This window comes from Pimephales promelas, chromosome 20, assembly GCF_988280905.1.
Source record: "Pimephales promelas chromosome 20, fPimPro1.hap1.1, whole genome shotgun sequence".
In the NCBI taxonomy this organism is placed as follows: domain Eukaryota; kingdom Metazoa; phylum Chordata; class Actinopteri; order Cypriniformes; family Leuciscidae; genus Pimephales; species Pimephales promelas.
In genome coordinates this window covers 18,926,057-19,070,235 of record NC_142788.1, presented here as the reverse complement: position 1 = coordinate 19,070,235, position 144,179 = coordinate 18,926,057, and the positions used below count along the sequence as shown (strand labels likewise).

Below are 144,179 nucleotides of genomic sequence, written 5' to 3'. Positions count from 1 at the left end.
CCCTTCCAGAGCTGAGATATCGAAACTCAAAAATTCATCCCGAAAAAAAAACGACAGTGGTACCCCTTACGTTTTTTTTTCGGGCGAAAAATTACGTTTCTCCAATCTTCCCAAAACTCTGGATTCTGATAGAGGGCCATGAGACTTAGACCTGAGTGCAAAAATGGAGGCTCTAGCCCCTTCCAGAGCTGAGATATCGAAACTCAAACATTCGGCCCGAAAAAAAAACGACAGTGGTACCCCTTACGTTTTTTTTTTTGGGCGAAAAATTAAGTTTCTCCAATCTTCCCAAAACTCTGGATTCTGATAGAGGGCCATGAGACTTAGACCTGAGTGCAAAAATGGAGGCTCTAGCCTCTTCCAGAGCTGAGATATCGAAACTCAAAAATTCATCCCGAAAAAAAAACGACAGTGGTACCCCTTATGTTTTTTTTTTTTGGGCGAAAAATTAAGTATCTCCAATCTTCCCAAAACTCTGGATTCTGATAGAGGGCCATGAGACTTAGACCTGAGTGCAAAAATGGAGGCTCTAGCCCCTTCCAGAGCTGAGATATCGAAACTCAAAAATTCATCCCGAAAAAAAAACGACAGTGGTACCCCTTACGTTTTTTTTTTTGGGCGAAAAATTAAGTTTCTCCAATCTTCCCAAAACTCTGGATTCTGATAGAGGGCCATGAGACTTAGACCTGAGTGCAAAAATGGAGGCTCTAGCCTCTTCCAGAGCTGAAATATCGAAACTCAAACATTCGGCCCGAAAAAAAAACGACAGTGGTACCCCTTACATTTTTTTTTTTGGGCGAAAAATTAAGTTTCTCCAATCTTCCCAAAACTCTGGAATCTGATAGAGGGCCATGAGACTTAGACCTGAGTGCAAAAATGGAGGCTCTAGCCCCTTCCAGAGCTGAGATATCGAAACTCAAACATTCGGCCCGAAAAAAAAACGACAGTGGTACCCCTTACGTTTTTTTTTTTGGGCGAAAAATTAAGTTTCTCCAATCTTCCCAAAACTCTGGATTCTGATAGAGGGCCATGAGACTTAGACCTGAGTGCAAAAATGGAGGCTCTAGCCCCTTCCAGAGCTGAGATATCGAAACTCAAAAATTCATCCCGAAAAAAAAACGACAGTGGTACCCCTTACGTTTTTTTTTTTTGGGCGAAAAATTAAGTTTCTCCAATCTTCCCAAAACTCTGGATTCTGATAGAGGGTCATGAGACTTAGACCTGAGTGCAAAAATGGAGGCTCGAGCCCCTTCCAGAGCTGAGATATCGAAACTCAAAAATTCATCCCGAAAAAAAAACGACAGTGGTACCCCTTACGTTTTTTTTGGGGGGCGAAAAATTAAGTTTCTCCAATCTTCCCAAAACTCTGGATTCTGATAGAGGGTCATGAGACTTAGACCTGAGTGCAAAAATGGAGGCTCTAGCCCCTTCCAGAGCTGAGATATCGAAACTCAAAAATTCATCCCGAAAAAAAAACGACAGTGGTACCCCTTACGTTTTTTTTTCGGGCGAAAAATTACGTTTCTCCAATCTTCCCAAAACTCTGGATTCTGATAGAGGGCCATGAGACTTAGACCTGAGTGCAAAAATGGAGGCTCTAGCCCCTTCCAGAGCTGAGATATAGAAACTCAAAAATTCAGCCCAAAAAAAAAACGACAGTGGTACCCCTTACGTTTTTTTTTTTTGGGCGAAAAATTAAGTTTCTCCAATCTTCCCAAAACTCTGGATTCTGATAGAGGGCCATGAGACTTAGACCTGAGTGCAAAAATGGAGGCTCTAGCCCCTTCCAGAGCTGAGATATCGAAACTCAAAAATTCATCCCGAAAAAAAAACGACAGTGGTACCCCTTACGTTTTTTTTTTTCGGGCGAAAAATTACGTTTCTCCAATCTTCCCAAAACTCTGGATTCTGATAGAGGGTCATGAGACTTAGACCTGAGTGCAAAAATGGAGGCTCTAGCCCCTTCCAGAGCTGAGATATAGAAACTCAAAAATTCAGCCCAAAAAAAAAAACGACAGTGGTACCCCTTACGTTTTTTTTTTTTTGGGCGAAAAATTAAGTTTCTCCAATCTTCCCAAAACTCTGGATTCTGATAGAGGGCCATGAGACTTAGACCTGAGTGCAAAAATGGAGGCTCTAGCCCCTTCCAGAGCTGAGATATCGAAACTCAAAAATTCAGCCTGAAAAAAAAAACGACAGTGGTACCCCTTACGTTTTTTTTTTTTGGGCGAAAAATTAAGTTTCTCCAATCTTCCCAAAACTCTGGATTCTGATAGAGGGCCATGAGACTTAGACCTGAGTGCAAAAATGGAGGCTCTAGCCCCTTCCAGAGCTGAGATATCGAAACTCAAAAATTCAGCCTGAAAAAAAAAACGACAGTGGTACCCCTTACGTTTTTTTTTTTTGGGCGAAAAATTAAGTTTCTCCAATCTTCCCAAAACTCTGGATTCTGATAGAGGGCCACGAGACTTAGACCTGAGTGCAAAAATGGAGGCTCTAGCCCCTTCCAGAGCTGAGATATCGAAACTCAAACATTCGGCCCGAAAAAAAAACGACAGTGGTACCCCTTACGTTTTTTTTTTTTGGGCGAAAAATTAAGTTTCTCCAATCTTCCCAAAACTCTGGATTCTGATAGAGGGCCATGAGACTTAGACCTGAGTGCAAAAATGGAGGCTCTAGCCCCTTCCAGAGCTGAGATATCGAAACTCAAAAATTCATCCCGAAAAAAAAACGACAGTGGTACCCCTTACGTTTTTTTTTTTGGGCGAAAAATTAAGTTTCTCCAATCTTCCCAAAACTCTGGATTCTGATAGAGGGCCATGAGACTTAGACCTGAGTGCAAAAATGGAGGCTCGAGCCCCTTCCAGAGCTGAGATATCGAAACTCAAAAATTCAGCCCGAAAAAAAAACGACAGTGGTACCCCTTACGTTTTTTTTTTTTGGGCGAAAAATTAAGTTTCTCCAATCTTCCCAAAACTCTGGATTCTGATAGAGGGCCATGAGACTTAGACCTGAGTGCAAAAATGGAGGCTCTAGCCTCTTCCAGCGCTGAAATATCGAAACTCAAACATTCGGCCCGAAAAAAAAACGACAGTGGTACCCCTTACGTTTTTTTTTTTTGGCCGAAAAATTAAGTTTCTCCAATCTTCCCAAAACTCTGGATTCTGATAGAGGGCCATGAGACTTAGACCTGAGTGCAAAAATGGAGGCTCTAGCCCCTTCCAGAGCTGAGATATCGAAACTCAAAAATTCATCCCGAAAAAAAAAACGACAGTGGTACCCCTTACGTTTTTTTTTTTTTGGGCGAAAAATTAAGTTTCTCCAATCTTCCCAAAACTCTGGATTCTGATAGAGGGCCATGAGACTTAGACCTGAGTGCAAAAATGGAGGCTCTAGCCCCTTCCAGAGCTGAGATATCGAAACTCAAAAATTCAGCCTGAAAAAAAAACGACAGTGGTACCCCTTACGTTTTTTTTTTTTGGGCGAAAAATTAAGTTTCTCCAATCTTCCCAAAACTCTGGATTCTGATAGAGGGCCACGAGACTTAGACCTGATTGCAAAAATGGAGGCTCTAGACCCTTCCAGAGCTGAGATATCGAAACTCAAACATTCAGCCCGAAAAAAAAAACGACAGTGGTACCCCTTACGTTTTTTTTTTTTTGGGCGAAAAATTAAGTTTCTCCAATCTTCCCAAAACTCTGGATTCTGATAGAGGGCCATGAGACTTAGACCTGAGTGCAAAAATGGAGGCTCTAGCCCCTTCCAGAGCTGAGATATCGAAACTCAAAAATTCAGCCTGAAAAAAAAAACGACAGTGGTACCCCTTACGTTTTTTTTTTTTGGGCGAAAAATTAAGTTTCTCCAATCTTCCCAAAACTCTGGATTCTGATAGAGGGCCACGAGACTTAGACCTGAGTGCAAAAATGGAGGCTCTAGCCCCTTCCAGAGCTGAGATATCGAAACTCAAACATTCGGCCCGAAAAAAAAACGACAGTGGTACCCCTTACGTTTTTTTTTTTTTGGGCGAAAAATTAAGTTTCTCCAATCTTCCCAAAACTCTGGATTCTGATAGAGGGCCATGAGACTTAGACCTGAGTGCAAAAATGGAGGCTCTAGCCCCTTCCAGAGCTGAGATATCGAAACTCAAAAATTCATCCCGAAAAAAAAACGACAGTGGTACCCCTTACGTTTTTTTTTTTGGGCGAAAAATTAAGTTTCTCCAATCTTCCCAAAACTCTGGATTCTGATAGAGGGCCATGAGACTTAGACCTGAGTGCAAAAATGGAGGCTCTAGCCTCTTCCAGAGCTGAAATATCGAAACTCAAACATTCGGCCCGAAAAAAAAACGACAGTGGTACCCCTTACATTTTTTTTTTTGGGCGAAAAATTAAGTTTCTCCAATCTTCCCAAAACTCTGGAATCTGATAGAGGGCCATGAGACTTAGACCTGAGTGCAAAAATGGAGGCTCTAGCCCCTTCCAGAGCTGAGATATCGAAACTCAAACATTCGGCCCGAAAAAAAAACGACAGTGGTACCCCTTACGTTTTTTTTTTTGGGCGAAAAATTAAGTTTCTCCAATCTTCCCAAAACTCTGGATTCTGATAGAGGGCCATGAGACTTAGACCTGAGTGCAAAAATGGAGGCTCTAGCCCCTTCCAGAGCTGAGATATCGAAACTCAAAAATTCATCCCGAAAAAAAAACGACAGTGGTACCCCTTACGTTTTTTTTTTTTGGGCGAAAAATTAAGTTTCTCCAATCTTCCCAAAACTCTGGATTCTGATAGAGGGCCATGAGACTTAGACCTGAGTGCAAAAATGGAGGCTCTAGCCTCTTCCAGAGCTGAAATATCGAAACTCAAACATTCGGCCCGAAAAAAAAACGACAGTGGTACCCCTTACATTTTTTTTTTTGGGCGAAAAATTAAGTTTCTCCAATCTTCCCAAAACTCTGGAATCTGATAGAGGGCCATGAGACTTAGACCTGAGTGCAAAAATGGAGGCTCTAGCCCCTTCCAGAGCTGAGATATCGAAACTCAAACATTCGGCCCGAAAAAAAAACGACAGTGGTACCCCTTACGTTTTTTTTTTTGGGCGAAAAATTAAGTTTCTCCAATCTTCCCAAAACTCTGGATTCTGATAGAGGGCCATGAGACTTAGACCTGAGTGCAAAAATGGAGGCTCTAGCCCCTTCCAGAGCTGAGATATCGAAACTCAAAAATTCATCCCGAAAAAAAAACGACAGTGGTACCCCTTACGTTTTTTTTTTTTGGGCGAAAAATTAAGTTTCTCCAATCTTCCCAAAACTCTGGATTCTGATAGAGGGTCATGAGACTTAGACCTGAGTGCAAAAATGGAGGCTCGAGCCCCTTCCAGAGCTGAGATATCGAAACTCAAAAATTCATCCCGAAAAAAAACGACAGTGGTACCCCTTACGTTTTTTTTGGGGGGCGAAAAATTAAGTTTCTCCAATCTTCCCAAAACTCTGGATTCTGATAGAGGGTCATGAGACTTAGACCTGAGTGCAAAAATGGAGGCTCTAGCCTCTTCCAGAGCTGAAATATCGAAACTCAAACATTCGGCCCGAAAAAAAAACGACAGTGGTACCCCTTACGTTTTTTTTTTTGGGCGAAAAATTAAGTTTCTCCAATCTTCCCAAAACTCTGGATTCTGATAGAGGGCCATGAGACTTAGACCTGAGTGCAAAAATGGAGGCTCTAGCCTCTTCCAGAGCTGAAATATCGAAACTCAAACATTCGGCCCGAAAAAAAAACGACAGTGGTACCCCTTACGTTTTTTTTTTTTGGGCGAAAAATTAAGTTTCTCCAATCTTCCCAAAACTCTGGATTCTGATAGAGGGCCATGAGACTTAGACCTGAGTGCAAAAATGGAGGCTCGAGCCCCTTCCAGAGCTGAGATATCGAAACTCAAAAATTCAGCCCGAAAAAAAAACGACAGTGGTACCCCTTACGTTTTTTTTTTTGGGCGAAAAATTAAGTTTCTCCAATCTTCCCAAAACTCTGGATTCTGATAGAGGGCCATGAGACTTAGACCTGAGTGCAAAAATGGAGGCTCTAGCCTCTTCCAGAGCTGAAATATCGAAACTCAAACATTCGGCCCGAAAAAAAAACGACAGTGGTACCCCTTACATTTTTTTTTTGGGCGAAAAATTAAGTTTCTCCAATCTTCCCAAAACTCTGGATTCTGATAGAGGGCCATGAGACTTAGACCTGAGTGCAAAAATGGAGGCTCTAGCCCCTTCCAGAGCTGAGATATCGAAACTCAAAAATTCAGCCCGAAAAAAAAACGACAGTGGTACCCCTTACGTTTTTTTTTTTGGCCGAAAAATTAAGTTTCTCCAATCTTCCCAAAACTCTGGATTCTGATAGAGGGTCATGAGACTTAGACCTGAGTGCAAAAATGGAGGCTCTAGCCCCTTCCAGAGCTGAGATATAGAAACTCAAAAATTCATCCCGAAAAAAAAACGACAGTGGTACCCCTTACGTTTTTTTTTTTTTGGGCGAAAAATTAAGTTTCTCCAATCTTCCCAAAACTCTGGATTCTGATAGAGGGCCATGAGACTTAGACCTGAGTGCAAAAATGGAGGCTCGAGCCCCTTCCAGAGCTGAGATATCGAAACTCAAAAATTCATCCCGAAAAAAAAACGACAGTGGTACCCCTTACGTTTTTTTTGGGGGGCGAAAAATTAAGTTTCTCCAATCTTCCCAAAACTCTGGATTCTGATAGAGGGTCATGAGACTTAGACCTGAGTGCAAAAATGGAGGCTCTAGCCCCTTCCAGAGCTGAGATATCGAAACTCAAAAATTCATCCCGAAAAAAAAACGACAGTGGTACCCCTTACGTTTTTTTTTCGGGCGAAAAATTACGTTTCTCCAATCTTCCCAAAACTCTGGATTCTGATAGAGGGCCATGAGACTTAGACCTGAGTGCAAAAATGGAGGCTCTAGCCCCTTCCAGAGCTGAGATATCGAAACTCAAACATTCGGCCCGAAAAAAAAACGACAGTGGTACCCCTTACGTTTTTTTTTTTGGGCGAAAAATTAAGTTTCTCCAATCTTCCCAAAACTCTGGATTCTGATAGAGGGCCATGAGACTTAGACCTGAGTGCAAAAATGGAGGCTCTAGCCTCTTCCAGAGCTGAGATATCGAAACTCAAAAATTCATCCCGAAAAAAAAACGACAGTGGTACCCCTTATGTTTTTTTTTTTTGGGCGAAAAATTAAGTATCTCCAATCTTCCCAAAACTCTGGATTCTGATAGAGGGCCATGAGACTTAGACCTGAGTGCAAAAATGGAGGCTCTAGCCCCTTCCAGAGCTGAGATATCGAAACTCAAAAATTCATCCCGAAAAAAAAACGACAGTGGTACCCCTTACGTTTTTTTTTTTGGGCGAAAAATTAAGTTTCTCCAATCTTCCCAAAACTCTGGATTCTGATAGAGGGCCATGAGACTTAGACCTGAGTGCAAAAATGGAGGCTCTAGCCTCTTCCAGAGCTGAAATATCGAAACTCAAACATTCGGCCCGAAAAAAAAACGACAGTGGTACCCCTTACATTTTTTTTTTTGGGCGAAAAATTAAGTTTCTCCAATCTTCCCAAAACTCTGGAATCTGATAGAGGGCCATGAGACTTAGACCTGAGTGCAAAAATGGAGGCTCTAGCCCCTTCCAGAGCTGAGATATCGAAACTCAAACATTCGGCCCGAAAAAAAAACGACAGTGGTACCCCTTACGTTTTTTTTTTTGGGCGAAAAATTAAGTTTCTCCAATCTTCCCAAAACTCTGGATTCTGATAGAGGGCCATGAGACTTAGACCTGAGTGCAAAAATGGAGGCTCTAGCCCCTTCCAGAGCTGAGATATCGAAACTCAAAAATTCATCCCGAAAAAAAAACGACAGTGGTACCCCTTACGTTTTTTTTTTTTGGGCGAAAAATTAAGTTTCTCCAATCTTCCCAAAACTCTGGATTCTGATAGAGGGTCATGAGACTTAGACCTGAGTGCAAAAATGGAGGCTCGAGCCCCTTCCAGAGCTGAGATATCGAAACTCAAAAATTCATCCCGAAAAAAAAACGACAGTGGTACCCCTTACGTTTTTTTTGGGGGGCGAAAAATTAAGTTTCTCCAATCTTCCCAAAACTCTGGATTCTGATAGAGGGTCATGAGACTTAGACCTGAGTGCAAAAATGGAGGCTCTAGCCCCTTCCAGAGCTGAGATATCGAAACTCAAAAATTCATCCCGAAAAAAAAACGACAGTGGTACCCCTTACGTTTTTTTTTCGGGCGAAAAATTACGTTTCTCCAATCTTCCCAAAACTCTGGATTCTGATAGAGGGCCATGAGACTTAGACCTGAGTGCAAAAATGGAGGCTCTAGCCCCTTCCAGAGCTGAGATATAGAAACTCAAAAATTCAGCCCAAAAAAAAAACGACAGTGGTACCCCTTACGTTTTTTTTTTTTGGGCGAAAAATTAAGTTTCTCCAATCTTCCCAAAACTCTGGATTCTGATAGAGGGCCATGAGACTTAGACCTGAGTGCAAAAATGGAGGCTCTAGCCCCTTCCAGAGCTGAGATATCGAAACTCAAAAATTCAGCCTGAAAAAAAAAACGACAGTGGTACCCCTTACGTTTTTTTTTTTTTGGGCGAAAAATTAAGTTTCTCCAATCTTCCCAAAACTCTGGATTCTGATAGAGGGCCACGAGACTTAGACCTGAGTGCAAAAATGGAGGCTCTAGCCCCTTCCAGAGCTGAGATATCGAAACTCAAACATTCGGCCCGAAAAAAAAACGACAGTGGTACCCCTTACGTTTTTTTTTTTTTGGGCGAAAAATTAAGTTTCTCCAATCTTCCCAAAACTCTGGATTCTGATAGAGGGCCATGAGACTTAGACCTGAGTGCAAAAATGGAGGCTCTAGCCCCTTCCAGAGCTGAGATATCGAAACTCAAAAATTCATCCCGAAAAAAAAACGACAGTGGTACCCCTTACGTTTTTTTTTTTTTGGGCGAAAAATTAAGTTTCTCCAATCTTCCCAAAACTCTGGATTCTGATAGAGGGCCATGAGACTTAGACCTGAGTGCAAAAATGGAGGCTCGAGCCCCTTCCAGAGCTGAGATATCGAAACTCAAAAATTCAGCCCGAAAAAAAAACGACAGTGGTACCCCTTACGTTTTTTTTTTTGGGCGAAAAATTAAGTTTCTCCAATCTTCCCAAAACTCTGGATTCTGATAGAGGGCCATGAGACTTAGACCTGAGTGCAAAAATGGAGGCTCTAGCCTCTTCCAGCGCTGAAATATCGAAACTCAAACATTCGGCCCGAAAAAAAAACGACAGTGGTACCCCTTACGTTTTTTTTTTTGGGCGAAAAATTAAGTTTCTCCAATCTTCCCAAAACTCTGGATTCTGATAGAGGGCCATGAGACTTAGACCTGAGTGCAAAAATGGAGGCTCTAGCCCCTTCCAGAGCTGAGATATCGAAACTCAAAAATTCAGCCCGAAAAAAAAACGACAGTGGTACCCCTTACGTTTTTTTTTTTTGGCCGAAAAATTAAGTTTCTCCAATCTTCCCAAAACTCTGGATTCTGATAGAGGGCCATGAGACTTAGACCTGAGTGCAAAAATGGAGGCTCTAGCCCCTTCCAGAGCTGAGATATCGAAACTCAAAAATTCATCCCGAAAAAAAAAACGACAGTGGTACCCCTTACGTTTTTTTTTTTTTGGGCGAAAAATTAAGTTTCTCCAATCTTCCCAAAACTCTGGATTCTGATAGAGGGCCATGAGACTTAGACCTGAGTGCAAAAATGGAGGCTCTAGCCCCTTCCAGAGCTGAGATATCGAAACTCAAAAATTCAGCCTGAAAAAAAAACGACAGTGGTACCCCTTACGTTTTTTTTTTTTTTGGGCGAAAAATTAAGTTTCTCCAATCTTCCCAAAACTCTGGATTCTGATAGAGGGCCACGAGACTTAGACCTGATTGCAAAAATGGAGGCTCTAGACCCTTCCAGAGCTGAGATATCGAAACTCAAACATTCAGCCCGAAAAAAAAAACGACAGTGGTACCCCTTACGTTTTTTTTTTTTGGGCGAAAAATTAAGTTTCTCCAATCTTCCCAAAACTCTGGATTCTGATAGAGGGCCACGAGACTTAGACCTGAGTGCAAAAATGGAGGCTCTAGCCCCTTCCAGAGCTGAGATATCGAAACTCAAAAATTCATCCCGAAAAAAAAAACGACAGTGGTACCCCTTACGTTTTTTTTTTTGGCGAAAAATTAAGTTTCTCCAATCTTCCCAAAACTCTGGATTCTGATAGAGTGCCATGAGACTTAGACCTGAGTGCAAAAATGGAGGCTCTAGCCCCTTCCAGAGCTGAGATATCGAAACTCAAAAATTCATCCCGAAAAAAAAACGACAGTGGTACCCCTTACGTTTTTTTTTTTTGGGCGAAAAATTAAGTTTCTCCAATCTTCCCAAAACTCTGGATTCTGATAGAGGGCCATGAGACTTAGACCTGAGTGCAAAAATGGAGGCTCTAGCCCCTTCCAGAGCTGAGATATCGAAACTCAAAAATTCATCACGAAAAAAAAATGACAGTGGTACCCCTTACGTTTTTTTTTTTGGGCGAAAAATTAAGTTTCTCCAATCTTCCCAAAACTCTGGATTCTGATAGAGGGCCATGAGACTTAGACCTGAGTGCAAAAATTGAGGCTCTAGCCCCTTCCAGAGCTGAGATATCGAAACTCAAAAATTCATCCCGAAAAAAAAACGACAGTGGTACCCCTTACGTTTTTTTTTTTGGGCGAAAAATTAAGTTTCTCCAATCTTCCCAAAACTCTGGATTCTGATAGAGGGCCATGAGACTTAGACCTGAGTGCAAAAATGGAGGCTCTAGCCCCTTCCAGAGCTGAGATATCGAAACTCAAAAATTCATCCCGAAAAAAAAACGACAGTGGTACCCCTTACGTTTTTTTTTTTTTTTTGGCGAAAAATTAAGTTTCTCCAATCTTCCCAAAACTCTGGATTCTGATAGAGGGCCATGAGACTTAGACCTGAGTGCAAAAATGGAGGCTCTAGCCCCTTCCAGAGCTGAGATATCGAAACTCAAAATTTCGGCCCGAAAAAAAAACGACAGTGGTACCCCTTACGTTTTTTTTTTCAGGCGAAAAATTAAGTTTCTCCAATCTTCCCAAAACTCTGGATTCTGATAGAGGGCCATGAGACTTAGACCTGAGTGCAAAAATGGAGGCTCTAGCCCCTTCCAGAGCTGAGATATCGAAACTCAAAAATTCGGCCCGAAAAAAAAACGACAGTGGTACCCCTTACGTTTTTTTTTTTTGGGCGAAAAATTAAGTTTCTCCAATCTTCCCAAAACTCTGGATTCTGATAGAGGGCCATGAGACTTAGACCTGAGTGCAAACATGGAGGCTCTAGCCCCTTCCAGAGCTGAGATATCGAAACTCAAAAATTCATCCCGAAAAAAAAACGACAGTGGTACCCCTTACGTTTTTTTTTTTTGGGCGAAAAATTAAGTATCTCCAATCTTCCCAAAACTCTGGAATCTGATAGAGGGCCATGAGACTTAGACCTGAGTGCAAAAATGGAGGCTCTAGCCCCTTCCAGAGCTGAGATATCGAAACTCAAACATTCGGCCCGAAAAAAAAACGACAGTGGTACCCCTTACGTTTTTTTTTTTGGGCGAAAAATTAAGTTTCTCCAATCTTCCCAAAACTCTGGATTCTGATAGAGGGCCATGAGACTTAGACCTGAGTGCAAAAATGGAGGCTCTAGCCCCTTCCAGAGCTGAGATATCGAAACTCAAAAATTCATCCCGAAAAAAAAACGACAGTGGTACCCCTTATGTTTTTTTTTTTTGGGCGAAAAATTAAGTATCTCCAATCTTCCCAAAACTCTGGATTCTGATAGAGGGCCATGAGACTTAGACCTGAGTGCAAAAATGGAGGCTCTAGCCCCTTCCAGAGCTGAGATATCGAAACTCAAAAATTCATCCCGAAAAAAAAACGACAGTGGTACCCCTTACGTTTTTTTTTTTGGGCGAAAAATTAAGTTTCTCCAATCTTCCCAAAACTCTGGATTCTGATAGAGGGCCATGAGACTTAGACCTGAGTGCAAAAATGGAGGCTCTAGCCTCTTCCAGAGCTGAAATATCGAAACTCAAACATTCGGCCCGAAAAAAAAACGACAGTGGTACCCCTTACATTTTTTTTTTTGGGCGAAAAATTAAGTATCTCCAATCTTCCCAAAACTCTGGATTCTGATAGAGGGCCATGAGACTTAGACCTGAGTGCAAAAATGGAGGCTCTAGCCCCTTCCAGAGCTGAGATATCGAAACTCAAACATTCGGCCCGAAAAAAAAACGACAGTGGTACCCCTTACGTTTTTTTTTTTGGGCGAAAAATTAAGTTTCTCCAATCTTCCCAAAACTCTGGATTCTGATAGAGGGCCATGAGACTTAGACCTGAGTGCAAAAATGGAGGCTCTAGCCCCTTCCAGAGCTGAGATATCGAAACTCAAAAATTCATCCCGAAAAAAAAACGACAGTGGTACCCCTTACATTTTTTTTTTTGGGCGAAAAATTAAGTTTCTCCAATCTTCCCAAAACTCTGGATTCTGATAGAGGGCCATGAGACTTAGACCTGAGTGCAAAAATGGAGGCTCTAGCCCCTTCCAGAGCTGAGATATCGAAACTCAAAAATTCAGCCCGAAAAAAAAACGACAGTGGTACCCCTTACGTTTTTTTTTTTGGCCGAAAAATTAAGTTTCTCCAATCTTCCCAAAACTCTGGATTCTGATAGAGGGCCATGAGACTTAGACCTGAGTGCAAAAATGGAGGCTCTAGCCCCTTCCAGAGCTGAGATATCGAAACTCAAAAATTCATCCCGAAAAAAAAACGACAGTGGTACCCCTTACGTTTTTTTTTTTTTGGGCGAAAAATTAAGTTTCTCCAATCTTCCCAAAACTCTGGATTCTGATAGAGGGTCATGAGACTTAGACCTGAGTGCAAAAATGGAGGCTCGAGCCCCTTCCAGAGCTGAGATATCGAAACTCAAACATTCGGCCCGAAAAAAAAACGACAGTGGTACCCCTTACGTTTTTTTTTTTGGGCGAAAAATTAAGTTTCTCCAATCTTCCCAAAACTCTGGATTCTGATAGAGGGCCATGAGACTTAGACCTGAGTGCAAAAATGGAGGCTCTAGCCCCTTCCAGAGCTGAGATATCGAAACTCAAAAATTCATCCCGAAAAAAAAACGACAGTGGTACCCCTTACGTTTTTTTTTTTTGGGCGAAAAATTAAGTTTCTCCAATCTTCCCAAAACTCTGGATTCTGATAGAGGGCCATGAGACTTAGACCTGAGTGCAAAAATGGAGGCTCTAGCCTCTTCCAGAGCTGAAATATCGAAACTCAAACATTCGGCCCGAAAAAAAAACGACAGTGGTACCCCTTACATTTTTTTTTTTGGGCGAAAAATTAAGTTTCTCCAATCTTCCCAAAACTCTGGAATCTGATAGAGGGCCATGAGACTTAGACCTGAGTGCAAAAATGGAGGCTCTAGCCCCTTCCAGAGCTGAGATATCGAAACTCAAACATTCGGCCCGAAAAAAAAACGACAGTGGTACCCCTTACGTTTTTTTTTTTGGGCGAAAAATTAAGTTTCTCCAATCTTCCCAAAACTCTGGATTCTGATAGAGGGCCATGAGACTTAGACCTGAGTGCAAAAATGGAGGCTCTAGCCCCTTCCAGAGCTGAGATATCGAAACTCAAAAATTCATCCCGAAAAAAAAACGACAGTGGTACCCCTTACGTTTTTTTTTTTTGGGCGAAAAATTAAGTTTCTCCAATCTTCCCAAAACTCTGGATTCTGATAGAGGGTCATGAGACTTAGACCTGAGTGCAAAAATGGAGGCTCGAGCCCCTTCCAGAGCTGAGATATCGAAACTCAAAAATTCATCCCGAAAAAAAACGACAGTGGTACCCCTTACGTTTTTTTTGGGGGGCGAAAAATTAAGTTTCTCCAATCTTCCCAAAACTCTGGATTCTGATAGAGGGTCATGAGACTTAGACCTGAGTGCAAAAATGGAGGCTCTAGCCTCTTCCAGAGCTGAAATATCGAAACTCAAACATTCGGCCCGAAAAAAAAACGACAGTGGTACCCCTTACGTTTTTTTTTTTGGGCGAAAAATTAAGTTTCTCCAATCTTCCCAAAACTCTGGATTCTGATAGAGGGCCATGAGACTTAGACCTGAGTGCAAAAATGGAGGCTCTAGCCTCTTCCAGAGCTGAAATATCGAAACTCAAACATTCGGCCCGAAAAAAAAACGACAGTGGTACCCCTTACGTTTTTTTTTTTTGGGCGAAAAATTAAGTTTCTCCAATCTTCCCAAAACTCTGGATTCTGATAGAGGGCCATGAGACTTAGACCTGAGTGCAAAAATGGAGGCTCGAGCCCCTTCCAGAGCTGAGATATCGAAACTCAAAAATTCAGCCCGAAAAAAAAACGACAGTGGTACCCCTTACGTTTTTTTTTTTGGGCGAAAAATTAAGTTTCTCCAATCTTCCCAAAACTCTGGATTCTGATAGAGGGCCATGAGACTTAGACCTGAGTGCAAAAATGGAGGCTCTAGCCTCTTCCAGAGCTGAAATATCGAAACTCAAACATTCGGCCCGAAAAAAAAACGACAGTGGTACCCCTTACATTTTTTTTTTGGGCGAAAAATTAAGTTTCTCCAATCTTCCCAAAACTCTGGATTCTGATAGAGGGCCATGAGACTTAGACCTGAGTGCAAAAATGGAGGCTCTAGCCCCTTCCAGAGCTGAGATATCGAAACTCAAAAATTCAGCCCGAAAAAAAAACGACAGTGGTACCCCTTACGTTTTTTTTTTTGGCCGAAAAATTAAGTTTCTCCAATCTTCCCAAAACTCTGGATTCTGATAGAGGGTCATGAGACTTAGACCTGAGTGCAAAAATGGAGGCTCTAGCCCCTTCCAGAGCTGAGATATAGAAACTCAAAAATTCATCCCGAAAAAAAAACGACAGTGGTACCCCTTACGTTTTTTTTTTTTTGGGCGAAAAATTAAGTTTCTCCAATCTTCCCAAAACTCTGGATTCTGATAGAGGGCCATGAGACTTAGACCTGAGTGCAAAAATGGAGGCTCGAGCCCCTTCCAGAGCTGAGATATCGAAACTCAAAAATTCATCCCGAAAAAAAAACGACAGTGGTACCCCTTACGTTTTTTTTGGGGGGCGAAAAATTAAGTTTCTCCAATCTTCCCAAAACTCTGGATTCTGATAGAGGGTCATGAGACTTAGACCTGAGTGCAAAAATGGAGGCTCTAGCCCCTTCCAGAGCTGAGATATCGAAACTCAAAAATTCATCCCGAAAAAAAAACGACAGTGGTACCCCTTACGTTTTTTTTTCGGGCGAAAAATTACGTTTCTCCAATCTTCCCAAAACTCTGGATTCTGATAGAGGGCCATGAGACTTAGACCTGAGTGCAAAAATGGAGGCTCTAGCCCCTTCCAGAGCTGAGATATCGAAACTCAAACATTCGGCCCGAAAAAAAAACGACAGTGGTACCCCTTACGTTTTTTTTTTTGGGCGAAAAATTAAGTTTCTCCAATCTTCCCAAAACTCTGGATTCTGATAGAGGGCCATGAGACTTAGACCTGAGTGCAAAAATGGAGGCTCTAGCCTCTTCCAGAGCTGAGATATCGAAACTCAAAAATTCATCCCGAAAAAAAAACGACAGTGGTACCCCTTATGTTTTTTTTTTTTGGGCGAAAAATTAAGTATCTCCAATCTTCCCAAAACTCTGGATTCTGATAGAGGGCCATGAGACTTAGACCTGAGTGCAAAAATGGAGGCTCTAGCCCCTTCCAGAGCTGAGATATCGAAACTCAAAAATTCATCCCGAAAAAAAAACGACAGTGGTACCCCTTACGTTTTTTTTTTTGGGCGAAAAATTAAGTTTCTCCAATCTTCCCAAAACTCTGGATTCTGATAGAGGGCCATGAGACTTAGACCTGAGTGCAAAAATGGAGGCTCTAGCCTCTTCCAGAGCTGAAATATCGAAACTCAAACATTCGGCCCGAAAAAAAAACGACAGTGGTACCCCTTACATTTTTTTTTTTGGGCGAAAAATTAAGTTTCTCCAATCTTCCCAAAACTCTGGAATCTGATAGAGGGCCATGAGACTTAGACCTGAGTGCAAAAATGGAGGCTCTAGCCCCTTCCAGAGCTGAGATATCGAAACTCAAACATTCGGCCCGAAAAAAAAACGACAGTGGTACCCCTTACGTTTTTTTTTTTGGGCGAAAAATTAAGTTTCTCCAATCTTCCCAAAACTCTGGATTCTGATAGAGGGCCATGAGACTTAGACCTGAGTGCAAAAATGGAGGCTCTAGCCCCTTCCAGAGCTGAGATATCGAAACTCAAAAATTCATCCCGAAAAAAAAACGACAGTGGTACCCCTTACGTTTTTTTTTTTTGGGCGAAAAATTAAGTTTCTCCAATCTTCCCAAAACTCTGGATTCTGATAGAGGGTCATGAGACTTAGACCTGAGTGCAAAAATGGAGGCTCGAGCCCCTTCCAGAGCTGAGATATCGAAACTCAAAAATTCATCCCGAAAAAAAAACGACAGTGGTACCCCTTACGTTTTTTTTGGGGGGCGAAAAATTAAGTTTCTCCAATCTTCCCAAAACTCTGGATTCTGATAGAGGGTCATGAGACTTAGACCTGAGTGCAAAAATGGAGGCTCTAGCCCCTTCCAGAGCTGAGATATCGAAACTCAAAAATTCATCCCGAAAAAAAAACGACAGTGGTACCCCTTACGTTTTTTTTTCGGGCGAAAAATTACGTTTCTCCAATCTTCCCAAAACTCTGGATTCTGATAGAGGGCCATGAGACTTAGACCTGAGTGCAAAAATGGAGGCTCTAGCCCCTTCCAGAGCTGAGATATAGAAACTCAAAAATTCAGCCCAAAAAAAAAACGACAGTGGTACCCCTTACGTTTTTTTTTTTTGGGCGAAAAATTAAGTTTCTCCAATCTTCCCAAAACTCTGGATTCTGATAGAGGGCCATGAGACTTAGACCTGAGTGCAAAAATGGAGGCTCTAGCCCCTTCCAGAGCTGAGATATCGAAACTCAAAAATTCAGCCTGAAAAAAAAAACGACAGTGGTACCCCTTACGTTTTTTTTTTTTTGGGCGAAAAATTAAGTTTCTCCAATCTTCCCAAAACTCTGGATTCTGATAGAGGGCCACGAGACTTAGACCTGAGTGCAAAAATGGAGGCTCTAGCCCCTTCCAGAGCTGAGATATCGAAACTCAAACATTCGGCCCGAAAAAAAAACGACAGTGGTACCCCTTACGTTTTTTTTTTTTTGGGCGAAAAATTAAGTTTCTCCAATCTTCCCAAAACTCTGGATTCTGATAGAGGGCCATGAGACTTAGACCTGAGTGCAAAAATGGAGGCTCTAGCCCCTTCCAGAGCTGAGATATCGAAACTCAAAAATTCATCCCGAAAAAAAAACGACAGTGGTACCCCTTACGTTTTTTTTTTTTTGGGCGAAAAATTAAGTTTCTCCAATCTTCCCAAAACTCTGGATTCTGATAGAGGGCCATGAGACTTAGACCTGAGTGCAAAAATGGAGGCTCGAGCCCCTTCCAGAGCTGAGATATCGAAACTCAAAAATTCAGCCCGAAAAAAAAACGACAGTGGTACCCCTTACGTTTTTTTTTTTGGGCGAAAAATTAAGTTTCTCCAATCTTCCCAAAACTCTGGATTCTGATAGAGGGCCATGAGACTTAGACCTGAGTGCAAAAATGGAGGCTCTAGCCTCTTCCAGCGCTGAAATATCGAAACTCAAACATTCGGCCCGAAAAAAAAACGACAGTGGTACCCCTTACGTTTTTTTTTTTGGGCGAAAAATTAAGTTTCTCCAATCTTCCCAAAACTCTGGATTCTGATAGAGGGCCATGAGACTTAGACCTGAGTGCAAAAATGGAGGCTCTAGCCCCTTCCAGAGCTGAGATATCGAAACTCAAAAATTCAGCCCGAAAAAAAAACGACAGTGGTACCCCTTACGTTTTTTTTTTTTGGCCGAAAAATTAAGTTTCTCCAATCTTCCCAAAACTCTGGATTCTGATAGAGGGCCATGAGACTTAGACCTGAGTGCAAAAATGGAGGCTCTAGCCCCTTCCAGAGCTGAGATATCGAAACTCAAAAATTCATCCCGAAAAAAAAAACGACAGTGGTACCCCTTACGTTTTTTTTTTTTTGGGCGAAAAATTAAGTTTCTCCAATCTTCCCAAAACTCTGGATTCTGATAGAGGGCCATGAGACTTAGACCTGAGTGCAAAAATGGAGGCTCTAGCCCCTTCCAGAGCTGAGATATCGAAACTCAAAAATTCAGCCTGAAAAAAAAACGACAGTGGTACCCCTTACGTTTTTTTTTTTTTTGGGCGAAAAATTAAGTTTCTCCAATCTTCCCAAAACTCTGGATTCTGATAGAGGGCCACGAGACTTAGACCTGATTGCAAAAATGGAGGCTCTAGACCCTTCCAGAGCTGAGATATCGAAACTCAAACATTCAGCCCGAAAAAAAAAACGACAGTGGTACCCCTTACGTTTTTTTTTTTTGGGCGAAAAATTAAGTTTCTCCAATCTTCCCAAAACTCTGGATTCTGATAGAGGGCCACGAGACTTAGACCTGAGTGCAAAAATGGAGGCTCTAGCCCCTTCCAGAGCTGAGATATCGAAACTCAAAAATTCATCCCGAAAAAAAAAACGACAGTGGTACCCCTTACGTTTTTTTTTTTGGCGAAAAATTAAGTTTCTCCAATCTTCCCAAAACTCTGGATTCTGATAGAGTGCCATGAGACTTAGACCTGAGTGCAAAAATGGAGGCTCTAGCCCCTTCCAGAGCTGAGATATCGAAACTCAAAAATTCATCCCGAAAAAAAAACGACAGTGGTACCCCTTACGTTTTTTTTTTTTGGGCGAAAAATTAAGTTTCTCCAATCTTCCCAAAACTCTGGATTCTGATAGAGGGCCATGAGACTTAGACCTGAGTGCAAAAATGGAGGCTCTAGCCCCTTCCAGAGCTGAGATATCGAAACTCAAAAATTCATCACGAAAAAAAAATGACAGTGGTACCCCTTACGTTTTTTTTTTTGGGCGAAAAATTAAGTTTCTCCAATCTTCCCAAAACTCTGGATTCTGATAGAGGGCCATGAGACTTAGACCTGAGTGCAAAAATTGAGGCTCTAGCCCCTTCCAGAGCTGAGATATCGAAACTCAAAAATTCATCCCGAAAAAAAAACGACAGTGGTACCCCTTACGTTTTTTTTTTTGGGCGAAAAATTAAGTTTCTCCAATCTTCCCAAAACTCTGGATTCTGATAGAGGGCCATGAGACTTAGACCTGAGTGCAAAAATGGAGGCTCTAGCCCCTTCCAGAGCTGAGATATCGAAACTCAAAAATTCATCCCGAAAAAAAAACGACAGTGGTACCCCTTACGTTTTTTTTTTTTTTTTGGCGAAAAATTAAGTTTCTCCAATCTTCCCAAAACTCTGGATTCTGATAGAGGGCCATGAGACTTAGACCTGAGTGCAAAAATGGAGGCTCTAGCCCCTTCCAGAGCTGAGATATCGAAACTCAAAATTTCGGCCCGAAAAAAAAACGACAGTGGTACCCCTTACGTTTTTTTTTTCAGGCGAAAAATTAAGTTTCTCCAATCTTCCCAAAACTCTGGATTCTGATAGAGGGCCATGAGACTTAGACCTGAGTGCAAAAATGGAGGCTCTAGCCCCTTCCAGAGCTGAGATATCGAAACTCAAAAATTCGGCCCGAAAAAAAAACGACAGTGGTACCCCTTACGTTTTTTTTTTTTGGGCGAAAAATTAAGTTTCTCCAATCTTCCCAAAACTCTGGATTCTGATAGAGGGCCATGAGACTTAGACCTGAGTGCAAACATGGAGGCTCTAGCCCCTTCCAGAGCTGAGATATCGAAACTCAAAAATTCATCCCGAAAAAAAAACGACAGTGGTACCCCTTACGTTTTTTTTTTTTGGGCGAAAAATTAAGTATCTCCAATCTTCCCAAAACTCTGGAATCTGATAGAGGGCCATGAGACTTAGACCTGAGTGCAAAAATGGAGGCTCTAGCCCCTTCCAGAGCTGAGATATCGAAACTCAAACATTCGGCCCGAAAAAAAAACGACAGTGGTACCCCTTACGTTTTTTTTTTTGGGCGAAAAATTAAGTTTCTCCAATCTTCCCAAAACTCTGGATTCTGATAGAGGGCCATGAGACTTAGACCTGAGTGCAAAAATGGAGGCTCTAGCCCCTTCCAGAGCTGAGATATCGAAACTCAAAAATTCATCCCGAAAAAAAAACGACAGTGGTACCCCTTATGTTTTTTTTTTTTGGGCGAAAAATTAAGTATCTCCAATCTTCCCAAAACTCTGGATTCTGATAGAGGGCCATGAGACTTAGACCTGAGTGCAAAAATGGAGGCTCTAGCCCCTTCCAGAGCTGAGATATCGAAACTCAAAAATTCATCCCGAAAAAAAAACGACAGTGGTACCCCTTACGTTTTTTTTTTTGGGCGAAAAATTAAGTTTCTCCAATCTTCCCAAAACTCTGGATTCTGATAGAGGGCCATGAGACTTAGACCTGAGTGCAAAAATGGAGGCTCTAGCCTCTTCCAGAGCTGAAATATCGAAACTCAAACATTCGGCCCGAAAAAAAAACGACAGTGGTACCCCTTACATTTTTTTTTTTGGGCGAAAAATTAAGTATCTCCAATCTTCCCAAAACTCTGGATTCTGATAGAGGGCCATGAGACTTAGACCTGAGTGCAAAAATGGAGGCTCTAGCCCCTTCCAGAGCTGAGATATCGAAACTCAAACATTCGGCCCGAAAAAAAAACGACAGTGGTACCCCTTACGTTTTTTTTTTTGGGCGAAAAATTAAGTTTCTCCAATCTTCCCAAAACTCTGGATTCTGATAGAGGGCCATGAGACTTAGACCTGAGTGCAAAAATGGAGGCTCTAGCCCCTTCCAGAGCTGAGATATCGAAACTCAAAAATTCATCCCGAAAAAAAAACGACAGTGGTACCCCTTACATTTTTTTTTTTGGGCGAAAAATTAAGTTTCTCCAATCTTCCCAAAACTCTGGATTCTGATAGAGGGCCATGAGACTTAGACCTGAGTGCAAAAATGGAGGCTCTAGCCCCTTCCAGAGCTGAGATATCGAAACTCAAAAATTCAGCCCGAAAAAAAAACGACAGTGGTACCCCTTACGTTTTTTTTTTTGGCCGAAAAATTAAGTTTCTCCAATCTTCCCAAAACTCTGGATTCTGATAGAGGGCCATGAGACTTAGACCTGAGTGCAAAAATGGAGGCTCTAGCCCCTTCCAGAGCTGAGATATCGAAACTCAAAAATTCATCCCGAAAAAAAAACGACAGTGGTACCCCTTACGTTTTTTTTTTTTTGGGCGAAAAATTAAGTTTCTCCAATCTTCCCAAAACTCTGGATTCTGATAGAGGGTCATGAGACTTAGACCTGAGTGCAAAAATGGAGGCTCGAGCCCCTTCCAGAGCTGAGATATCGAAACTCAAAAATTCATCCCGAAAAAAAAACGACAGTGGTACCCCTTACGTTTTTTTTGGGGGGCGAAAAATTAAGTTTCTCCAATCTTCCCAAAACTCTGGATTCTGATAGAGGGCCATGAGACTTAGACCTGAGTGCAAAAATGGAGGCTCTAGCCCCTTCCAGAGCTGAGATATCGAAACTCAAAAATTCAGCCTGAAAAAAAAAACGACAGTGGTACCCCTTACGTTTTTTTTTTTTGGGCGAAAAATTAAGTTTCTCCAATCTTCCCAAAACTCTGGATTCTGATAGAGGGCCATGAGACTTAGACCTGAGTGCAAAAATGGAGGCTCTAGCCCCTTCCAGAGCTGAGATATCGAAACTCAAAAATTCAGCCTGAAAAAAAAAACGACAGTGGTACCCCTTACGTTTTTTTTTTTTGGGCGAAAAATTAAGTTTCTCCAATCTTCCCAAAACTCTGGATTCTGATAGAGGGCCATGAGACTTAGACCTGAGTGCAAAAATGGAGGCTCTAGCCCCTTCCAGAGCTGAGATATCGAAACTCAAAAATTCATCCCGAAAAAAAAACGACAGTGGTACCCCTTACGTTTTTTTTTTTTGGGCGAAAAATTAAGTTTCTCCAATCTTCCCAAAACTCTGGATTCTGATAGAGGGCCATGAGACTTAGACCTGAGTGCAAAAATGGAGGCTCTAGCCTCTTCCAGAGCTGAAATATCGAAACTCAAACATTCGGCCCGAAAAAAAAACGACAGTGGTACCCCTTACATTTTTTTTTTTGGGCGAAAAATTAAGTTTCTCCAATCTTCCCAAAACTCTGGAATCTGATAGAGGGCCATGAGACTTAGACCTGAGTGCAAAAATGGAGGCTCTAGCCCCTTCCAGAGCTGAGATATCGAAACTCAAACATTCGGCCCGAAAAAAAAACGACAGTGGTACCCCTTACGTTTTTTTTTTTGGGCGAAAAATTAAGTTTCTCCAATCTTCCCAAAACTCTGGATTCTGATAGAGGGCCATGAGACTTAGACCTGAGTGCAAAAATGGAGGCTCTAGCCCCTTCCAGAGCTGAGATATCGAAACTCAAAAATTCATCCCGAAAAAAAAACGACAGTGGTACCCCTTACGTTTTTTTTTTTTGGGCGAAAAATTAAGTTTCTCCAATCTTCCCAAAACTCTGGATTCTGATAGAGGGTCATGAGACTTAGACCTGAGTGCAAAAATGGAGGCTCGAGCCCCTTCCAGAGCTGAGATATCGAAACTCAAAAATTCATCCCGAAAAAAAACGACAGTGGTACCCCTTACGTTTTTTTTGGGGGGCGAAAAATTAAGTTTCTCCAATCTTCCCAAAACTCTGGATTCTGATAGAGGGTCATGAGACTTAGACCTGAGTGCAAAAATGGAGGCTCTAGCCTCTTCCAGAGCTGAAATATCGAAACTCAAACATTCGGCCCGAAAAAAAAACGACAGTGGTACCCCTTACGTTTTTTTTTTTGGGCGAAAAATTAAGTTTCTCCAATCTTCCCAAAACTCTGGATTCTGATAGAGGGCCATGAGACTTAGACCTGAGTGCAAAAATGGAGGCTCTAGCCTCTTCCAGAGCTGAAATATCGAAACTCAAACATTCGGCCCGAAAAAAAAACGACAGTGGTACCCCTTACGTTTTTTTTTTTTGGGCGAAAAATTAAGTTTCTCCAATCTTCCCAAAACTCTGGATTCTGATAGAGGGCCATGAGACTTAGACCTGAGTGCAAAAATGGAGGCTCGAGCCCCTTCCAGAGCTGAGATATCGAAACTCAAAAATTCAGCCCGAAAAAAAAACGACAGTGGTACCCCTTACGTTTTTTTTTTTGGGCGAAAAATTAAGTTTCTCCAATCTTCCCAAAACTCTGGATTCTGATAGAGGGCCATGAGACTTAGACCTGAGTGCAAAAATGGAGGCTCTAGCCTCTTCCAGAGCTGAAATATCGAAACTCAAACATTCGGCCCGAAAAAAAAACGACAGTGGTACCCCTTACATTTTTTTTTTGGGCGAAAAATTAAGTTTCTCCAATCTTCCCAAAACTCTGGATTCTGATAGAGGGCCATGAGACTTAGACCTGAGTGCAAAAATGGAGGCTCTAGCCCCTTCCAGAGCTGAGATATCGAAACTCAAAAATTCAGCCCGAAAAAAAAACGACAGTGGTACCCCTTACGTTTTTTTTTTTGGCCGAAAAATTAAGTTTCTCCAATCTTCCCAAAACTCTGGATTCTGATAGAGGGTCATGAGACTTAGACCTGAGTGCAAAAATGGAGGCTCTAGCCCCTTCCAGAGCTGAGATATAGAAACTCAAAAATTCATCCCGAAAAAAAAACGACAGTGGTACCCCTTACGTTTTTTTTTTTTTGGGCGAAAAATTAAGTTTCTCCAATCTTCCCAAAACTCTGGATTCTGATAGAGGGCCATGAGACTTAGACCTGAGTGCAAAAATGGAGGCTCGAGCCCCTTCCAGAGCTGAGATATCGAAACTCAAAAATTCATCCCGAAAAAAAAACGACAGTGGTACCCCTTACGTTTTTTTTGGGGGGCGAAAAATTAAGTTTCTCCAATCTTCCCAAAACTCTGGATTCTGATAGAGGGTCATGAGACTTAGACCTGAGTGCAAAAATGGAGGCTCTAGCCCCTTCCAGAGCTGAGATATCGAAACTCAAAAATTCATCCCGAAAAAAAAACGACAGTGGTACCCCTTACGTTTTTTTTTCGGGCGAAAAATTACGTTTCTCCAATCTTCCCAAAACTCTGGATTCTGATAGAGGGCCATGAGACTTAGACCTGAGTGCAAAAATGGAGGCTCTAGCCCCTTCCAGAGCTGAGATATCGAAACTCAAACATTCGGCCCGAAAAAAAAACGACAGTGGTACCCCTTACGTTTTTTTTTTTGGGCGAAAAATTAAGTTTCTCCAATCTTCCCAAAACTCTGGATTCTGATAGAGGGCCATGAGACTTAGACCTGAGTGCAAAAATGGAGGCTCTAGCCTCTTCCAGAGCTGAGATATCGAAACTCAAAAATTCATCCCGAAAAAAAAACGACAGTGGTACCCCTTATGTTTTTTTTTTTTGGGCGAAAAATTAAGTATCTCCAATCTTCCCAAAACTCTGGATTCTGATAGAGGGCCATGAGACTTAGACCTGAGTGCAAAAATGGAGGCTCTAGCCCCTTCCAGAGCTGAGATATCGAAACTCAAAAATTCATCCCGAAAAAAAAACGACAGTGGTACCCCTTACGTTTTTTTTTTTGGGCGAAAAATTAAGTTTCTCCAATCTTCCCAAAACTCTGGATTCTGATAGAGGGCCATGAGACTTAGACCTGAGTGCAAAAATGGAGGCTCTAGCCTCTTCCAGAGCTGAAATATCGAAACTCAAACATTCGGCCCGAAAAAAAAACGACAGTGGTACCCCTTACATTTTTTTTTTTGGGCGAAAAATTAAGTTTCTCCAATCTTCCCAAAACTCTGGAATCTGATAGAGGGCCATGAGACTTAGACCTGAGTGCAAAAATGGAGGCTCTAGCCCCTTCCAGAGCTGAGATATCGAAACTCAAACATTCGGCCCGAAAAAAAAACGACAGTGGTACCCCTTACGTTTTTTTTTTTGGGCGAAAAATTAAGTTTCTCCAATCTTCCCAAAACTCTGGATTCTGATAGAGGGCCATGAGACTTAGACCTGAGTGCAAAAATGGAGGCTCTAGCCCCTTCCAGAGCTGAGATATCGAAACTCAAAAATTCATCCCGAAAAAAAAACGACAGTGGTACCCCTTACGTTTTTTTTTTTTTGGGCGAAAAATTAAGTTTCTCCAATCTTCCCAAAACTCTGGATTCTGATAGAGGGTCATGAGACTTAGACCTGAGTGCAAAAATGGAGGCTCGAGCCCCTTCCAGAGCTGAGATATCGAAACTCAAAAATTCATCCCGAAAAAAAAACGACAGTGGTACCCCTTACGTTTTTTTTGGGGGGCGAAAAATTAAGTTTCTCCAATCTTCCCAAAACTCTGGATTCTGATAGAGGGTCATGAGACTTAGACCTGAGTGCAAAAATGGAGGCTCTAGCCCCTTCCAGAGCTGAGATATCGAAACTCAAAAATTCATCCCGAAAAAAAAACGACAGTGGTACCCCTTACGTTTTTTTTTCGGGCGAAAAATTACGTTTCTCCAATCTTCCCAAAACTCTGGATTCTGATAGAGGGCCATGAGACTTAGACCTGAGTGCAAAAATGGAGGCTCTAGCCCCTTCCAGAGCTGAGATATAGAAACTCAAAAATTCAGCCCAAAAAAAAAACGACAGTGGTACCCCTTACGTTTTTTTTTTTTGGGCGAAAAATTAAGTTTCTCCAATCTTCCCAAAACTCTGGATTCTGATAGAGGGCCATGAGACTTAGACCTGAGTGCAAAAATGGAGGCTCTAGCCCCTTCCAGAGCTGAGATATCGAAACTCAAAAATTCAGCCTGAAAAAAAAAACGACAGTGGTACCCCTTACGTTTTTTTTTTTTTGGGCGAAAAATTAAGTTTCTCCAATCTTCCCAAAACTCTGGATTCTGATAGAGGGCCACGAGACTTAGACCTGAGTGCAAAAATGGAGGCTCTAGCCCCTTCCAGAGCTGAGATATCGAAACTCAAACATTCGGCCCGAAAAAAAAACGACAGTGGTACCCCTTACGTTTTTTTTTTTTTGGGCGAAAAATTAAGTTTCTCCAATCTTCCCAAAACTCTGGATTCTGATAGAGGGCCATGAGACTTAGACCTGAGTGCAAAAATGGAGGCTCTAGCCCCTTCCAGAGCTGAGATATCGAAACTCAAAAATTCATCCCGAAAAAAAAACGACAGTGGTACCCCTTACGTTTTTTTTTTTTTGGGCGAAAAATTAAGTTTCTCCAATCTTCCCAAAACTCTGGATTCTGATAGAGGGCCATGAGACTTAGACCTGAGTGCAAAAATGGAGGCTCGAGCCCCTTCCAGAGCTGAGATATCGAAACTCAAAAATTCAGCCCGAAAAAAAAACGACAGTGGTACCCCTTACGTTTTTTTTTTTGGGCGAAAAATTAAGTTTCTCCAATCTTCCCAAAACTCTGGATTCTGATAGAGGGCCATGAGACTTAGACCTGAGTGCAAAAATGGAGGCTCTAGCCTCTTCCAGCGCTGAAATATCGAAACTCAAACATTCGGCCCGAAAAAAAAACGACAGTGGTACCCCTTACGTTTTTTTTTTTGGGCGAAAAATTAAGTTTCTCCAATCTTCCCAAAACTCTGGATTCTGATAGAGGGCCATGAGACTTAGACCTGAGTGCAAAAATGGAGGCTCTAGCCCCTTCCAGAGCTGAGATATCGAAACTCAAAAATTCAGCCCGAAAAAAAAACGACAGTGGTACCCCTTACGTTTTTTTTTTTTGGCCGAAAAATTAAGTTTCTCCAATCTTCCCAAAACTCTGGATTCTGATAGAGGGCCATGAGACTTAGACCTGAGTGCAAAAATGGAGGCTCTAGCCCCTTCCAGAGCTGAGATATCGAAACTCAAAAATTCATCCCGAAAAAAAAAACGACAGTGGTACCCCTTACGTTTTTTTTTTTTTGGGCGAAAAATTAAGTTTCTCCAATCTTCCCAAAACTCTGGATTCTGATAGAGGGCCATGAGACTTAGACCTGAGTGCAAAAATGGAGGCTCTAGCCCCTTCCAGAGCTGAGATATCGAAACTCAAAAATTCAGCCTGAAAAAAAAACGACAGTGGTACCCCTTACGTTTTTTTTTTTTTTGGGCGAAAAATTAAGTTTCTCCAATCTTCCCAAAACTCTGGATTCTGATAGAGGGCCACGAGACTTAGACCTGATTGCAAAAATGGAGGCTCTAGACCCTTCCAGAGCTGAGATATCGAAACTCAAACATTCAGCCCGAAAAAAAAAACGACAGTGGTACCCCTTACGTTTTTTTTTTTTGGGCGAAAAATTAAGTTTCTCCAATCTTCCCAAAACTCTGGATTCTGATAGAGGGCCACGAGACTTAGACCTGAGTGCAAAAATGGAGGCTCTAGCCCCTTCCAGAGCTGAGATATCGAAACTCAAAAATTCATCCCGAAAAAAAAAACGACAGTGGTACCCCTTACGTTTTTTTTTTTGGCGAAAAATTAAGTTTCTCCAATCTTCCCAAAACTCTGGATTCTGATAGAGTGCCATGAGACTTAGACCTGAGTGCAAAAATGGAGGCTCTAGCCCCTTCCAGAGCTGAGATATCGAAACTCAAAAATTCATCCCGAAAAAAAAACGACAGTGGTACCCCTTACGTTTTTTTTTTTTGGGCGAAAAATTAAGTTTCTCCAATCTTCCCAAAACTCTGGATTCTGATAGAGGGCCATGAGACTTAGACCTGAGTGCAAAAATGGAGGCTCTAGCCCCTTCCAGAGCTGAGATATCGAAACTCAAAAATTCATCACGAAAAAAAAATGACAGTGGTACCCCTTACGTTTTTTTTTTTGGGCGAAAAATTAAGTTTCTCCAATCTTCCCAAAACTCTGGATTCTGATAGAGGGCCATGAGACTTAGACCTGAGTGCAAAAATTGAGGCTCTAGCCCCTTCCAGAGCTGAGATATCGAAACTCAAAAATTCATCCCGAAAAAAAAACGACAGTGGTACCCCTTACGTTTTTTTTTTTGGGCGAAAAATTAAGTTTCTCCAATCTTCCCAAAACTCTGGATTCTGATAGAGGGCCATGAGACTTAGACCTGAGTGCAAAAATGGAGGCTCTAGCCCCTTCCAGAGCTGAGATATCGAAACTCAAAAATTCATCCCGAAAAAAAAACGACAGTGGTACCCCTTACGTTTTTTTTTTTTTTTTGGCGAAAAATTAAGTTTCTCCAATCTTCCCAAAACTCTGGATTCTGATAGAGGGCCATGAGACTTAGACCTGAGTGCAAAAATGGAGGCTCTAGCCCCTTCCAGAGCTGAGATATCGAAACTCAAAATTTCGGCCCGAAAAAAAAACGACAGTGGTACCCCTTACGTTTTTTTTTTCAGGCGAAAAATTAAGTTTCTCCAATCTTCCCAAAACTCTGGATTCTGATAGAGGGCCATGAGACTTAGACCTGAGTGCAAAAATGGAGGCTCTAGCCCCTTCCAGAGCTGAGATATCGAAACTCAAAAATTCGGCCCGAAAAAAAAACGACAGTGGTACCCCTTACGTTTTTTTTTTTTGGGCGAAAAATTAAGTTTCTCCAATCTTCCCAAAACTCTGGATTCTGATAGAGGGCCATGAGACTTAGACCTGAGTGCAAACATGGAGGCTCTAGCCCCTTCCAGAGCTGAGATATCGAAACTCAAAAATTCATCCCGAAAAAAAAACGACAGTGGTACCCCTTACGTTTTTTTTTTTTGGGCGAAAAATTAAGTATCTCCAATCTTCCCAAAACTCTGGAATCTGATAGAGGGCCATGAGACTTAGACCTGAGTGCAAAAATGGAGGCTCTAGCCCCTTCCAGAGCTGAGATATCGAAACTCAAACATTCGGCCCGAAAAAAAAACGACAGTGGTACCCCTTACGTTTTTTTTTTTGGGCGAAAAATTAAGTTTCTCCAATCTTCCCAAAACTCTGGATTCTGATAGAGGGCCATGAGACTTAGACCTGAGTGCAAAAATGGAGGCTCTAGCCCCTTCCAGAGCTGAGATATCGAAACTCAAAAATTCATCCCGAAAAAAAAACGACAGTGGTACCCCTTATGTTTTTTTTTTTTGGGCGAAAAATTAAGTATCTCCAATCTTCCCAAAACTCTGGATTCTGATAGAGGGCCATGAGACTTAGACCTGAGTGCAAAAATGGAGGCTCTAGCCCCTTCCAGAGCTGAGATATCGAAACTCAAAAATTCATCCCGAAAAAAAAACGACAGTGGTACCCCTTACGTTTTTTTTTTTGGGCGAAAAATTAAGTTTCTCCAATCTTCCCAAAACTCTGGATTCTGATAGAGGGCCATGAGACTTAGACCTGAGTGCAAAAATGGAGGCTCTAGCCTCTTCCAGAGCTGAAATATCGAAACTCAAACATTCGGCCCGAAAAAAAAACGACAGTGGTACCCCTTACATTTTTTTTTTTGGGCGAAAAATTAAGTATCTCCAATCTTCCCAAAACTCTGGATTCTGATAGAGGGCCATGAGACTTAGACCTGAGTGCAAAAATGGAGGCTCTAGCCCCTTCCAGAGCTGAGATATCGAAACTCAAACATTCGGCCCGAAAAAAAAACGACAGTGGTACCCCTTACGTTTTTTTTTTTGGGCGAAAAATTAAGTTTCTCCAATCTTCCCAAAACTCTGGATTCTGATAGAGGGCCATGAGACTTAGACCTGAGTGCAAAAATGGAGGCTCTAGCCCCTTCCAGAGCTGAGATATCGAAACTCAAAAATTCATCCCGAAAAAAAAACGACAGTGGTACCCCTTACATTTTTTTTTTTGGGCGAAAAATTAAGTTTCTCCAATCTTCCCAAAACTCTGGATTCTGATAGAGGGCCATGAGACTTAGACCTGAGTGCAAAAATGGAGGCTCTAGCCCCTTCCAGAGCTGAGATATCGAAACTCAAAAATTCAGCCCGAAAAAAAAACGACAGTGGTACCCCTTACGTTTTTTTTTTTGGCCGAAAAATTAAGTTTCTCCAATCTTCCCAAAACTCTGGATTCTGATAGAGGGCCATGAGACTTAGACCTGAGTGCAAAAATGGAGGCTCTAGCCCCTTCCAGAGCTGAGATATCGAAACTCAAAAATTCATCCCGAAAAAAAAACGACAGTGGTACCCCTTACGTTTTTTTTTTTTTGGGCGAAAAATTAAGTTTCTCCAATCTTCCCAAAACTCTGGATTCTGATAGAGGGTCATGAGACTTAGACCTGAGTGCAAAAATGGAGGCTCGAGCCCCTTCCAGAGCTGAGATATCGAAACTCAAAAATTCATCCCGAAAAAAAAACGACAGTGGTACCCCTTACGTTTTTTTTGGGGGGCGAAAAATTAAGTTTCTCCAATCTTCCCAAAACTCTGGATTCTGATAGAGGGCCATGAGACTTAGACCTGAGTGCAAAAATGGAGGCTCTAGCCCCTTCCAGAGCTGAGATATCGAAACTCAAAAATTCAGCCTGAAAAAAAAAACGACAGTGGTACCCCTTACGTTTTTTTTTTTTGGGCGAAAAATTAAGTTTCTCCAATCTTCCCAAAACTCTGGATTCTGATAGAGGGCCATGAGACTTAGACCTGAGTGCAAAAATGGAGGCTCTAGCCCCTTCCAGAGCTGAGATATCGAAACTCAAAAATTCAGCCTGAAAAAAAAAACGACAGTGGTACCCCTTACGTTTTTTTTTTTTGGGCGAAAAATTAAGTTTCTCCAATCTTCCCAAAACTCTGGATTCTGATAGAGGGCCACGAGACTTAGACCTGAGTGCAAAAATGGAGGCTCTAGCCCCTTCCAGAGCTGAGATATCGAAACTCAAACATTCGGCCCGAAAAAAAAACGACAGTGGTACCCCTTACGTTTTTTTTTTTTTGGGCGAAAAATTAAGTTTCTCCAATCTTCCCAAAACTCTGGATTCTGATAGAGGGCCATGAGACTTAGACCTGAGTGCAAAAATGGAGGCTCTAGCCCCTTCCAGAGCTGAGATATCGAAACTCAAAAATTCATCCCGAAAAAAAAACGACAGTGGTACCCCTTACGTTTTTTTTTTTTGGGCGAAAAATTAAGTTTCTCCAATCTTCCCAAAACTCTGGATTCTGATAGAGGGCCATGAGACTTAGACCTGAGTGCAAAAATGGAGGCTCGAGCCCCTTCCAGAGCTGAGATATCGAAACTCAAAAATTCAGCCCGAAAAAAAAACGACAGTGGTACCCCTTACGTTTTTTTTTTTGGGCGAAAAATTAAGTTTCTCCAATCTTCCCAAAACTCTGGATTCTGATAGAGGGCCATGAGACTTAGACCTGAGTGCAAAAATGGAGGCTCTAGCCTCTTCCAGCGCTGAAATATCGAAACTCAAACATTCGGCCCGAAAAAAAAACGACAGTGGTACCCCTTACGTTTTTTTTTTTTTGGGCGAAAAATTAAGTTTCTCCAATCTTCCCAAAACTCTGGATTCTGATAGAGGGCCATGAGACTTAGACCTGAGTGCAAAAATGGAGGCTCTAGCCCCTTCCAGAGCTGAGATATCGAAACTCAAAAATTCAGCCCGAAAAAAAAACGACAGTGGTACCCCTTACGTTTTTTTTTTTTGGCCGAAAAATTAAGTTTCTCCAATCTTCCCAAAACTCTGGATTCTGATAGAGGGCCATGAGACTTAGACCTGAGTGCAAAAATGGAGGCTCTAGCCCCTTCCAGAGCTGAGATATCGAAACTCAAAAATTCATCCCGAAAAAAAAAACGACAGTGGTACCCCTTACGTTTTTTTTTTTTTTGGGCGAAAAATTAAGTTTCTCCAATCTTCCCAAAACTCTGGATTCTGATAGAGGGCCATGAGACTTAGACCTGAGTGCAAAAATGGAGGCTCTAGCCCCTTCCAGAGCTGAGATATAGAAACTCAAAAATTCAGCCCAAAAAAAAAACGACAGTGGTACCCCTTACGTTTTTTTTTTTTGGGCGAAAAATTAAGTTTCTCCAATCTTCCCAAAACTCTGGATTCTGATAGAGGGCCATGAGACTTAGACCTGAGTGCAAAAATGGAGGCTCTAGCCCCTTCCAGAGCTGAGATATCGAAACTCAAAAATTCAGCCTGAAAAAAAAACGACAGTGGTACCCCTTACGTTTTTTTTTTTTGGGCGAAAAATTAAGTTTCTCCAATCTTCCCAAAACTCTGGATTCTGATAGAGGGCCACGAGACTTAGACCTGATTGCAAAAATGGAGGCTCTAGACCCTTCCAGAGCTGAGATATCGAAACTCAAACATTCAGCCCGAAAAAAAAAACGACAGTGGTACCCCTTACGTTTTTTTTTTTTGGGCGAAAAATTAAGTTTCTCCAATCTTCCCAAAACTCTGGATTCTGATAGAGGGCCACGAGACTTAGACCTGAGTGCAAAAATGGAGGCTCTAGCCCCTTCCAGAGCTGAGATATCGAAACTCAAAAATTCATCCCGAAAAAAAAAAACGACAGTGGTACCCCTTACGTTTTTTTTTTTGGCGAAAAATTAAGTTTCTCCAATCTTCCCAAAACTCTGGATTCTGATAGAGTGCCATGAGACTTAGACCTGAGTGCAAAAATGGAGGCTCTAGCCCCTTCCAGAGCTGAGATATCGAAACTCAAAAATTCATCCCGAAAAAAAAACGACAGTGGTACCCCTTACGTTTTTTTTTTTTGGGCAAAAAATTAAGTTTCTCCAATCTTCCCAAAACTCTGGATTCTGATAGAGGGCCATGAGACTTAGACCTGAGTGCAAAAATGGAGGCTCTAGCCCCTTCCAGAGCTGAGATATCGAAACTCAAAAATTCATCACGAAAAAAAAAACGACAGTGGTACCCCTTACGTTTTTTTTTTTGGGCGAAAAATTAAGTTTCTCCAATCTTCCCAAAACTCTGGATTCTGATAGAGGGCCATGAGACTTAGACCTGAGTGCAAAAATTGAGGCTCTAGCCCCTTCCAGAGCTGAGATATCGAAACTCAAAAATTCATCCCGAAAAAAAAACGACAGTGGTACCCCTTACGTTTTTTTTTTTGGGCGAAAAATTAAGTTTCTCCAATCTTCCCAAAACTCTGGATTCTGATAGAGGGCCATGAGACTTAGACCTGAGTGCAAAAATGGAGGCTCTAGCCCCTTCCAGAGCTGAGATATCGAAACTCAAAAATTCATCCCGAAAAAAAAACGACAGTGGTACCCCTTACGTTTTTTTTTTTTTTTTGGCGAAAAATTAAGTTTCTCCAATCTTCCCAAAACTCTGGATTCTGATAGAGGGCCATGAGACTTAGACCTGAGTGCAAAAATGGAGGCTCTAGCCCCTTCCAGAGCTGAGATATCGAAACTCAAAATTTCGGCCCGAAAAAAAAACGACAGTGGTACCCCTTACGTTTTTTTTTTCAGGCGAAAAATTAAGTTTCTCCAATCTTCCCAAAACTCTGGATTCTGATAGAGGGCCATGAGACTTAGACCTGAGTGCAAAAATGGAGGCTCTAGCCCCTTCCAGAGCTGAGATATCGAAACTCAAAAATTCGGCCCGAAAAAAAAACGACAGTGGTACCCCTTACGTTTTTTTTTTTTGGGCGAAAAATTAAGTTTCTCCAATCTTCCCAAAACTCTGGATTCTGATAGAGGGCCATGAGACTTAGACCTGAGTGCAAACATGGAGGCTCTAGCCCCTTCCAGAGCTGAGATATCGAAACTCAAAAATTCATCCCGAAAAAAAAACGACAGTGGTACCCCTTACGTTTTTTTTTTTTGGGCGAAAAATTAAGTATCTCCAATCTTCCCAAAACTCTGGAATCTGATAGAGGGCCATGAGACTTAGACCTGAGTGCAAAAATGGAGGCTCTAGCCCCTTCCAGAGCTGAGATATCGAAACTCAAACATTCGGCCCGAAAAAAAAAACGACAGTGGTACCCCTTACGTTTTTTTTTTTGGGCGAAAAATTAAGTTTCTCCAATCTTCCCAAAACTCTGGATTCTGATAGAGGGCCATGAGACTTAGACCTGAGTGCAAAAATGGAGGCTCTAGCCCCTTCCAGAGCTGAGATATCGAAACTCAAAAATTCATCCCGAAAAAAAAACGACAGTGGTACCCCTTATGTTTTTTTTTTTTGGGCGAAAAATTAAGTATCTCCAATCTTCCCAAAACTCTGGATTCTGATAGAGGGCCATGAGACTTAGACCTGAGTGCAAAAATGGAGGCTCTAGCCCCTTCCAGAGCTGAGATATCGAAACTCAAAAATTCATCCCGAAAAAAAAACGACAGTGGTACCCCTTACGTTTTTTTTTTTGGGCGAAAAATTAAGTTTCTCCAATCTTCCCAAAACTCTGGATTCTGATAGAGGGCCATGAGACTTAGACCTGAGTGCAAAAATGGAGGCTCTAGCCCCTTCCAGAGCTGAGATATCGAAACTCAAAAATTCATCCCGAAAAAAAAACGACAGTGGTACCCCTTATGTTTTTTTTTTTTGGGCGAAAAATTAAGTATCTCCAATCTTCCCAAAACTCTGGATTCTGATAGAGGGCCATGAGACTTAGACCTGAGTGCAAAAATTGAGGCTCTAGCCCCTTCCAGAGCTGAGATATCGAAACTCAAAAATTCATCCCGAAAAAAAAACGACAGTGGTACCCCTTACGTTTTTTTTTTTGGGCGAAAAATTAAGTTTCTCCAATCTTCCCAAAACTCTGGATTCTGATAGAGGGCCATGAGACTTAGACCTGAGTGCAAAAATGGAGGCTCTAGCCCCTTCCAGAGCTGAGATATCGAAACTCAAAAATTCATCCCGAAAAAAAAACGACAGTGGTACCCCTTACGTTTTTTTTTTTTTTTGGCGAAAAATTAAGTTTCTCCAATCTTCCCAAAACTCTGGATTCTGATAGAGGGCCATGAGACTTAGACCTGAGTGCAAAAATGGAGGCTCTAGCCCCTTCCAGAGCTGAGATATCGAAACTCAAAATTTCGGCCCGAAAAAAAAACGACAGTGGTACCCCTTACGTTTTTTTTTTCAGGCGAAAAATTAAGTTTCTCCAATCTTCCCAAAACTCTGGATTCTGATAGAGGGCCATGAGACTTAGACCTGAGTGCAAAAATGGAGGCTCTAGCCCCTTCCAGAGCTGAGATATCGAAACTCAAAAATTCGGCCCGAAAAAAAAACGACAGTGGTACCCCTTACGTTTTTTTTTTTTGGGCGAAAAATTAAGTATCTCCAATCTTCCCAAAACTCTGGAATCTGATAGAGGGCCATGAGACTTAGACCTGAGTGCAAAAATGGAGGCTCTAGCCCCTTCCAGAGCTGAGATATCGAAACTCAAACATTCGGCCCGAAAAAAAAACGACAGTGGTACCCCTTACGTTTTTTTTTTTGGGCGAAAAATTAAGTTTCTCCAATCTTCCCAAAACTCTGGATTCTGATAGAGGGCCATGAGACTTAGACCTGAGTGCAAAAATGGAGGCTCTAGCCCCTTCCAGAGCTGAGATATCGAAACTCAAAAATTCATCCCGAAAAAAAAACGACAGTGGTACCCCTTATGTTTTTTTTTTTTGGGCGAAAAATTAAGTATCTCCAATCTTCCCAAAACTCTGGATTCTGATAGAGGGCCATGAGACTTAGACCTGAGTGCAAAAATGGAGGCTCTAGCCCCTTCCAGAGCTGAGATATCGAAACTCAAAAATTCATCCCGAAAAAAAAACGACAGTGGTACCCCTTATGTTTTTTTTTTTTTGGGCGAAAAATTAAGTATCTCCAATCTTCCCAAAACTCTGGATTCTGATAGAGGGCCATGAGACTTAGACCTGAGTGCAAAAATGGAGGCTCTAGCCCCTTCCAGAGCTGAGATATCGAAACTCAAAAATTCATCCCGAAAAAAAAACGACAGTGGTACCCCTTACGTTTTTTTTTTTGGGCGAAAAATTAAGTTTCTCCAATCTTCCCAAAACTCTGGATTCTGATAGAGGGCCATGAGACTTAGACCTGAGTGCAAAAATGAAGGCTCTAGCCCCTTCCAGAGCTGAGATATCGAAACTCAAAAATTCAGCCCGAAAAAAAAACGACAGTGGTACCCCTTACGTTTTTTTTTTTGGGCGAAAAATTAAGTTTCTCCAATCTTCCCAAAACTCTGGATTCTGATAGAGGGCCATGAGACTTAGACCTGAGTGCAAAAATGGAGGCTCGAGCCCCTTCCAGAGCTGAGATATCGAAACTCAAAAATTCATCCCGAAAAAAAAACGACAGTGGTACCCCTTACGTTTTTTTTTTGGGGGGGGGCGAAAAATTAAGTTTCTCCAATCTTCTCAAAACTCTGGATTCTGATAGAGGACCATGAGACTTAGACCTGAGTGCAAAAATGGAGGCTGTAGACCCTTCCAGAGCTGAGATATCGAAACTCAAAATTTCGACCCTAAAAAAAACGACAGTGGTACCCCTTACGTTTTTTTTTTGGGGCGAAAAATTAAGTTTCTCCAATCTTCCCAAAACTCTGGATTCTGATAGAGGGCCATGAGACTTAGACCTGAGTGCAAAAATGGAGGCTCTAGCCCCTTCCAGAGCTGAGATATCGAAACTCAAAAATTCATCCAGAAAAAAAAACGACAGTGGTACCCCTTACGTTTTTTTTTTTGGGCGAAAAATTAAGTTTCTCCAATCTTCCCAAAACTCTGGATTCTGATAGAGGGCCATGAGACTTAGACCTGAGTGCAAAAATGGAGGCTCTAGCCCCTTCCAGAGCTGAGATATCGAAACTCAAAAATTCAGCCCGAAAAAAAAACGACAGTGGTACCCCTTACGTTTTTTTTTTTTGGGCGAAAAATTAAGTTTCTCCAATCTTCCCAAAACTCTGGATTCTGATAGAGGGCCATGAGACTTAGACCTGAGTGCAAAAATGGAGGCTCTAGCCCCTTCCAGAGCTGAGATATCGAAACTCAAAAATTCAGCCCGAAAAAAAAACGACAGTGGTACCCCTTACGTTTTTTTTTTGGGGGGGGGGGGGGGGGGCGAAAAATTAAGTTTCTCCAATCTTCCCAAAACTCTGGATTCTGATAGAGGGCCATGAGACTTAGACCTGAGTGCAAAAATGGAGGCTCTAGCCCCTTCCAGAGCTGAGATATCGAAACTCAAAAATTCAGCCCGAAAAAAAAAACGACAGTGGTACCCCTTACGTTTTTTTTTTTTTCGGGCGAAAAATTAAGTTTCTCCAATCTTCCCAAAACTCTGGATTCTGATAGAGGGCCATGAGACTTCGACCTGAGTGCAAAAATGGAGGCTCTAGCCCCTTCCAGAGCTGAGATATCGAAACTCAAAAAATCATCCCGAAAAAAAAACCGACAGTGGTACCCCTTACGTTTTTTTTTGGGGGGGGGGGGGGGAATTAAGTTTCTCCAATCTTCCCAAAACTCTGGATTCTGATAGAGGGCCATGAGACTTAGACCTGAGTGCAAAAATGGAGGCTCTAGCCCCTTCCAGAGCTGAGATATCGAAACTCAAAAATTCGGCCCGAAAAAAAAAACGACAGTGGTACCCCTTACGTTTTTTTTTTTCGGGTGAAAAATTAAGTTTCTCCAATCTTCCCAAAACTCTGGATTCTGATAGAGGGCCATGAGACTTAGACCTGAGTGCAAAAATGGAGGCTCTAGCCCCTTCCAGAGCTGAGATATCGAAACTCAAAAATTCAGCCCGAAAAAAAAAACGACAGTGGTACCCCTTACGTTTTTTTTTTTTTCGGGCGAAAAATTAAGTTTCTCCAATCTTCCCAAAACTCTGGATTCTGATAGAGGGCCATGAGACTTAGACCTGAGTGCAAAAATGGAGGCTCTAGCCCCTTCCAGAGCTGAGATATCGAAACTCAAAAAATCAGCCCGAAAAAAAAAACGACAGTGGTACCCCTTACGTTTTTTTTTTTGGGGGGGCGAAAAATTAAGTTTCCCCAATCTTCCCAAAACTCTGGATTCTGATAGAGGGCCATGAGACTTAGACCTGAGTGCAAAATGGAGGCTCTAGCCCCTTCCAGAGCTGAGATATCGAAACTCAAAAATTCTGCCCGAAAAAAAAACGACAGTGGTACCCCTTACGTTTTTTTTTTTCGGGTGAAAAATTAAGTTTCTCCAATCTTCCCAAAACTCTGGATTCTGATAGAGGTCCATGAGACTTAGACCTGAGTGCAAAAATGGAGGCTCTAGCCCCTTCCAGAGCTGAGATATCGAAACTCAACAATTCAGCCCGAAAAAAAAACGACAGTGGTACCCCTTACGTTTTTTTTTTTGGGCGAAAAATTAAGTTTCTCCAATCTTCCCAAAACTCTGGATTCTGATAGAGGGCAATGAGACTTAGACCTGAGTCCAAAAATGGAGGCTCTAGCCCCTTCCAGAGCTGAGATATCGAAACTCAAAAAATAATCCCGAAAAAAAAACGACAGTGGTACCCCTTACGTTTTTTTTTGGGGGGGGGGCGAAAAATTAAGTTTCTCCAATCTTCCCAAAACTCTGGATTCTGATAGAGGGCCATGAGACTTAGACCTGAGTGCAAAAATGGAGGCTCTAGCCCCTTTCAGAGCTAAGATATCGAAACTCAAAAAATCAGCCCGAAAAAAAAAACGACAGTGGTACCCCTTACGTTTTTTTTTTTTTTGGGCGAAAAATTAAGTTTCTCCAATCTTCCCAAAAGTCTGGATTCTGATAGAGGGCCATGAAACTTAGACCTGAGTGCAAAAATGGAGGCTCTAGCCCCTTCCAGAGCTGAGATATCGAAACTCAAAAATTCAGCTCGAAAAAAAAACGACAGTGGTACCCCTTATGTTGTTGGTTTTTTTGGGCGAAAAATTAAGTTTCTCCAATCTTCCCAAAACTCTGGATTCTGATAGAGGGCCATGAGACTTAGACCTGAGTGCAAAAATGGAGGCTCTAGCCCCTTCCAGAGCTGAGATATCGAAACTCAAAAATTCAGCCCGAAAAAAAAACGACAGTGGTACCCCTTACGGTTTTTTTTTTTGGGCGAAAAATTAAGTTTCTCCAATCTTCCCAAAACTCTGGATTCTGATAGAGGGCCATGAGACTTAGACCTGAGTGCAAAAATGGAGGCTCTAGCCCCTTCCAGAGCTGAGATATCGAAACTCAAAAATCAGCCCGAAAAAAAAAACGACAGTGGTACCCCTTACGTTTTGTTTTTTTTTGGGGGGCGAAAAATTAAGTTTCTCCAATCTTCCCAAAACTCTGGATTCTGATAGAGGGCCATGAGACTTAGACCTGAGTGCAAAAATTGAGGCTCTAGCCCCTTCCAGAGCTGAGATATCGAAACTCAAAAATTCAGCCTGAAAAAAAAAACGACAGTGGTACCCCTTACGTTTTTTTTTTTTTTTTTGGGGCGAAAAATTAAGTTTCTCCAATCTTCCCAAAACTCTGGATTCTGATAGAGGGCCATGAGACTTAGACCTGAGTGCAAAAATGGAGGTTCTAGCCCCTTCCAGAGCTGAGATATCGAAACTCAAAAATTCAGCCCGAAAAAAAAACGACAGTGGTACCCCTTACGTTTTTTTTTTTTTGGGCGAAAAATTAAGTTTCTCCAATCTTCCCAAAACTCTGGATTCTGATAGAGGGCCATGAGACTTAGACCTGAGTGCAAAAATGGAGGCTCTAGCCCCTTCCAGAGCTGAGATATCGAAACTCAAAAATTCAGCCCGAAAAAAAAAACGACAGTGGTACCCCTTACGTTTTTTTTTTTTGGGCGAAAAATTAAGTTTCTCCAATCTTCCCAAAACTCTGGATTCTGATAGAGGGCCATGAGACTTAGACCTGAGTGCAAAAATGGAGGCTCTAGCCCCTTCCAGAGCTGAGATATCGAAACTCAAAAATTCGGCCCGAAAAAAAAAACGACAGTGGTACCCCTTACGTTTTTTTTTTTAGGGCGAAAAATTAAGTTTCTCCAATCTTCCCAAAACTCTGGATTCTGATAGAGGGCCATGAGACTTGGACCTAAGTGCAAAAATGGAGGCTCTAGCCCATTCCAGAGATGAGATATCGAAACTCAAAAATTCGGCCCGAAAAAAAAAAACGACAGTGGTACCCCTTACATTTTTTTTTTCGGGTGAAAAATTAAGTTTCTCAAATCTTCCCAAAACTCTGGATTCTGATAGAGGGCCATGAGACTTAGACCTGAGTGCAAAAATGGAGGCTCTAGCCCCTTCCATAGCTGAGATATCGAAACTCAAAAATTCAGCCCGAAAAAAAAACGACAGTGGTACCCCTTACGTTTTTTTTTTTTTGGGTGAAAAATTAAGTTTCTCCAATCTTCCCAAAACTCTGGATTCTGATAGAGGGCCATAAGACTTAGACCTGAGTGCAAAAATGGAGGCTCTAGCCCCTTCCAGAGCTGAGATATCGAAACTCAAAAATTCAGCCCGAAAAAAAAAACGACAGTGGTACCCCTTACTTTTTTTTTTTTTGGGCGAAAAATTAAGTTTCTCCAATCTTCCCAAAACTCTGGATTCTGATAGAGGGCCATGAGACTTAGACCTGAGTGCAAAAATGGAGGCTCTAGCCCCTTCCAGAGCTGAGATATCGAAACTCAAAAATACGGCCCAAAAAAAAAACGACAGTGGTACCCCTTACGTTTTTTTTTTTTCGGGCGAAAAATTAAGTTTCTCCAATCTTCCCAAAACTCTGGATTCTGATAGAGGGCCATGAGACTTAGACCTGAGTGCAAAAATGGAGGCTCTAGCCCCTTCCAGAGCTGAGATATCGAAACTCAAAAAATCAGCCCGAAAAAAAAACGACAGTGGTACCCCTTACGTTTTTTTTTTTTTGGGGGGCGAAAAATTACGTTTCTCCAATCTTCCCAAAACTCTGGATTCTGATAGAGGGCCATGAGACTTAGACCTGAGTGCAAAAATGGAGGCTCTAGCCCCTTCCAGAGCTGAGATATCGAAACTCAAAAATTCAGCCCGAAAAAAAACGACAGTGGTACCCCTTATGTTTTTTTTTTTTGGGCGAAAAATTAAGTTTCTCCAATCTTCCCAAAACTCTGGATTCTGATAGAGGGCCATGAGACTTAGACCTGAGTGCAAAAATGGAGGCTCTAGCCCCTTCCAGAGCTGAGATATCGAAACTCAAAAATTCAGCCTGAAAAAAAAAAAACGACAGTGGTACCCCTTACGTTTTTTTTTTTTTGGGCGAAAAATTAAGTTTCTCCAATCTTCCCAAAACTCTGGATTCTGATAGAGGGCCATGAGACTTAGACCTGAGTGCAAAAATGGAGGTTCTAGCCCCTTCCAGAGCTGAGATATCGAAACTCAAAAATTCAGCCCGAAAAAAAAACGACAGTGGTACCCCTTACGTTTTTTTTTTTTTTTTTGGGCGAAAAATTAAGTTTCTCCAATCTTCCCAAAACTCTGGATTCTGATAGAGGGCCATGAGACTTAGACCTGAGTGCAAAAATGGAGGTTCTAGCCCCTTCCAGAGCTGAGATATCGAAACTCAAAAATTCAGCCCGAAAAAAAAAAACGACAGTGGTACCCCTTACGTTTTTTTTTTTTTGGGCGAAAAATTAAGTTTCTCCAATCTTCCCAAAACTCTGGATTCTGATAGAGGGCCATGAGACTTAGATCTGAGTGCAAAAATGGAGGCTCTAGCCCATTCCAGAGCTGAGATATCGAAACTCAAAAATTCGGCCCGAAAAAAAAAAAGACAGTGGTACCCCTTATGTTTTTTTTTTGGGCGAAAAATTAAGTTTCTCCAATCTTCCCAAAACTCTGGATTCTGATAGAGGGCCATGAGACTTAGACCTGAGTGCAAAAATGGAGGCTCTAGCCCCTTCCAGAGCTGAGATATCGAAACTCAAAAATTCAGCCCGAAAAAAAAAAACGACAGTGGTACCCCTTATGTTTTTTTTTTTGGGGTGAAAAATTAAGTTTCTCCAATCTTCCCAAAACTCTGGATTCTGATAGAGGGCCATAAGACTTAGACCTGAGTGCAAAAATGGAGGCTCTAGCCCCTTCCAGAGCTGAGATATCGAAACTCAAAAATTCAGCCCGAAAAAAAAAACGACAGTGGTACCCCTTACGTTTTTTTTTTTAGGGCGAAAAATTAAGTTTCTCCAATCTTCCCAAAACTCTGGATTCTGATAGAGGGCCATGAGACTTAGACCTGAGTGCAAAAATGGAGGCTCTAGCCCCTTCCAGAGCTGAGATATCGAAACTCAAAAATTCAGCCCGAAAAAAAAACGACGGTGGTACCCCTTACGTTTTTTTTTTTGGGCGAAAAATTAAGTTTCTCCAATCTTCCCAAAACTCTGGATTCTGATAGAGGTCCATGAGATTTAAACCTGAGTGCAAAAATGGAGGCTCTAGCCCCTTCCAGAGCTGAGATATCGAAACTCAAAAATTCAGCACGAAAAAAAAAAACGACAGTGGTACCCCTTACGTTTGTTTTTTTTTGGGTGAAAAATTAAGTTTCTCCAATCTTCCCAAAACTCTGGATTCTGATAGAGGGCCATAAGACTTAGACCTGAGTGCAAAAATGGAGGCTCTAGCCCCTTCCAGAGCTGAGATATCGAAACTCAAAAATTCAGCCCGAAAAAAAAAACGACAGTGGTACCCCTTACGTTTTTTTTTTTTGGGCGAAAAATTAAGTTTCTCCAATCTTCCCAAAACTCTGGATTCTGATAGAGGGCCATGAGACTTAGACCTGAGTGCAAAAATGGAGGCTCTAGCCCATTCCAGAGATGAGATATCGAAACTCAAAAATTCGGCCCGAAAAAAAAAAACGACAGTGGTACCCCTTACATTTTTTTTTTCGGGTGAAAAATTAAGTTTCTCAAATCTTCCCAAAACTCTGGATTCTGATAGAGGGCCATGAGACTTAGACCTGAGTGCAAAAATGGAGGCTCTAGCCCCTTCCATAGCTGAGATATCGAAACTCAAAAATTCAGCCCGAAAAAAAAACGACAGTGGTACCCCTTACGTTTTTTTTTTTTGGGTGAAAAATTAAGTTTCTCCAATCTTCCCAAAACTCTGGATTCTGATAGAGGGCCATAAGACTTTTTTTTTTTTGGGCGAAAAATTAAGTTTCTCCAATCTTCCCAAAACTCTGGATTCTGATAGAGGGCCATGAGACTTAGACCTGAGTGCAAAAATGGAGGTTCTAGCCCCTTCCAGAGCTGAGATATCGAAACTCAAAAATTCAGCCCGAAAAAAAAAACGACAGTGGTACCCCTTACGTTTTTTTTTTTTTTGGGCGAAAAATTAAGTTTCTCCAATCTTCCCAAAACTCTGGATTCTGATAGAGGGCCATGAGACTTAGATCTGAGTGCAAAAATGGAGGCTCTAGCCCATTCCAGAGCTGAGATATCGAAACTCAAAAATTCGGCCCGAAAAAAAAAAGACAGTGGTACCCCTTATGTTTTTTTTTTGGGCGAAAAATTAAGTTTCTCCAATCTTCCCAAAACTCTGGATTCTGATAGAGGGCCATGAGACTTAGACCTGAGTGCAAAAATGGAGGCTCTAGCCCCTTCCAGAGCTGAGATATCGAAACTCAAAAATTCAGCCCGAAAAAAAAAAACGACAGTGGTACCCCTTATGTTTTTTTTTTTGGGGTGAAAAATTAAGTTTCTCCAATCTTCCCAAAACTCTGGATTCTGATAGAGGGCCATAAGACTTAGACCTGAGTGCAAAAATGGAGGCTCTAGCCCCTTCCAGAGCTGAGATATCGAAACTCAAAAATTCAGCCCGAAAAAAAAAACGACAGTGGTACCCCTTACGTTTTTTTTTTTAGGGCGAAAAATTAAGTTTCTCCAATCTTCCCAAAACTCTGGATTCTGATAGAGGGCCATGAGACTTAGACCTGAGTGCAAAAATGGAGGCTCTAGCCCCTTCCAGAGCTGAGATATCGAAACTCAAAAATTCAGCCCGAAAAAAAAACGACGGTGGTACCCCTTACGTTTTTTTTTTTGGGCGAAAAATTAAGTTTCTCCAATCTTCCCAAAACTCTGGATTCTGATAGAGGTCCATGAGATTTAAACCTGAGTGCAAAAATGGAGGCTCTAGCCCCTTCCAGAGCTGAGATATCGAAACTCAAAAATTCAGCACGAAAAAAAAAAACGACAGTGGTACCCCTTACGTTTGTTTTTTTTTGGGTGAAAAATTAAGTTTCTCCAATCTTCCCAAAACTCTGGATTCTGATAGAGGGCCATAAGACTTAGACCTGAGTGCAAAAATGGAGGCTCTAGCCCCTTCCAGAGCTGAGATATCGAAACTCAAAAATTCAGCCCGAAAAAAAAAACGACAGTGGTACCCCTTACGTTTTTTTTTTTTGGGCGAAAAATTAAGTTTCTCCAATCTTCCCAAAACTCTGGATTCTGATAGAGGGCCATGAGACTTAGACCTGAGTGCAAAAATGGAGGCTCTAGCCCATTCCAGAGATGAGATATCGAAACTCAAAAATTCGGCCCGAAAAAAAAAAACGACAGTGGTACCCCTTACATTTTTTTTTTCGGGTGAAAAATTAAGTTTCTCAAATCTTCCCAAAACTCTGGATTCTGATAGAGGGCCATGAGACTTAGACCTGAGTGCAAAAATGGAGGCTCTAGCCCCTTCCATAGCTGAGATATCGAAACTCAAAAATTCAGCCCGAAAAAAAAACGACAGTGGTACCCCTTACGTTTTTTTTTTTTTGGGTGAAAAATTAAGTTTCTCCAATCTTCCCAAAACTCTGGATTCTGATAGAGGGCCATAAGACTTAGACCTGAGTGCAAAAATGGAGGCTCTAGCCCCTTCCAGAGCTGAGATATCGAAACTCAAAAATTCAGCCCGAAAAAAAAACGACAGTGGTACCCCTTACGTTTTTTTTTTTTGGGGCGAAAAATTAAGTTTCTTCAATCTTCCCAAAACTCTGGATTCTGATAGAGGGCCATGAGACTTAGACCTGAGTGCAAAAATGGAGGCTCTAGCCCCTTCCAGAGCTGAGATATCGAAACTAAAAAATTCAGCCAGAAAAAAAAACGACAGTGGTAACCCTTACGTTTTTTTTTTTAGGGCGAAAAATTAAGTTTCTCCAATCTTCCCAAAACTCTGGATTCTGATAGAGGGCCATGAGACTTAGACCTGAGTGCAAAATGGAGGCTCTAGCCCCTTCCAGAGCTGAGATATCGAAACTCAAAAATTCGGCCCGAAAAAAAAACGACAGTGGTACCCCTTTCGTTTTTTTTTTTCAGGCGAAAAATTAAGTTTCTCAAATCTTCTCAAAACTCTGGATTCTGATAGAGGGCCATGAGACTTAGACCTGAGTGCTAAAATGGAGGCTCTAGCCCCTTCCAGAGCTGAGAAATCGAAACTCAAAAATTCAGCCCGAAAAAAAAAAACCGACAGTGGTACCCCTTACATTTTTTTTTTTTCGGGTGAAAAATTAAGCTTCTCAAATCTTCTCAAAACTCTGGATTCTGATAGAGGGCAATGAGACTTAGACCTGAGTGCAAAAATGGAGGCTCTAGACTCTTCCAGAACTCAGATATCGAAACTCAATTTTCGACCCGAAAAAAAAAACGACAGTGGTACCCCTTTCGTTTTTTTTTTTTTCAGGCGAAAAATTAAGTTTCTCAAATCTTCTCAAAACTCTGGGTTCTGATAGAGGGCCGTGAGACTTAAACCTGAGTGCAAAAATGGAGGCTCTAGACCCTTCCAGATCTGAGATATTGAGATATTTATAATGGCATAAATGCTACGTCGTATCTTAATATCTCAGCTCTGGAAGGGTCTAGAACCTCCATTTTTGCACTCAGGTCTAAGTCCCATGGCCCTCTATCAGAGTCCAGAGTTTCAAGAAGATCAGAGAAACTCAAATTTCGACTCAAAAAAAAAAACGTTTGTTTCGTGTCTTAGGCCATCAATGTGTACTTACATTTACGAGTCATTAAATCATGTTTAATTTGGACTTCTCTGTGCATGCTTTTTCAGGTGGACCCAGGGTGACCCCCATAAACCTCCATTATATAACTGACAGACAAGAACGGTTTGACCTAAAAATATCAACATTGAAAATACTGTGGAAACAAAGGTACCTACATCTTGGATGCCCTTGAGGTAAGCTAAAACATATCAAAAATTAATTTCAAAGTGAACTATCCCTTTAATGAAATCTGAGAGCTTTCTCTCCCTCTGTTGACAGCTCTCCTCTGCTTACACCTACCACTTTCAAGCTCCAGAAGATCATCATAAAAGTAACACAGTTTTACAGTCCTATCCAAATGTGATGCGATAATATTCTAGCAACAAGCAACAAAACATTTGTGCCACTTTATAAATTTGGGGTTAAACCACTGGAGTCACATGGATTACATTTGTGTCTATACCTTTCTGAAACTTGAAAGTGGTAGTTGCCTAAGCTGTCAATGGTTGGACAGAAATCTCTCAGAGTTCCTCAAAAAGATCTTCATTTTTTGTTCTAAAGATGAATGTAACTCTTGAGAGGTGTGGACCAATGTGTGTGTGAGTAATTACAATTAAAATTTTGGGGTGAGCTAACGCTTTGTGTAATATTGTGTTCTCTTACAGAAAAGTGGCATCAACACTAACATTTCACTCTTCTTTAATCCCTAGCTGGCTCTTGGGGAGGATGACCTTGCATCCAGTATGCTGCTGTGGGTGCCGCAGGATTTCGAACTCATTCGATCACTTGCCTCCATGCTTTTCGAACTGTGGTGACTAATCTTGCCTTGCTGTAGGTCAAGCCGCTGGTTCTTCAGATCTTCTTCGATTTGCTTAATGCATCCTTTTTTTGGGTGCAGTGCGCTGGATTCTCCACTGGATTGGACGTTTCCTCCAGAGGACTTGTGTGGTATTCGATTTGCATCCATTCTGCACGTGTCCAAACATTTCACTCTCTTGACTATAAGTCTAAAGCAATTTTTAAGGATAAAAGCAGAAGCCCTATCTTCTTTCCATTTTGTTTGTTTCTGTATTTTATCATATTCTATTCGTATTGAATCTGAAAATGTTTTGAATCTTCACTTTCACAGTTTATGAAGGTTTTTTTTCTCATTTTTTAAAAATATTATATAAATTTTGAGCTATTTGGTGCAACACCAATATTGTGCAAGTACCTGCTCATGTTTTCTTTTCCTTTTTTTTCCATTTCTCCCATGTTTGTTTAATGTCTTAACATTTTCCACAATATAAGCACTTTTTATGGTGCTTTGCACATTGTTTAATTCTGTGTGTGTGTGTGTGTGTGTGTGTCTGTCTGTCTGTATATATCAATCTTTACCCATTGAATATATTTTAAGAATGTTTACATGAAATTTTTTACAAAAATAAAACATGTTCAACATATATATCGTTTTTGAATTATTTGCTACCAACATATATGCTATAAAAATAGAAATTTCTGTTTAAGGATTAGCTGTGAATAGTACAGAAAATACGGAATTTTCCATTTTAGGTTTGACGGAACAGTCTGTCAATGGTAATCTACTGAAATATCCGTTTTAAGGTTTACGGAAGTGCCCGTACAATAACGGAAAAAGTTTTTTTAACGGAACTTTTTTTAACAGTGCACACCATGAAACAATCAAGAACCGACAAGCACAGACTGAAACAGAGAGAACTAAATAGAGATACAAAATGAACACTAACAAGGTGACGACAGGTGACACATGATCAGGACGATGAACAGGTGGATGATTGAGGGAGTTATTTCAGGTGTGGAGACAAGAGGATGCTGGGAAATGTAGTGAAAATGACAAAGACAGAATGGTGCAGATGAAGACTATTCATTTGCTATGTTATTTTAGTGATGGCTGAGTGTTTCTTTGCTGAATCTTTAATTTAAAATGTTTTTTTTTTAATCATTTCTTATTCCAGATATTCATAAATATCTTGTTTTTAATTTCCACAAATGATTATGTTAGTTTTTGTTTTGTTTTTGGGTCAAAAATTATTAATTTTATTTTATTTTAACCACAGACATTTTTTATGTATTTTAGTAAAAGATAACAACATAATATTTGAATATTAGGCTATGGTTACCTTGACCTTGTAATCCTAGTGAGAAATTACTTGTGAGAAGGAGAAACATGTCCAAAACTATCAGCTAGCTAGCTGTTGACATATTCTAGCTAGCTAATGTTAACTACACTGAAAAAAAAAGTTTTTTAAAGCTTATTTACATTTAGTAGGCAATGGGAAGATGTGGGATAGAAAAACAAAATACTCGGCCACAGGAGGACATCAGACAGGAGGGCCAATCGAAGAGGAAGAGATGCAGTATATGCCCAGCTGCCAAAGACAGAAAAGTCAGCAGCTGGTGTTCCCAGTGCACCAGGCCTGTGTGCAAGGAGCACAAACATGTAGTTGTCATTTGTGAGGCATGTAAGCACTAAGATAGCAATTTGAGATGCCGATGTAGCAGTGTGATTTTATTTTTTTTCTGTTTTGTTTTCTTTTATTTGATCACATTCACCACCACAATTCAATACAGTTACACTACACCACAGTTCAATTTCAGTGTTATCAGTTATCTGTAATATGTCAATGCTATGCGAGACAAAGTGGCAAATAAACATTTCAAGTGTTAAACGTGTTGTCTAAATTACTTCTAAGATGATTAATTCAACAAAATGTTGTCTTTATTCTTTTGTTTTATCATGCTTGATAAGTACATTTGATATAGTAACACAAAACCTAAAAAAAATATTTTTTAATACTTATATATCATGAAATTTATAGATCATGGAATATTAAATGCTTAAATAAATTGATCTCAAAAGATAAAAAGAATTAGAAGCCATGCATTATTAAAAGCCATGCATTAAATAACAGGAAATGAATACGGGTCTTTTTAGACCCATGTTGTGCATTAGAAGGGCTATCCATAGCTTGCGCATCAAAGGGTTAAAATGTCCAAAAATTACACTACCCAAATCCCCGTTCAATAGATTGCAGGCGGGCTACGTGGGATCTTAATATTTCAGCTCAAGAAGGGTCTAGAGACTCCATTTTTGCACTCAGGTCTAAGTCTCATGGCCCTCCATCAGAATCCAGAGTTTTGAGAAGATTGGAGAAACTTATTTTTTCGCACAGAAAAAAAAAACGACAGGGGTAACTCTGTCGTTTTTTTTTTTTTTTGGGTCAAACTTTTGAGTTTCTCTGATCTTCTTGAAACTCTGGATTCTGATAGAGGGCCATGAGACTTGACCTGAGTGCAAAAATGGAGTCTCTAGACCCTTCCTGAGCTTAGATATTGAGATCCCATGTAGCCATTATAAAAATAGTGGGTTCGTGGACGGTGGAATTATGGGATGGCGCTTGGTGCCACAGACTATGGGGGCCCCCCTGAGTGCAGTAAAATAGTTTTTATCATGACAGGAACTTTAATTAAAATGTCCAAAAATTACACTACCCAAATCCCCATTCAATAGATTGCAGGCGGGCTACGTGGGATCTCAGTATCTCAGCTCAGGAAGGGTCTAGAGCCTCCATTTTTGCACTCAGGTCTAAGTCTCATGGCCCTCTATCAGAATCCAGAGTTTTGAGAAGATTGGAGAAAATTAATTTTTCACACCGAAAAAAAAAAACGACAGGGGTACCACTGAAACTCAAAATTTTGAGTTTCTCTGATCTTCTTGAAACTCTGGATTCTGATAGAGGCCAATGAGACTTAGACCTGAGTGCAAAAATGGAGGCTCTAGACCCTTCCAGAGCTGAGATATTGAGATATTTATAATGGCACAAATGCTACGTGGGATCTCATTATCTCAGACCTGAGTGCAAAAATGTCTCTAGACCTCATGGCCCTCTATCAGAATCCAGAGTTTTGAGAAGATTGGAGAAACTTATTTTTTCGCACCGAAAAAAAATTACAGGGGTACCCCTGTCGTTTTTTTTTTTTTGGGTCAAAATTTTGAGTTTCTCTGATCTTCTTGAAACTCTAGATTCTGACAGAGGGCCATGAGACTTAGACCTGAGTGCAAAAATTGAGTCTCTAGACCCTTCCTGAGCTGAGATATTGAGATCCCATGTAGAATTTATGCCATTATAAAAATAGGGGGTTCGCGGACAGCGGAATTTTGGGACGGCAGAATTTTGTTACGGCGCTTGGTGCTACGGACCCCGTGGGGCCTGCTGAGTGAAGTAAAATAGTTTTTATCACGACAGGAACTTTAGTTAAAATGTCTATCAAATATACTACCTGAAACCCCTTTCAATAGATTGCAGGCGGGATGGTGTCCAATTGCAGCATGTTTCATGGCAAGTGAGCATACATGCACTCTTTTTGTGCATTTGAACGGCTATAACTCTGGGACCAAGCTGCCCAGATGCACCAAACTTGGGTCAAAGTAGGGTCCCTAGGGGCCCTCACCAACGGGCCCTAGCCAGAGGCTCTAGTGCCCCCACGTGTCGAGAAATGGGGCCCAACAGGAAAGGTGTCACTTCAGAAGGAAGGGTCCCATAACCTCGGGACTCTGGGGTCTGAGAGGGCCCCTAGGGGCCACTCACCACACCAAAGGACGATCTGCTGGGACTCGTCATTTCCAAGATATTGACTGTTTTGTCTATTGTGAAATGCTCCAGAAGTTAAAAAAAGGGGGCTGACATGTGATGTCCATTGTAATGGACACAGGGTCTGAATGGGTTAAGAGGTGGACATCCCTGAGAGTCATTTGTTCTTTGGGTTAGGCGGGGACCACAGGGGCCCTGGCCTGTGACTGAACCTGACGCTCTGACAGCTGTTGTTGACCTGAACCCTACACACACAGACACACACTCCCCTAACCACGAGATTAACCATCCACTGCCATCCACTGGGGCCGCCACTCCCTGCATGACTGTGGAGGAGTTTGGAAATAAACATCACTCGGAGAAAAAAAAATGAGAGAAACAAGCATCTTTAAGTTTGCAATAGGATTTATTTCACCCAGCGGAGAATAGAAAAATAGGATGAAGACAAAACATTGATGGGAAATCTAGTGACGATTTTAATTAATTGCTTACATATTCAAAAAGGAAAAACTATTTCAAAGATTTGCATAAAGAGCTTTGTGCCGTCCATTTCCCTGCAACAAAGAGAAAAGTATTGTTCTTTGGGATCAATTTAAGGACAATTTAATATCTCGTTGCTCTAACTACAGCAAACAATTTTCTATAAATATTTTTTTCCTCATTTATATGCTGAAGTGGCATTTAAGATTGGGGCTCATGATTATTACAACTGGAATACACAGCAAACAGAAAAAGAAGAACAAAAGTAACACCGAGTCACCCAGTCACATTTTGTTCAGTAATAAAGAAGATTTTTAACTCGTGCAACTACATTTAACAAAACGTACCACTTATTTCATCTTCAGTATATTCTCATCTTGAGCATGTTTCTATACAATTCAGGATAACATGTCTTTCCCACAGCAGTAATTGTGACCTCACAATGGCATTAATCCATCTATACGTACATCCTTCGCTAATGTCCTTTTTTCGTGGGGTCGTGAAACTAAAACGGGCCCAGATGTTTGTCGGGTGAGAGGGTGGGCCATTGCTTTGGCTGATGGCTTTTGGTCACAGGAAGTCATAAGTGCTTCACACATCTTTATTTTTAAGTTTATCTTCCTTCAGTATGGCCCTGTATGTGTACCTTGTTTCATCACCGGAGAGATCAACACCAGATCTCGTTTGAAAATTCCACATCCATCCATCTTTGGTTTTGGACTGTGGAATGCATAGTTGCACTGGTCAAGTCTGCAAATGAGTTCCATCCTGTTCTTAGATTGACTCCTCTTTGGAGGATTTAGTCTTTCGATGCAAAACCAACTCCAGAGAGTTTAAAAATGGCTGGAAGTTGGAGGAGGAGGTGGCGTAAACGCAAGAAAAAAAAGTGTCTTTTTCGAAGTTCAACGCTCCCCGAGAATGTCGGTTACCACAAGAGTTCATTGCAGCGAATTATGCTTTCCTACAAAGTCTGACACAAAAGAATGTTGCATGTGTACCTTGTGCGCTCGCTGGATGCGTCTCTCTTCTTTCTGGCATGCTGTTTAGGAGCAGCTGTCTGCTCACGTTCATCTCTCACACACTCTAACCCTTCCTGTCTCGTCCCCAAGTCCCTATTTGCACATCTTTGGATTTTGGCTTCCTCACAAGGGTGGAGCTGTTTCAGCCCGCATCGTTTCTTCAGTGTCTCTATTCTTTCTGCACATTTCTCCACACTTTTCCTAAAAAGATTAAGTGCCTCTGCATAAAGGTCCTCAAGTTTGCTTTTTATTTCAGGAGGGGGGTAGAGGGGGTAAGAGGAAGGAAAGAATAGTTCAAAGAGGGCCCCCTTCATGCCCTCTTTCCGTCTTTACCTCCTCCCTGAAGCACTGCCTCTGCCATATGGAGAAGCAGTCAAGAGTTTTAATGGCCAATTCTACGAGGGAGGTTTAGTGGAGTCGTAGGCTCCCGCTGAGGAGGGGTTTCCGTTCTCCTGTTTGGGGGAGGCGCGGCAAGCGGGAGGGGGCACGCTGAATGGGGAGGAAGTGCTGCCGGTAGAAGGAGGACGGGTCTCAGTGGGCAGGGGGTCTCTTTCTGTGGGGCGCAGAACAGATGGCGGCAGCGGGAGGGCCAGCGGGAAGCTGGTCATGTAGAATATTCTGCCAATACGTCGCGCCACCTGAGGAAAGCAGCCACATGCCAGTGTTATTTCTCACACCATACACCAACATGAAGTGCATAAGGATGTACAGTACCAGCGATACTAGATGACTGCGTTCATGTCTGCTCAGAATAATGAACGAAGAAATGTGATAACATGAAGAAACAAGACAAAAAAACTGGGCCTATCTATAGGTTTGTGGGGCCCTGGGCAAGAACATAAAACTAAATATCAGCAATCTACTGGTCAGAAGTTCTGACAAGTTCATTTATTATGGACCATCTTTGTAGCCCACTCTTCAGGAGCAGTATGCACTCCTGCTCCTGAAGGGAAACTTTCCTGCAAATATTAGATCCATCCCTTTCCAACACACCGGATCAGAAGTTTTGAGTGATCCTGAAGACCTTGATTAGCTTGTATTGCTTGTGTTTTATTAGGATTTGTCCTGAACTCAGGAAGTTGGCCCTCCAGAAGCAGGATAGTACACCCTTGCTCTGCAATACTGAGTTTAGCTCCAACCCTGATCAAAAGAAATTCTGCAGGACAGTTGGGACAGAGTTGCTCACCCTTTCCCTATTGTATATCTGTCCACTATTATTGCAGCTTCTTGACATGGAGAGCTATCTTCCTGCATAGTTTAGCTATAACTCCATTTAAATACGTGAGTCAAGTAATCAAGGTCTCAAGAATACTTGAAGTTTTATTTAACAAAGTTCGGGAGGAGCGCAAGAGGAAGCCGGTATAGCCGTCTCTCACCTCTGTCCTGCGACAGTTTCACAGCATCCCTCCACCACCCCATCGCCTCACTCTTGGCTGGTTTCTATCCCAGTCAAGGAGGGGGAGCACTCTGGGTTCGGGCCAAATTCCGAGCTCGGAGCCCTCCCCCGGACAGAGCGGCAAAAACACGCACAAGTTACTATATTTGATTTCATGTACATGTAAACTTGTAGAATAATTACAGGCAGGTGTGTTGGACTAAGGTCTGCATAAAACTCTGCAGGATGTTGGCCCTCCAGGAGCAGGATTTGACACCCCTGGTAAAGCAGGTCTTCTCTTTACCTGAGAGCGGATCTTGAGGGCAGGCCCCAGTTTCAACCCCATGTTGTTGAGCAAGTGGTCCTCAGTTAGCAGTGGCAGAGTCTCGCCATCAATGGCCTGCTCTCTGAAGACCTGAAATAGATGACCTAGCTTCAGCTGACGTTGATGAACATTGACCATTTCACTCAACATGCACACAATTCACGTGACTCATTCCACGGGGAAGCTCATGCATACTCGGCATCTGCAGTGAAATGTGGTGCGCTGTGGTCAACGGTGGGGTTTTATTGATGTGTTGAGCATGCGACAGATTGACATTCGGTGTGGTGAAATGTGTGAGACAGAGCTGTGAGTGAGAAAGATAAGAGCAGCGCAGAGCGGCCTTCTAACTTTTTAAAGAACACTCAAGGAACAACTAAATCAAGCTATGCTGGTCTAATGTTCTTGTCTACAAATTGCAGCACGTGATCTTCCTTCTGTGCTGTACTGAATGTCTCCAGTAGCCCCTGTTAAAGGCAGGGGCAGGAGAGGGGGTATCCAACGCTCTGCTCCTGCTCTTGTCCTCACCTGTGTGTACTCCCCACAGCCTGCTAGGCTGCTGATGAAGCTGCACACCTCCTCCACACTCCACTTGCTGATGTCCTCGACTGCTCCCGCCTCTTCTCCGTCCACAAAAAGACCTCCCATTGCGCCTGTGAGCCCGCCGGGCCGAGAGGAAGCAAAAATCATTAGAGACAGAAGGCCCCCTGTCCCCTTACACACTCACTTGCACCTACACACAGCTCTGTTATTGACCCTGCCTATTACGGAGTTTAGTAAAGGTCAGCGACAGGGCCCCTTCCTGGGGGAGGTCTCTCAGCTGGAGCAGGTAATGCATTTCAGATGGCTGAAGTTGCTCTGCACTCATTCAGTAACTAGATATTAATGTGGGGTTAAACCTTTCATGCTTTGTTGTTATGAGGATATGTATATTTTACCACATAATTCCATCATTACACCCTCATGTTATTCAAATTTGTTTTTCTTCGGAACACAAGCACATTGTCCAAGCTACTCTTTTCCATACAACAAAAGTGGACAATAATTGTGGCTGTCAAGCTCCAAAATTTTCCAGTGAAAGTACATTTAAGTTCCTGACTTTTCATGGTATTCTATAGTTGTTTTTTCCCCCCAGACAGCAACATAGTGAAGCATAGCCAAGATCCTACCCACATCTTGTACACGAGGCCCAGATGGGGGCCGAATCTGGGCCAACACTATGTTGCTGTCTGGGTTGGAGGTTGACAGCTGCGATTGCCATACACTTACATTTATAGAGATAAGAGAAACCGGCATTTTATTGTAAATAATTAAGGCAGTAAGCAATAACATCTTTTTTTTTTTAATTATTATTTATTTCTCTCTGTCTCATCTTATCATTGGTAAGATGAGACTTGTTGCATGCTCAGTATTTGCTAGAATGCCTGAGGTAGATTAGCTCAGCCTCTCTCTGAATTGGTCACTTCCTCATTAGGAGACTCATTTTCCATTAAAACTTGCTCTGGGCTTGCTTGCACTCTGGGCTAAATTTCTCAGTTTCTCTCTAACTCTCTTACTCACTCTTTCTGTCTCTTTGAGGACAAGGAATACTATGTGAACTCCAGATTTTTATAGTTGAGGAGCAGGCATATGATGTCACTAACACTAGTGTACGCATACGCTCTGTATGTTCGTTTTAAATGAGGAGTGCTTTGGAATATGGAAATGTATGTCTCCATGGCTACGTTCACACTGCAAGCCTTAGTGCTCAATTCCGATTTATTGCTCAGATCCGTTTTTTTTTGTATCGCTGTTCACATTGTTGTTTTAAATGTGGCCAATATCAGATTCCAAGCCAAACAGATCATGGTCCTGAACTAACCAGCATGCGCAAAAGAATGATAAAAACACTTCACACAACACACTGTCATTTGGAAATAAACACTGAGAACATTAAAGTAAATGATTACTCATTTTTTATAGTGTGATCTGCCACAGAAGCCAGCGAATTTATGTGCAGGCAATATATAAAACATTTTTTTTTTTAAACATTTATGATACGAGCCCTGGTGTTTTGCTTGAATGAGCCGTCACTGTAATACTTATGAGTTCTGACACATCACTGACTACCTTTGGCAACTATCTTGATAACTTCGGGTATGTAAAATCTTTGAAGTGACTCCCATGTGACTTGCTCTCTAGAGTGACTTAAAAGTCACATGAATTCCGATATGACTTTTCAGACTGTGGTCGGATTGCAAAACATCTGACCTGTATCAGATTTAGTACCTCTTATGGAAGTGGCAAAAATCGGAATTGAAAGAAGAAAAAAAAACATCTAATTGCATGGGGTTTTTGCTGTTCATACTGTCATGAGGAAAAACAAATTAGAGTCACATGTGAGCAAAAAAAAATTGGGTTTGGGTCACATTTACCTGCCATCTGAATAAGCACAAGATACAATATCTCTCATTGAATGTGATTAGATTTTGCTATCTGAATTTTAAACAGCTGTGAACTCACCGGTGTGAAAGTAAGGGCTGGTGTATGGAAAGGTAAAGGGCAGCGTTTGTCCAGGCAAAGTGGTTAAGGGTGGGATTCCTGGTGGCAGGTATTTGGCCTCACTCTTGCTCAGTCCTGATGTGAAGAGGTGGTGGGTCGGTGACTCTTGGCCAATGGAGCTACAAGGGGCACTGAGCCGTCCTGACCTCTCTCCCAGCTCTTTCACTGTTTCGCTAGACTTGCTCACATCCTTGCCTTGACACACCTCCGAACCGAGACTATGTCCGTCCACTTTGGAAAGCCTCTCAGGCCTATCTTCCCCAACCTCTGCATCAATCTCAGAGTCTTTCATGTCTTCATCTTGTCCCTCTGTTTCTCCATCCCTGGCACAACCCTCACTGAGCATCTCTTTGGTCTCAGACAAACCCCCTTGTTGGTCCCCTCGGAGTGGTCCTCCTTTCCTCACGCTCTTCCTGTTGCTGAGGTCTTTAGAGGAAGTGCCTACTGCTGCCCCCTGGTGGTTGAGGGAGAGTAATGGGGTGTTGTTGTGCCGCAAAACCAGCATGGCATTGCGGCGATTGAGCTCCTCTCGGAGTGGGTGTCCCTCTGGGATTTCGTGCAGGCTGCGTAAGGCAGGGTGTTCCGCAGGAAGCCCGGGATGCAGGCCCAGTGGGTCCGCCAGCAGTCGCTGCCTGTGGAGGTTCTCTAACTCCTTCTGTCTCAACAACTCAGCAGACATTTCCAACCTGGAGGAACATTCCACAATCAGAAAGGCATACTGGAACATGGTAATGAACATTTCCTGAGAAAAAGATTGTAAATTACATAATATAAAATTGTGTTTGTGAGGTTCATCAATTAAATCTATCTTTTGGTATATTACAAACAAGTGCTCAAACATCAAGTAGTAGTTGATTGAGACATTTATCTGTGCATCTCTATAACATTACCTAGCAAGGTTCTGCTTACGAAGGATCTCCTGTTGACGAGCAAACATCTCTGCCTGAGCAGGTTGCAGGAAACCATAACCTACAGAACAACAGCAAGAGAACATCAATATTAAAGGGGAGGGATACATTCATCCCATTGCACAGCTATCATTAAAAAAAAAAAAAAGGTATACATCTGTTTGTATACAACATACATCAAGTGTTCAGATTATACACATTCAACATAGTGATATATAGAGTGGCCCCAAAATAAATGATGATAGACCTATCATCTTTGAGATATATTTTTAATTACTTTTTTAACCAACTGATCTCAAGGTCATTTTAAGTGGATGTATGAAGTCAGTTCTCCTCAAGTTCACACAGGTGTCCTAGCAGAGTAACATAGCTGTTCTTCATCACATTAACTAAGGATGTTACACCTATGTTTGAGCATCAGAAAGTCTTCAAATAATTTTGCCTTAATGTTGTATTTTCTAACCTAACATTTTGTTTGAAAAGTCCACTTGTGTTATAATATTTTTAAATAAATGCTATTGTATATATTACTGTATATAACCAATAACACATCAAAAAAAAAAAAAAATCCCAGGTTAAATGAGTTCGGAGTAAATGTGAGTGTGTGTAACATATGGCAGAGGTAATGCTCACCTGGGGCTTGACAGAGGGCAGAAGGCATGCCCAGAAACGGGGGACGCAGGTGAGGCCCCAGAGCAATGTGAGGGGCATTCTGTGGGGACAGCAATGGAGGATGCGATATGTCTCTGTGCACAAAAAAAAAAAAAAAAAAAAAAACACCATCATTAACAAACTGCTACTGTTTTTATACTGTATACTGTAAGTCTTTCACAGCCTGCTTTTATAACCCATTTTATTTTATATTACAGGATACATTTTTCATAGACAGGATATTCACAAAGAAAAATTTTATGTACAAAATATTAGCTTAGATTATGATTATTTTTTATTTTTTGGAATAACGTACACACATGAATCATTCTCAATAAGACTAAACCGTGTATTAAGTAAACAGAGTCTGTCTTGGGGTCTGTAAATACGTCATGCTTGACTTCACGAAATTGTTACTTACAGAATACATGCACTTTCTTAATTGTGTGATGTTATGGTATTAAAACAGGTAGGCTTACAACAGTCTGATATGACTGTGTGGCGGTACGGTAATGATACAGGTTCATCAACAGCCTGGTTCAGCTGTACAGCATTATGGTAATGATACAGATTTTCAACAGTCTGTTATGGCTGTGTTTTGTTTTGGAAAGCTAACTATATAGATTTCCAAAAGTCTAATATGTGGCGTTGTGGTAATGATTTAGGTTTTTTAAGGAGTCTGGTACAGTTGTACGGTGCTATGGTAATGAACAGGTTGTCAACAAACTGTTACGTCTGTGTGGTGGTATCCTTACAATACAAGGTTTCCAAAGTCGATTTCAATATAGCTGTGTGGTGTTATGGTAATGCTGCGTTCTCTTCCATCGGTTATTTTTATCGCTCCCTCCGGTGCACACGAGCGACCGTAGCCCCTCATCAGTCCTGTCACGCTGCGGACAGCAGCACTGTTTGTATCCTTGCCCCCCCCCCCACCCCTCCACCACAACCTCCATCATCTCGTCGCTCGCTCCCTCCCTCTTGCTCTGCTGCGCTCTGTGGCCCTGCCACTCTGGTAATGAGGCCTGAATGCACAATAAGAGCATGTCATACTCCGACAGCTGGGGCGGCCCCCCAGCCTCGCCCGGGCTACAGGCTGAAGCACCCACTAATTAACACAGTTCTTCCTCTTCCACCCCAACACACACGCACACATCCCCCTCCTCTTCCTGTCTCCCTCCGCCGTATTCAACCAATAAAAAGATGGCGTGTCGCGTTGCCTCAATTAAATTTTTCTCCTTTTGTACAGGTGGAGAACACAGGCTGTTCATATACAATACAGCAGCCGCCTTTATAGAGCCATGTCAGGGAATAAGGAAAATGAGGGCTAAGAAGAAAAAAGGAGTAGAGGAAAAATATGAAGAAGTGTACTAGTGGCGAGGTGTTGAAATCCAGGCAAATCCTGCGGTGTCTTTTTAAAGTTTTTTACTGCATTTACTGCAACTCTTCACTGAGCCCTCCAACACGCACGCTCACACATGCATAAATATAAATGAAACTCAACACACCTAAAGCAAGCGAAAGAAAAGCGCGGTTGCTTTGTACTTGTGACTGAGTAACGCTTGCTCCAGGGGGAGAGAGACTGAGCAATGCAGTGCAACACAAACACATAAACATCCAAACAGAAAGAGACGGAAAAAAAACCCCATCTGAAATGAGGGAAGAAGCCCTATTTTGCTCTACTTAGGTTTTACGCAATTTTTTAGCTAAACAGCCCTAGCATGTCTTCCTTGAGCAGAAACAAAGAAGAAATCTAAAAACACAGGTACAAGCGGAACAAGCATGTGTGTAAATTGAGGGGTTGAGGAAGGTGTGGAGAAACACAAAGGGGGGAAATCATCGATCGATTGGGCGGCTGTTGAAATGTTAATGCTAATCGTATAACCGCTTTCCGCCGGTGCCTCGCACTTCTGTGGCAGCTCCAATTAATCTGGAAGAAGGCAGCGCGTGACCTTGGGGCCGGGAGTCGGGCCGGCAGCCCAGCCATGCTTATGTAATTACACTGTGAAGTGTGTAATCACCTGGCCTAATCCCTCAGGCCTCACAATTAGCCCGGGCGGCGCTGGCCAGGCCTGCCAAACTCTGCGCCGCCCTGCGCGGCCCACAGATGAATAACGGTCAATTAAAGCTGCATGACTGGGGCCGCGAGGCGTCCGCTCGATAGTAATTAGCTGTAATCATGGGGAGACGTGCCCGGCAGACGTGCTTCTCCTTTTATAGGAAGCAATTTTGGAATGAGGCAAGCGTTAACCATTTCACTCTGGGTCTTTGGCCGACAGAAAATAGAAAAAGAACAAGAAAAAAACAGGGCGATATGTTGGAGGGCAGGGATTATGACTCTGTCGAAATGTAAAAATTTTAAAGCTGCATTGTGTATTTTTGTGCTCCACTAGCTACACCAGTCGAAATTGCAAAAATAATGAATATTTTCAAACAGGTTTTCCAGTTGGCATGTTAGTTTTCTCTGTGCTTTAAAGAGATATGAACATTGTGTCACACAAAAAGATATATAAAAAAGTATTTTCAATGTTTTTTTTAATCCATACAATGAAAGAGGGATCTAATTCCTTGAATTTAATTGTATAGACAAAAGCAACTGAAACATTCTTCAAAACATCTTCTTTTGTATTTTACAGATTTTTTTTTTTTTTTCAAAAAAAGGTCAGGTTTAGAAAGACATAAGAGTATATTATGATTATTTTCATTTTCCTGAATGATTATTATCATTTATCTCTTTAAATAGAGATAAAAGTATTTCAACATTTAAAAAAAGTTGCACAAGGCAGCTTTAAAAATGTGTTACATTTATTGTTACACTGACTGCAGTTCAGTTTACAGGCTTAATTACCTCTACATCTTTTGAGGACTGCCTCCGTTCCTCCACCCTGCCCCATCTCTCCTTTTCTCTATCTGTCGATCTCTATAGCTAGCTAGCGGTAGGGCAAGTAGACGCCACTTGTGTTCGCTCATGTGTGACGACCTGTCAGAGTGGCAGCGGCGTCGCTCCCTGCCTGAAAGCAACGGCAGTGTGGAGTGGTGTGTGTGTGTGTGTGAAGGCAGAGGCAAAGCAACAAACTGGCCAGACGAGAAAAAAGAGAGAGAGAGAGAGAGAGAGAGAAGTGGAGCAGAGCTGACAGGATGGCCCTTAATGAGAGGAGCGCGGGGGATTAGCCGCTCGCCACACCGTGCCCGCCTCGCCTTGACTCGAGGCGGGAACACATTTGCACAGGAAGCACATTAAAATGCATAAAGCTCTTGCTCACCCAACGCCCCCCACCCCAGACCACTGTCTGTTGCTTGTGCTGCCCCACATGCCAAACACATTAGGATTTGCCTTGCAGATTCCCTAAATGCAATCTGCCATTTAAACCCAGACAAATGGCCAGCCATGGCTGCAGGACTATTGATCTTGGTAATGATTTGTTTTTAACAATAGCCACTAATGGGCGTCAGATAATCAATTATGGAGAGTCGATAGAAAGGTGAGCTTGAGGAATGGCTTCCGGCGCACTGTTTTAGCCTGGCGGACTCTCTGTCGATACTTTAGAGGGGTTAGCAATGTCACACAATCTGTGCTAAAAGCTTGCAGCCCACCCAAACATACAGGCCAGTATTCTGTCATCATGTTTCCACCATCATATTCACATATGACGTGGAGAATAAATGGAGAAACCTGGATGACTGCACAGGTCACTCTTTAACATACAATTTTAATGAGACTGAAGCTTTAAAGAGCATATTGCAGGTAAAAAAAAATCTAATTAATATATAACCATGTGTGCAAATACCATATGAAAAGTTAATGCAGGATTTAAAATGTTTTAAAACGACATAAGGGCACTAATTTAGTAGAAGTGAGCGTTTCTCATAAAAACGGCTTTTTTTTCAACATCGCGTCACTTTACGCCATGAAAGGGAGTCGCCACCCTCAGTTCAGTGCAGAGTCGGCTGGTATTCAGTAAGAGCGGTCTTGAGTCAGTATGTTTTTGGTAGTTTTTTTTGTATTTTAATTTATCCTCATCATGTTAAATTATTGTGTTTGTGGAGGTTGCAAAATCTCCGGCCTGTCAGGACATCAAGTCAACGGGTTTCTATAACAAGAAAAGGGATGGTGCAATATATCTTTCGTGTCTGGTGCAGGATTTCTCTTCCGCATCGGCTTCAAAAAACGCGGTCGTGTGAAGCGTTCACTTCAGATCGAAGGTTTATCATCCCACCGATATGATGGAGTTTATCAGGGGATGCCGAAACAAGTATATTGATCGTCTTATACTGTACCAATGGCATCAAATAGTGTGATATAGGTAGATAAAGGCTAAATAAAGGCAATTTGTAATTGAAAAACAAAATTACTAGGTTGTTTAAATATTCAAATCTTAAATTTTCTGTTTGTTATAACCCAGGTGAAAAATATGTATTAAAAAATGTACTTGAGTATGTTTTTAGTACAATAGAAATATCCTCAAGTATAGTTTTTATACATTTAATAGTATAAATCTATCCTAAACATACTAATGTCTGCTGGCCTGATATAAGATGGTAATAATTAGTACAATATTGTAAGCAAAGTGTATATCGTTAGCGAACGTGTATACATCTATAAGCACGTCTCTCACCAAGACACCTGTCCTGTTCTCCACAGGTTCTCCTCACACAACAACTCAATTTGTCTCTGACCATTCTGTCTAACATTAATCCTAGCCTGTCCCTGATCTCTTGGCAGCATAGCAGACTCATAATTGTATGGCTGTGGTCCGTCTTACGAGTAAGTATGAACAATTTCCTCAGCGTCCAAAATGTCATTGCGATCCATTGCTTTCCTTTTGTTTGAATCGATCACACTCCCGCCTGTTACATCACGCCCATTTTCAGACGCGGAAGTAAAATTTTGTCACAAAAACGACTCCAGAAGCTTCTGTAGGGGCGGCAGTGGTTCATGTAGATTGTCTACAAACCGAAAGGTTGGTAGTTCAATCCCCAGTTCCACCTGACCAAGTGTCGAAGTGTCCATGAGCAAGCTGCTCCCGACGAGCTGCATGGCGCCTTCCATGGCTGACACCGCGTGAGTGAGTGAATGGATGTGAGGCAAAAATGTAAAAGCGCTTGGTGGCTATTGGGTCTTTGAAAGCGCTATATAAATGCAGTCCATTTACCATTTATAAGTATACTTTAAAGAAAATCTAGTTCCTACATTATTTTTCTATACATTGACTCGTTGGGTCCTCTAACCTACAATATGCCCTTTAAAGCTTTGAATAGGACATAAAACCCCCAATTAAGTATCCAAAAGTGTCCCCCCATGAATTATTAATTCAAACTGCTTTTTGAATCAAATCAAATGATTCATTCTCATGAACTCTTAAGAATGTGCCAAGTCACATAGACCACTTTTTTAATACATTTATTGTGCATTATATGATTTTTAAAGCTTGGTATCTTTGGTCCCGTTTCATTGTAACTGCATGGAAAAAAGAAAACAATTCCCCCTTATGTATTCCGCAAAAGAAAGAAAGTTATGTGTTTCCATCAACATGAGGGTGAGTAAACGTTGACAGAATTGTCATTTTGGGTTATTTAATCCATAAATGTGCATTTTAACAGTTTTTTTTTAAATTCTCTGAGCTCTAACTAAACAAAGGGTTAAAGAGCCAATGAACAAAAAAATGAGTGTAGGAGTGAGAAAAAACACTTTCCTCCCTCCCTTCACCCACAACCTAGGAAGTGTGCAGGCCTCGTTAACATCAGCGGTCCTGTGTGGCTAATTACCGTGAGCTGGCGGAGCTGCGGCGGCTGGCTGGTCAAAGCTGCACGCTGAGCTCCTGACATGATGCTGCGCTGGGCCAGGAACCGAACAGAGTTCCCCCACCCACGCTGGGTGACCCCTCCCAATTCACTTCCTCCCTACCGCCTCGCCTCGCTGGCCCATTATCGATCCTCCAGCTTCCCGCGCCACATAAATAATCGACAAGCAATTACCTGCCTACTCCCGCTGCCTGGGCTTTGTTTGGAGGCGGAGGGGAGCGCCACGAGCACAGTGGCCTTGCTGAGATGAGGAGAGAGGGAGGAAGAGAGAAATTCGGTGTGTGTGTGTGTGTGTGTGTGTGTGGGGGGGGGGGGGGTGCATTGCTGGAAGGAGAACGGCATGTGTTGTCCTAGCGACCCGTTCGGTCCTGAGCCCTATAAAAGCCTCCTGACAAGATCAAATCGAACAGGGTTGCAAAGAGGTCATCGCAGAGATCATGCCCACTGGCACATCCCATTAAGTGGATTTTCTATTCTTTCCGTGGCCTTAACGCCAACTTCCAATTTTCCCTCCCTTTTCCCTCTTCCGTTACTTTGGTGCATAATTTAATTTGTCCCTCTTTTCTCTTCGGCAGGCAGTCACCCACTCCAACATGCATGCAGTATTCATTAGAGTCGGATGTTGGCTTCATTATTAATGTAAAATATTCATGTTATTTTAAAGCTTAGCATTTTTTCCTGTATCCGTGTTCTTAAAGTGCGCCTCCGAGGCTTCCACTCAGCAGAGGGTATTTATCAACCACATGCACATATACAGCACATCCACTTTTACATGACAATATAGTCAAGAAAGCATATGTGTGGATTCAGCCACTGTCCTAGTTTTTCCTAAATGAGATGACACCACGAGATAACAGTTAAATCTCATTTGCCAAAACCTTTGCTGCATAATTGTACAGTAAACATCAAATATCCTCTTATTAGTTGTGATAGTGATAGATTGGTTGTCGCATCTTATCTGGTTTGGACGCCACGTCAGGCTGTAATACCCATAGCAGAGCAGGAGGTGGAGAGACTAATGTGAGACTAAAGACTGAACATACATTTAGTCTAAAATCTAACAGTTTAGATTAAAGTGTGCAGAAAAAGTGTGCAAAAGCGATAATCTGGAAAGTATTGTGCATGTGCATTACCGCTCAGGGAACTGTGCGTCTCTGTGCTGGGGAAGGCCCTGTTTGCGCCGCTGGCTAGAGGAGCTGCCTGCAGAGGGGACGTGGGCTTCCATTCCTCCTGCGTTTCTAACGGCAGCCATAGCTTCCTGACGCACACGCAGCAGCTCTGTGAATGGAATGAACAGACCAGTTAAATCGAGAAACTCGTCCGGTCTGTGTTGTCGGTGCCAAATCTGTCAGTCTAGCTCTGAACCAACACAGTAAGATTTAGTCCAAGAGTCCCAGAGCAGAATATGTTATATGTCACACAGGCAAGTCTTCCCACAAATGAATCCTTTTAAACAGGTGATCTACTGTAGAGTCAGTTCTTCACTGTTCAACATGGAGCTCCCAATGAATCGCTGAGCATTAGGGTAATTAAAATGAAGCATATTGTTAATTATAATAAAATAATTGTCACCCATCATTAAAACCAATTAACCTTAAAGGTATACCCAAAAATTCTGTCATCATTTACTCACCCTCAAGTTGTAGAAAACCTGTTGCAAAAAGTAAGATATTTTGAAGAATGATTGGAACCAAACAGTTGTTTGGCCCCATTATCTTGCATTGTGTTTTTTTTCTACTATGAAAGTCAATGGTGCCCCACAACTGTTTGGTTCCAATCATTCTTCAAAATATCTTCCTTTGTGTTCAGCAGAAAAAAGAAACTCATACGGGTTTGCAACAACTTGAGGGTGAGTAAATGACAGAATTTTCATTTTTGGGTGGAGTACCCCTTTTAGAAAAATAAAATGAGGACTGTCAATAGAATAAATGATTTCTGAAAGTCCTTAGGAAGCAGAATGTCAAATTATTATTATTTTTTGTTTACCCCCAGCAGCCGCTTGCAAAACATTATAATATGGAAAACATCCATAATAATACACTACAAAAATTGGTCACTGGTTGCACAAGCACATTAGAGTAGTATCAATATTCTTTTTAAAAAATCGTGATGTTTGACCATTGACATATTTCTAGGGTGTTGTGGGTTTCTAAGGTGTTCTTGGTGCCAAATCTATGTATGGATTTTTTGTTGTTGTTTATCATTCACCAAGCAAAAATAATGAGTTTTGGTTGCTTATAAAAGTAATTCCGCACCTTGACAAGCCACTCGATTCATGTATCATTCATGTCCGTATAATTAAACGGTGCGGGACGTGCTGAAATTTAATACTTAAGATTAGGAGTTAGTTCATAGAGCTAATCCTTAACAAACACCATTAACACAAATCAATAAAATAAAACAAACTACATGTGAATAATTTTAACAAAAATTAAAATTCTCTTATCATTTACTTGCCCTCAAGTTGTTCCAAACCTGCATGAATTTCTTTCTTCTGCTGAACACGAAAGAAGATATTTTGAAGAATAAGGGTAACCAACCAGTAGTGGGGCACTATAGACTTCCATAGTATGGAAAAAAAATACTATGGAAGTCAATGGTGCCCAACAATTGCTTGGTAACAAACATTCTTTAAGCGTCAGAACGTCTCGAGGGTGAGTAAATGATGAGCAAATGATGACAAAATTGTAATTTTTGGGTGAACTATCCCTTTAAACTGTTTGAGATGACATGACTGAAATGTAATTGAGCTGCTGGTTTCCCTCCTGAATCTGTGATGTTAGACCATCCCAGACCCATCTCCCAACATTACCAAACTAACAGGGTCACAACAGGAAGCGACTCTCTAATGAAAGAGTGTTAAATAGAAAATCCATCCTGCATGCCTCCCTCTTTTCCTCTCCCTCGCTCTCCTCTCTCACTCCCTCTCTCCTCTGGCCCTTTTTTAATTAGACGGTTCCCTCGGGAGCTGGCGGCCATTTCCGAGGCTGCCGTGTGGGCCTGAGTGATCGGGTCGGAGGCACCACGACAGATATTAATGTGCACAGGCCCGTTGTATTGATCTGTTTATTGCACTGCCCCGCGGGGGCCCAGACTGACAGCGGACAAACCTCCAACAGTCCGTGAGAGGGAATAAAAGAGAATGAAAAAAAACCCCCAGAAGAATCTACTTTCAAGGAAAAGCAGTGACAAGGCCTGTCACTTGGTCACACACTCATTGCAGATGATCAAAATAATTAGTAGTCTATCCACACACATTATTACCAGCTGGAAAAATCTGGCTAAAGCATGTTGATGTGTTTTGGAAAATGTTAGCTGTTTCCCAGCACATCATTGATGCTCTTAGACCATCTCGGACTGGCAACAAACCTTCTAATAACCAGCTGCTGCTGCAACCATTTTCCAATACACACCTATCAGCTTTCCAGCATGGTAAAACACCCCTAAAATCCACTAAAACTCAAAAGTCCCTCAGAAGCCCCTTTCCTAGGTTGCTCAGCGATGAATTATTCCCTTTAACCTGCAACAGAGTTAGCACAGGGTCACCAGGGGCTAGATGTACAAGTACACCACTCATCCAAACAGTGAAATCCTGACACTCATGCAGCCATCTCCCACTTACATTCACTCTGTGTGCCCTCTGTCCCACTCCAAATTTGCATTATCTGCGTGAGTTACTGTGGAATCTTTACCTATCTAGATCTGGTTTCCTCTTCCCCACGTACACAAAGAGCTACCGTGGCAAAGCACTGGCAGGCCTTTGAGAGCTTCTGTATTGCCAGAAGCAGCTGACAGACACGGCACTCATCGGGAATTCTTTCAGGGGGATGCCAGATCCAAAGGCAACTGAGAGTACTCATCATGCCTTTTTCTCTTACTGACCTCAAAATTTCCAATGGTAGCATGTGTATATATAGATATATATTATACATAGATATACACACACACACACACATATTTATATTATATATTAAAAGAAAAACCTATCAACCAGTTTATCAAAGAGATATTCTGTATTCAAATTCCACCCCAAAATCCAAACATGAGGCCCATCAATTTAGTGGTCACAACGAGGACCTATAGCAACCTTATCATAGCCAAAGCTAAAGGTGCACAACACCGTATCAGTATAACCCCCCCACCACCCCCCCCTCAAATGCACACACTCACACAAACCTATCCGTGCCTCCTTCATGGCCTTTCATTTCAGGGCCTCCACTTCAAACACATGAAAGGAAGCTCTGCGGGGATCCAGGCGAGAATGAACGAGGGAGAAAAGAAAGAGAGAATATAAAAGCAGGGCTGTGTGTAGAGAGTTCTTGGGGAGTGTGTGCGTTTGTCTGGGGGGTGGAATGGTCAGAAGGGCCTGGCCCTACTCTCTGCCTATGTCAAGGGGTTTTTGGAGCCTACTGTATAGAACCCAGCACAGCATCAACACTTCCCGACACACTTCAGAGGCACACACGAGGGGGTGGGGTGAGTCTAGGGGTATAAAGACGAAGCCATAAGGAAGGATGAAGAAAGATATGAAGAAAGGAAAGGAGCCAGATAGAAAGAAGGCATCTCAAAGGAGAGAGCAGGGAGATGGAAGCACGTGGAGGTAAAGAAGAGAGGAGAAAACACACAGAAACACAGCTGGGGTTGACGCTTCCCAGCGCCAGAGAGGTTTCTCTGAAAACCCACTCCAGAAAAGTCAAAAGCAGCTCAGTGTGAGCTATGGCGCTGAAGAAACAACAAAACAAACCAAAAAAACAACAACAAGAAAATAAATTAAAAGTGACTTGAGGAAGGGGGGGAGTGAAATATGAAGGATTGGAAAGGGAATGTTTGGGATCGACAGCCAGCTAAAAGAACCAAAACTATCATCATTGGTTCACCTTTGTGTAGAAAAAATGGACTGCAATACATGGGGAGTGCAGTTACAATAAAATGGTTGTTCTGACTTAAAAAAGACGCAAATGCACCATAAAACCATCATAATAGACTTGGTTGTCAACACAACTAAGAAATACACCAACGTTCAAGTTAATATTTACTGATAATCTTCCCCTCAGTGAGCTGTGACCAGATTGAGTCAAAGAGTTGAACCTGAGAACCAAATTTTGCCTTTTGAATTTATTGACATGGGATAGTATAGTCAAGACAGGAAACAAAGTGGGAAAGAGATGGGGGACGGGATCAGGAAAGTTCAGCGAGCCGGGACTCAAACTCAGGGCACCCGGAGCACAACCACGCAAATGACTTGCATATTTGCCTTAAAGTACTTGAATAATAGTTTTAAGGTTATTTTTGAAACTTTGAAACCTCAGACCCTGTTCATTGTAAGTACATGAAAAAAATGATCAGTACACACACGGTATTTCTATTTTGCATCATAAAGCTTTAGAACGACATGTGGTTGAGTAAATGATGAAGGAATTTACATTTTGGGTGAACGAACAACTGAATAAACTGAAGAAACATCATAGATGTATACAGTAAACCTTTAGGTGAAAAGGTGAGAATGGGTATCTCACTCATCAAAGTCTTGGCAGCCAGGCATGTTGGCAGTGGTTGACTGGCACAGCCTTATCGTAGGCTTATGAGCTCAGCATGCAGGGGCAAGCCAGCACGCTCGCATTCCTCAGGGGAGGAACAGCGTCTTGGCCTGGTGAGTCTGTTTTCAATGGCAACCATTATGAAACCATACACCTGACATTTTTCCAGATATCTAGGGGAGGGACCGGCGGTGACCCTGCAAATCATGTGGCTGCTTTCTCTCACTGGATTTCACACGGACGGGTAAACGTCCTACCTTTTCTTCTCGGATTCAGATTACTTACTACAAATAACCACACCTTTTTTAAGGTGGTTGCGGTGGATGAGAGGAGTAAAGATGGAGAACAGAAGGAAGTTGAGCTCAGAAAGTGAAAGCAAGGAGAGAAGAATTGACAAAATCTGGAAGGGACTTGTATGTGAATTTGTCCACAACATGCCTCAGTGTGACTAGCCTGGGAAAACCCAGACAACTTCCAAAGTTAGTCTGACAAAGAGCTCATTCAAACCCATTTCTAGTCCACAGAAATCGTGGCACCAATCAGAAACGTTGGGACGGGCTTTACACGATGACGACAGCGCTGGAATTTTGAAGCAGATTTTGTAGCCTACATTACAAAGATGGACATCACTCGTCGCCGTCGAAAATCACTCACTCGAACTAGCTATCGCGTCTGTTTTGAACGTTTCCTTTTTGTTAAAAGCCAAGCAAAGAACAACACTCAGTGATGTTTCTCCGCCGGCCGCCACTCTGCAAATGTCATCTCCTTCATCGCTCTGATTGGTTAAAGGTCTACCTGCGACGTCCGCTGGTGACGCCCCTCTGGAAATGATTTGTCTATGACGCTTTGCCAGACCATAACTCAGTTACAACAACTGAGATTGGTCTGGTTTTAACCAGGCTATCAGTGTGACGGTAGAAAAACAGAGGAACTTTTAGATTGAGGTGACAGGAGAGCGCAGCACCTCTGTCATAAAATCCTAGACACGAACGGCACATATAGTGGCACTAATTTCTTACAGATGTATGAGAGGGGCAATTAAACCCTTTATAGCACCCCCACCCCCACCCCCAACCCTCGGAATTGCAAGCAGTAATTAAGAATCATTACTGATCAAATAAAATTTAAAGTCGTATGCTCTCAGATTTAGCAAGAATGTGAGATTGATTGAATTTATGCTACCAAAAAAAAAGGTCATAAAAGCTGGAGGCAATTAACGGTTTCTCAGAGAAAAACATCAACAAGGCTCTAAAGCGCAGTTAAGACATAATCAAACAAATAAAACAAAATAATGCTCACTAAATTTCGGTTTACAAATCTTAGAAATCTACATCCGTTAACCCTGGTACCTCGTCAGTGATCGTAAATTTGAAGGCATGAGAAAAAAAACGAGCAAAGGACCCGTTTTCACGGTGTTGGTAATTTAGAGGGTTGGCTTGCAGCCAATCAAAGGGCCAAATCGATCCAGTCGACCTCAGGGCCCAATGGCAGTGTTATTTACTACTGTGTGTGGCAGTAGTCACAGATCACCCACTCTGACATCCTAGCGTTGGGTGGGCTGAGACCACAAATAGAATTGTCAGTAATCTCCGCAGTCAAGCTCTAGCTGTTTGTGTGGTATCCAGGAATGAGACTACATGGGTAATTAGAGCGGATATAGAGACAAGCTCTCTCACACACACACACACACACATACACAGGTGAGGCACACTCACCGTGACTCGGGACGCCCATGTTGTTCGCCAACTGATACAGGCGCTGCTGCTGCTCCTCATAAGAGCCATGCTCGTTCAGAGCTGACATCATGCGCCTGTAGTGCTCCTCGGGGGTCATGTGACTGCCTGGCTCCAGCGCAGGAGTGTGAGAGTTTTCTGTGGGATCAGAAGAAGCTAAATTTAATCAGCTGTTTCAAACTATGTGATTGTATGTGAGATGTTTGAATGTTTGAGTGAAGGAGAAGCCTATGTGTGGTTCTCCTCGGTACGCTGGGCGGCAGTAACTCAAGCCAGTGCATGGGGAGAGACTCTTGGGGGAGTGATGGGGAGGAGGAAGATTGGTGGAAGGGGGGATATTTTACCCTCCTCATTGAAACAGGAGCTTGGCCCCGGGCAGGCGAACAGAAGCAATGCAGCCCGGCGCAGGGGACTGGGGGGAGTGTGTTCTGCCAAGCGCCAGATAATCCACCCGAGAGGCTTCAGGTGTGTATGTGTGTGAGCGTGCTCATGTGGATGATGTTTTGAGGCATTGTGAGTATGAACAATTCTGCTGTATGGGTGATGCGTGATTATTATCAATGTTGAAAACAGTGAAGCTGCTTTATATTTTTGTGGACACAATACTTGAACATGATTTTTTTCAGGATGCTTTGATGAATAGAAAGTTTATATAAAGTATTTATTTGAAATATTTTGTTAAATAAAAGTTTTACTATCACTTTTTTTGAACGATTTAATGCATCCATGCAGAATAATGCTGAACACACACACATACATATATATATATATATATATATATATATATATATATACAGCATTCTTAAAATAAAATGAGACATAATGGTCTGGATAGGGGATCAGTACTACCCTCCAGCTGTGTGTGTGTGTGTGCGTGCGTGCCTGCGTACGTGCGTGAGTGTGTGTTTGTTTGGAAGGAAGGAGCTTAGACACAACAGCTGCTATGCTCTCAAACTACACACACATGTGCACACAAAAGCATACACATGCAACATGCTATGTTGTTTGGGTGTGGTGATGGATCACAGACATGCAGACACAAGACATTAGATCAGCGGCATTCCAAAGCCATGCTAATCCACAGCGGGTGACCGACGCAAGCCAACTGTAATTCACCGACCTAAAACACACATAACACCCATTTATCATTCTCACTGCAGCAGCCGTGCTGATTGGCTACACGGTGACGAGCGAGCAGGTAACGCCTCAAAATAAAATATGCTATCTAAACACAAGAGATCTCAGACCACTGATTATTGGGTGTGGAATGTGTTGAGACACATATAGAGATGTCGCATACTAGATGCAGTTATGTGAAAACTTTATTATTAAAATACTGAAAATATAATATTGAATTTAATAATGACCATCATAATTATTTGTATTTCAGAATGTCACTTCTATGAGAATTGTTTTAGCATATTGAATTTTTATAACATAAATGAGAGTATAACATTTTTAAAAACACTGTGACCTAACCAGATATCACACAAAGTGTGGGAAAATCTTCTAATTTATATGCATACTGGGGAACTCTGCCCATAGTAAAATCTCACTGACCCAGAATTCTGTCATATCTTCTGATTGGCTGTGATTTGCATAGTATTTTTAGAATAGTATCTTTGTCACACTTGGTAAGCGCACAATATTAATACCACCAGTGAGCAAACAAAAGGTGAAACTAAAGAATGGGTAAGAAAAGGTAAAATTGGATTTTCAGAATGACAGTTTATTTCTTATAAACAGTATTTAGAACAATTATTACAGATCTCACTGTTGTAGATAATATATGTATATGGAACACTTGGGCGGGCTAAACAAAACAAACAAACATTATTAACAAATTAACCTAAAAATATGTTACAATAATGTTAGGTAGATTTGAGGACTGGTCACCTCACTGGTCTGAGGAACAGATCCAGATTACCGCCTGCTCAACTCTTCCTGCTAGATGCTTGATTATATTTGACTTGGTGTCACTGAGTCTCCCTTTTTTTTTCTGCTGCCTGCCTGTTACGCTGTTCCACCTCATTAGCTCAGCCTGTTGACAATACCCAGGAGCCTTACCGATTTGCATTTTAGCGAAATCTTAAGATTTAAATGTTAGCATTAAGATATTGATTTTGAACTAAATTTTAGATTTGATTGCTTCATCCAACTGAACAAAAAAGTGAGGGTGTCCAAAAACACAGTAACTTCAAAACCATGGGCTTATCTCACAGACTCAAACACATATCCATGAAAGGAAAAAGAAACCATAATTTCTTTTCCTAGCAAGAGGAAGTCAAACATCACCCAATTCTCCCTACTGTGTCCCTCACTCAATTGCTAATTCTCTCTCCAACAAAGCACCAAAATGTATTAGAATAAGACTAAACTGTACTTTTTGGATTTGAGGCTTTTTTTAATACCTGGTTGAGTCATGACGGTTGTCAGTATGGATGCGGGACACCACCCTAAAGAAGAACCTGTGAGAGCCTGTGTTACAATAGAGAAGGCATGGGCAACTTGGGTGATGGGAGGCCACTGTCCTGCAGAGTTTAGCTCCAACCCTGATAAAAAAATCCAGTAGCTTTCTGGTAATCCTGAAGAAATTGATTAGCTTGTTTAGGTGTGTTTGATTAGGGTTGGAGCTAAACTCATTGACTTCAACATTAATAACCTAATTTTCAGCGTCACAACTTTCAGTGTCACAACTTCAAATCAGATCCTGTGTAGTCTAACAAGCACTATTAGTAATCAGACCATACAATTCATACAGAACTTATCCCATTCACCTTTACTAGATCTAGATCCCGGCTGCTTTGGACGTACGACCACAAGAGACACTTTTAGCAGCTCTAGGCGATGGTGAGTGTGTTTTTTGTTTATGACTATCAAGAGTCTCAATGATACATCACACATTCATGCAACACTCTTACTTTATTGATTTTTTTTTAAACTCCTACAATGTGGACTAAAAACTCTCCTTTTCTGAGCGTTGGCACTCAAGCGTGGAGGTGTGTAAGTGAGAAAGGCAGGAAATAAAGAAAAAAAAGAGAATCCTAGATTCTGCTATAAAAGTCTGAGAACACATTGAAAGTCTGGGATTCAAAATCTAATTCAAATTTGGAAATACATTAGTGAGAATAGATTTTAGAAACTAATAAATAAAGAAATCAATACTCTAAATGTTAATCAATATTTCAGGTATACTACAGTAGGTCACACTGATCATGTAACTCTTTGTACAGACAGTTCTTTCTTACATTAAAGTGCTTAGACTTCCGTAAATTTCTCAATTTACAATTCAACTTTCCGGGACTACACACTCTATTTATATCACATGATTTAGCAACGTTGCACTTGTGAACCCGCCACACCGAGTGTGCGCAAAAAGTTAACAGGAGGGGGGAGGAGATGTCTTTCTTCCACTGAGCATTGTTCTCTCCTCCCTCCTCTTACTATCTGTCCACCCCTTCTCTCCACTCTCGCTCAATCTCGCCCCATCAATTCCCACCTACTCCATCTTACGCACTAAGGTTAATCAGCCCTGATTGTGGCGCATTTTCATCTCCAGCACACATACGCACATGCACACACATGCACAAGAGGGGCCCCTACCTTTAGGTGACACGCTGCGGGACTTCTTGCTGTCAGATGGGCACTCGCTGCTGCTGTTGGGGGAGTAGGCTCTCCTCTTGCCTAGAATGTCATCTGTGGGGAAAAAAAAAAGATAGAGAAAGAGGTTAGGGGGGTTCAGATGCGGTCAGACGGCCCCTAAACCCCTTGGCGTGCAGCTCACCACCTGGCTCAGTACCTGCATACATGATGGAGCTGTGAGAGCGACTAAAGATACGAAGAGATGAGAGGGCCCTGCGCCAGCGTGAATGACAGATCTGGTTCTTACTCAGCCAAACGAGAGATTCTTTCACCCGCTCTTTCTCCTATCTCGAACAAACACGCTCCCTCTCTTTTGCACTCACCCTCGCTCTCTACCGTTGTTTCTTGTCTTGACTCTCTATCTCTCTATCTGTGCAAACAAACGCTCTTGGTCTTCACACCGGCCTAATACGGAGTAAAATGACAAGTAATGAAAAGACAAGCGAGAGAAAAAAAAAAGTACGTCTAGGCTTCTATCAAACTCCTGTTGTCGTGCTATTATGCCTTTTTGCTTTTTTCACTCACTCTCACTCTCCGTTTTCAGTGAATATAGAGCTCACACCTTTTGCTAATCTCTTCCTTCCTCTCTATCACTCTTTCTCTCCCTCCCCCTTCTCTCTTTATCTTTCTCTCTCTCTCTCTCTAGAAAAGTGGAGGCTGTCTGCACAAGCCTAATGCAGCGCTCTAGTGAGCCGCTGGTGTCTAGTGTACGATTACAGCACCCTCCTCCCCCCAAACACATCTCAAATCAATATCCTGCTAATCATGCTGGGAGGGGTGCTGCTGAGAGCATGGTGGTGCATGCATGCAGGAAGGAAGAGACCGTTTGTCATTGCACTCTCCTCTCCCTCCCTCATTCTCTCTCTCTCTCTGCCCTCATGCGCCACATGAAGTAAAAAAGTCAAAGCCACAGAGTTATGCTCTTCCTTTTGTCTTTTGTTGTTGTCTGATTCTTTATCTAATGAGATTGTGCATCTCAAATAGATTATGCATGTTGCTTGTATTTGAACGTTTATTGTATTTATTGTGTTTTATTGTCTATAGATATCATAAAAAGTTATTTTAAAAACATTTATGGTGCCCTGTGGGTGCATCATTTTAAAGACCTCATAATATCACTCGACAAGTACAGTTTTCTTTCTTATTCTGACGTATTTCCTATTGAAACAGACAATTACAATGCAACATATTGACATATAGTCATATTTCTTTTTAAATAGCCAATATGATTTGTTGCATTTGGTATAAATTGCAACCGTTGGGTTACGGAAGTAATATCATATTCCTTTTATCCATTGGGGAATAGATTTTTAATAAATAAACCTTTAAAGACAGACCTACTGTGAGCTACAAGGATGTTAATCAATGGTAAATGCTTTTGATGAAGCCATCAGTCTGCATTATTTCAACTTTATTTTTAAATAATAATGTTAAACAGCAGAATTCCTGGTAAAAACTACATTCTCCTTGATTCTGCAAAAGATCTCCACAAATCAGAAAATAGAATCATGCAAATTTAACCCCCCCGGCATTAACGTCACCCGGCATTTGTCCCGGGATTGTTTGATTTTGGTTCATTCACACTGCTAGTGATTTGCCCGGGATCTGTGAGTGCATTCACACACAACCCGTCAAGATCCCGGAAAGACACTTGACGTGTAACGTACGCGTCGAAAACAGGTACGCATTCCACAAAGCTGGTGAACAATCTCAGCATCAGCGCGGATAGAGAGGAGCTTCTGGTCTCTGCTTCATTCCAGTTTGCAGACATTTGTTCATCCTTTCTTTGTTGATGACGAACACAAACTTTCTTCTAAGAGCAACAGAGTCGCGTGAGCGTCATCACTATGACACACCCCTTACGGCATTGATCCTGGCTTTTGTTCACACAGCGCGCGTTCCGGGACTGATTCCGGCAATGTTACTAGGGCCCCAACCCGGCATCGATGCCGGTATCAATCCCGGGTCGTGTTTGCGTTCACACAGGAAAGGGGCTTTGGTTTCACGAACCACTCAAAACAAAAAATAGTGTTCCAACCAATCAACGACAGGGGGTGGGTGTTGTGAGGTTTTACGCTCGTACACGGCTACACACAAAGTGTGTTAGCTGAAGAAAAAGCCAGCGTCTATCAACGAATCCATGTCGGTACATGTCGAAGTACCGAATCCATGTCGGTTTCGAAGTACCGAATCCATGTTGGTACTTCTGGAACCAAAGCTGAAAAAGCGAACAGACACTGTTGCACTCTATTAGGTGTGGACCATTCTCATACTATTGTTTGATTGGAGAAAAATCTGTGTAGTGCAGGATGATGTCAACAATACCTTCACTCCATTTTCCTAACAGATATAAACTAAAACCCCACAAAACTCTCATTTTTATTTCACAGGGTTTGTAAAGGAAGCCACTATTACAGATGACCCTTACATGTAATCCATGAATAAAGCTCTACACATCAAAGAAGAGTGAAGGGGAAGATTCTTACATGGCAACAAAACCGAGAGAGCCCACTGCACCTCTGTATATGTCCGACACAAAAGTACAAACTACTCTCTCACACCCCTGCCTCTCGACACCAAGCGTACTGTTCATCCCTCTCTCAGATAAGAGTACTGAAGAGAGACACAGAGTGGCAAAGAAAAGCAAGCCTGCGCTTGAAAGGGCTTTTGGAGTGGCAGAGCTCGGTCTGGGATTCTTTGTGGGGATCGAGCTTTACTAATGACGCTGTTTGATGTCTCCTCATCGGGGGGGAAGGCTGTCTATCCCACTCCAAAGAGAAAAAGGGGCCTCTCTAATGGGCCCCCATATCCTCTTCTAACCTCCACCCAAAGACAACAACAACACTCCCTCCGTCTGTCTCTCACTCCACTTCTCCCTTAGTCGGCCTTTGAGGTGAAGAATCTCCCTTGGCGTATTCAATTATTTTCCGCTCTCTATCTTCATGTAGATACGATCACTGCATAAGTGTAAAACTATAGCAATTGGCTGCTCCTGTCTCTTTGGCTTTTGAGCCAAAAGAGCTCAAAAGCAATATGCAAAAACTTCAGTAAAAGGTGTTTATTATATAATATGAGTTAAAAGGAGTCCATTTCTGGTTTGGTGAAGATAAAGGAGTACTTACAAATGGAGTTGTGAAGGTAGCCAAGACAAAAAAGGTTGGGAAACACTTATACCATCCAGAGAACCCTCTGGTTTCTGTACCAGCTGTGTTGATCTGCTCGCTCTTCCTCCCTGTATGTCTCTCTTTGAGCCTAATCTCTTAGTGGTGTCTTTCCCACAGGGCTCAGCCACCCTAGTGCTGCTATCTCCAGCCCAGCCTGTTCTCCAAGCTCCATCGTGTCTTATCAGGCAACCTCCTGCCTGCCAAGACTCCCAAAGCCCTGGGCTGCGTCCAGTTCCATCTCCATCAGTTCAACCTCCATCTCCGTCTCTCAATCAACAGTCCTGAACTGTCACTCAGACCTATAGCTCAAACTCACACAGCGCTCTGTCCCCCGAATCAAACCTCCCAAGTGATTAAACACAACTTATAACACCTTTAAACTTCTTGATGTGATTTGAGAGTGCAGGACACAGTGATTTGCAGTAGAGATGCTTTCGTAAGTGAGAGGGGAAAAGTTTTTGAGCAGGGCAGTGTGCCCATGACGTCATCTCAGGCGGAGAGGAAACCTGGCTCTGTACCGCTCTTAGCACTTTGGTCTCTAGCTGAAGCAAGGCGCTCAACAAAAGAATAAAGTTCGGGACCATGAGGAGGAAGCCGCTATTCTGCAAGGTGGGAAGCAACACTGACTCATTCATAGCTTCTTTTCTCCTTATAAACCTCCATGTTAAAGGGTTAGTTCACCCAAAAATGAAAATTCTGTCAGTATTTACTCACCCTCATGTTGTTCCAACCACGTAAGACCTTCGTTCATCTTCGGAACACAAATTCAGATATTTAAGATATTAAGATCGCTCCTGCATACAGTCCATAGGCTTCTTGAGGGACTGGCTCTTGCTGTCCTCGAAAAGTCATTAAAGACATCGTTAAAATAGTCCAAGTGACTACAGGGGCTCAATCTTAAGTTTATCAAACGACGAGAACACTTTTGTGCGCAAAAAAAACAACAAAAATAACGACTTTATTTCAACTTTTCGTTTATTTCTCCCTCTGCGCGAGTCAGGTTACTAGTTTAATAGCGTGAGCTTCTGTTATTGTACGTCACACGCATCACACACACATGACCAGCGTCGGCCAATAGTGAGCCTACGTGTGACGTAGCTCTACGCAATCACACTACGTTAACTGACTTACAGGCTCATGGAGAAGGAAGTGAATAGTTGAAATAAAGTCGTTATTTTTGTTGTTTTTTTTGCGCACAAAAGTGTTCTCGTCGTTTGATAAACTTAAGATTGAGCCCCTGTAGTCACTTGGACTATTTTAACGATGTCTTTAATGACTTTTCGGGGACAGCAAGAGCCAGTCCCTCAAGAAGCCTATGGACTGTATGCAGGAGCGATATTAATATCTTAAATATCTTAATTTGTGTTCCGAAGATGAACGAAGGTCTTACGGGGTTGGAACAACATGAGGGTGAGTAAATACTGACAGAATTTTCATTTTTGGGTGAACTAACCCTTTAACTGTTCACCCACTGCTTTCCAACTCCTGTCCATTTACTGTTCTCCGTTTTGTGTTATTATTTTAAAATATACGTTATACTAGCATACTCAGTGGACAGTGCAGAGTATATGCTTCATTCGGACTACTACTGGTTAGTATTTTATGCCGTCTACACTGCATGATACAAAATAAAATATAGAATGCTAGTACACGAATTTCCAAATTAAACTTTAGTCTTATTATTCAAACTTTTTTAGTAAAAATATGCTATTCACACTTACTTCTCTAGCTTGAAATTAAGTGCTCATTTGATAAATAAATGCATAAAAAAAGATTCAAAGAGCTTCAAAAATCCACAGCAGCAGCAAGAATACTGCGCTCTCTCTGTCTCTCAGTGCACTCAAGGGAGAGGCAGGGTTTCAGCAGCGCCTGTCTGCCTCAGGGTCAGAGATTTTAAGGCGGAAAGCCTTTAATACCAATTAAATGTTGCCTCTTAAAGCTGTGATGCTCACATTTAACACCAAACAGTGAGACTTGGAGCTGCCTCGTGCCTCAGCCATGTTACCCAACTCACGGAACGGCTGCTGTCGCCAGCACTGCTGCTAATTCCTTTCAACTCCTGCCAGAGCGGTGCAGAGCTGGGCCAAAACAACGGCAGAACTTTAATAAAGGGAGGAGAGGAGAAAAGAGAAAGCTAGATTGATGGAGAAATAGCAAAACGACTAAATGGTTTGGAGAAAACCAAGGCTCTTGGTTTTCTCCTCCTTCTCCCTTTGCTCCTTCCGTCTCTCTCCAGCTACTGACAAGTTGGACAGGCCATACTCCTTAATTCCCTTTTCTTATTCCCTTAATCTGTCATCTTTATCAGGCAGGGGAAGTGGCGGGCGGCGCGGCGGAGCCCCAACCTCCAATCAATCTCCACATTACAGCTGACAGAATGGTGCTAATAACTTATTGATCCCCCTGTTTGCGGGGCTCGGCCAGAACTGAAAGGATGGCATTGATTGGCTATGGGGGGGGGGGGGAGCAGTACGGCGTTTCCGCCAGCCCAGAGGATTCAGAACCGTCCTCCTCTACTGCTGCTCCCCCACTGAGAGCCTTAGGGGAGAGACAGACAAAAAGAGGGAGAGACAGAAAATGAGGGAGGGAGACGAAAAAAGAGAGAGAGATCAAAATCATGGGAAATAGAACGAGAAAACAACAGAACAAGGCAAAAAAAATGCCGCAATTGAGGGAAAAATAAAGACGGGGAGACAAAAGGTGGTTGAGGAAAATGCAGGAAGATGCAGAAAAGGCAGCCAGTGAACGGGCAGAAAATCAACAGAAAATAGAAAATGTTAAAAAAAACAAACAAAAAAAAAAAGTATAATTATGCTTGCACCGTTTGACGGTAGCATTAACTAGGCCAGACTGCTTTACAGATTAGGTGAGATGAAAAATCATGGAAAGATATGAAAATTCTTTCAGTTTCATAAAATTTGTTTTACTTTTTGGATTATACTTTTTTAAACTCAAGTGGAACAAAATGTAAAGCCATTTTTTTTAACTTATATAAAATTCCAATTAAAATGTACAGCTATTTAAAACTATATGTTGTTATATATTATTTAATAAAATAAATATAATATCATTTTATATTATATTTTCTATGTTTTATTCAATATTTTATATTAAATAAATATATATAAGCACACACATTTATTAAAAAAAAAATAAACTGTTTTCTATTTTAATATATTGTAAAATGTAGCCAATTTTTTTCCTGTAATGTCAAAGCTGAACTTTCAGCATCATTACTCCAATCTTCAGTAACATGATCCTTAAGAAATCATTAAATCACTAAAAGGAAATTTGGTGATCAAGAAACATTTCTTTTTATTATCAAAGTTGAAAACAGTTGTGCTGCTTAAAATTTCTGTGGGAACCGGGATTTATATTTTTGAAGGATACTTCAAGGATACAGCTTTTATTTGAAATATAAATATTTTGTAACATTATAAATGTATTTACTGTCACTTTAGATTGATTTGAATTCATCCTTGATGAATAAAAGTTTTAAAAGAAAAAAAAAACTTGCCCCCAAACTTTTAATAATAATAATAATAATAAATGTTTCTTGAACATTTCTTAAAGTAATTTTATTTCATACTTTTATATAATATACCTGTACATTTTTTTATTTGTTAAACTGTTAAATCCCAAGTGATTTACAGTGTCAGAGTCGGTTTACAGAGTCGATTAAGGCTCACACTTAGGTGCAATAAATGTTCATGTTCATGTTCATGCACAGGATAAGTAGACTAGATTTGTAGGAGGAAAAAAGATAAACATCAGTGACTGGACACTTCAATTGCAGGATAAATATGCAAATGCTGCATCTTCAGAGATCTTCAGATTAAGATTATAACATACAAATTCAGGGAATATACGTCTACGCACTGGTCCAGATATACTCCTGCAGACGCTCTTGTCTGCCTTTAGGAAAGCATGAGTGCGGCAGAGAGGGAGGGGAAAAAAGCAAAAACACCTTATACGCCTATTAAGAGTCTCTGGTCTGACCGCAAAGCCACGTTTAGGAGTCTACACAGAGAGCCAGACGAGCTGCCGGCGCCCTGCCCTCCCCCCATCCCTCGCTGGGGCCAGCAGGCCGGCCGGCCGGACGGAGGGGGTGAGGGTGGGGGAGCAGGAGCCGCCTCTCCTCCGTCGCTGACTGGCTGCGGCTGACGCCTGGGTCAGCTCTCATGTCTGTCCCTCAGATTTAATTAACGGGCCTCTCCGGTGCACAGCAACCCCAGCGCGGCAGTCGGCTTCCTCTTCCTCCGCCTGTCTCGCGACTCCACACTGCAGTCCACCCTCCCTTGATACCATACAACGCTCTGCTCATTCATTTGTTCTGCACTTTTCCAACCTTTTCTTCTCCCTCTCTCGCTCAACCACATACCCACAGAAGAAATCAGACTTGAGAGGAAGTAAAAGAGACTGTGTGACGGAGAAAAAAAAGCTGTTGGAGTCTCACAGCTGAACATGGAAATACGGACACTTAAGTCTGCATTGATTTAAGCTTATTTAAGCGTCAAATTTAACATACTGGTACATCCCAACTTTGCAACGGCATGTGGTGAAATGCATAATTTGATAAATGTGCTGAATTCTGATGATCTGATCAACGAAAAAAAAAACAAAAAAAAAACGCATGCCCAAATGGGTCTGTTCTATCCGTTCGACCCTTAACCTGGCCCAGAGACGGAGGCTCTCTAATTTCACTGGCAGACAGAATTAGATGCGCTGGGTGATCGGATTGGACTTGTTTACAGACATGAGTCTAGCTGCTTAAACCCGTTAAACCTCTTTTAAATGCTCAAATTGACAGATTTTGGTCATCAGCCACACTGCAGGTGGCTTCCTCTCTTATTACTTTGTGTCTTCTTCAATTAAGATTAAGATTAATTGAGCGTCTTCCATTTAAATTATGAGAGATTTTACTAGACTTGTTTTTAACCCAACCCTTAGATCTCTACACTAGTATAAATCTCCAGTCCAGTATGGGTGATTTGATCCATCTTTGGAGCTGTTGGATCAGGACTGGGACTGTTTTATGCTGGACCAATGCCACTGTAATAGGATTTAGCCACATACAGTATATTCACATATGGCCATTTGTCCACAAACCAATTATAGGATCCTCCATAGTATGACTCAACTATAAAGTATTAACTGCAATCTAAACAAATACCATTAATTGAAATAATAATTTCTATAAATAAATCAAACTTTTTAGTGCAAAATGCAAAATGTCTAAACTTCAAGAATAGTTTACACCAGAAGCTGAAATGGAAGCTGTAGAGAATTGATTAAATACCATTAATATATATATAATTCTATAATTAAATATTTTAAAAGGCAACAAAAACTTCAAATAATACATATTTAAGCATAACTAAAAAACAAGATTACTTAACCTGTGGGTGACCATGTGGTTCAGACTTGGAAGTAAAACTAAAAATATAAAATGTAATTAAATAAAATTTAGAACATGCATTAAGTTATTGTTATTAAAATAAATGACATTCAAATAGTCAAATAAAAAAAATTAAAATGCGACATAAATCTTCAAACAATACATAAACCCTAACTCCAAAACTAGACCGATCAAAATGACTAAACCCTTGAGTGACCACATGGAGTTCAGATGACCAATGAGATTAACACAAAGTATGCCCGGTAGTCCTTCTGTTTGGTCCGAGATTGATGACAAATAAAGCTATTTGCTGAGAGTAGTTTTAACGGTGGTTTAAGTTGTGTGCTAAGAGAGGCGAAGACAAGAGCATTAAGTAATGGAATGAAGATGGCCACAATGGAGCGAGTAATGAGCTTACAGCCCTCAATCATGCAAATTAAACCGAATTAAAATACTAACACGCAGTCAGTGTAATTGTTCTACATCAATCACAGGATAAACCCTGTAAAAAAATTGCAATAAAACTGAATAATGTAGACAGAGAGAGCCATAGAAACAATTACAGCAATAATCCAAGACTATAAGTCAGATACTGCACATTTCACAGATTTGAGTGTGTATCATAATCATAAAAGCATGTTTCAACTGCTTTTATCCAGACAACTTCCTATTCATGTCCATGGATCTGCTTTTGCCCCATAAGTACTGTATGTATTCACTTCATAAGGGCCAAAACACATGGATAATAACATACCAGAACATTAATCTCCGATTATGCGTAAGTGTGTCTCAGGTGTGCTGTCTCTAGGCGTGTCTTACCTGAGTGTGCAGAGGCGAGGCTGAGGTCGGAGCAGGGCTGGCCCTCGGGCATGCCGTGCTGTCGGGTGTGGTGCAGGTTGGAGATGATCGTTGAGAGGTCACTGTCACGACTGAAAAAGTAAAGAGATAACAAGAAGTTAGAGGGAGGGTAAATACCTCTAGAGATTCCTAATCTCAGGCTCAAAATGCAAAGAAACAGCACACACACATTAAGCATTTTAGTACAAAAAACAAAACCTTTCAATATAAAAACTAACAAATCTTTTCAATTGAAACTGGAATGATCAACCTTAAGATTTGAACACAAGAAGAATAAAAAAACAGTATGCAGTAAGTAAACCGTAAACCAAATGTAATTCCACCACAAACAAACTCGACTGAATCAAACACGGCCGACCTGCTGCACTCCGGTCTGGTCCCTTGAAGCTGAAACGCTCTCTGCCTTTGGCTCTTTTGCTTCGCTTCTGCATTCATTGTCTTTTGGATTTTAAGCGTATAATGAGCGCTGACAGATTCCTGTGTCAAGCAATTTTGAGTTTCATCCAGACTCATCTTCAACCTTAAGATGTTCTAATCAACACATTCAACTCATAAGCAGTTTATGAGCTTAAAACCAGGTGATTATGGTTTTTATGATCGCTCTGCTGAAATCGTTTGGGTCTCTGGAGGCGCGGGGGATGAGTGTAATCTCTAGAGATCTGCCGTTTCATAAAGGAACCCGATAAGTGGCAAATAAAAGGGGCTGGTTTTAGCATTAAACATGTGCGTGTGGATTTAGAAATTACAATGGATAATAAAATCTCTATGTAATTCTGGAGATATTTAAGAAAGTATTTATGCCCCAGTGTCAAATAGCCTTATACGCAACCTTGCATTGCTTGACTGCAACCAGAGAACTGATCTTGACTGCTGTTTTAGACAGGTGAAGAAACCGAGGAATGCTTAGATTGAGAGACCCCAAACTTTCTCTATGAAAAACAGGATCTGATTTGTTTATATTTGGTTATATTTGGTCACATATGCCATGAGGAATGGCTTTATTATATATTGCCATAAAACAGACCCCAAAAAGAATCAATGATATTATATTTGATTATAATATCTTTGATATTATATTTAAAAACATTATCTGTTAAATGGGTTTTAATTAGGTCAGAGGAACATATTAAAAGAATTTGAATGGAAAATATGAGGTAAATTCAGAAAAGAAAAAGATCTTCACCCTTTTATTATAACTATATTTTATATTAATATTATATATTAATATTATATTTTATTTTAACTATATAGCCTTTTTTTTACAATACTACTATTTATTATCTTTATTGTCTACACATGACACATTAAACATGAAAAAGAGGGCTAAAGTACAGAGCTCTTTGCAGACTGATAAACTGATCTCAGGCCAGTAAAGGCGTCCACGTCGCACACTTGTCTTCCTCTCTCGGGTCGTCTCTTCAAGGCCAACTGAAGGGTTTACAGATTAGGACTGGACAAGGCCGTTCCCTCAACCTCCCTTCCTCCCTCCTTCCCACTCTCATCCTTTCCTCACTCATCCTTCATTAACCCTTTTTAGTCCTGCTTGGCCCATGTTGTCTCTATAGAAAGTGATAGAAGAAGTGTGTCACTGAGGTATTTTAATGCAATCTGATTACAGCTGTGATCGCATTACAACGCATAATGATTTCAAATACCCGATTAGCAAATATCAGATGCATATCTCACAGTGCCTGGCAGTCTGTGGGGCGCACTAATATCAAGAGAGTTCTGAGGGACATTTTTACGGGCTGTCACAGGGCTTGAGCATGAGCATAGCCCTGCTGTGTGTGGCAGTCCAAATGCTAGTTTTACAGTCTGTAGATTACAGGCTGGGCTTCAGTAATGTCAGCCTGCCACACTTTCAGTTCGTCTACAAACAACACAGCACGTACAGGAATTTATTCTCCATGACCAAACTGGGCTACAAATTCACTTGTCATTCCGAGAACCCAAAAGGCTGACAGAAATGCCATTGGTCAACTGTACGACACAAGATCAGATACACGATACTTATACATAATGACAGCATTCACTGAGCTATATATTGTTGGACAAATTATGATTTTATCTTACGTTCTGACAATATTGTAATGTTAAAAAAGCAAATTATTAAAAATTATTTTTTTTAAAAATGATGTTGGTCAAATAATTATTACAAACAATGCACACACAAAATATTAAACATAAAATTAATACTAATTAAATTAAATACTATTTAATTTAAAACAATACATACATACAGTATATACATATAAACGTGGAACAAAATATTATTATATAGATAAATATTAACCTATTTTACTAATATAGAAACTGTCATTTAAAGATACATTTTCAATTAAAAACTATTCAGATACTATTAATACTTAATAAATACTATATATATATATATATATATATATATATATATATAATAGATTATATACATACTATATTATACATAAATATAAACCTTACAGTACACAATACAGCAAAAGCACAATTACTGTCGTACATTTACAAGAATAAAAATCATTTCATTTGAGGCTGGCAATCTCCCAGATGAATAAAATGAGCGTGAAATAAATTAATAAAATCAACAAATTCCCTACAAAGCGATTTCACACAATATGCTACATCTATATAAGTTACACCATAGAAAACACCCAAACAACTTAAACGAACTCTAGTACAAAACATTTTAAATAGCGTTTAGATTTAAATAGTATTAAAAATTTCATGTTTGTCTACTCTAATTTGGCAACAGCTCTATAAAATATTAAAAACTTGCGTGAAGCTATCCTACTCTGTGTAGCGCAAACATCCATTTAACCTTTATCTAGGAAACAACTCTGCCGTTCTCTATAGGTCATCCAAGTTCCCCCATCCATCCCCTTAACAGGGCATCAGTCCAAACAACAGCTCCATCTTCCAGCTCCTCCTCTGGCAGCTAAGGAAGGCTATTATCCTCGGACGGAGGCTCTGCAGTGAGCTCACTAAGCAAGGACATTGTTAGCAGGTTAATTAGCACACTTTTTCTGGGCTGTCCCGGTGTGTGTCGCTAATGAGGCCTCCCAAGACTGTCAGCCAAGGTCATAATCTGCGTCAGGGCTGGATCTAAGACCCGGCCGCCTGAGTCAGCGATCCCACACAGGGGAGCACAGGGCGGACCTGACAACTCCGCTTAGGACATGAGCTGCGGCTTATCACGCAGTGAAGACGATCAGCATAATCTCCACCTAAACTGGTCAATACCTCTTACACTTCCCCGTCAACCGCACAGACACTTTGCCCCAGATATGACCCATGTGAGAGGACATGCACTGGGCACGACAATTTAAAATATAAAACAGCAGCAAATGGGCCTGATGACTCTACTTAGTTAAAAAGGCTTACAAATAACAAAGAATTGTGAAACCGTAAAACCTACATAAAAAGATTGTAAACTAGGACAAATAGTATATTTTAATAAAATAGTATATTTTAATAATAATAATAATAATAATAATATTAAATTATATTTTATGATAAATAAAAATGATTAATAAAAAATGGTCGGCTGGTCAGTATAATTATATACAGTCAACCAGTAGAAAATATGCCATACTGTTACACCGCAATATGTCTGTGTGACACAATTTAAAGTAAGTTTTGACATAACAGCCATGCAATGTTGTTTATGGTTGCCAAGCAATGTTGTGACTTAACTTATTAATAAGCATTAACATAGAATTTAACTAATGTACAGTGAGCTTGGCTTATCTAATCATATCTTAAGTATACATTTCTTTTTCTTTGTAAGTATTAAATTCACTGAATACATTTACAAACAACGTTTTATAATGTATAACATTTCTTTAACATTTTAAAATGTACCATTACATTGATATAAAATTTCAGAAAGATTGCTCACCCCCAATGGCTGGTGCACGAGGAAAGCGAATGTTATGGAAGAGGGTTTTTGAGTAAAATACCATATTTGGAAGGTGCCAAAAAAAAAAAAAAAATCAGAGGCATTCAATGCAGTTTCAGAGTCAGTGCATTAAAACAAAATAAAAATCTGTGACACCACAACGAACAGCAAAACATCTTTCCGATGCCAGAAAGATATGGGTTTTTGCATCAACTGTGTTGTTGCTGGTAGCAGACACATTTCCTCACCACAGCACTCTCATGCAGAACTGAAAGCACTTCCATCTGTTCTTGACGTGCGTCTGATATAGGAGCACTAGGCCTAGGAGTAGGTTTTGCGGTTGAATTTGGAGAAAACCAGCAGCACACCTGCACTAAGCTTTGCTTAACTCTGAACTGAGATTCAAATGCTGCTAAAGGGATAAAGTCCTGCTATAGGTAGCTGTGCAAGGGGTTTAAAGGAATAGTTCACCCAAAAATGAAAATTATTTGCTGATTATCTTCACCTACAGTGAGCTCTGCTCAAGACCCGTTACAAAAGAATCACTTATTCAAGAACCAGATCAGTCAACGCATCATTCAAAATTGTTTTGTGAACTGAACAGATTAATACACTCACCTAAAGGAGTCTTAGGAACACCATACTAATACTGTGTTTGACCCCCTTTCACCTTCAGAACTGCCTTAATTCTACGTGGCATTGATTCAACAAGGTGCTGAAAGCATTCTTTAGAAATGTTGGCCCATATTGATAGGATAGCATCTTGCAGTTAATGGAGATTGTGGGATCCACATCCAGGGCATGAAGCTCCCGTTCCACCACATCCCAAAGATGCTCTATTGGGTTGAGATCTGGTGACTGTGGGGGCCATTTTAGTACAGTGAACTCAATGTCATGTTCAAGAAACCAATTTGAAATGATTTGAGCTTTGTGACATGGTGCATTATCCTGCTGGAAGTAGCCATCAGAGGATGGGTACATGGTGGCCATAAAGGGATGGACATGGTCAGAAACAATGCTCTGGTGCAATTCCCAATTGGCACTAAGGGGCCTAAAGTGTGCCAAGAAAACATCCCCCACACCATTACACCACCACCAGCCTGCACAATGGTGACAAGGCATGATGGATCCATGTTCTCATTCTGTTTACGCCAAATTCTGACTCTACCATCAGATATCCTTGATCAGGACCACATCCCTAAATGCATTGAAGCAACTGCCATGTGATTGGTCGAGTAGATAATTGCATTCATGAGAATTTGATCAGGTGTTCCTAACAATCCTTTAGGTGAGTGTAGAAGGATCACTAGTCAGTGATACAGACAACAGATGTCTAGTAAATATCAAGTGGACTACAAGTTTGAAAGCTCTATTCCTCATTCATTGTAACTGAAATTGAAAAGTAAAAGCATTCTTTAAATTGTTCCAGGGAAGAAACAAAGTTGCAAGTGAACTGTTCCTCTAAGAAAATGCTTGTTTTGTTCACAAACAGCTGGGTATACAAATATGACAGGGGCAACATCTGGATGAAAGGCATTTGATGAATGGCAGGTATTCAAGAACTGTCTTGAGTTTAAGGCAGCATGGAAGGCCATTGGACATACGTGGTGTTCCTCAAGGCAGCAGGAGTGTCAGGGAAGGAAATAGTGCCAGCGCAAGTGCCCCTGCAGTGATACGGGAGACGAGAGCTGGCGCCAGATATAGAGGTCACACAGAGAGTTGGCAGACTGGGCATCCTGACGCCATGGCTTACACCGTTACTGAACACAGTGATGATAGTCTCACCCTGACACACACACACACAAAGCGGTGCCAAGCAGAAAGTGGCAAGGCTCCCTCCTTTTTACAGAAAGTGACAGACATCACATTTTGCACTATGAACTAGCACTGTAAAAAAAAAAAGAAGCTGAACATGCTACAAAATTGAAAATATTGTGGTTACTTTTTCCAAACAATTGTTCTGAACAGTCATTCCGTGTCCAGTGAAACCAGTACAGTTTAAAAAAAAAATGCAATGCTAGAACAGGGGAAGGGGGGAATCAATATTTCTCTCTGGGGTTTTTTAACAACCAAAAAAACCCACATCTGTTGTTATTCTGCTCACATTCAGACCAGGCAGCCGGGCCTCAGCAAGCGAAGAGAGCAATAAATAAATATCGAAACAGATACATAAATAAATGAGAGTGCAGTGCGTTCTCCTGAGCTTTCCTGTTGTTCCTGCCTTATAAAACCTGATGGGAGGTCGATAAGCATGCGGGAACCCAGAAAAGTAGAAGTGGAACGAAACATTGAAGATTGTGGTGTTGGATAATTTGAAATGTAAACAGTGGAAAAAGCCTAAAAGAGCTCTGATATGGGGTGCAATGGTTTTTTAAAGACAGCTAGCTGCCCTCTGCAGATGTGACATTAATGGCATTGATTAACTGATGTGGCTGAAGCAAAACCAATCAAAGGAGATGCTAACAGGAAAACAACACCTGATTAAAACATCTTCAGTGCTTTAACTACTTACTCTCGCTTGACAAGCAAAGGAAACGTAGTGAGTAGGGATGCGTAATCATTTCCAAAGAACGTAAATATATTGAATATCTTATAACACAGTCATTTACAATGTAGAGGGATTTTACAGCAACAAGTGGTCTACGGTTACATTCGAAGCAGTTTTACGGTTTTAATGTCCTTTAATGACCTGGATGACTGAAAACATTTGCAGAATTAGCAGAACTGCAAACGAAAGCTTGTTTCACCCAAACTCAAACGAAGACACCAAATATATTTCACGGCAAAAGTATTCAAAGTCTGAGGGAAAAGAGTGTATGTATTCTGTAAATTTGAATGAGATTATTGAATAATACCAAAGAGTTGAAAAAATATTAATAAATAATAAATAAAAAAGTATGTTTAAACGTAAAAAATGTTGTTTAACAAATTCAGAGACACATTTTGTGATGCGTGTTCTTGTGTCTTAATTCCCGCCCTATGAATTTAGAAGTTACCGATATAATTAAAAAAAGAGTTGTACCGTATAGCGAGATGCATTTGTCCATTTCTAACAACAGGGTTTGAAAAAGCACTAGTTTTCCTGAAAAGGGTAAACTGTAGAACGTTAAGCCTACAGCTGTTACTTGGGAAGAGCCCTGGACATTTTAAAGTTCCAGAACTGGAACCCAACCACTAATTATTGCCTTAAGAGAAGGTTCTTTCCAGGAATCCTACAGCATCACGTCCCCTTCCCAGCAGTGTGTCGTGCAATGCTCCAGAACTGTACAGGGAAATGCCTTAACAAAACAGATGAATGAATGGAGCACATGGTCACATCATTTAAAGTAAACTTTTGAGTAGCCATCATTTCCTCTGGTGGACCACACAAATGATTGAATACGATTCTACTAAACCTGTGTGAGCGTACTAAAACCAACCAACCAAAAAAATAGCCCTTTTGTTAAAAGCCCTTTTGTGTAATCATCAGAATGTCTTTGCAAGGGCAAAAACACCCTTAAAGGAAAATTATTCACAACCAGGCTACTACCCATTCCTTGTAAACGTACAGTATAACATGTGGGTCTAGTATTTTGTCTGTTGTACAGTACATCAGAATAAAAATTTCAAAAAATACCACAACACTGGTGTCGAGACACTCAACAATATTGCTATAATAATAAAAAATGCAAAAAAAACAACAACAACAAAAAAAAAACAGTTTAAGCGTCAGATGAAAATGCCCTTGACTGTACATACCAGCATTTTAAGAGCCTGGCCAGTTACAGTGCGCTAAAGACGCGGTTTGGGTTAGCTTCAGTCCTGAGGTTTGGACCAGCTGATTTCCACTTCTGGATAGCAAAATGCTTACATTCTGGTCCAGACAGCCACCAGGGAAGAGGACGGCAAGCCTTGCTGGACAAACGCTTCCAATGCTAAACACAGACAGGTCAGGCCCTTCTCTAAAGAGGCCGCAGAAACCCAGGGGAAGACAGACAGAATTTCTATCCAGACAGGTGCAACAGTTGTCTGATTTATTTCCTTTCTCTGTCCCTCGTGCTAAAGGGGAGGGTCCACCATTCTGGAATCAACCTGCCTCCTCCTTCCCTCCTTCATCTAATCCACTTATGTTTCTGCACTTAGTTTTTTTCCATACGTTGTAAATAAGAAAAAAAAATCAACCAAAATCATGAGAGTATCCTAAGTAAATCAGCAGTTAAATGCCAGGTAGTTTTACACAAGAGAAGAAATTGGCTTTATAGTTACATTAGAAATATAACAATAGAACATATGGGATGGGCAATGTTTTTTGGAGGCTTTTCTTAGCAGGTTGTCCTCTGAGTAAGTATACTATCTTATATAATCCATGATGGTTACTCAGTAATTACCCAGACAAGCAGTCAGCACTTCTCAAAGCCCTGGTGTTGACACACCTGACTGTGCACAGGTAGGCTTCAGGAAATGATTGGCATGACCTTGAAGACTAATACTAAGACAAACATCTCATACCTGCAAAGTTTATTGCTAAAGCATATCGCGAAAGTGGTTGTTTTCAGATAGGATGCCAGTCGATGCATCACGTTGTCTTTATCGGTTGTTTTAATTAAATTTCAAAGATTATAAAACCAAGCCTGTTATTCTGTTATTCAGTACGGTATTCATACAGGTATTCTAGTGCATCATGACCCAAAGACCCTCAAACTCCACATGCAAAAAGATAAAGGAATATAAAAGACCAAGCTAAGGCGCTACACTTCAGGCTAAGCACTGCTTGTTTTCGGAGAAAGAAAGGTCTGTATCCCTGCAGGATACAGGAGGAATGAGGACTAATCACCTATAAACCTGCTGGCCATTAACATTAATCTGGTTAAAAGATATAGGGAGTCTTCTTTAAGGTGTCAAAGTGTACCAGCTTTTCTCACGGCAGTGGTTGGAAATCCCTTGAAAACTGACTGCACACTATTGCGGAAATGTATATTCGTCAGCCTCGAGTGAAATTGCACTATTTTTGGTTTAAAATACCTTTAGGCAGAATGTTAAAGTACTGTTAATCCAAAAATCTGGGTCCACATAGAAAATCTGGGAAAATCTTTATTAAACCTGTAAATAAACAGAAGGTTTTAAGACGAAGAAACATTGACATAAAATGATTAATATACGTCACCAAACCAAATAAATTTGTGACACTGATGTGAACTACATTTTACGGTTGGTGAGATGTTCTTCTTCCACTGAAACTCAAGAGATTCATCTCAAATCATGCTAGAGCTAGAATTGTGGAGTGCAAGCAGCTGCAGTCATTAAAGGAAAAGTGAAAAACAAATACAAAGGCATTCTGAAATGAAATACTACTTTTCATTCAAAGATTATAATATAGTTTGCCATGAAAAAAATTGCATTCAATTAGAAAAATGTCTTGTGCTTGGGACTCCACTATATATAAGCAGATACATTTGGACTGAAGAAACGCTATGCACACTACGACAACACTAATATAAACTGCAAATGATGAGGCGTAAATACGATCAAACGCAAAAAAGAATTCCCCATCCTTCACCATCCATTGACTAAATCCAATTTGTTAAGACCCCTCCACAACTCACTTACCCAGTCCAGATCAATGGAAATTGAATTTCATAGATTGAACATCCCATTATCTCTTTCGGTCAGATCCTCATCTGAGTAAAGTAGGGGTGAGGTGAGCGGCCCCGGAACAGAGGAGAGACGTGGCTCCTTGCAGTCCGCCGCCTTTAACAGGGTAAAAGCCCTAGATATTAGTCATAAGTGTTCTTTAAATTCATTAGCATCTTCACACGCGGGCATCTGAAGTGTTGGGGGAAGATCACTGTAATGAGTTTAGCTGGCCGGTTCTGGTTCATGTGCCGTCCTCGATGTCACAGGGTAAGTGGCTGCTTGGTTCAAGCCAGCGGCTCGGGGTTGAGTGAAGGAAGTGACCAAGAAACTCTTGCAGATGAGGGCTTATATTTGTACCTGGGCATTCAGGGCTGATCCGCTCCAAGGTAAGAACTCAAAGCCCCACTTTTATTCCACAACAAAATCAAATTCAAGTTCCGTTTAAAATGCACAGCACAGTATAAGCACCCTCACATCACTCAGTTTTGGCCAATGATGTTTTTAATGAATATGACAGCTAGCTAGCATTCTGTGTTAGCTTGTAGGGCTCAACAAAAAGGACTGATTAAGCTATGACTATGATAAAAAAGTATATAACTGTACAGCCATTACAACTATACAACTATGATGCCAACTAAATAAGTCAAATTATCGCTATACGCATTGGCGGTTGCTCTAAGAAAACCTGACAGGAGCTAGGGCTAACCAAGACATTTTTAGCAAGAGCCAAGTGGCTAATGAGAAAAAGGGAATATTGTCTTCTCTTACTCCTCTCATTAGAAGCACTGAAGCTTCCTGGAGATTTAACAATCCAGCATAGCGCAACATACACCGCCAACACAAACTCTCACTGCAAACACCATCGAAACTACTGCTGACACTTCTATTCAAAAAACATGAGTGAAAAATCACCTAAAGACCCCCGAAAGCCAGAAAGCCTGCAGTCTCAAAGCAACAGCTAGCTTTGAAAGGCATGCTCTAGTGATTAAAGGAAACTTAATAATAGATCAGAACCTCAAGGCCGGGCTTTTCAACAAGTTCTTTAGTACAAGCGGAGATGGTCTGACAAAAAATGTGGTTCCCCAGACTCACCTGCCAGGGCTGACATCTGCTGGCTAGTTATCACCTGTAATGCATTTAGGCAGAGCGAAACCACTGGCGGAAAAACCGTTCGCTTTGGCCACTGCTCTTAGCTCACTGCTGCACTGACCGCAGGCTCATAAGCTTCTTCAGGCTTGTGTGCCAAGGAGGAGGGAGGCCAAACACAGCTCATGAAGATTTAATGAACACTGAATTCCCTCGCACTGATTGAAGGCGGAGACGTGGAATTTGTAGCACATCACTGGATGAATTTTATTTTTTGTGGAAAGCAGATATTTTGACTGTTCCAAAAACTGGGAGATTTAATTATGCTGCCTCATTTAGGCCAAATTTTAAAGCACCATTGCATTAATACTTCACAAAGACCGCAATCCCAGAATGTATTGCAATGGCCTCAATAAAAAAAAACTGAACACTAAAAACTATCAATAAATATGCTTTGTGTAATTAAAAAATAGATCATTTGACCCATTATTTGTGCTTGGAGTAAGTCACTCACTAGTCTGCTCTAGCCAGATTGTTATAGCATTAATGGCATGGCGTCACAAAAGTTCAGGTACTCTGATTTACCATAAGGGTTCCTACACCTTTTCCAAGGTCAAATTCAAGCACTTTTCAAGCACTTTCAAAGTCCATTTTAAAGCTTTTCCAGCACCATACACCACCGTAAATAACATACCAATACATAGTCAAAATTATTATTTTGCCAAAAATGTGTTTTGTAATAGCAGAAGGATCCGATATTTAGGCAAATCACAAGTTTTATTTTTCAAAACGTATCACTGTCTAAACTAGATAATGCCTATGAATAATACTTTTCATTATATTAATGTCCAAATATTGCTTATAAATCTGAAGTAATTTCAAGGCATATACATGTATCTACTGGAATAGAGTAGTGTAAATATTACAAAAAAATGCTTGTCATTCCCAAGGCTACTTTTTCTTTTATACTTATAAATTTAAAGACTGAACTTTGAGTACTTTTACCAGAGTATTTTTTAACACAAGTATCTGTACTTCTACTTGAGTACTTCTAGTGAGTAATTTTGCCATCTCTAAACTTTGGCTATGTTCACTGCATATTCAACAAATGAACAAGACATAACGGACATGTAATAATGGACGTTTTGCCTGCGTCGACCAAAGTGCAACATTGCCGATGTAGCCCTTCAGATACAGAGCGATTTGCGCTACGCTGGCCAGAGCAAAAGTAGGCAGAGTTTTCATTTTGATTTCTGCACCTGTTTGGATGCCCCGTTTTTTTTTTTTTATTTTATGCGCGGGTCATCGTAACACAGTGCAGCAGCAAACGTTAAACAATTTTTTACTTTACTAATGGCCCTTTCAGACAGCACACGTAACGTCCAAACAGGTGCGGAAATCAAAATGAAAACTCCGCCTACTTTTGCTCTGGCCAGCGTAGCGCGAGTCACTCTTTATCTGAAGGGCTACATTTTATTTCTCAATTTAATAAACAAACAATTCAGTCAGTTAGGTATTTGTTGTAAAAGAAAGTTTGAATTTCAAGCATTTTATCAAAAATGTAAGCACTTTTCAAACCTTGAAAACACAACATCAAAATTCAAGCATTTTCAAGGATTTCAAGCACCCGTACGAACACTGTACCATGGTTCTCAATGATCACTACAACATTTAAATGGTACTTTCAGGTACCACCATGGTCCCACCAAAGCACGTGCGCAAAAACCCTGACATAAAATGCCGTGGTACACAGCATGATAATTTCAAACCAGGAACGCTAACTATAAAGATTACTACAGCAAAAACTAGGCTCCAAACCAATGAGTATGCATTGCAATTGTGTAAAAAAAGGCAAATGGATTTTGATTGGCTGTCAATATGTTTATGGTTCATTAGCTATAAAAAAAGTTATTCTGAAAGTGATTCCAAAGATATCGTTCTTCTGTTGTTATTGTTATATAACTGTGGTGTGGACTGCACTATTCTCATAGAATTACAATGACTGTTAAAACTTTAAAGTTACAGTTTTTGTCCTCGATCTGAACAACCCTTTAGCCATCGGTGACCATTGACATTCTTTAGCAACCAAAATATAATTATGCATGCGGTCGGGGCACATACTGAAAATATTAAAGGTGAGAAATGTAACTTTAAATTTAAGGATTAGGCGATCTATGGCATTAAGAAAGTTGCCACATGATTGCAAATACCTCATCATCAACAATATCACTTTTCATTTGGTTCATGAGAAGACCTCATGTTTATTTCTGTGCATCCTGTGGGCTCCCAAGCATGAGTATTTAGAGTTGGCACATCCTGTGTGTCTGTAGTATCTGCCAAAAGAGTAAATGAGTGAATTTGTGTGTTAATGTGTGTGTCAAAATAGGGGGCTATGGGGGTAAAGACCTAAGGGTTCTTTAAAGCTCTTTGGTGCTATACTGATGTCTGATATGGCTAACCCCTTTCCGGCAGATCATGGATGATGTATCAATCCCTGGCACTGGGATTGGCACTCTACTTTTTGCCCACGCACACTCTTTCACACACACACACGCACACACACACACATTCTCACCTCTTTCTCATGATAGTGTAATGCAGCTCTTCCTGTTTGATGTCTGCATGATCTCCACTGGCCCGCTCGCTGCCCTCGCTGTCGTCACTGCTGAAAACGGAGGCCAGCTCCTTTTTGGGCACCCGTGTTGGCGGCAAGGGAATGGTGCGTTTCTCTGCCAGTCGCCCACGGTTCTGCAGGAGCACAGAGGGGACAGACAGACTGAGACTCTGGGAACAGCCTTCTCTGATTTTACTGGCTTGAACTGCAATACAGAGAAATGCCTAATGTTCCCAATCCGTCACACTTTCAATTCTCTTTAGGCTGATAAATCACATTTTGAATGTATTTCTGTTGTATTCATTATGTTTTTGGATTTGCATTATGAATCAGTTTCAGTAAAACTGATTCATAAAAGGCTAGAGTTTTTGGTGCACACATAGACATTAAGCAATGTGAATTCAATTTACCTCAGCAGATACACTACCCTAATTTGAATTTAGCACAGGGGTTTTGAATCAGCAAAAGTAAATCAATAAAAAAGACCAAATTATTAATGTTTAATCTTAAATCATAATATTCTAAATCAATAATGGGGATCACATTTAAGGGATCCAGGATTGATGGCATCAAAAAGTTTGAAAACCCCTGATTTAGCTGAGAATGCAAATGACACAATGGTGATAGTTCAAACACTCCTTGTGCAACCTTTTTGTTCTTGAGTCATTTATCTAACCACTAAGCTACACCACTTCCAATATTAACACCTTCTTATATTATGAAGTTGTAAAGACTTAAAAGTTGCAGTTAAATTTAGTTTTTACACTAAATTCCAGCAAAAAGTCACTCCAATTTCTCCTGCTGTCATATGACCTTCACAGATCAGTCTCACATGTCATGAATCATGAAACGCAGGTCACAAATCATGAAGAAGTAATGAGAGAATAAAATGTGGAAATGCACAACATGCTGAACTCCCTAAATAACAGCAAAACTTAGTCAGAGAGATCCATGCAGAGGGAGAGACCACTGAGTGAATGGGACGTGATAGTGATTCCTTCTTCTCCTTTTCCCTGTATCCGCATCAGACATCTAAAGACAGCGAAGGGTGAAGAGGATGAGAGGCCCTCAGGGTTTAGTGTGTGAAGCTGGGCGACCTTTAATGTGACCTGAAGGGGTCAGTGCAGATTTATGTGCCTCTATCGCTATCCATGAGTGAACAGAGAAAGAGAGTGGATTTGAAGGGGAAAAGAAAAGAAGAAGAAAAGGAAAAAGAAAGAGGAAAAAAGAGGGATGGTTGCAAAAACAGTATGGAAAATACAAGTAAAATTTGTAAAAAATTGCCATGAGATCATATATTTATTCAACGCCCATCATGCTGCTTATGACTAAGAGGTACACGTGGAAAAAATTGCTAAAAACTGACATAAAACTTATGTAAAAGAACATTTAAGGGTGTACTCACACCAATCTGAACCATGTCCGAACACGTTGTTTGAACCCAAAGTCTGGTCCGTTGGACTAGTCTGATCGCTCCGTACCATGCCCAGGCGCGGTTTGTTTAACTGCTGCCTGGTCTGCTTCGACGAGGTGGGCAAAGCACGGTTCGGTTGGGCTTGGGCGCGGTACGCATATAGTGTGATGATCACTAAACGTGTCAGGGAACGGTACAAGGCAACTGTGCGTAGTGTGAGTACACCCTTATTGTCATACCTAACTGGCTGAACTCAGCAAGGCCTGGGAATTTTTCCATCCCTCCTCCTTCCCCAGCACCACCTGCCTAGATCTGCTGGGGGATTCTTCCTTCTTTCCTTGCAGCAGTTTGCATTCTATTCACTGTTTTTATGTGCATGTTTCGGCAGTAGTCTTCACTCATGCAGCAGCGTAGTAGATTTAGTCTGCCAAGACTGAGGCTATGTACATTCCACTCTTATCAATAAATGCTGTTCAAATCTATTCTGCGAGTTGTCATGGTTAATATATACATATATATATATATATATATATATATATATTCCCAAAATTATGGCTATGGGGTGTCTATATTTGGCTATATCTTATAAACACTTCTCATTTCAGTTCAGAGAAAGAAAAAAAGTAAAAAGTGGCACAGCTTACCCCAATCTCCCCTATAGGAGTGTTGTTCACAGATCCATAAAAATGAATACGGCTTTGAAAAACTTCAACTGAAAAGTCTGTTTGTGTGAATGGGTGGTGTACGTCTGTGTGTGTGTGTGTGTGTGTGTGAGAGAGAGAGAGAGAGCATGCTTGCATCTCAGGTTCTGTCAAACTTTGCCGAGCCCTGCAGCTATCCTTCCTCCACACCCAAAGCTTGCACGCGTGCACATACACATATGCAGAGCATCCCACAGGAGCCGAGGCGTGAGTGGCAGGCCGGGGCAGGAGGTGGAGAGACTAGCCAAGAGGCAAACAGGTGCAGCCCCTCTGGATTCTCTCAAGTGGCATACATTAAAAAGAAGAAGGGGAAAAAAGCTGAAAAAGATGAAAACATCCCTGAGGATGGGCAAGATGAACACACTTTTTTTTAGAGCGACTGTCTTTTCTTTTTCTCTCTCTCTCTCTCTTTGCAGAGGAAGTTAATTTTTGTCTATATATTTTCTATTTTAACGTAGAAAATTAGATCTTTTTAGTTTGAGCCCAACATCAAGTGACAACATCAAGTGGTTTATTTAAATGTCCAAGTTGTTTTAAACTGAGATGAATCTTGTATAAACTCATGTGAAATGATATCAACATAGAACCGCGAACACACAAACACACACTGCTTTTTTGAGACATTCTATTCATGCGGCAAGTTCGTTTTGGAGCTGTTAACAGCCACTGGAAGCCACGTATGAAGTGCGCCAGCACTAGTGATGCTTTATCTGATAAGTTAGCGTTGAGAGACGGCTGTTACCCACATGGCCTCAGCGGAGACACGCACACACAAACACACTTCCCTGCCCCCATTCCTCCTCTCCAACCCCCACCCTTCTCAACGTCCTCCCGGAAAGCCCCCGTCCAGCCCCCTCGCTTTATTCAGCGTAACTGACGCAGAACCGGGGGCGGCTGCACACTATTTCCGGTAACACTTCCGCACAGAGGGAGTCAGGGAGGGTGCTTCAAAACAAAAACATAAAAAACCTGGGCTTCAATTCCCGCCTACATGTACATACACACACATTCACACCCTCACACACACTCTGTCACTCAGGCATGGAAAAAATATTGAATATGAATTTCCTCTAAGCAGCATTTCTATGAATAAGCCCTCCCACACTTGATGTCTGCCCTTCAATGACACAAGCTATATATACATTTGTACAAAAAAAGACACACACACATGCGTAAATATAAAACCCCACATGTAAACTCGAAGAGAGTAATCAGCTTGGATGATGTATCTGTCTAAAGCCCCATAAAACTCTAGAGCTGAGACGCTTCGAAGTTCTCACCGTATCCTCGTAGAAAAGACGTCACAACAGGGAGTAAGAAAACAGCAGAATTACAGCACAGTAAAGCTGTAAGCCATAACAAGCCAAACAAAAACTTTGCTCAAAGTTATGCTGGGTTGTAACAAGCAAAGATTGTATTAACACACACAAACTCTATGACCTCTGGTTGAAGGATATTATGTACACTACTGATTTTTTTAAAATAAGTTAATACTTTTATCCAGCGAGGATGCATTAAATTGATCAAAAGTGACAGTAAAGTAATTTATAATGTTACAAAAGATGACTATTCCAAATCAATTCTGTTTTTTTGAACCTTTTATTCATCACAGAGCTCTGACAAAAATGTAGTACAGTTTCCACAAAAAATATTAAGCAGCACAACTGATTTCAACATTGATTATAATAAGAAATGTTTCTTGAGCAGCAAATCGGCATATTAGAATGAATTCTGAAGGATCATGTGACGACTCGGAGTAATGACGCTGATAATTCAGCTTACCAATCACAGGACTTAATTAATTTCATTTTAAAATATATTAGAATAGAAAAAGGTTGTTTTAAATAATTATTTTTGTAATCATATTTTACAATATTTCTTTTCACTGTATGTATTATCAAATATATGCAGCCTTTGTGAGCATAAGAAACTTCTTTCCAAACTTTTGAACGGAAGTGTAGGAAAGAACTTACTACAGTACAGCCTCAGTCTCTAGACTTTGAGCTCCACTGACTTACATTCATATACAAAAGTTCAGTGAACTCTGACCCGCAAATTCGTACGGCAACAAGATGCGTGACCACTTGAGAATCTAACGTCACTGATTGACCTCCTGTCTGAATTCAGATGTTATTGCCAAATTCAGTAGATGCTATGTTTTCACATTACAAACACAAATTACTATTATTTGTATTGTTTTTAATATTATTATTAAAGAAAGAAGCCAAGAGTGGGACATCTCACCCGGTTTGCATCCAATTTCACATTCTCAAAGTCTAAGAGTCTCTCTAGAACACTCAGTCCCTTTCGAGTACACTATGTTTAATAGTTGGTCTCTACGGTGAAGAGCAGTGATATAGTGAACAGGTGTTTCCCGTCATAGCCGTTACCATATTGTACATTTTAAACCAGATTTGCTGTAGTGACAAATCAGCAAGCAGGACCAGATATGTCCGGAAGCAAGCGGGACCAGATATATCCGGAGTATAATCTGTCGTATAATGCGTTTCAGTCTACTTCTGAAGAGTTCTGAAGGCATCCTCACAATTTTTATTGTTGGCTCAAACAGTAAGGATGATATGGAAAAGCATAGAGACGCTTTCTTGATGCTGTGTTTCCTGAAAGGTGCACTGGCCTACTGCTAAGGTACACTCACTCACACACACACACACACACACATTTGCACACAGCAGTAGCAGCTCATGACATTCCTGCAGCTGTGCCGCTCTCCCCCAGCACTGTCCCCGGGGGACGAATGCCTAATGAGTCACGCGTCTGTCTGCTCTAACCTCTGTGTGTGTGTGTGTGTGTGTGTGCGCGTCGCAACCACACTGAGGGTAAGTGTGGAGGCAGACTTGGCACAAGCTGGGGGTGGGGGCATGTGGGCCGTTGTGGCGGGGTTTAATGTGCCTACTTCAATCTATTGGCACATTCGCTAAAACATAGAAAGAAACGCTAAATAGTTTACGTGCACACTTCTGTGGGAGCCTTGCCACAAATTTGCCATAGTGTTATGATACATCCACATGACGAGATCTAATCAACTTTTTTCAGGTATATAGTTGAAAAACAATGCCAAACAATTTCCTTTCACCAACCAAAATTAACACTTTACAATAAGGTTTAATTTGTTAACATTAGTTAATTACATTAGTTAAATTAGTAACAATGATTAAAAAAAATGCTTTAAAAATATATTGCTCGTTGTCAGTTGTCATGTATGCTAATTCAGTTACAAATATTAACAAATGCAACCTTATTAAAAAGTTTTCACAAATGTACACCAGTTTTGCCAGTGTTACAATGTAGCTTATTTATGGGAGTAAGTTTATGGTGAGCAAAAGAGCTGAAGGGCAGTGTGCTTCCCATCCTCACCCAGAACAACCCCCCCTCCCCGCCAACCTCCCCCCGACCCATAGGGTGAGCGGGCTGTGTCAGCCCAGTGAAGCGTTCGCCGACACGGGGAGGTCAGTGGCAGTCCAGCCATGCATGCCAAGATTTCTCTGCCTGCGCTTGGATCCCCCCTCCCTTCAAAAAAAAGACAGCCACAGAAGACCTTTATGGATAGGTACTGACCTCCACACAATCCCAAGAGACCAAAATGTAAAAGCTGGAACTGAATGTATGACTGAAAAGTGGAGAAGAAAGATTTATGGGCCACATTTAAGATAAAGCAAGCCGAAGCTTACCATATAAACTGAACAAAAAGACAACACAGTCAATGTAACATATATTCTGTTCCGGACCAGCTTTTCTAATATTTAGGTAGGTGACCCTTCCAGGAATTATTATTATTATTGAATTATTATTATTTAAATATTAAGTATTTTTTTAGCAGCTGTGGTCATCTCTGTTGTAAGTGGTTATCATTTTTTTTTTAAATTGTAATCTTTTTTTGGCAAAATATATATTATTTAATAGATGCACTACTGTTCAAAAGTTTGGGGTCAGTAAGATGGTACAATAAAAAAAAAGAAATCAGTCTCTTGTGCTCACAAAAGATGCATTTAATTGATCAAAAATAAAATTAAACAGTAATATTGTAAAATATTATTAGAATTCAAAACAACTGTTTTCTTTTTTATACATATAGCATGTAATTTATTCCTGTAATGCAAAGCTGAATTTTCAAGAAACATTTCTTATTATAATCAATGTTTGAAATATTTTTGTGGAACCGGTGATAGATTTTTGATAAATAGAAAGTTCAAAGAAATATCTTTAGCAATTTAATGCATGCAAAGTTAATATTGAGTAACTTACATTTTGGACATCATTTAGACAAATTATGATGCACTGACTAAAACACAAAATGATGCCAAAGCAGGATCAGCTGCATTACGCGAACAAAGCACAGTGATGCAAAGAGTGAAAAACCCCTGCCCCTGAAATTAGCACTCTTGAAATGCTGCTTGGCACTCAGATTTGAGAACTGTAACCAAATGTTGTGTAAAATTAAGTTATAAAATTTAAATAAAAGGCATATAATTATTTATATTATTTACAATAAATAAATAATGAAAAAAATAATTATACAATAATATAAAGAAGTTTTAGCTCTGCTTTTGCCAACCGTAATTTCCCCACTGTGGGACAAATAAAGTTTTTTCTTATCTTATCTTAGAAGAAGTTTAGCATGAAAACCAACCATCAAACTGTATTTCAACAGTTGAGAGAAGAACTGGGTCCGTCGTATGTAAAAACTGACATTTAGAGGAGTGCGTCCATATGTGGCTTTGTAATGATCAGCTGCATGAGCTGATAGATAAGCCTGTACCTTTCCCACCCAACACCCAAATCGACACACCCAGCTCTGATACCAGTACACACAGCCAGGCGGCCCCCACCTGCCTGTAAAGCTTTCCTGCACTGTTTTCCTATAACCGACTTAGTGACAACATTTCCTGAATTATATCTCCAAATGATCTGACAAATATGTGACCGTTTGAGACGTGCACAAACTCATAGAAATGCTCACCTGTTTGTCACTAGAGGAAGAGGTTAGTGAGCTTCAAAACACTCATCTCTGCGGCAGCACAATCACCATTAGAAGCAAAAACAGCTAATAAAAATCAACGGAAAAAGCCTGTTGTGAGTTTGGTGCGGTTTACTAGTGGGCTCTAATTTGCTTTAATTCATGAGTGCATCACGCTGCAGAGACTGCCTGGCTGCTCGCTGCTGTCCTGAGGAGGGATCCTGCCGTTGCCATAGCAGCATAGCCTCGGCTCCATGTGAGGGATACAAACACACCGCTACACAAACCCTCGTACGGCGCACAGACACGCGCGCACACATCGAGTCTAACCCCCCACAGCGAGGGAGCTGTTGTGAGACTGTGTGGCGTCAGCCCCCATTCCTGCCTGTACCCAGCCCTCCAGCAACCCTCTGCCAAATGAGCGCTGGCCTACTCTAACAGACCTCACCTAATACCACACGCTTCACAGCAAAAATATCACTGTCTAATTATGCTGCTGTAAACGCAGCTCTAGTGAATTTGAATCGCACAGTCGACACCTGAATTACTTGCGTAAGCAAGCCGGTTTAACCATGTCATCCAGAGTGGAAGATCTGGAATAGAAGAACGAAACTTAAATATAGGGTTATGGTTCACTTAAGCTGGACAATCCTGTCATTATTTACTCACTCTCATGCTGTTCTAAACCTGTAGGGCTTTTTTGGAACACAAAAGAAGATAATTTGAGAAAGGATTTTTTTAATGTATTTTTTTATCTATACAATGGAAGTTAAGGGTAACCAAAACTATTCGGTTACCAACAATCTTCAAATCTTCTTTTTTGGTTCGCAGAGGAATGTGTGTCATCCTCAACAACATGAGGTTGAGAAAATGATGACAGAATTGTAATTTCTGAGTGAACTATCCCTTTAAAGATGTATGCCAAACTTCTCCCATTATTTATTCCACTTAAACCCCATCCCCTAAAAGCTTGCATTCATGTTTGGGTGCAAAGGCCACATCTCACAATCCAATCAACAACCGATGCATAGAACCAAGTCCTACATTTATTCTTTTACGAAAATCTGTTAAAAAAAGTGTATTTTTCCAATAGTTTTTAATGGGAGCATCGTGGTTTTAAAAACATCAGGAGCATAAGGCCACCAAAGCGTTTTTCCAGCGACTAGTGTATTTTCCCAATAGTTTTCAATGGGAACGACAATTTTTACCGTTCACCGAAAGTTGAAGAATGTTCAACTTTGGGTAAAACACAGCGGTCATCGCTCATCACTGTCACTTTTTACCCAGCCGTCCAATCACAGTGGAGGAGGGGAGGGATAAATACCACACCCACCAACTGCCACATCTTGTACAAAGTCAACAGATGACAACAAGAAGCATAATAACCGAACAAAATAATTTAAAACAAGAGCCAGAGTAAATGCTGTACATTGTGTCGACATTTTTATAGAAACAATAAAGAAATAAACAATCGTGATATTAAATACTAGTAAACCGTCCGTGGATATATCTATAACATAGCAAGCAAAGCGTCTCAACTGAAGAAAAAAAAACGTTGTGCTGCAAAATGCTCTCAAGCGCCCACAGCTAGGTGTTTTCTGCTGCCTAAAAATGCTTTGGTGAACATATGACAGAATAACATAATTAAAGTTTTTGGGTGGACTATTCCTTTCATGTTCAGTTACAGTACTTCTTGCCTCAGAAGGCTGTGTACTAGGAGTGTGATAAATGCATCAGTAACTGCTAAGATTGTTCTCTTTGAAGGACCAACACTGAAATGTTTAGACTGCGACATCACCATCCTCCATGTTTTTTTAACCAGCCTTGTTCCCAACCCCCCAGTGACAACTTTTTCTTGACCCGGGACACAGCCGAGAGAAACCCAGATTCTAAGAGATATTTACGAGACGGAGTGGAGTGTAATTTCCTGCCAGCATCCACTAGTTCCGCTGACAAAACAGGGGAAAGGAAGCACATTTCTCCTGGGAGACAACAGCCAGGCCAACTGAATGACTCTGTCTCTTAAAGCAACAACACATGACCATTCATCCGTCTGCACAGAAACAATGGTTCTATGTCAGCGAGCACACTTCATTAGGACAAATCTACATATAATTTATTAGGAAGAGGACAATAAACCACAACAACTCAAAGGTCGACGACCTACATATCTCACCTAAGCTAACTGTTATGATGAACTTATGAACTTTTCACCGTAGTATAGGTCTTGCCTCCGAGATGGCCATTGAGGGTAGAAGAACGGTTAAAGATGCGGTTACCGAGTAATTAAAGTAATGAACGGAACTGAGCTGTTTAGAATGACTCCGCCATGATTCAAAAGATCAGTCACAAAACAATGTAATGAAGAAAACGGTCATCCCCTCAGAGACCACGAACACCAGCGCAGAGCATGTTGCCATATTCATTTGCGTCAAGCTTGACAGGACCTGTTGTTTTGTACATGTTCTTGTCTTTACATTTAATTGTGCATGAGCTGGGGATGCCGATTCACAAAAGCTTCTTTCAAACAGAAGCACTTATGTGCTAAATACAGTTCATACGCAGTTCAGTTATGAAAGTGACTGTATTCTACAACCAAAGTGATTGTCCATCTTCAGGACTTACAGCTGAATAGAGATCAGCTGAATCATTGATATATGTATGGCATGAGGCATGCACTTCACAAAACTTACTCTTTTCTGTCAACTAAAAGCCATCATGTTAGCATATATAGTTGACAATCTCAAACACTCTTGTAAAGACACTAAAAATGTATATACTATTGCACTTATTTGTTGAAATCAAAAAACAACATGAGAAACATAAGATTTAATAAGCAGGTCAACCATTTGAGAGCACTTTAGAAGTAATCCAACTGCTGTTAGAAAGCATGACGAGTTCTTGACAGTCTTTGAGTACATTGAAAGAGAAAAAGTGTGAGCACATTCAAAAGTGAGAGTGAACAAAACTAATATGGAGGTGTTAATTGTATTCTACACATTTTGTATTTCTTTAATATGAAAGCATTAACATGTGTGAAGATTTATATCATGTGTGAAAGTGAGTGTTTTATGATAAAGTGTGTATTTACTGTGTCACTATTTGATTGGTTGTAGAGTGAAGGAGTTGTCTTGGCTACTTTCTCATTTCCCAACTACTACATCATCTGTAGTTTGATTCCCTTGGAAAATGTAAACTCTGGTTCTTTTAATGTTGTTCTGTTTATTTGAGTGATTCAAAATAGCAGCATTGACTCCAACAAGTTTGGGGCAAAACGAATTTGGTTCTGCTAAACAGAATTTTGCAATTCTGTTTGGTGCCACTTGCACATTTCACCTTTAAAGGGTAAACCCCTGGTCAGAGCCTGACTCCACCCACTGGCAATATTTGAAATAATGCTAAAAAAAATGGGCGGACCCATGGAGGGGACAAACCGAGGGTGGGGCCGTGCACCTGAGACCCGCAGTGACAGCTGCTGTCAGACTCTAAAATGGAGAGTGACTGGAGGCACGCAAGTAGATTTGCAACAGAGCGGTCATTTGAAGTCGAGGACTTTTCTTTGTCGACCCCAGAGGATTAACTTTAGCCTAACCATAAATTGTGATTAAAACAAACATGATCACTCACATCAAGACACCGCTGCGGTGGTGGAGTCCATGCAGGAGGAGCCATGTTTGGCACTGTGGCGCTAACTTGAAGCTATCCAAACTGGATACTATGCTAATAACTAACTAGGCTACACAAAATAATTTAAATAACTATATAAATGATATGCTAAATAGATGCTACAATACTCCATCCAGATCGTTTTCAATACTCGAAATTCTAACTTTTGACTCGCAGTGGTTTTGACGAAACCAGATGTTTTTTTAAACTACCGAGGGCGTGGTAGCTAGCACCAAGGGCGTGTTGAGCTGGAATCTGCTTACGTCAGCTCTCCCCGTGTACGTCACGAAGAACAGCAAAAATCCAATAGGAAAATTCACCTGCAGTAGCCACCATTCAAACTGAAGAGGGCAGCACTCAGATGTTTTTACACCATATATTGTAGAATTAAAATACTTTATAACCAAATGTCAAAAAAGTTACTCGAATCAATGATCAGCACTAATAAAGCCCCATTCTTACAGCTCATTAACTAGAAAAAAGTTGATTTAGGGTTTAGAAAAACAAAACAGAGGCCAAATACACAGAATGTCCACATCTTCAATAAGCAGTAGCATCAAAATGAGGAATGAATCGACATGGAACAACTTCAACGGTAAGTGAATGAATGAACTGCATAGCCGGATATTACTCAAACAGCATACAAAAGCGGGTGACCAGATTTGAAGATAACTGTGACAGTTCTTCAACACATACATGGTGTATCAAAAAAGGTTGAATAAATAGTGCACACCAAAGATCAAGTATAACAGTCATAAGTAGTAAGATACAAAAAGCTTCAGATGAAAATGTTCAAACTTCAAAAGAAGTTCATGCGTGATTCAAAACAATCAGATGGAAGTTGGTTACACCAATTAAAAGCAAGACAATTTTAGTCAGGGTCTGATTCATCTGAACACTATCAGGTGATACAGCACCACAGAACCCTTTCACTTGGGGAATGAATGATAAGACAACAATCAGACATTGCCAGTCACAAGCCTACTCGACTTCATCTTCAAAATCAGCCTCCATGAGATTTTAACACACTCAGTGAGAGGTAATATAAGGGCCCCAAACAACTAAGCCATTAAGTTTTTATCTCCTCTGACTCTGGCTCTGGCCCTCCTCAGTAGTTTACCTGCATCACTCAAACACCTCCAGCTTATCTGAAGCGCCTTCGCTTTGCGTGCCGCTGCCTCAGTAATCACCGGTAGCTACGTTCAGTAGCTCAGTAAGCTTCTTACGCCCTTCCCCTCCAGATTAACTGTTAGAGGCGGCAACAGACGCGCTCAGTTCAGATAAAACACAGCACCTGTGTGGACAAATACTGCAAGCAGCCAATCACTAGCCAGCTTGGTGCAGGCACACACACGCTCACACACACAATGCACAAAGCTGCTTGTTTTAACAGAGGTGGGAGATATCACAGAGTGAGAATAAAGAGATATGAAAGTCCATACATCAGCTATTAATATTACTGATTAACTTCAGGATATGATCGCTGTCCGTGACATTGCCATGTCACCGAAAAGAAAAAAATCTGTAAAAATGCCTTCTAGAGTGATGAATCTTTCAACTACTCCCAATTCTTTCTGACCTTCATGGACACTGAACTAGTTTTGTCGTCTACATGATCGATGAAGCATCCTAGAAAAGTGGAAATAAGGAGCGTGTGGCATGTTTTGCTCGAACATCTGCTACAGACAATCTGTGACCTTACATTGCCGCTCGGAGTCCAACAAACCAAAACAATCAATTCCAACCATTTCACATTTCCTTGTACTTGCTCTTTATTTACTTTCTGAGAAACAACCGTGACAGCACTAACAGCAAGTCACTGTCCTTAACATCTCTAATGCAATTCAGAGAAAAATGCATCAAACTATGTAATTAATCAGCAGCAGCGTCATCCACTGCTTAACATTTCATTGAATAACATTTGCTCCATGAGTTACATGCACAACATACAATAGCATTCAATGTACAAACTTGGTCTTCACCTTTAAAGTGATATATATATATATATATATATATATATATATATTTACACACATACATGAACAAGTTATACCAACATGCTTAAAAGACAAATTAAAGCCAAAATAGACTACATTGAATTGCAAACTTACCACAGGAGATGAAATTCTACAGCCAGGGCAGTCACAGATTGGAGGATGTACCTGTAAGATTCCTTTGGACATAAGTGTCTTCAGACTTTTCCCTAAAAAAAAAAAAAAAAAAAAAAAATCAGTAACCTTTTAAATTCCTGCGTATGTATATATGGAGTACAAAACAATTCACTCACTTGTTCATTCGACAAAATCTTTTTTTTTTTAAATTGACATTCAGCTTCAACTCACTATCACTGCGACTCACTATCACTGTGCCCCAAAGTGTCTTAACAATACATTTGTGTTACAGTAAGTGACCAAGAGTGATACCAAGAGTGCACAATTAGTCTGTTAACCAAAATAAACTGTTGTCTGAAAGGAGACCTGAAACCTCTGAAAATAAACTCAATTAACCATATAGGCTACTTCAGATGAGCAGGTACATCATCACAAAGTTATTCCGCATACTGTAAAATATCAAAATATGGTGTTTTCCTACTTTAAATCTTTGTAAACACAAGCTGTTCATATAATAATGTGCAGCAAGCAACTCAATACTGACATTTACTTCACTAGAAGCCTACTACCTGAACAATATATGATTGTAATTAATTAAAAAAAAAACAATATGGCAACCCATTCAAACTGAAAAGTTCCATATCAGACTTAAACGTAGTAAAGTAAAATCAGTGATAATCTAAAGAGTTAAGTTCATTGCACTGTTCGACCACTGACTGATAAAGAACAATTGTGTTGAAACACTGAAAAGTCGAAATATAGGCTAAATAGAAATGACCGTGGCATGGTCGTGGCAAGAATGTTTGTAGCAAACTGACCGGATGGAAATAAACATGTTATTACGACACACACACACACACACACACACAAAAAAACTTTAGATGAGCAGTTATATCAGTACAGAGTAACTACACAAATAACATCTTTAAGTTTTAAGTGTGAAGTGTTATAGCCATACCTCAGAAAAGTCTAATGGTTAAAATCTTTGTAAACAAGTTGCTTAATCCATAACTGTTTGATAATGTGCCACGGTGTCATAATCCTGATCTACTCTACTTTATGTAGACATGCACTTCAGTTTGAAAAGTTTTAAAAATTCAAGTAAAAATCTATTTCTTCAATACCTGTTCAATCCACGTGCGTAAAAAAGACCTTTCTCCTTTTTTCCCAAAAGTGCGAATCCAAAGCAGTTCGACGCAAGGCACAGTGAGCTCTTCTCAGTGCAATAAAGTAGTTAGGCTACTGTTAAGTAATCCATATTTTTTATCCCCCCAAAAGCGGTTCTGTTAATTCAAGAACACGATGGAGGCTAAATGAACCCGTATTCCAAAAGTAATATCCACTCGTCTGCACACGCCATTGACTTACCTTTGTGCCTAATACTCCGTTTCCAGTCTTTGGCTGTCTCTCTTCCACTCACGAACTGGAACTCGTTTGGGGTGAGCCACTCAGCCCGGTATTTGATGGAGGGCCCCTTGCTGCCCTGGCACAGTTTGTTAATGTACAGTAGTGCTTTGTTTTCCCCGCATTCCACTTCGATACAAGGCTCTCCGTTGTCGAAAAACGGCTGAAAGTCCGGGATTGACGAGAAGCTCTCTAGCATGAAGTCGTCCGGGTGGTGGTGAAGGTGCTGCTGATGCAGCGCGGTGTCGCGAAAGCCCAAGTACGCGCGCTGATGATGGGCGAAAATGTGATCGTACGGCGGCGGATGAGGGGTCACCACGGGGATAGCGGTGGCATTTAAAGGGGCCAGGTATTCGGGTTGGTTGAAGGCGGCTAATGCCATGTCTTCTCCATCCAGTCTCTCCTTTTTGATGGCAGGCATGTTACCCGAAGCGGAGCGCCGGTAACGTGTGATTAGCAGTTCATGCGTCCCAACTTGTGTCCCTCTTCGTGGAGTTCCAGGCGCACCGGTGTGTTTACGCACGACTCCCGCGTCGCTGGCTGACAGCAGAGCGCTTAAGTTCAGCCATTCACCACTTCACTCTTCTCCTCAGTGCACTGCTCGCATGACGGGTCTCCCCGCGCTCCTGCCCACCACATCTAATCGGACTAATGCCTGACATCTCCGCCAGATATTAACGCTGAGCGTGCTCAATGCCTAATGATTGTTTATCCCGCGTTTCCTTTAAAATAATCACTATGGCAACTTCGCTATGTTTATTTTCTGCATCAACTCCAGTGCTTAGTTTATTTTCGTCCAGAAAGTAATGAGGACACCATACAACTAGGACGTTTTAACGCATTATAATGCGTATATAGTAAGGTTATATGTACTGCAGATCACTAAAAGTTCAATAGTACATGCACAGTGGGTAACCTAGTGAGCCTGACTGGCTCGGAGCATTTTTCATATCTGACGAGGATAGAAATAATTAAGCCATCTATGCGCGCCTTTTCGATTGCAAATGATGCCTGGCGCTAATGGGACTTTATTTGGGTTTTTTCTCTCTCTCTATCTCTCTCTCTCCCTCGTTCTTTCTTTTAACCCCTAATACGTCGCTGAAGTCACGCTTTAGTTCACAGACCCAGACCAAACAAGATTTGCACTCTCCGCCGCTTCTCAAACTTGGCCCATTTAAACAGCGGAGGCAGCGCGAGCGCGAGCGCACTCAAGGGGGTCCGCGACGGCCGAGGTTGCGTCACGGTTTCCAGTCACTGCATAAAGTTCACAGAAATCATTCGATTTAGGTTTTATTTTCCATTTTCAAACAGTAATGTGGTTACCTTTAATCTGTTACGGTGATTTTTTTTTATTAACCAAAAGACGACTTGTTGAATATAAATAATATAGCCTATACCATACCGAGAAAAATGTTAATGTTAAAAAAAGATTACTGTAAGTTGTCAAACATGTAGTATTCGGTAAAAAATACAATATATTTTAAAATAAACAGTTATAATGTTGTTTATTTTTGTTGTCTAGCCTATACAGTGGAGTGTAGTTTTGCATGTTATTTATTGTTTACAGCATTATTTCAGTCTTGTGTGTCAACTTGTTTTTCTCTGGTTGACATTTTGTTTTTGTTGGTGACAGTTGCTGGACATGCCAAGTTTGAGTCTTTAATCTGATATAATCTTGAACTTTATGTCATCAGGCCTTGTTGCAAAATAATGGAGGCAGGACTCTACAGAAAAGAAAAAATACATTGACAAAGTTACAAAAGTAACAGGCAGTAAAATGTACTGCTGGAACAGTCAGTGTATTTGTATTTTAATGTAAATTTAACAAAAACTGCCACTTAAACTTAAGTTTTCTATTTTTTTGAAAGATAAGTAGATTCAGCTTTCAGTGGCACTTTATTTTTGTTAAATTTACACACACACACACACACACACACACACACACACACACACACACACACACACACACACACACACACATGTATACACATGTATGTATGTATGTATGTATGCTACAACATCCAACATTGTCATTAATTGACTATAACATACAATTCTATTTATTTACACATTTACAACACTTTATTTTATTTGCAATTTCATTTGATTCAGGCCTAATTGTTATAGATGGTAATTTGTGTGTACATGTATCGAATTATTGTCGAATACAGTCCAGATGACTGTTAAATGCTGTAGCAGTCTTTGTTATTTAACAAAAATAAATAATGTCAGAAAGCTGCCACTGAATGCTTTAGCAGCAACACCCTGTTAAAAATAATAAATAAAATAAATTTAACCCATGTAGTCTAATTTCTCAAACAAAATGATTCTCTTGGTGTTGTCTAATACTCTCCAGTCCGGAGGTGCACAAACAGGTCATGGTTACAGTGTTAGAAACAACTTTTAAAAGAAACTTCATCATCATTATTGTTATTGTTGATAAAGCTACCCAGTCTTAGTGAAGACAAACAAAGCTTATTTGAACAAAAGAAGATTGAATACTAATCACAAAATGTTCTAAAGACACTGTTGTTTGACTACAGTAGAGAGACTTAAGACTAGAGACTAAATCGCCCCCACAAAGACATATCACGAGGAAATGGAAATAATCTAAAGGTCTAAGGTTCTCAGAGACCTCAGGAGATCCCTGAAACCCAAAGTGTGAGGATCCCCCACGGGGATACCCTGCCCCCTCACCCCCACTCTCTTCTACATTATAACCGCGGATGACTCATGAGGGACTAAAAGTGCACTATTTATGAAGGAGGGGTTCCCCTAATTTTACACATGACAATCTGCCCACAGTTTGGGTTCAGGACGGCTTCCCCTGAACTTTCAGCCCCCACATTATCGACAGTTCAGCAGAACAAGTCCTGTGGCGTCCTCCTCTTGCTCATCAAAATGAAAGTGCCACCCACTCACACAGTGCATGAAATGGTTTCACATTTCACAACACGCATCAAGCAACTTCTGTTTTTGATTATATAAAGTTTATATAAACTCTCACACATGCTTTAACTACATAGTCAAATTAGAGCTGGATAAATGTACAAGCTGAAAAAAGTAAAGTGTAAAATTACTATATATAAAAAATTAAAAAAAAAGAATCTTTGTGACAATATTTTGTTCAGGTTTATGGCATTTGTGCATTGTGATATGTAAACAATGCTCAAAAGTAGCTATAGTTGTGAATAAGGAGGGTGTTGTTTATCCAAATGATATTACAAATATTGGTAAACAAGTAATTCAGAACTTTTCCATTAATCTATTTTTTAGCTTGTCAAACTATAAACTCCAATTTATATTTAGAAGGCCTTAATACTGCTATAAGACTATTTTTTAATACTTCCTCAAATACTTTCATATTTTATAAATCACAACACCATACATAGGCTACATAAACACAGTAGGCCCATCTTTAATGCAGATCTGGCCTTAAAGGGATACTCCAATTTTTTTTGGAAACAGGCTCCTTTAACAACTCCCTCAGAATTAAACAGTTGAGTTTTACCGTTTTTGAATCCTTTCAGCCGATTTTCTGATATTTAAAAGAATACCAGTAACCAGACAGTTTCTGGTCTCATTGACTTCCATAGTAGGAAAAGGGGGGGCTGTAGTTGTAAAATTAGCCTATTTCCAAAAAAAAGTGGAGTATCCCTTTAACACTGTTTGAAACTTAAGTAGCCTATATGCAGTAGACATTTGTTACATAAACAAAATCAAAGTAAAACATGAACATATGAACATACAAAAAAATATTTACAATTTACAAATAATTAAAAGCTGTTTTACTTCCAGTAAAATGCAGATTTTTCTGTTGGTCTGCCTATTATTAAACCGATTCCTCTGTGTAAAAATACATGCCAATAACTTTATTTTCTCCGTATTCTCTCAGTGTAAGTCGATGCCCATTTCCTTTCGGATGTAGAGAACCCCCTTGCAGTCGTCCCCGCCTTCGCGCCGTTGTTGGCAGCGGCCCCGGAGCCACAGCGCTGCCGGCGGGGGAGAGAGGTAATAAATAACCCGGGGAGAGGAGCGGAGACCGCCGGGCGGTGCACAGTCTGACCTGACAAATACTCACTGGAAAACCATCAGAGAGCTAGAGCCCACCCCTAATGCTTGGAGCCAGCCTTTCAGACATGAGCAGTGAAATATAAGCCTACCCATATCCGAAGAAAACAGCGTCTCTCTTCCCCATCACCATTAAAACAATGAAAAATGCTGTGAGATTAATTAAAGGTTTACTCCTTAATGAAGCCTACTTCTAAGCTCTCATTAAAATTGTTTTAAAAATAAAGAAATAACAGTGCTTTTAAGAAATAACATTAAATGATGTGCGTTTACATGAAATGAAGACTAAATACTTTTTTGGGGAATTTTTCTGTGTTTCCCACTCATGGACACCACACTGTTTGCATCACATGACTCGCGGGTTCATGCAATTGGCTGAGCAACTACAAATCAATCAGTCAGTCAATCAATCAAGAATGAGATGAGAAAACTTAATTGTGAAGCAGCAGTTACTAAATACATTTCATGCATCCAGGCCAACAGGTGTCAGGATAAAGTCTGAAACAACTACCACTGAGACAAATAAGAGCTAAACGTAGAATGCGAGTTGCAATGATTAGTTTTTTACACACTTTATTAGTTATTCACATTTTAAATATGATTGTTATTATACCAAGTTATATCATCTGTCAAAATAGTATTCTGTCAACTATTAAAAAAATACCACAACCTAATGTTTTTCTTCATCTGCTTTTTCTACCGCTTCTCATAAAGCCTCTATTGGATTTTAAATGGACTCTCCAGAGGGACTTTCGGGATCACAGTCGCCAGCTCATGCAGCGCCGGTAAAGTGATGCTGTGTAATGTAAAACCCTGAGCGTCTCCTCAGGTTTGTGCTGTGGTGTCGGCGCCCTCCGCTGCTCTCTGGGGATCTAGATCTAGCCATGGAGGCAGTCTGTGACCCCAACCGGCAGCCCAAGCTACCACATGGGATTTATCTCCTAGCTGAGTGGGTGGGCGGCCAGGGACGATACCGATTTTAGCCCAGTGTCTAAAGCTGTCAACACCATCAGAAGCAACAAAACTTCATCCCCTTTTCTTCCCTAAACACTTCACTTTACCATTACTAATGGCTAAAGTAAATATGCATCCATACACTACAGTTCAAAAGAGGTCAATATGTGCTCAGCTCTCCAATGCTGCATTTACTTGATCAAAAATACAGTAAAACAGTAACAAAAGTTTGTTACAATTTTAAAATGTAATTTATTCCTATGATGAAATAGCTGATATTTTTTAGCACCATTCCTCCAGTCTTCAGTGTCACAAGATTACATTTTTTCTGCTCAAGAAACATTTCTTATTATTATCAATGTTGAAAACCATTTTATTTTTGTGGAAATCATGATTAAATGCTGATCCTTTCAACTTTCTATTTATCAAAGAATCCTGAAAAACTTTTTTATTTTAAAGAGAAATCTTTAATAGCATTATAATTGTCTTTACTGCCACTTTTAATCAATTTAATACATCCTTGCTGATATATAAATATCTTATACTGACTATTGAACGGTATTATACATGCATACCAAACACCAGTTTTGTTTTCAAGGACGCTAGGACTATTATTGTCTAATTCTACCATTACTATATGCATGACATCACATTATGCAAACATGGTCTGTACTTGTGACTTATTTAAAAGTACTCACAGATAATGTCATTACTTTCATTCAGTCAGTGATAGCCAAATGTTCACCTGCATAGCTTGAATACATCCCTGCCATGATAAACATACTGTAAATAGAAAGAAAAAAAAGAGTTTGCGTTATTGACAACAGTGCCATTCTGTTTATGCCAAACTGTGAAAGGAACATAAATTATTCTTTATCTCATGTGCAATCCATTTTACAAAAGGCCCCACAATATGTGGAGGGCATCAAAGAAAGCTAACAGTTAGCCCTCCACAAAATTGCATTTATAGGCCATTTGTTTAGGCCACACCAACAGCTGAAATGTGCAGGATTATTTTGAGATAACCAGTAGAATAAGACTTAAGATAAATCTGCTGTTTCAAAAGTGGTTTCATATAACACACAAAAGCATTGCATTATTTAAATCAAGATTCAAGAAAGTACAATATATACTATTATGATTTATAAAGATATTTAGGATTTATATTCTGCAGAACAGAAATATTTCTTGAACGAAGAACTACAAAGTCTCTACATTGTTCAGATAGGACTATTCTTTTACCGGTATACAGCAAGAGTTAAACCGGCAAAGAGTAGTTCCTGATCTCTCAGGCCATATTGATTTTTCCCTCCATGATCTGAAACCAGCAATCAGCATTGTGGTTTGAAATAGCCCTGAAACAAGAGCCTAGACGTCAATGAGTCGCCGACACGTTTCAATTAGCGCGCCGCCCAGGCCGATTTGTCCCCCGGGGCACATCGGCTCCACAGGCTGGTCACGCCAGGAGAGATGGTCCATATTACGTGATATTGGGAAATTATTATATCAGTAAGGGCAATGCAGGTAAACCTGTGCATTAACTCACAATATGTACGAGATGTTTTGGTCTTGCCACACAGATGACAGTGAGGTAATTCGGTTTCTAGTAAACTCAATCACTTCTCCCTCTTTAATTAAATTGCTGAAGAGGGTAATGGAGGAATAGCAGACTCCACAATACAGAGTCGTAACGTCTGGACATAAGGTCTATCACACATAGTGACTTCTTAACTGAATATCTATCATATTAATTCAATTCTCGATGTGTTAGAGCATCTGCGCAAACTAAGGGATGCACGATATAACAGTACTATATTGGTCATTGGACAATATTATCATAAGAGAGTTTTTATCGGTCTTGATTAGTATTGAATTCCAGTATTAAATTATATACGGTAATTTCCTTTATTTTTACATTAAAATTGGCATGAATGTAATGTTTAGCTCCCAAAATGAAAATCGATTTTTCATACATTATGTTTTAACAATTATTTTACGGATTATCTCAATTGTATAAGACATAACGTCAATAATTGTGAGCCCCAATCTTTATAGTCTTAAACATAAACTAACATCTATGTTAATTTTAAAGACTTAAAAAAAATTAAATGTGTCAAAATATGTTATGTTTTTGATTGGGGAATTAAGTCATTAGGTTATCATTGACCTGTGAAAAAAGGTGAAATTCATCAAAACAAACATTAGCCCATAGCTTTTGGATAATAGCTTTAACTTTTGCTCAATGGTCCCACATTGAGTGAACTTAAGAAATAAAGTGACTCATATTTCAAGACTTTTACCCAACTTGGGTTCTGGCTAGTGTGTGTTTTGAATATGTGGGCACAGCATCCCTAAAGTCAGCGGTTTCTCTGACCTTCAGCCGCTAAGCTCCGCTCCAACAGTTCTCATCAGCAACACTACACTGCACACTCTGAAGCCCTGTGGAAGTAAACTAGAGTGGTAGAGAGAGAAAGAGAGAGAGAAGAAGGGGTTTGATGCCCCCCACATACCTCCTCATCTGCCCTCAGAGGTCCTAAGAACCCTTCCAGTTCTCCTTTCACTCTTCAGCAGCTCAGCCTCACTTCCACCGCAGGTCATCCTCCCCCAGAACCTGATCGATAGCGCTCTTCTGCTTTCATCGGACCAGCATTGTGGAGAAGCTGCACTTCCTGAAAAAACACCAATCCAGCCTTGAGTGAGCTGCATACGGATCGCTCACAGACAGGCCGGGCCCGCCAGACTCCACTCATTAGAGGCAGTCTGCTTTTTTTGGCTGCTTTAATAGATGCAGATAGAGAATGACACAAAATGAGGAAATGTCACTGATTTGAACTTGGGTTGCCAGCACAGATCAGCACAGATCCATGTGTTAGAGAATCTGCGCAAATCACAATATATCTTTATAGTACGGGGCAGTTGAATCCGATTAGTTTACAAACATTCTAAGGCGTGCAATTGACCTTTCGCCGATCCCTCCCCCTAAACGGCCATTGTCCAATTACACATCATAGCAACTGTCACTATGTGATCAGGTCCGTCAAACATTGACTCCAAGCAAGATGCTGAAGCGATGCGCCCACGGCCGATAGATGGTTTGGAGTACCTCGATAGATACCCCTATAGATTGTCTGGAGTTGTGTTCTTTCCATTTCCAAAGCCGAAAACACAACGTGAGCGGTGCCTACAATGGATAAAACAGTGTGGACGGCCCCACTCCCAGTTAAATGTGTCGAACATGGTTAACTCGTGTGCACCGTACGTGAGACTGAGACACTGAGATTAGTCAAAGAAACATGGAGAAAGCAGATCTAGAGGATCCACAAAGGAATTACATAAAGAATTGTTGTAAACATGATACATGGGGGGTGGGGGGGGGGGGGGAATGAGCAGTAGTCACCTAGAGCAGTGCTACACTCGTAGACTACAGTTTAGAGGAGTGCACGCTCGCAATGGGTAAAGCATGAAGCTTACTTAAAACATCAGTTCATATATCAATATCGTAAGGAATAGAAATAACCTTAAATAGCGTTAGTTATATATTTCTAACTCCAAACAATTAGCCACTGATCCAGCTTGTAAAATCTTCTTCAAGGCTGTGTTTGGTTGCATTTGAGGTACATGTCATGGGGTTTCTCAGATTTCACTTGAGACGGGTATAAGCATTCGCCACGATAGTAGTCGTGCCTCCTTCATTGCGTATTTTTATTATATGAATATATCAATCCACTGCATACTGTAACCCCTTGTGCCTCAATCTGGACGATATCGCAGAGGTATTGCTCCAAAAAAGGTCACTGACACACGCACAGACACCTCATGGGAATTTGTCGCGCAGTTTCACAATTTGTTTGACGGGCGAAGTAACAATACCTAGGGGGTGTGGCTTTTGCGAACAGTCAATTATTTTCTGGGAAACACACGGCTAAAGTAGTTCAAGGCAGGTCTTGACCCCATTACAGTTCTATCAACAAGAATCGGGAGGACTCTCATACGAATGAATTTTATTTTGTAAACTGATTTTACAGACAAAATAAAACAAAGTAAACCCTCGACAAGCTCTGTCTCAAAGTTCTTTGGCGTAGGCCCCGTCCTTCGTCCAGGTCTGGAAGTAAGGTCCTGCCTTATGAATGAAAATGTCATTTTGGAATTAGCAACAGAGGCATGGGATGAGATGCGTAAGTCCAATACACAAGAGATTTTTAAGGACAAAAACCTGACAAATGCTGTGAAAAACACAACCGTAGTATAAGTGGAATAATTGACAGCAGGCCCTGACTTATTGAAAAACAATTACCCCCTCAGGTATGCATTATTTTTCGAATAATTCAACGGCCCGTTGTCAATTATTCCTCGTGTACTATTGGTTACCGGCCGATATTAAAGATCTTTTATTTATTTATCGGTATTGATCAGTATTTAACATTTAATCGTGAATGCGCATTTTCTTTTTTTTTAATGCTTAGTCAATCTTTAAACACAAATAATTTGATAACAGTTAAATATTGATATTTCATCATCAAGATGATATTTCAATCATCAAGAATGAAGAGACATGATCATACCATCTTAAAATACTAGATAATAATCTTAGCTTATAACTAATGCTGCAGAAAGACAATCATTGTTTGAGACGTTCAGCTCATATTTAGATCTTATTCACTTCTATACCCCTCACTCAGATGACACCAAATCCAACTGTACATTTTCCATCATCTTTAGCCAAAGTAAGAAAAACCAGGTGTCCGTAACTTAAAGTTCACTGGAATCTATTTTGTTGATTTAAGATGACAAGGAAGTAATATATCGGAAAGGAAGAGTCAGTTTGGCAAGTTAGTTAACAGATCCTTCCAGGAAGACATTCTTTTGAGTATTTACCATTTAACTTAATTTTGGAAGATGATCCAAAGTCTTTGTAACCATAAATTGAATGAGCTTCTCTTTCTCCAGCCTGCGAATAGGCTAACGTTAGCATGCTAGAATTAACCTTTAAGGACTTTCATAACTTTATCCAGAGTAAATCTGCCCTGCGACAAATTACTCCAGTTACGCTTTTAATGCGTAGTTTCCAATGTTGGTTGAAACCCAGTCTGTTTCCCACAACACCCAAAACAGGACAATCAAAATGTTGTCCAAACAGACTTTCAATCTGTCCAGGCTGAACCACAGCATCTCGTTTTATTGGATTGGAGGCCTGAATCACAGCCTTTTCTGGAAACTGTCGGGGTGCCTGCAAATGTGTACGTATTTTCCACTCTTCACGTGACGTTTGAGACAGGATGACCGCGGGAGAGCACGGCAGGATCCGGCGGCAGCTGCCAAGCCAAGGGGACAAATCTGAACAGTGCAAACACAGTCATGTCAGCGGCAGCTACGCTTGGCCTGGAATGGCACCCTTTCACATATTTAGACGACGTCTGAGCCTCTGACTCACCCTGAAATACAGAGGAGGAAGCACTGACAAAACGAGAGACAGTGTCTTTAACATTTCCAGACGATCCAAAATAGTTACAGCTTTTACAAGACTGATTGTAACCAAATGGTGAATTGAGAGAGGGTAGCACGTCACAGAACACTTTCAGTCTTGTGTCTCTAAAATAACATGATCTATACAGCATTTATGAGGATACGACATGGCCAAACCTCATAAATATGTAATGAGGTTGTTTACTGGAAGCCTGTTGAATTAGGAAATGGGAAAATTAAACATTTGTAAATGAATAGTAACAGTGAATGTACATGTAACAACCAAAGATTTGAAGCAATACTGACACAAACACAAACAATATTTTGTTTGTGTCAATAAACAATGCATTTGTTTTGGAGTGGCTTATTAACATATTTAAATATATATATATATATATATATATATATATATTTAAAAAATGCAATTCATACATAAAACCAAAAATTATATCATAGAATGGACACTTGCAGATGCTCATGACTGTGTGTCAAGGTCAATGAGCCTCTCAAAATATCAGATAATTTGACATTTATGTCAAGATAAGATCCAATTGTAAAATGTCATGTGGTAATATTTATAAAATAGTAACTCTTAAAAAACTTAAAAAATAGGATGTGTGCACTTGTATTCAAGGTGTACGGATTTTTTTTGGTCACACCACGACATTTTTGGAGTTTTAAATGTAGCCTACACTTTTGTAAATAGTATAAAAGTTTTTCAAAACCATATGAAAACAAAATGAAAACCAAGAGTACATCCTAAGAACTTGACACAGGTTTAAAACTAGATTTTTAAAAGATTACTTTACTTTATTATTGTATATGTCATTACCTCTTTTATAAGAATGAGTTTAACAAGATCTACTGAGTGAGTAACGAGAGAAGCAAAGAACCACGTCACGTTTGCATTCCTGTAAGTTAGCATTGTTGAGAGTATATGTGGAAAGATGGAGTGTGAATTAAGGACACTAATATTCCCTGTGGTCTCTGACGGGGGGTGATGCGGAGCAATGCTCAGCGGAGCAATGCTCAGCGGAGCAATCCCGCTTGGCAGGTAGATGAACTGCAGATCATACGGCCAGGCAAGTGGTGATTAATGGGAGCGGGAAGGCGCTGGAAAGAAAACAACGCTATAAATCAACGTCGCGACGATGGTAATTGTAATTGAAATGAATTTGTCTGCCCGGAGCCAGGCATTGCAATTGATATTGACCAAAGCCCTGGTGGTCCATAGAAAAATGAAATTGAGAAAATGTATTCAGAGTATCCACTGTAAGATCTATACATCACTGTATGAAACGTTCACTGTAGGCCAATTAGAAGAGGGAGAAAAGCTAAACCCGGTGTGCGTGTCAGATGCTACTGAGCCATCGTATCCTAAAGGTGACTAATGTTGTAGATTTATGAGAAAAGAGCCACAATAAAATTAAATTGAATGTGAGGTCAATGAAAAATACCATTCAGCTGTTTTAGTGACCTCCTCGGAATGGAAAAAAGTGTTATCGCAAAAGAATGGCTATTACAGATGAAAGCTATTCTTTTTTACTAAATATAAAAAACAAACTGTTCAAAAGTTCAGATTTTTCTTTTTAGATTTTTGAAAGTCTCTAACAGTATGCTCAACAAGGTTGCATTTACTTGATCCAAAATACAGTAACAACAGCAATATTTTTCAATACAATTCAAAATAGTTACAATTAAAAAATTTATATATATGAACATTTTAGCCTAAATAGTAATTTATTCCTGTGAAGGATTTACTCGTCTTCAGTGCCACATGATCCTTTATTCTGATATGTTGATTTGGTGATCAAGAAACATTTCTTATTATCAATATAATAAGAAAATAATATTCATAATGCCTCATATTTTTGTGGAAATCTTACGGACCTGAAACTTTTCAACGTTAGTGTAAATACCAAGTCTCATTACATACTTTCTTAATTTTGAAAATGTTGAAATGGTAAAGTGCTACATTATGCTATTTTAAGGGTTCCTTGTTTCGTTTTGAAGGTATCCCAGCAATAGCTTTCCATGCATCCAAAACCTTCCTGCAAAGCTACCTGAAAAAATACGTTTTTTTTTCTGGATACATATTTAAACGGCATTTTGGAAAAATGTTTTATATAGTAATTACATAGGGTTTTCTTTTTACTTTTATTATGAGAGCCAGTAATAGCAGATCTGGTGATCGATGGCGGTCCTTCTCCAGTTTGAATACGATTTTTCAGAAGTGAACAAATTCGTTTTTTGCTGTCAAGATTAATGTCAAACCATTTTCTTCTCACTTCTGGGACTGTTCGATTAACAGATGAAACTCCATTAACTCCATTAGCTTCCTTTTTTTAGGACCTGAAACACCACTATGCACGCTTGAAAATAAAATGTGGTGTTTTGAATGAACTTCTGATAATAAAACTTCAATTTCTGCATCCGAGAAATCTTTCTTTTTCATTCGCATTCATGTTATTATATGCCTATAGATGTCAGTCGGATATAATGGACGGGATTTATGGTAATTGAGAATGAACGTGCACGCGCATCCCATTTACGACTGGTTGGAATTCATTAACACACACACTTCATTATCACTATCTGACGTTTATGAAGTACTTGTGAATCAGGAGAAGAGTTTTCAGGAAGGTCTATTTACGCGCAAATCACTCTCATATTTATTCGTATATTTACGAATGTTTCATGAATGAGGCCCAATGACTGTGAAACTGTATAACAGTGTTTGGCATCCTGCAGGAGCTTTTATAGCCAAATTACGTTGGCTTCTGGAGTTTGCCTTACCAGCACATTACATTGGTATACTGTAATTTGAACAGAGCCAGTGGTGGTTCAGTTCCCAGGTCTATGGAGAAGCTCAGAGGAATATCTCGGCTGGAGGGGCCCATGCAGGAAGAACACACAGCTGAACACAATGTGGGATCGGCTTCGAGCTAATTGTACCACAAAACCCTGACGCTACTTTACAATAAACTCTGTATTGTTTCGGTTTTGCAATCTTGCCCTTCTGTTAAGCAGAATTATGAGCAAGTAAAGTGCATAATGCAGGGGGGCTTTTTTCTAACGTTAACCTCAGACTAATAGTTCCGGGAGGTTTTCATGTGCACTTTTTGCACAGATATAGAAGAAATCTATATTTCATAACTGTGCTGTGTAGCTGCAGCACCCAATTATCAGCAGATAAGACGGAGGGATGCCCCAGAGCATCAAGCCAGATATTTAGACCAAGGGAATCAGGCTTGCAGGGACTAAAACCCCAGGGGCACTACAGCCCCCCCTCCTCTCTTTTTCTTTCCTTCGACTGCCTCCCTCCATCCTTACTTCACCTACGGGGTTCAATTAGTGGTGACAGCAGCTCGCACCATGAGCCTGTAGCAGGAAACAGGGCAAGTCTAAATCACCACACCACACTAGAGAGTCCTACTGCACACACATAAACATGACAAAACACTCATCCGATCACATCACTGGTGCTCGGGTCCTAACAAATGTCCTTGTGTCCTTGAAACAGATTTTTTCCCCCAATTGTTTGGCTTTGCACCATAACATGCAGCCTTCTGTGGGTAAGCACACTCACCATACTCCACCAGTCAGAATTAGTGCACTTTTACCCACACAAGAATGTATTTTTACACTGACCTCAGCCAACAAATACTGTTCTGCATCATCTATGTAATAGATGCAGCTTCAACACATGGTAAGGTCACTTACAGGTCAAGCATAGCTCATGGTAGGCAGATGAATATCGATCTAGAGGGACCAGGGACTGTTCACAGGGCAGGCGGCCCACAGATCAGCCTTGGGCAGGGGAAATAGAGGTCACGAGCAAGAGCGAGCACAGTTCATACACACTGAGCTTTTAACACCTCAAAAAACTCTAGGGTTAGCCACTTTCTGACCAAAATTTTACTATACACTAACTAGTATAGAGTAAAGCTGTACAAATGCCACAAATATCAGTATAATTATTTCCAGTAGAGGAGTCTTTAGAAAATGTCCTTCAAAAGAAATGTATTAAATATTTTATAAATGAATACAGAACATTTTACACCAAAATACAAAATAGTTACTGCTGTTTATAAAAAAAAAAAATCCTTTAAAATAGTCGGTATAATAAAATAAAAAATTAAAAAAAAAATACAACATTTTTTATAAAAAAATAAAAAATAGTCGGTAATCCTTTAGGAAAACCCTTAGAAAATAAAATACCAAAAAAATTTTTAAATTTATATTAAAAAAGAGAAGAGACACATTGGGGAACGCCTTCAGTGTGATGCGTCTGAAGCCTGCATGGAACTAGTCCAATCTCGACTGGTGTTACGTCATTGCGTGTCTCGTGAAGTTGCATGTGAAGGTGATGCGGAAGCTATAAAAGGACTGGACGCCGGATCAGCTTCAGCTTTCTGGTCTTCAGCAAGCGTTCTGCATGACTGCACTGTCTTATTTGGTGTTGTCTGTCTGAAATCACATTTATCATCTCTCTATCTATATATAATGGCAAATAAGGAGAAACAATACAGGCAGTGTGCATCCCATTGCCCATGCTTTTTGAGCAAGGGTGACAAACTCATTTTGTGTTGTTTCTCCATGAGTGGAGCATGCATGGGCAACACTCGATCAACACTCGAGCAACACATTTGTGAACCCCATCACTCATGGGGTTCACAAATGCAAGTGGTGGATGATGTATGGAGGATCTCCTGCCTTCAATGAGCTGCTGGAGGTTGTGACCAGAGCAGTGGCCAAATTAAATATGAAATGGCAATCAGAAAAGCAGGAACCGGCCATAAAAAACAAACTCGATGAACGAGGTGTCGAGGTCGTAGAGTAAACCGTTCATGTCACGATTATTGTGCACCAAAATATTAATATATATTCATCCCTTGTGGGCTAGAAAGAGAACGGTTATGGGGTGATGCCGGAGGTGGAAGAAACTCTCGCTTCATATCTTTCAACCAACGCTGCATCATACCTAAGAGCTCCGGTGCTCCCCTCCAAGCCCTGCCGTACTACATCGGCTTTGGTGGGCAAGGCATATATGGCAGCGGGACGGGCTGGTGCATGCCTGAATACAATGGGGTTTTTGCAGGCATACCAGGCCGACCTCCTCAAATAGGTGGATGACAGCGGGGAGGTCGCCCCCAACGATATTACTTACATATTGCATCTGATCAGTAGCTGCTTATATGTATCTTTAATGTATCGTATCATTGGCCATGCATCGAGATGTGTATTGCATCGGCCTCAGCTATGGAAATGCACATCCCTAATGTTTTGGGTCACCTAAGAAGGGTTTTCCCTGCCTCTAAACAAACTATTAGCAGATGGATAGTAGAGGCCATTTCTTCAACTTACGAGGAACCCAATTTGCATTCGCCTCTCCAGATAAGAGCCCACTCAAGAGGAGTGGCATCCTCTAAAGCCCTGCTAGCGGGGGCCGGCTGGGCCTCCCCACACAACTTCATAAAACATTAAAGTCTGGATCTGCCCTCTACACTGGGTTCACAAGTTCTCTCATCTTGAGTATGCCAGATTGCGTCACACCAGGGTGGGTACTTGTGAGTGTGGCGCAGTGGGCATTTCTTTCCCCAATGTTTCGATTCTTGACGCAGCGTGAGTTCCCTCGAAAGGGAGAGTCTCGGGTTACGGCTGTAACCCTGGTTCCCAGAGAATGGAATGAGACACTGCATCCCTCGTCCACACTTCCTGCGCTCCTGAGAACGACTTGCTTCGACCTGTCAGAAGCTGATGCTGTTGTGATCCGGCGTCCTTTTATAGCTTCCACATCATCGTCACAAGTGACGTAATGTTGCAACACTAAGCGAGATTGGACTAGTTCCATACAGGCTTCAGGCACATCCCACTGAAGGTGCTCCCCAATGTGTCCTTCTCAGGGAACAAGGGTTACAGTCGTAACCCAAGACAATTTCCTTAAATAATACAAAAAGTTTTTTTTATTTTGATGGTGGCTAATTAAACCTCCAAGAAATCACATTTTATGTCCCTCCCATGTTTACATTTTCTAAATAAGAAGTTGGAATAAAATATGAATGTCTCTTTAGATGGTAAACAAGCTATTTATATGACAGCCATGAAGCATGATTTGCTACTTGCAAATCTGTAAAAATGTAATTAAAACGTATTTTTTTAAAGGGGATTCAAAAAATAAAAGATGGTATTAGTGGGAAAGACATTTTTCAGTGTTTTTAATGTTTTAACAAATGTAGTAACTATACTATCTTGTTGGTAACTATGGTCACCATGGTAAATTCTTGAATGGTTAACTAATTTAAGATTGTATAGTAATATTGTATTAAAACTTGCCTCTTGTATAAAGTAGAGTTTTACATATTGCCTCTACATTTAATCGTGGCTGTGTTGAAATGCAAAGCTTCCTGGTGGCCTTAATTCTGAGAAACTGCATTGCAGGACATTAGAGAAGCTAAGGGAGGTTGGCAGAATGGAGAGGCTGAAAGCAAGGACACAGTTGGCAGCATGCCTGTGCTCGGCTGTGCATGCAGTCAGGCGGAGTGGAGGCAGGCCATGCCTTGGGGCATTGAGAGGAGGCCAATTCACTGCACAACTAGCCAGGTCCACAGAGAGAGAAAGCGATAGAGAAATTAATACTGTAAGAATATGTAGAAACTTCCAAAAATTACAGAAAAGGAAATGGCAGTGCTGGGCAAACTGAATTATTAAAAATCAGAAACGCTCTCAAAAGTGTGGGAGGGGTAAACTATAAACCTTTTCAGCGCATGACTTGAATATTAATTAGGATGCAAAAGCATTTATGGGTAAGTGGGTGTAGCCATTTTAGGATTACCGTTTTCCGATTACACAAACTCTACTTCCCCTAATTAATATTCATAAACCAGGACTGAATCTAGCCATCAACTGAATTCTATCAAAAGATTAGAAGAAGCTTCTGCATGATCCTAAAAATGTTGTTTGACAAAGCCCATGACACTACATTTAGTTTCTTCACTCTCTCACAAAAAGACAAATATAACGATTTATGCTTAAAGTGTCCCTATTATGGTTTTACCATATGTAACAATCGGCGGGCCTAATCGGTAGAGTTACAAAATATTCCCATTCATGCAGTGTGTAATATAGCTGTTTGTAAATGTAAACGTTCTGCAAAGTTGTAAAATTGAAAGTGCACAATAATAAAGTTCTCCCAAAAGAAAAAAAATCAACTCTGAACTGCCTAAACAAGTCGTTTTTATTCAAATCCCACTGCTTTACGGTTCTATGTCGCTATTTGCATTAAACCTGCCCATGTTGTACTTTGTCCGCCTGCGAACAACTTGACCCGCCATCAAACACCTCATTTTACTGACGACTGCTTATTAAAGGAGCATTGCGGAAGTTCTGAAATTTCTTACCATTACTGACACTAGTGGCCGTTAGAGAAACTACAGCCAGTCTCATGCTCGTTCTCGGTGCACATGCTCGAACGCTTGTTGGCCACACTAGATAAGGCTTTTTTTTTTAACTTACGAGGAGTTTACATGGGTATCTGGATTGTGCTGGAGGCTGATCGCTTCTTTTCGTCCACAGAGTCCATTTTAAAAACTACTGCTAGCGATTGTTGCTACTTACTAATGGCTGCCGCACAGATGCAAGCCCAAGTAGACAAGAACGTGCAAGAGGACACATTTTGTGAATTTTCACATTAATTCGGACCCAACGACTCCAAACACAATTGAGCCTCCAGGCTGATGGAGGCAACCGTGGTGGACAGTCAAGGTGTCATTCCCTCTATTACATTATGGTTGGCTCATAAATGTACACATGAAGACTCTATCTTAAAGATTTTTTTTAGTAAATACCTACACATAGACCCTTTAAATCTTGGGAGTTTTATGTGGGATTCACAAAATGCTTGGCCGTGTAAGTTGAGTCAGTACCTAGTTTATTTGAACCAGCTTGCTTCTCAGAATCACAACCTGTATGTATAGTCTTACTGAAATACTTCTGCTGTCTGTCGTTCTGACTACTTTGAGTAAAGATAAAGGATGGAGTAAGATTTGTTTTACAAGCATTTGTTACATCAGTCATTCACATAGTTCTTAGCTAACATATGCACTGTTATCGATACAGTTCCTGCATGTTCACTGCAATAAATTAGAAAGATACACATCAGTATGTTTGAGAACATACACTTGTTAAAACTGATTATGAGAAATTGCAACATCATAATGTACCTCAAACTGAGTAACGTTAGTGTATCACTGAGAAATGTCCTGCTCAAGTCGTCCTTGCGATGGAAGTTCGGTTAAATAACTAGTTCTTCCAATGTTTAATCTTCAGACTCGCGCTCGGATTGATGTGGTAAAATCAACGTCATTGTTCGTTACTGTCTTTAGTGTACAATCGCAGAGCTGTAGGAAGTCTCCGGATGGAGCTGAAGTTATTATGGTAATGGCCGTTTTTGTTTCTGACAGGTGCTGTAAGACTGGGCCATCACAACAGATTGCGCCATCTGGCCAATCAGAGCAGAGTAGCTCTCAGAAAGAAGGGATTTAGAGAGATTGATTTATCCTTTGAGCCGTTTGAGTATCACTGAAAAATGTGGTGATGTGCAGTGCAATGTATATTATGAGGGAATTAAATGATACATGATCTTTGATTCATGTAAATCTCTTGTAGGAGACCTCCAAAACAATTAGGAGACTTTAAAATAGCATAACGGGGCACTTTAAAAATTTGAGTGGATGAACTTGTACAGGTATGAGTTTAATGATCCCTGTTCAAAAAATAAATAAATCATGTCTGATGTATTTCTCCAGCTGGCCCCTATCAACTTCTCCTGTCTGGTGTGTTTTCAAATTATACAAGTAAATAATTAAAATCAAGTGCCAGGTGCTTGGTGGCCATGGTCCATCAGAAGCCAGGCACATTCCCCAGTTTCCGAGTTAACAAAGGTACTTTAACAGACTGGTACTTTAACAGTCAGTTCCTGGTTTGGTTCTCCCTTACCCCATCTTGCTTTTTCTCTTTCCTTCCTGCTGAATCTAGATGTGTTAGCGTCTGTCATCTTCTAGTGATCAATCAGCACCCAAACAAGCAGGGTCTTTGATGATTGCAGAGAAAAAAAAAGAAAAGAAATAGAGAGCGAGAGAGAGAGGAGGAGAAAAAAAAAAGTTTCCTTTTGACGAGCATGTTCCATTGTGAGAATCCCCAACAGCCTCTGACATCTGGTTCCAGTTAGCACCATGACGCGTTTCCTGCCCGCCTGGGCCACGGTTCACAAGTCAAACGCTACACAGAAGATTGAGGAGAAAAACAGACACGCACGGTTACGCCAATATCATCTACGTGTGTGTGGAAGTCCTGAACCACCTGTGAAGATTCATCTTATTAAATCTCATTAAATACATTAAAAACATGTATTTTATTTTTACATATTTTACTATTACATGTTTATTTATTTTTCTATACAATTATAAAATAGAATACATATAAATATACACATTTTATCTGACATTTTTAATTTAGCTGCATTTTTAATATATACATATATTAGTGAATCTCCTTATATTTATGTTATGGCATTACATTTTACATACTATGAGCATTTCAAATGTTTTAAACTGGTAAAGTAAAATGGCTTTTATTATGCGTTTAAATTGTAGTGAATGTGAAGCCGCTTTTCATATCCCTCTTCTTATCTGAACGCATTCACATTTGCACTGAATGTTGCAGCTACAGTTGTCATTATTGAGCAATCACGGTTCTGTGCAAAGAGGTATCCGAGCGATAAGCAATGGAAAAGTGTGACCCTCGAGAACGTGGGGCGTGGAATGCAAAATGTGCGCTGCACCTACACACACTCTGGAGGGAAACCCTACTGTCAGTGGGTGCATTTACAGACACAAAAAACATGCATATACACACACACACACATACATGCATGCACCATGACTGGGGCTTGTGGGTAACGAAAGTGAGAATGAGGAGGAGCGATGAGCGTAAAAGTGAAAATGTCAGAAGTGTAGATATAGAACACGAGCCGACCACAGAAGGGCTTGCCTGCGTCGGTGGCGACGTTAAACGCCCCCATGTATGTGCTGCACTCAGCTTTGATCGCTCAGGAGCCAGTTTTCTGCCCCACTGCTCACTGAGGCCTGCTGCTGAAGCGAGGAGTCGTTTTATCATACACACAGAGATCTTCATCAGTACATGGAAAATCAGGTTGCAACCCACACCTACATCGTAAAGGACAAAACAAAGAATGCAAACAGAAATGACTCAATGGCCACACAGACCACTCCTCCCACAGATCCACATGATTTCCACAATCAATATTTTTTATTTTATTTGCCATAGACCGCTATTCAAAAAGCACTCCGTGGGCCGCATACGACCCTCTTGTTTTTTCTATGGCCCGTGTGATGTTGTCATCGTCTTGGCAACCAGAAACTGCAATAAACAATTGTGTCTACTTACCAATTTTATAAGAAAAATGGTGTTATCATAAATAATTTTAATCAACCGGTATAGTTTTTCCTATGCTGCTTACACTACAGAATATTAGCACACACATATATTTCAGATTGATCTCACCAGCGTAATTCATAGAGTGACCCTAACCCAAATCGAGTAGCAATTCAAACTCTTATATAGACTCCCTCAGATGAAGATGTTGATGTGTAAAGCAAAACAAACTTTTCTAAACACAATTTTTAAATTTGCATGGCTGAGTTTTTTTGAAAGACTCTTTAACTCACAAAGGTTGCATTTATTTATCAAAACTACAGTACAAAAAAAACAGTAATGTTGCAATATTATATCAATTTCAAATAACTTTTCTATTTTAAAGTCACCATGAAATCAAAATGGACCATTATTTATTTTTTATAGAATATTGCAGTACTTATTATAAATGATTTATCCATGCATATTCTTTTAAATTCATCTTCCCTCATAATGTTTAATCAAAATAACTTCCCCTTCCTTCTTGCTGCAACATCTCTTCATTGATGATGTGTTTACTGGCGCGAGAAATAGCAAACCATAACAATCCAATCAATTCCCAATGGAAAAAAAATCAAGTCCTGCCCTATATTTCTTCTTGTTGGAGAAGCCGTTTCACTCAGATATGTCAGAGTAGGGAAGAAAATCTATATATAGATTGTAAATGTATTGTATTTACAATCTATATTTACATCTATCTATCTACATATCTATATAGACAGATGTATATATAGATAGTATATCTATATCTATAAATACATTTTCTTCCCTACTCTGACATATCTGAGTGAAACGGCTTTTCCAACAAGAAGAATACATATAGCATCTTGCAGTTGATTTAGATTTGTGGGATGCACATCCAGGGCACGAAGCTCCCGTTCCACCACAACCCAAAGATACTCTATTGAGACTGTGGGGGCCATTTTAGTACAGTGAACCCATTGTCATGTTCAAGAAATCAATTTAAAATGATTCGAGCTTTGTGACATGGTGCATTATCCTGCTGGAAGTAGCCATCAGAGGATGGGTACATGGTGGCCATAAAGGGATGGATATGGTCGGAAACAATGCTCAGGTAGGCCTTGACATTTAAACGTTGCCAAATTGGCACTAAGGGGCCTAAAGTGTGCCAAGAAATCTAAGAGTTTTTCTATGTACACAAAAGGCCTATTTCTCTCAAATATTGTTCATAAATCTGTCTAAATCCGTGTTAGTGAGCACTTCTCCTTTGCCGAGATAATCCATCCACCTCACAGGTGTAGCATATCAAAGATGCTGATTAGACACATAGATATCATATAGAGACTAGATGCCCTATTGGCTGCTGGGCACTGAGAAATGCGGCCGCCATCTTAAACCGGTCGGATTCCTATTGTGTTGCATAGCAGCAGTAGATGCCAGAGCACTGTGTAGCATATTCCTGCTCAAATCGGCGGACTATCGCTCGGGAATTACTTTCACAAGTAAGATTTAAGTTTAACAAGTTTGTATTTTGTGAATAAAATATCCCATGTGTCCTGTATAATAGCTTCATGTATGACCTTTGCAGCAAAAAACACAGCGTGAAAATCAGTTCGGTATTCAGTGAGATATGATTCATTAAATGTGCTGACAACTCGTATCACCTGCCAAACAGATTAGACTGTGCGGAGAGGATGACCGGTTTAAGATGGCGGCCCCATGGCTCGTCTGTGCCAATAGGCTCTAGCGGTCGATAGGACGTCTACCTATGTGATGTCTATGATTAGACAGCATGATTATTGCACATATATGTCCCTTTTGTGTGCCAGTGCAACAAGAGACTGTTTTAAAAACTTTTTTTTCTAGCACAAGTTACAACAGATGCAAAAGCTTCAACAAATAGTTTTTTGTTCGTGTTTTTGCCATCATCAGTTCCAATGACGAAAATAAATTAAGCCTTCTTGCACTTTTGCGTACCTCCTTCTCCAGAAAGAAGGCAGAAAACAGCCAAACAGGGAACCATGAAAATTTAAGCTGGGGTTATCGATTGGTGGAGTGAGTCAGGGAAAGGTCAACCCCATCTGAACATCAACAAGCAGAACGCTGCAAGCAGCTCTGTAGAACCAATCCTCAACCAACCTGCGGCCTTACAGCACTCTGTCTGATCTCCGGCTGTAGTACCACAACTCTTTGCCACGCATTCTGCTCCAACACATTAACATCTACTAACCTAAATATGACGTGTCAACCATCAAGCTAACAGCATAAGCTTTATTTTCATTGGTGCTGCTTCTCTATCTCTACTTCCTCAGACAAATACACGTGCACGCATACATGCAGGAATGGCGCAAGGTAGTAACCCCCCTCCAGCGATGTTCATATCCTGCAGGAGCCCTCGGGTTCTAACCTGTCAATATCGTGCGGTGTGGCAGGGCAGCTCTCCTCCCCTCAGCGGATCAGTTAACCTCCTCACTGGCTGGGACAACACTGCAGGTCCTGCTCTACACGCACATGACCTTCAGCACAGGATGAGAGACACGAGAGGCTTAATGCCTAGTACATATTTATTAAAATGCTTTTAATCATGTTTATTTAGCCATTTCATGGTCTGATGAGACCGTTATGTAGAATCAGATACAATATTAGGGAGGGCACAGTCCACTCATAGAAAAACTAATGCAAGAAATACTTGCATAAGTGCAAAACACTGAATCAGATAGCATTGCTTTCAGATTTGTCACAGTAAGATATGTTATTGTAATTTAATTATTAATAAAAATTCATATTAAATTAATTAGTCATTTTTTATTAAAATACTCATCAATTATTTTATAATTTCCAGCCTTTCCCACTTCAACAGATACACTTGCATTACTAGAAACAGAAAGAAGGTACATTGATCAGATGTACACTAAGTGAACTGACTTACTTCAAAAGGTCATCATACAATATTTTATTCCCCTTAGACCCCAAAGAGAATCCACAGGTTGAACCTTCTCTTTTTATAATGGGTAGTCTATTTGTTGATAGATGCAGCCTTAGTTTTCTTTGAAAGTCTTCATTCAAAAAAATATGTTGTTATTTTATATCACACAGACCCTAATCTATGAAACGGTAGTGTATTTGGTACTGTGCATGCTGTAGCGATGATTTTTTGTCTTAAATGATACATGCAAGAGTAAGAGTGAACATGTCCAGGCACGGCACGCACAGACGCTCTTACTGCGAGACGCTGGCAGCATAGTATACACTTATATCTCTGGTTTCTCCTGTGTATGCATGTGTGTGGCAAACTATATTAAATCCCTCTCGCAGCGGTGTCATGTTGCGGCTGGTGCTTTATAGCTGGTGCCGGGGAAGACTGGTGGCGAGGAGTGCCGGCATTATCCGCATGCTGAGGAATGTCTCACCCCCCACCATTCCCAGCAACTTCAGGTACAGCAGCGTTTAAAACCCCAGCGAGGGGCAGAACCACCTGCGATACACACCTCCTAGGGTAATTACAACTTATAATGTCTGTGGTCTGGAACCTCATTGTGTTGCTTTGGCCAATACCCACCCAGGAAGTTGTATTTCCACTAGTGGTGCAAACAAATTTGTCAAAAAAGGAGAAATAAAGACTACAGGTTATGCGTTTGAGTTCACATTAAAGCCTCACCCCAGATTTTACAAACACAGTTAGCCTTTTTGTGGAAAATAAGTTTGATTTGGGGCGAGAAAGGTTGTGATTTAATTTTAGGGCTACAATTACAATTAGGATGTAAAATTACAATAAAATTCACGTTAACAGTCGTTATTTTGTAGTAACCTAACCTACGAAATAACCTAATTACATTTGATGTACAGTCAAAGTTGGGGTCATTGATAGATGAGCGCCCCCGCAGGTAGGTGACAGAAAAACAACAAATGGTGACAAAGACTGGCACACAACATAAATGTATGAATGATTAACATTGACATCTGCCGCTACTAAATTATAGATAGACCCAAGTCAAACATATGGGCACAGACTCCCATGTGTTAGAGGTACAAAATGCCTCTTGTTATGGCATTAACTGAAAACTCACTGACTATGTTTACATGAACATCATTTTTCAAATAAGGTCCATATTCTGGTTATGGCTTTATTCTGAAAAAGATAAGGGTGCCATAGGTCATGGACCTCTTCCAATTAAAGATCATGTTTCTTTTAGATCACTCAGAAATGAAAATTCATCCTCGTGTCATTCAAGACCTGTATGGCTTTTTCAAGTAATATATATATTAAAGAATGCGTCTTGCATACAACACAACTCGACAACACAGAATCCCATAAACTTTCAATATATAAACAGAAAAAAAGACAGTCAAACAGGTTTGGAATGACATGAGCATCAGAAATCATATGATATGAAGTCTTGTGTGAGTGTACATGATTTTGAACATATTTTTAAGAAGTAATAATTATTGTGTGTAAAACTTCTTGTTAACACAGACAAAAAATACAGAGTGAACCTTAAAGGATCCGGCCCCCCTCATATTATCTCAGGCTGGTAAAGACCGCCTCTGTGGCATTTCTCTAAATCCTACTCTTTTGGAGGAGAGAATGTACTTCCAGCTGAGCGTACGGAGAACAGCCTCACCAGGGAGGGACCAGTTCGATCTCAGTCTTACTTCAGAGGATTAGCCTCTTATCAAGCTCCTAAAAGCTGCTGTAAGGACTGTCTCTAATTACCCTATCTTTAATTAACCAACGCGTCAGCCCAGCCACCCAGGAGCTGCCGGCTCCTCACGGATACAGTGCCTGCCTTCAATTCACCTGATGTGATAGAAAGTGTGTTATTTCTGTATATTTATTCAGGCCTCTAATTCTGCTAAGGTAAGTGACCAAGACCAGACTAACTGGACTTCTGAATTGAAGAGGAAAAGCTCTGCATTTTTTAGTCTATTGTTTCTCACAAACTACTATAATTCAAAACTTCTCATTAAATTTGTGTATTGCTTCAAATATAATAATAAAATAATCATAGATCACAGATATAGAGGTTTTATTTTTATTTTATTTAACCACGTGGGGTCACTAAAAACCTGTTTCATTTCATGTTTTGAAGGGATAGTTCATCAAAAGAATTACGCTCATGTCATTCTTCGGAAGGCAAAAGATATTTTGAAGAATGTTGGTTAAGGGTGTCACGATTTCGATTTTAAAAACGAAATCAATCGAAATTAATTCACAATCTCGAACTTCGAATTAAAACATGGAATCGCCGATGCTGTCACGGCCCCATGTCAGTCCGTTCGGCTTGCCAAGCGGAAAAACACGCGTGTTGAAGTGCTGCGAGTCCATGGTCAAGCCTCTCTAAGCCAACAGTTGGTACTGTAAGCCACACAGTTTTGGTTACCATTAATGACATATAAAAATTTAGACACATCGAAAATTTGTCTTTAACAGGCAAAAACAAACCAAAAAAAAAAAAAAAAAAAAAACGGTTTACTTGGTCGGAACCGTTTTGGAGCCAGTTAACGCTTCTCTTATTATGCATAATTTTGACCATGTAAGCATTGATTTTGTGCACACAACATAAGCTAAAACACGTAAACATGTCAACAAAGTGGACGTACATCACAGTGACCAAAAATTATACTAAAGTAGCTAAATTTGTAAACCATCTTGACTGGTTCAGGGTGTTGTGATTGTGAACACAACACCCTAAACAGAGTTTGATTGGCCAATATACCTAAATTGAATTATATTCGGTTTTGGTTTTTGACTAAACGAAACCTTTAGTTTAATAAGGCAATCAGAGAGATGTAAAGGCACTGTGACTTTTCATCTGTATTTAATCGACCACCTTCACATTCATGCCACACCTAAGAAAACAATGAGCTCAATGTGAGAAAAAGACTCCCTTTGAAGCTTTATATCCTGGTTTTGCCATTTGAGTGCATGTTACTCTATGAAAAAAATATTCGACCTCATATTTTGTAGTATTTGTTTTGTTTTGTTTTATTTTTGCACTGTCGATGATTCCTCAATCTACTGTACCGAAACAAGCACCGCCTCCTCTGAGAAAATGCCCCTGGCCCAAACCCACCACGGCAAATCTCAGAGGGAACCCTCCCACGGCCCAAACACAGTCCACACCTACTGCTTTTCCATGCTTTTGCAAACTGCTGATAATCATCTGCAATGGAAAGTGTGTGGGGGCTTGCAGGAAACCCTTCAACTACTGTGCCAGGTAGCCTAAACCTGAAACACACACATTAAAAACTGCACAAAGCAATTAGTCAACGCTTAAACGGAAAGACATAAAGAACACGACAGTTTAGAGCATGCTATGCTGCATTTATCTCCTTAATAGAAATCAAATGGGTCAGGTGGCAGTGAGGAACGCCAGTGTCTCGGTATGTTCCTGCCAACGAAATGAAGGGGAGAGGATCGTGGAGCCCTGCGGTCACACCACCTCGGTCTCCTCAAGCCAGCCGGAGGTCGGCCAGAGTGCACATACATTAATGGCCTTCCACACTAATTGCTTCTCACTTAGACAAATCTCTGCAAATCACGGGGCGAGCCGGCAGCGCTGCTGATGCCCCCCGGGAGAAGAGACGTCAGGCAGGCGGGCGGGAGAGAGCGAGAGGCAAGGGGGAGGAGGGAAGCGCCGCCAGGAGCGTGTGCGGTGTGGGCGCCTCTGAAAGGCGAGGGGGGGGGGGGAAGCGATCCTTTGAGGGAGAGGGAGTAAGAAACAGAGAGAGGGAAAGAGAATAGATACATACATTGGCCTGGACACGCACACACACAAACACACACATTTGCTCGGAGAGATTGGTCCAGGCTAGGCAGACCTTGCCAGCCTCAGCCCCCCTGATCCCCTGCAAACATGCTCAGATCTCCCCCCGCCTCCTCCAGCTCCCTATCTCGACGCTCAAACACCAGCCCAGGGAGGGGAAAGATGAAAAAAAGAAAAATCAATAGCACAGATGGATAGCCGGATAACAGGGTCCGGCATGCTCCGGCAGTGAGGCAATCCAGAGGGTGCCCTCACAACTTCCACAAGCAAAAATAAGAACAACATGAGCCTGTTCGAGAGAGAGAATTTGCCCTGAGAGCCTAATCACACCCCCACACCTGTGTTCCAGCCCTCATTTATCCAGCCTTCCCACACACACACCAACTAAAACACTCATTTATTTTCTGACCTCCGTCCTCCCTTCCTGTGTTTTTTACTCATCTTCATTAGGCCATCACCACTAAACTTCAGGAAATCAGATCATCTGCAGAGCTGACCAGGTTCATCAAATCCCAAATATTAATTGATGCTCATCAGAAGAACACATTTAATAACTACAAATGATATGATGTTTGGGTGATTGAGCTGCATTAAAGCATTTCTCAATTTTGGAGCCAAGACTCCTTATAACATGTACAATGTAAAGCGACCTTGAACTACCTTGCCTTTCATGATATCACCCAAAATGCAAAAATTACATAGAAAATCAATGCAAACAAGGGGTTAAATAACTAATATTCATTACAGCCTAATCAAATAACAGCTGAGCTCATGATTTGAAAAAAAAAAAAATATATATATATATATATATATATATATATATATAGGATTATAGGTAGCGTTGTATTTTATTGTAAATTGGAAATATCCATCCATAAATTATTTATTTGAATAACAATATTATCAATATTATTATTAATAAATAATATATAATAATTATATTTGCATTTTGATTAAGATGAGTCAATTAACCTTTAATTGAATACAAAAAATGAACTTTTATATTAGTAGTAGTACTAATCAGATAGATAGATAGATAGATAGATAGATAGATAGATAGATAGATAGATAGATAGATAGATAGATAGATAGATAGATAGATAGATAGATAGATAGAACCGTCATCTTGTAGATATATGGCAAAGGACTGCACTTGTTGGATATTGTATAGTCCAAGAAACACACTTCACAAGGTCCTCATCTCAGCACTACTACAACCATTTTCTGCATGAACAAGACAATTAATGTCAAAGACCGTCATGACTGTACTGATGTCTGGCAAATTATCAGCTGTAATGAGTTAAATGAACACTAAGTGTTGTAATCAGAGAAAAGAGCCAGTTTCATTTAGACATTGATGTGTGTCATTCATAATGATGTCACAATGATGAAGCTCTTCGTAAACTGGGAGACAATGCATGCATCTTTAGCACCACCTAGTGATAAAAGGTTAAATTCATTTTATGGCTAAGAAAGGCCAATTTTGACTGTTCTGCCAGTCAAAATTGGCCTTTCTTAGCCATAAAATGACTTTTAACTTATCACTAGGTGGTGCTAAAGATGCAAGTCTTTATACAAGCATAAAAATGTGCACATTGTCCAAACAAAAAGTATGTAACCTTTAAAAAAATAATCACGTTTGTATAACTAAAAAATATATTTTTATTAAACTGGGAATAAAAACAACTGTGTCCTGAATGGTCACATTTAAAAAAAAAAGTGTATTATTAAACTATCTCCTTTCATGGACTAAAATGCATGTTTAAGCGGTTTTAACTGAAAGCAACTGAGATATCTTAAAATATGTCAATATGCCATTGTTTTGTCTCAAAATGCACACCAGTAATATTTTATATTAAGGCACATTTATTAAAGCTACTTAGATTTCCTAATTAAACTAAGGCCTAATCCTGGTTTAATCTAAGCCCTGTCTGTTAAACCAGGCCTATAAATAATAATAATAATAAGTAATAAGTACTGGGACAACATTGTACTCCAAATGCACTAGACTCTTGGTAAGAAAAGTAAGAGGAAGTAGAGAGTGAGTGCAGGTCAGAGTGCAGATGAAGACAGTAGCACATTTGTGGTCAATAGAAGTTGTCTCCGAGGTGAGGTGAAGACCTCTGACATATATTTCCTCTGCTACTCTTAGGATATGATGCCTTCTGGTGGTCATACTGAGGCGTAACAGATGAACAAAACCAGCTCCTTACTTACAGAACATGCTAAACCAGCAATAATGACTTCCAAAAAGGAAGTTTCTATGAAAAGTTTAAACTTTCTTTTTCATAATATAAACAGTACTGTATAGGTATACAAATGAAATCCAAAACACAGTTGATTCCACACTCCAGAGTCCATACAATTCTATTCATAATCATGTGAACAAAGGCAATTGGAAACTAAATTTTGAAATTTCATCTTCCACTTCAAAGGATCAGTTTTTTTTAAACTATGGCCTGCAAATCCACAAACCACAAAAAAAAAAAAAAAAAAAAACTGACCAAAAGAGGATCTAGCTCATAAAAAAAGATTATTCAGCTAGTTTATAGTAAATCAGCTGAGATGGGTAGTTATGTTGTAAATACTATTCAAATATTAAATATATTACATGCATTGTGCAATTTGTTTGTTGGGCATGGTCGGTGAAAAAAAAAACAATAAAAAAAAAACAAACAAACTGTGATGGAACAACTGTGAAATACAATTATAATACAATTCTAAGTTATGAGTAGCTACTGTATACTGTAGACTACTGTTTTTATTTTTAAAAAGGTGTAAAAAGTAAAAATTATCATAAAATATTTATATTTGACTTGTCAAAGTATACCTTTCCTCATAGTAACTGAAACTTTCAGTTATTATTTTTCAGCTGGCTGACCGTACAAATATTCATATGGTAGTAAGTATTTTTAAAGGGAAATTTATACATTATAACAGGAAAATGTACCTTTTGTAAAAAAAAAATAATAATAATATAAAAAAAAAAACTGTGAGTCTGCACATGCGTATAACCGGTAAGTAGCAAATCTCGATGGGTAACATGAATCGTCAGAACACCGGGATTGTTTGATTTCAGTTCATTCACACTGCCAGTGATTTGCCGGGATCTGTGTGTGCGTTCACACACAACCCGTAAAGATCCCGTAAAGACACATGACGTCAGGATGAGACATGTTACATATCCGTTGAAAACATGTAGCCTACGTACGCGCGTACCGTTGTGTTTGCGTTCACACAGAAGGTGTTCTAGCAATTTCCCGGCAATTGCCCGGGGATCAACGCGCTGTGTGAAAGGGACTTAAGTTAGGCCTACTTCCTTGACAAAAATTCCAACACCCACAATGAAATGACCCATAATGAAAATGACGTGCTTTGCAATGAACTGAGAGCTAAGCCCACTTAACATTATAGCAATTTTTCTGTTGAATAAAATATGGTACTCAGTGCACCTCTTGAGTAATAAAAACACCATTTCTGCATCGCCTTTAAAACATTTTCAAATCCCACAGTTCTCACTATCTCAGCCGATGTTGATTCTCGTTTTATTTTGAGCTCTGAATGTCGCCTTCTCTTCTTGCCAGTAGACTGTCCTTCGTTCAGCGCTTTTTTTAACAGGTCTGTATTATAGAAATTGAATCAAGAATATAGGCTAAGCTTTATGGACTTTCACAGGAGAGAAAGCGAACAACTAGCTACCGTTATCCTAACTCCTCCACTAACATAATTGCAAATCAAAATGCTTACCTTCATACGCAAACAGGTAACGTTACTGCTCAATGAAGAATTTGTATCCTTTGTAAAGTTTGGAACGTGTTGTAAGTGGAAAAGTTGAAGGTTTGGGTAAACTCCATAGCGTACAATACTCTTTGATAGCGTTCCACTATGCTGGCGGAAGTAAACATACCCTGCTTTGAGTTAGAACGGAAGTTGCGTGACGTCGCTAAAAAATCCTGTTAAACATTTTCTTACTAAATTTAAGAAGGATATTTATGTTACCTGCTCTTTTTACTCTTTGCAATTGGAAACTATATCCCAGGTGCTCTCTCATTTTATTTTGCTTTTTGAAAATGGAATTTTTAGATATTTTATTCAGGATAATGTGAATAACGAAGCTTTTTGTTATTAATTTTTTATTCTTTTAGTTAAGTTTCACATCCATAAGTGTAAATTTCTAACAGAAAACCCTGTTTTACTGTGTTTTCTAAAGAATTGGAAAGTTACCTTTGTACCATTCAGAGTAGCACTAATAGAAAGGCTATTAAAACTGACCGTTTATGTTCTCTCTTCAAAATATTTGAGTAATGTAAAGGTCTTTGCATGTTTTTGAGTGTAAATTTTATTTATTTATTTGTTTATTTTTCTCTCTATTATTTTTTTCTTTCTTTCCTTTATTTCCCTGGCTTTATATTGTCTATTGTATTGTTCTATATATGTTGTTTAAAGCATAAAAAAATTCCCTCTAAAAACATAATAATATGAACACTTATTACCTGATGCAGGGTAAGATTAAAAATAAAATAAATCACTTTGAAAGAAAGATTGATGATATATTAATATAAATGTAGAATAAAAAGTTGCCTGAGTGTATCCTGATTAGTATTAGTAGTATTATATACAAAAACACATATTTTCTTTCATGTTCAGGAGATCATTGGGGTCTGTGGCAAATAAATAAATTATATGCCTTCAGCCAAAGGCCCAAAATCCTCACTGCCTTCTGTTTATATACAGAGAAAACACAGTCAAGCAGAACCTCCTCCTGCATATATCTATATAGCCAACCTAAATGAAACCACC

At 40.5% G+C, this 144,179-nt stretch overlaps 1 protein-coding gene and 1 long non-coding RNA gene across 4 annotated transcripts; both read right to left on the bottom strand.

Annotated features, from left to right (window-relative positions):
* Positions 1–51,153: 51,153 nt before the first annotated feature.
* Positions 51,154–112,999, bottom strand: samd11 (sterile alpha motif domain containing 11). Of its 3 annotated transcripts, none has more exons than XM_089124151.1 (13): positions 111,634–112,999; positions 110,266–110,357; positions 97,360–97,532; positions 84,155–84,264; positions 74,735–74,827; positions 71,114–71,269; positions 64,995–65,139; positions 58,045–58,157; positions 57,394–57,472; positions 56,465–57,189; positions 54,539–54,615; positions 53,945–54,055; positions 51,154–52,903 (listed from the first exon to the last, which is right to left on the bottom strand). In XM_089124151.1, the coding sequence occupies exons 1-13, from the start codon at positions 112,088–112,090 to the stop codon at positions 52,661–52,663; spliced, it is 2,574 nt and encodes an 857-aa protein (XP_088980277.1). In that variant the 5' UTR covers positions 112,091–112,999; the 3' UTR covers positions 51,154–52,660. The 3 variants fall into 3 exon arrangements, with proteins under 3 accessions (XP_088980277.1, XP_088980276.1, XP_088980278.1); XM_089124150.1 differs by having other exon boundaries at positions 54,491–54,615; positions 111,634–112,993; XM_089124152.1 differs by lacking the exon at positions 111,634–112,999 and adding an exon at positions 111,390–111,599 and having other exon boundaries at positions 54,491–54,615.
* A 406-nt stretch (positions 113,000–113,405) lies between these two features.
* Positions 113,406–131,376, bottom strand: LOC120491783 (uncharacterized). The gene is made up of 3 exons (XR_005625321.2): positions 131,155–131,376; positions 119,205–119,363; positions 113,406–117,477 (listed from the first exon to the last, which is right to left on the bottom strand). It is a non-coding gene; the product is annotated as an uncharacterized LOC120491783 (long non-coding RNA).
* Positions 131,377–144,179: the final 12,803 nt, after the last annotated feature.

Bases quoted from the DNA above. Each gene is read 5' to 3' on its own strand.
- samd11 (XM_089124150.1), bottom strand. From the start codon at position 112,090: ATGCCTGCCATCAAAAAGGAGAGACTGGATGGAGAAGACATGGCATTA. The intron at 84,265-97,359 runs GTGAGAATGTGT...TTACTTTTTCAG, and splicing joins TACACTATCATGAGAAAGAG to TCGTGACAGTGACCTCTCAA. The intron at 57,190-57,393 runs GTAATGTTATAG...ATGTTCCTCCAG, and splicing joins CGTAAGCAGAACCTTGCTAG to GTTGGAAATGTCTGCTGAGT.